This window comes from Bos javanicus, chromosome 15 (assembly GCF_032452875.1).
Source record: "Bos javanicus breed banteng chromosome 15, ARS-OSU_banteng_1.0, whole genome shotgun sequence".
NCBI lineage: Eukaryota > Metazoa > Chordata > Mammalia > Artiodactyla > Bovidae > Bos > Bos javanicus.
The window spans coordinates 77,666,116-77,782,637 of NC_083882.1; the positions used below are offsets into that span (position 1 = coordinate 77,666,116).

At 42.6% G+C, this 116,522-nt stretch overlaps 3 protein-coding genes across 6 annotated transcripts; all 3 read right to left on the minus strand.

The window, feature by feature from the left end:
• Nucleotides 1–13,732: 13,732 nt before the first annotated feature.
• Nucleotides 13,733–32,396, minus strand: MTCH2 (mitochondrial carrier 2). Its single transcript, XM_061381490.1, has 13 exons — nt 32,099–32,396; nt 29,495–29,579; nt 29,234–29,340; nt 23,694–23,720; nt 23,437–23,499; nt 21,890–21,947; nt 21,587–21,638; nt 20,411–20,470; nt 19,148–19,241; nt 18,162–18,209; nt 17,287–17,354; nt 15,779–15,854; nt 13,733–13,943 (listed from the first exon to the last, which is right to left on the minus strand). The coding sequence occupies exons 1-13, from the start codon at nt 32,183–32,185 to the stop codon at nt 13,857–13,859; spliced, it is 912 nt and encodes a 303-aa protein (XP_061237474.1). The 5' UTR covers nt 32,186–32,396; the 3' UTR covers nt 13,733–13,856.
• Nucleotides 32,397–54,438: 22,042 nt separating this feature from the next.
• AGBL2 (AGBL carboxypeptidase 2) lies at nt 54,439–83,862 on the minus strand. 3 transcript variants are annotated; one of them, XM_061381494.1, is made up of 18 exons: nt 83,772–83,862; nt 83,511–83,640; nt 83,173–83,236; nt 81,969–82,103; nt 78,654–78,707; nt 77,194–77,379; nt 75,754–75,861; nt 71,658–71,811; nt 68,766–69,548; nt 66,959–67,115; nt 64,711–64,837; nt 63,838–63,938; nt 62,660–62,790; nt 60,900–60,966; nt 59,737–59,859; nt 58,737–58,844; nt 57,405–57,494; nt 54,439–55,194 (listed from the first exon to the last, which is right to left on the minus strand). In XM_061381494.1, the coding sequence occupies exons 2-18, from the start codon at nt 83,544–83,546 to the stop codon at nt 55,021–55,023; spliced, it is 2,598 nt and encodes an 865-aa protein (XP_061237478.1). In that variant the 5' UTR covers nt 83,547–83,640; nt 83,772–83,862; the 3' UTR covers nt 54,439–55,020. The 3 variants fall into 3 exon arrangements, with proteins under 3 accessions (XP_061237478.1, XP_061237479.1, XP_061237480.1); XM_061381495.1 differs by lacking the exon at nt 78,654–78,707; XM_061381496.1 differs by lacking the exon at nt 57,405–57,494.
• A 1,714-nt stretch (nt 83,863–85,576) lies between these two features.
• FNBP4 (formin binding protein 4) lies at nt 85,577–116,236 on the minus strand. 2 transcript variants are annotated; one of them, XM_061381492.1, is made up of 17 exons: nt 115,927–116,234; nt 114,826–114,924; nt 111,815–111,951; nt 111,312–111,495; nt 110,580–110,727; nt 110,354–110,474; nt 109,076–109,411; nt 108,284–108,494; nt 104,873–104,997; nt 103,772–103,876; nt 102,427–102,560; nt 101,251–101,438; nt 96,307–96,620; nt 96,039–96,183; nt 95,306–95,625; nt 90,395–90,552; nt 85,577–86,634 (listed from the first exon to the last, which is right to left on the minus strand). In XM_061381492.1, exons 1-17 carry the CDS (start codon nt 116,153–116,155, stop codon nt 86,544–86,546), a joined length of 3,045 nt encoding a protein of 1,014 aa, XP_061237476.1. In that variant the 5' UTR covers nt 116,156–116,234; the 3' UTR covers nt 85,577–86,543. The 2 variants fall into 2 exon arrangements, with proteins under 2 accessions (XP_061237476.1, XP_061237477.1); XM_061381493.1 differs by lacking the exons at nt 85,577–86,634; nt 90,395–90,552 and having other exon boundaries at nt 95,488–95,625; nt 96,026–96,183; nt 115,927–116,236.
• Between the last annotated feature and the right edge of the window lie 286 nt (nt 116,237–116,522).

A 116,522-nucleotide genomic window follows, 5' to 3' on the forward strand; every position in this document is an offset into this window, starting at 1 on the left:
TTAGACAGTTGGAAGGCTGGGGGAACTAGAACGTGTCACAGTTGGACTGAAGAGGCAGTACAGTGACTGAGTCTCCCCGCGAACCCAGACTCGTCATCTGAGCTGCTGTTTCAGGTCCTTCTTGGCCCACGCTGGCAGAGGGGATTGGAGGCACAGGTCACTCCACACCCTCCCGAGGGCCCTCTCACTGTGGAAGACGTTGGAGCCATTTTGAGTAGAGTTCTCTGTTTCTTGAGGTTAAAAACACTCCAACTTTTACAAGTTATTTCCTCTCCCCGGGTCTTGGTTTCTGTGGATGTACACTGAGCAGACTTCATAATTTAGGGCTTGTGAGTCTCTGGAGGGAAAACACGGAGGACCTGGTGACTAGAAGGTGAGGGACAAGTAAAGAAACTGGAAGAGTCAAAAGCGTTTACTCCGCCTCTTTCGCTGGCATCTGGGAGGACAGGAAGGGAAGAGTTCAGCCTGGGTCAGACGATGACTGGTTCCACTTTGAGCACTGAGATCACACTACCTTTGGGGGCTGGAAAATTGGGGGGGGGGTGGGTACTTACATAGTGTCATCAATTAGGTAGAGAATATAACTATGCAGCAATTGACTGGATGAACACCAAAACAGTTAGTTATTTATGGTGGGTTCAGGGACATTTTACTCTGTAAAATGTTTTCTATCTCCCAAATTTTCTACAATGAATATTTAGTCCTTTCATTTGAAAAGTAATTTAAAATATCAAGAAAAACTTTAATTTCTTTCAAATTTTCCAAATAAATATTGGAATACATATTATAAATACATACTTATATTATATATTATATATATTATACATATATATTATAAATACATATGTATATGTATTGGAAGACAAATACATATTATAAAAGTGGGAGTTCAGAGAAAACACGTGATTTAATAAACTGTAGGGCAATGACTAGGTAGCCACCTAGAAAGCTCTAAGTTGGATCCATACATCATATATACATACATGTTTGCATGCTCAGTCACGTTTGAAGTATGACATAAAATCCAGAATTCATTAAAAAAAATTTAAGCTTTTTACTACAGCTTAAAAGGAAAACATATTAACATAGCAAACTGCCAGAAGCAAAGTCAAGACAAACTACAAACTGGAAAATATATTTGTAATTCATAGCACAAAGAGCAAATTTCTTTAATATATAAGAGCTCTAAGAAAAGACGACTCAGTAGGAAAGTGGGTAAACAGTTAATAAAAAAGAAAATACAAGTAACTCAGAATAAGATGCCATCCTTTTTTTACCTCTCACGTTATCTAAGATCAATAGGTTCATAACATATTCTGTTGGTGAGGAGGTAGAGAAACATTCATACCCTTTGAGTGGGATGGTCAACCAGTACCGCTGGATAACTGGACATTATCTACCAAAGTTTAAAGTATGCATGCCCTTCAACTCTTTGATTCTACTTCCTGAAAAGCTGTTACTCTGATATATACCCACATCTGAAATGACATGTTATTCACTGCAGCATTGTTTGCAATAACAATAGAGGACCCATCCAATAAATTCTGAGACACAGAATACTAATAACTCTGTTTATAGAAGAATGAGGACTCATTTTGCATACTGATATGAAATAATCTCTAAGATTTACTGGTAAGTGGAAAAAACAAGGTATACGTTTGTTTTGAGGCAATCGGTATGTAGCTGAAATGAAGTTTGGCCAAGCTGTGGTCATCTGGTCTTTAAAGATGCTTTGTGCATCGCCTCCACAAGTCATGGATTATAGCAGCTGCGTTCTGCATGTGCCGTTTCTCTCCCTCACATTCGCTCCCCTGTCTAAAACATTATTGTTCAACTCTTGGCTGGCTTTTTGTTTTTGGCTTTCTACATGAGTCTTGCATCTCCTTTATGTCTTAGCTTGAATATCACCAAATGAGACAATATTTCCTAACAACTGTCTATAACCCAGTCCTAATCACATCAACCCTAAAAAAAATAAAATAAAATAAAGCAAACAACTTGCTATTTTCTGTTTATTTGTGGCATTTATCATTTCTAACATATCTTTCATCTATACACTCTAGAATATGACTTCCATATTAAATATTTGTTGAATGAATGCTGGTTAAGTCTTTTGCTCCAAAATCCTCATGTGTATTGTTTGAAAATTTTATTTTGTTGCTGTCGTGTAAAATCTGAACTCCAGTACAGGCTAGACTACTCATCAGGCTTCTTTTTCCATAAGTCTGCTCCGGCTGTACTTGGCCCTCAAAGTCATACCTTGTTATAAATGGAGAGGACAGTTTCATGGAAGGAAATAATTGTACCTCCTTTGCTTTCCCAATAGGATGACCTCTTTTCTCCTGTGACTCAAATTTCCTAAAACTTTTTTTTAATCCAGAATTCCATTTTTCCACTGATGCTTTCCTGAAAGAGTTCCCCTGAGTTTCCACTTAAACAAGAAGAAGAGTTTAGGACCAACCCATTGCAATATATTGGAAAAATCTGTTAAATCCTATGCATTTTGTATTCAAGACTTAGTTGAGAATTGCTTTAAGTTCAGGTCTCCATGCTGCAAGTGTTATAGCTATACTGTTAGTTATTATAATAACTTTTTTGGTAATTCTAATGTATAAAGTAATAGTTTATTAGGTGAGAGAGATCTTTATGACCATTTCTGAGTATACATTGGGTCTGTATCTTTGAGTAATGAATCAAACAGGTTAATGAATTATGAAATAAATATTGTTTTAAGGAAATAAAGAGTGTACAGTATACTACCATTTCCTTTTTTTTTTAAGTATGCATTTGCTTTTTTTGTGCATAAAATACCTCTGAGAGAATCTTCTAGAAACCATTAATAGCAGTTGCCTCCAGGCAAGAGGAATGGTTATGGGAGAAAGACATACTTTTCACTGTTCCACCCTTTTGTACCTAAAATTTAAAAAGGCAGGGAGAATCAGTATCTTTTTAAGCAGCTGCTGGGTTCCTGCTGGCTCCTATTCAACCTGAGTCAGCTGAAAGCCCTCAGCCTTTTTCATATGTACCATCAAGCCAAACTGCCTTCATCCTTAGCTAGCGCAGCTGAGTTTTTAAAAATACATAAAAACGCAGGTCTTTCCACTTCTTTCAGATTCACCTGGTTAGTTTCAGCCCACTGTTTTAAGATATTTTAGGGTCTTGATTCTGACATCCAAGTATTAGCTTTTCCTCCCCATAGTGGTGCCATCTGCATTTCCAGTGTGACAGACACGATTAACCACTGAGCTGACCAAATGCAGAATCCAGAAGCATGAACTTTAAGGCTTCTCCTCGGATTTGCATCCCTTGAATAAGCAACCTGAGGGGAGCAGCACAGGGGTTAGATGGGCTAGAAGCCCACCAGATGGGCGATCTAGGAGTAGCCACTGTTTTCCTGGTTGTCTCGACTGAAAGACATTTGATGTCTAACTGGAAACAGGGTACAATATGTCCAAGGAAATATTCCTAGTGGCTTTCCAAATAAATAATAACAAAGTGGATTTCTGTTGGTAATATCTTGTTTTTTAGTGAAGGTACCAATTCTTTTCATTTCTTGTCGTTCAGTCACTAAGTCGTGTCCGACTCTTTAGGACCCCATGGACTATAGCAAGTCAGGCTTTTTTGTCCTCCACTATCTCCCAGAGATTGCTCAAACTCATGTCCATTGAGTCAGTGATGCCATCTAACCATGTCATCCTCTGCTACCCTCTTCTCCTTTTGCCTTCAGTCTTTCCCAGCATTAGGGTCTTTTCCAATGAGTCAGCTCTTCACATCAGGAGGCCAAAGTATTGGAGCTTCAACTTCAGCATCAATCCTTCCAATGAACATTCAGGGTTGATTTCCTTTAGGACTGACTGGTTTGATCTCCTTGCAGTCCAAGGGACTCTCGAGAGTCTTCTCCAGAACCACAACCCACAATTCAATTCTCTGGTGCTCAGTCTTCTTTATGGTCCAACTCTCACATCCATACATGACTACTGGAAAAACCATAGCTTTGACTCTTAAGGACCTTTGTCAGCAAAGTGATGTCTCTGCTTTTTAATATATGTCTAGGTTTGTCATAGGTTTTCTTCCAAGGAGCGTCTTTTAATTTCATGGCTGCAGTCACCAGTCTGCAGTGATTTTGGACCCCAAGGAAATAGTCTGTCACTGTTTCCATTTTTTCCCCATTTATTTGTCATGAAGTGATGGGTCTGGATGCCATGATCTTAGTTTTTTGAATGTTGAATTTTAAGCCAGCTTTTTCACTCTTTTTCATCTTCATCAAGAGGCTCTTTAGTTCCTCTTCACTTTCTGCCACTTTCTTTTTCTAGGTGTTCTCAAACCCAATTTAATTATATAAACCCAGTTCATTATATTCTAGAATAAGTTTGGGGATTCACCTGAAGCGTACCCACCTAGAGTTTCCAGAATCTACCTTTTCCTCTTTTGTAACACCAGGACATTCACAGCCATCAGGCACTGAGGGCCCTTTCCTTTCTGCACGGCTTTCTCACGTACACTGGCAAGGGCTCCAGGATCTTCTCTGCAAAGTTTAACACCTTGGGATTTGCAACTCATTTTATTATTTTTTATTTTTGGCTGCACCATGCAGTATGTGGGATCTTAGTTCCCTGAACAGGGAATTGAACCTGTGCCCCCTGCATTGGGAGTGCGAAGTCCAAGCCCCTGGACCACCAGGAAAGGCTTGCAACTTATTTAAATGGGTGCCTGGGTTTACTTACTGTCTTTTCTCTGGAGTTTCAGTTTCCTCTATCCCACATTTTCTTGCCTCACTCCAGTTTAGAAATGCTCTTCTTCTATGAAGAGTGAAGAAAATCGGGGTTGAGTATCCTGCTTTCCAACAACTGCTAACCTGACATGTCATCCACACCTTCTCCGAATGTAACCAAGAACATCTTTTACTATCTGAACTCTTTCAAGTCTCAGCTTATCCAGGACTTCAACCTTCCTCCTCTTACATCTGCCTTTGGATTTGTGAGCCTGTCAGGGAGCTCTCTGCACAGCTCTGCTGGTTTCTTTGGGTTTCCCCCTTTTCCTGTCCGAGGATTTTCTGCAGATCAGTGTTAGTCATTCAGTTGTGTCCGACTCTTTTCAACTCCACGGACTGGAGCCTGCCAAGCTCCTCTGTCCATAGGATTCTCCAGGCAAGAATACTGGAGTGGGTGGCCATGCCCTCCTCCAGGGGATCTTCCCCACCCCAGGGACTGAACCTGGATCTCCTGCATTGCCGGCAGATTCTTTATCATCTGAGCCATCAGAGAAGATAGGCTGTCCTCATTTTCTGTTTCAGAGCCTCCTCTCTCTCTGGTGCCACATTCCCATTTAAATCTCTGAACGTGAGATCGTAAGTTTTCTCTCATTTATTTTCCTAGGACTCTATTATTGTCTCGCCCAGTCATCCCACAGCCGACACGCCTCTCCTTCTTCCTTCACCTGTCTGTGTCACCGACAGCACCAGGCGGTTCTCTCCCACGGTCAGAGATCAGGCTGGCAGAGCCGCTCCCTGGTAGGAGCGTCCTCCCACTGGGAGAGGCACTGGTTGCTGATGCTCGTCAAGGGTGGCTCAGCAGGGAGCTGTGCGGGACTGTGGCTGCCAGCCCCCATCCTGGGGCTGGGCAGGCGTAGTGGACTCCTGAGGGCTGCTAGCTCCAAGCGCTCACCTGTCAGTCTCACCTAGAGGCTTCTCCGGGGCTGGCATTCTGCATGGAAAACACGCAGGATTCGGAGTCAAGCTTATCCAGATCTGAATTCTAGCTCTGTCCCTTCCCAGCAAATTGTATCTCTGAGTTTCCATTTTTTCTCACTTGAAAAATGGGGATATTATGGAGTTGATGGGGTGACTGAGTAACTATACACTCACACACACACACACACACACACACACACACACACATACCCCTGTGCATAAGTTTTCGGTACCCATCAACCCCTGTGCTGACCTCAGGCTCCTGGTTTTCACAGCGTACGTTCTTGGTGGACTGTGCTGCTGCCTTCCCCTTTCTGGCCGAGCTGGGTCTTCCGGACACCCTGCAGTGTATGTCTGTGCCTGGTGAACCTTCCTGTGACGAGCCAGGCCCCTGTGACCCTTAGACCCTTGAATCTGCAGATACGCAGGGCCGACTCCTTATGCATTCAGTAAGGCTGACTCAGCTCTGGCCAGTAGAGTACTCCATCCCTGAGACATACTGAATGGAACGGTTTACAGATGGAACGGTTTACAGATGGAACTTCCCTAAGAGATTTTTATTCTGAAATTACAAGCTCTATGAGCACGTGAGTGAAGCTGCTATTTATCATCTAGTTGCCTAGTGGAGTCAGGGAAACCAGGCTGAGGTGGGCTGGAGGGATGTGGCCTGTGGGAGTCCTGAGGCCTTTGTTTGCATCAACATGTTAACCTGGCCATTTTTGTTGCTTGAGCCAATAAATTTCTTTCCTTTTTTTTGGCTGCACTGTGAGCTGTGTGGGATCTTAGTTCCCTGACCAAAGACTGAAACTGCACTCCTTGCATTGGACTCAAGGCATCTTAACCACTGGACTGCCGGGGAAGTATCTAAATCCCATCTGTTAATTAAGCCAGTTTATTGGGCTTGAGTATGCAACCATGATATACAATGATATCTCTCTCTCTCTCTCTCTCTCTCTCTCTCTCTACATGGTTATAAAATCACAAGTTCTCTCTCATCATTTCATTTTTACCTCCTTGTTTAAATCGGTTTCCTTATTTTTATGTAGAAAAATAGAACTCAGTATATGTGCATGACATATTAGAAATTCTCCAGGTTCGCAGGCCCAGATCTGGATCCTGGTTTTGTCATTCATCAGTCTTGGGCAAATCAGTTAAACCTGAACTTCACTTTTCTATCAATAAAATGGGATTGTTTTTTGTTTATATGGCTGTTTTATGGGTTGAAGCTAATGGATACATCAGCAGATGATGTAGTAGGACACCAATTAATGCTCTACTATTAGGTGGTAAATAGGGCTTCCCTGATGGCTTCCCTCAGTGGTAAAGAACCTACCTGCCAATGCAGGAGACACAGGTTCAAACCCTATGTTGGGAAGATCCCCTGGAGTAGGAAATGGCAACCCACTCCAGTATTCTTGCCTGGAGAATTCCACGGACAGAGGAGCCTGGTGGGCTACAATCCATGGATTCACAGAAGAGTCGAACCCAACTTAGTGACTAAACCACCTCCACCACCTTATACTATCTTGACAGCTTTTACTCTGTATGGTTGTCTATAGGAGCACCTCTTTCCAGGCGACACCTCTTAACCACCATGGTTTCCAAGTTGATCATGGCCTTGACCAAGGACAGTGCAGAAAGTTTTGGGAAAAGATGAAAGATGAGGAGGTGGACAGGAATTTGAAAGCTCAAATGGTGGAGGAGATGGAATTAGCCTTTTTAAAAAACATTTGCCACCGCAGAATTCTACACCCACTTTCTATTTATAAATATCCTTGTCTCCCGGCTTTGCTCCTCCTGCGGAAGACTCCAGCGGAAGAGAACAGATACAAAGAGCAGCTGGGAGCAGGTACAGATGCGCAGAGCAGAGGAGGCTGGAGAATCGCCTGCCTGACGTGGGTCAGGTGCATGAATTTACAGATTCTGGGGCAGGATGTCTCAGGAAACTTACATCAGAAGGTGATTTGTCCCTTGCCAAAAGCCTGCGCCGGCAGAGGAAAGGGGCAGCCATCCTCCGCAACTGAATCCCGCCACAGAGCCCCTGCTTTACTGCCCCCTGTCCTGCGCTGGTGGCGGGAAGACAAGATCGAAGGCCGCCACGACAGCTGAGCAGAGATGACGCACCGAGGCAGTGGGGACAAAGGGAGGACGACAAACTCAAGAGGCACCTGAGAGTCCAGCCCCGACTTCTGAGAAGAGGGAGGGGTAGACAGGACTCGGGGTCATCTCTGAGCTTTCAGCCTGGGAAACAGGGTGATCCGCAAGTGCGGAATAAAGTGTGAGAACGCGAGCAGCAGCGCAGGCTCGGGGAGGTGGGCTGAGACGTCACTGAATCTGAAGATCCTGAGTAAGCATTTATTGAGGACTGTGTGTTAGGGACTGTCCTGGGTGCTTGCAATAGCGCAGAAAAACAGCGCTGAAGAAATGTGAGGACTGTCAGTGGAGATGCAATTCCACTTTCCCTCAGCCTGCCACCTTCACTAGTTCTGTGACTTTGCCCGCGTCATCTGCACTGGTACAGTGTCACCTTACCTTCTAGTTCTTAAATAACCACGACAGCGACCACATTCCAGTTACTGTGACACTGGACTCAAGTTTATGCTCCCGTGAGAGTATTCGGAGAATGCAATGGCACCCACTCCAGTACTCCTGCCTGGAAAATCCCATGGACGGAGGAGCCTGGTGGGCTGCAGTCCATGGGGTCGCTAAGAGTCGGACGCAACTGAGCGACTTCACTTTGACTTTTCACTTTCATGCATTGGAGAAGGAAGTGGCAACCCACTCCAGTGTTCTTGCCTGGAAAATCCCATGGACGGAGGAGCCTGGTGGGCTGCAGTCCACGGGGTCGCTAAGAGTCCAACACGACTGAGCGACTTCCCTTTCACTTTTCACTTTCATGCATTGGAGAAGGAAATGGCAACCCACTCCAGTGTTCTTGCCTGGAGAATCCCGGGGACGGGGGAGCCTGGTGGGCTGCCGTCTACAGGGTCACACAGAGTCGGACACGACTGAGCGGCTTAGCAGCAAGAGGAGCATTACCCTCACTTTAGAGATGAAGAGCCTGAACCTTAATACAACTAAATAGCTAGTCCCAGGCCACAGGGCTGCTAAGTGACAGAGGTGGGAACTGCTCCCCTCCTGCCGACCTGCCCTTAGAGAACTAGCTCAAAGTCCATTCCTCCATGAAGTCTTCCCGGAGTCCCCCCAACTGTATGTGAGCTTTTCCTCTTGTGGATCCCAGGGAGCTTGGTTTCAACTTCTGGCACATTCTGCCTGTCCAACAGGCATCACTGCAAGTATACCAGGGTTTGCTTTTTTTTCTTTGGCCTCAAAGAAAAAAAATGCAGGGTGGGGCCTTAGTTCCCCAACCAGGGATCAAACCCATGTTCCCTGCACTGGAAGCGTGGAGTTTTAACCACTGGACTGGCAGGGCACTCCCAGGCCTTGGTTTTTCACACATGGTTCTATTTAATCCTCCCCACTTCCTTAGTTCTGATGCTCTCGTCAGACTCCGTCCTTTCCTCAGTGCACAGGCAGGCCCAGGGGCCATGGAGACGCAGTACCTCCCCACTGCCCCCGTGGCAGGGCTTCTCTCGATGAGTGGCTGAGGGTTGTGTATAAACTCTAAGTGCGGTCCCCTCGGGAGCAAGGGTCTGAGATGCTGGACTGCAGGAGGTGGGGAGCTGTCTGACGTGAGGCGCGGCTGTCGTTGCATTTTCACCTCCTTTTTCGCTTCCAGCCAGAGGACACTCACCAGTCTTTGGGGTGCCAGCAAGGCAGGGCTGCAGACAGGATGGAAAGTCAGTAGGCACACTTCTGCTGCTTGTCCTTATCTCACCTCTAGCTCTTCGTACTACTCAGTTTGGAAATAAAAACTGCAAAGCCTAATAGATTTTTCCGTGGAAATGTGGCATTACCAGGGAACAGTCCATTCTTCTGGCTGCCCGAGGGAGGCAAAAATTAGTGCTAGAAAAGGTTCTCTCACCCCAGGCGGCTTCTTGGATTTTGCATGGGGCGGGTTTATTTCCTTACTTACTCTCCCTCGGGTAGTTGGTGCGTCTTCAAAAACTCTTCCAGGTCACATTTTTCTTTCTCCCCCTTTTCCAAAGCACTGTCTTCAGCCATTTTTGGTGTGTGGTACTAATCTGAATCTACTTGGAAACATGCTTTTTTGGGGTGGTAGTAAGTTGGTTCCAGAACAACTGTGGTTTTTAATACAAAATTTGACTAATTGATCCCAGACAGGAGACTGGGGCCCCGGCTGCAGAGGAATCCACTTATGAGACCAAGGCAAAAGGGCTTTTCAACATTTCCTCTCATGACAATGTGTTTGGAAGACCTGCCTCCCCAAGACAGCGTGGGAAGGCAGTGAACAGAGGAGGAAGCTGACTCATATGGACAAAGTTGGTTGGAAGGGAAACAGTTGCTTTAGAAAACTAATTGCTGCTACTGGCCAAGATATTCTTCTGCAAAGATTTCTTTTTTTTGGGCTGGGGGGGCACTGGTGGCAAAAGGATCTTTCATTTGAAACTTTCTCTCTAGGACAAAAATCAGAGTTCAAGACTCTAATTCTCTCAAGTCTGATGAGACAATAAAATGAGGGATCAAGAGAGGGAGAAAAAATGAGATGTCACATATGACATCCTTAACCCTAAAAAAAAAAAAATCTCTCTAGAGGAGTGAGACACCCATCTTTGTCTACTTTCAAAAACAAACTCCAGAGCAATTCTCTAGCAGCCCAGTGATCAGAACTCTGTGCTCTCACTGCCAAGGGCGCAGGTTTGATCCTTGGTTGGGGAACTAAGATCCCAGAGCTGCATGGCTCCACTGAAACTAAAAAGAAAACAAAACAAAAAAAAACCACCCAAAAGTCCAAAGATACAAATTACCATGGCACCTAGGGAGGCAGCACGAATGAACCCATCCAATAGGAAGTATGTTTCAGAAGAATCCACGGAGGGAACTCCTTGGTGGTCCGGTGGTTATGAGTCCATGCTTTCACTGCTGAGAGTCCAGGTTTCATTTCTAGTTACACAACTAAGATCCCATGAGCCAAGGCAAAAAAAAAAAAAAAGAATCCAGTGAGGAGCTGACATGTAAATAAATCACTTTCAAAAACTGTTAGCCTTCAAATGGGGAGTAGATGTACTGGACTGATGTGCTCATAGGAATAAAGCCTTCCCATACAGTAAGTGTCCCATCTGTATAAATCCCAATAGCCTAGAAAAGTAACGGTGATCATTTCTATCTTCAGTTGCTTCACCTATTTATCATTCTGCAGAGGCAAAAGACCAGGTCTCTTCTAATTGAAGACCGTTTTACACTATCCTGCAGAAGGCTCTTTTCTTTGGTCCACTGATTTGACTACAAGGGAGGGCACCTGTCCTCAGATGGATGGACCCCTTACCATTCGGTTGACTGGCTACTTTCTCTCAGCATTTCATTGCTCCTAGGAAGCAGCAAACATGCCTTGGAATGTGACTCGGGTTTGAACTTGGCTCTGAAACATACTAGCTATATAATTCTGAATGAGTTACTTGAGTCTCATTTTCTTTATTTCTAAAGTGGAGACACCTACTGTACCAAAGATTATGAGAAGTCAAGCTTCCATGGCAGGCGGTACAGTCACTACCATTGTTCTCCTCGCTTGCCACGTGTCTGCCACGCACGGCACCTTAAACTGACCAACTTCACGCACTCTCACTTCACCAGCTACACTTTTCCCATAAAGCCCAGGGAGGCTGTTTCAGTGGGCCTGTTTTAAAGGGATCAATATAATTTTTTCCCACAGATTTTCAGATCAGAGAGAAGCGATGCCACTGCTGTGTAAGCCCTGAACTCAGTGTGTGGTGTAGTTTCTCTTCTGTCTGTTTAGTTGGCAATATCATTACAAGCCTTGGGGGAGGAAGAGTTTGAAGGCAAAGATCTTGTCCAGCTGAGAGGACTTAAGAGAGACTTCACAAAGAGATGACCCTAAAACTGAATTTTACCATATAGGGAACACTTCAAGGGGGAGAGGGAAGGAGGACGTTTCTAGAGGAGGAAATCACAGCAAAACTACAGTATGTTTAGGTAACATGAGAAGCTGGGATCCAGGACTAGGTTTAAAGTTTCTTTCATCCTAAAGTTGTCTGTATAGCCTGGTACTTTTACAAGCACCCAAGTCCCAGGAAACTCCACATTCTCTCCTTCAGTCAAGCTTCAGTGACCAGCACACTCCCCAGAGGGAATACTTCCTGGCAACTTAGCTCAGCCCTGCCAAGCCAAACCACCTGTACCAGTTTCACAAGTACAGCACACAAGATAACCCTTATCTGGGTTTACATGATTTACATTATGAGTCACTTCATTTTTTGTGTGTCTCTTAAAAGTACCTACATACCTGCATTTACCAGACCCGGAATAAACTTCTGAGTATGTTAATGGCTTATAAAATTTCATGGAGGACCACAAATGTAGTCCTCTTGCCTGAAAAATCCCATGGACAGAGGAGCCTGGGGGGGCTACAGTCCACGGGGTCACAGAGAGTTGGACGCAACCGAACAATAAGCACAGGTGTAGCACCCTTATGGGACCGACAGCCTGGATGCAGTGAGCTGGATCGGCCAGTGTGCTGACTAATCCCAGGCCTTGGTGAAATTTTTCCACAGCCCAACTTTCAAAGGCAAAACTGGAGCCTTGGCGCCCTCTGGTGGCAGACTGGTTCTCATAGTCAGACAGGCTCCCCAACTAGGCAGGCGTGTGTGAAGACAGAAGCCACAGGTCATAAACATGGCAGTTTCCTAGATCATCTTTACTTGAAGATTTTTTTTTGGGAAAAAAAAAGTAGGTAATGCAAAACATTTTTATATTAAAACAAATGCAGATAATATTGAATATAAAATTTACATTGCTTTTTGAGACAAAGAGACATCAAAGACATTTCAAGGTAAGCTACTCACGAGCTTCAGGCTATACTCTTAAACTCGGCGTGTGGGGGCGAGGAGAGGAGACCCTGCATGCTCAGTCTAACACTGTGGGTGCTGCTGCTTTGACGGGAAGTAGCGAATTCTTCTGAGAAACAGCAAATGACGCGTTTACTCATTTGGCAACAACCCAGTGGATTATAAGTAAAACCAAATGCTTTCTCATTTTAAGAGCATTTTAACCTGCTTGGAAAAGGCCTGAGTAAAATAAGAGCTTTATGTTTGAGTGGATATTTATTTCCTTCTAAAATGATTTTTCCCCTACTATGAATGTTAACATGCCTAACTGAGGGTATGACATGCGAGCTGGTCAGTAGTCTAAGAGCCCTACGGATGTAAGTCTGCACCATCAGACGTGAGGTTACAAGTACACCTTCCAAGGGTGTCATGAGGAATGGAAAACAAACTGCTCACCTTCTGCAAGGATAAAATGCGAACAAAACAAAAACCGAAGAACAAGAGGTTACATGCAGCTGGAACTGTGTAACGATGTGATTTAGGGACTGGCGAGGCTAACGCCCCAGGATCTGCTTTTCACACTTCATACGACAACAAGAACCTCTGTGAGGGCTGAGAAAGGAGACATCACACTTCCTTTCCAAATCCTGCCTTTTCTCTGTAACTGTCCTTTTTTCTTGTTGTTGGCAACACAATTTCTTGCTTTGCAATAACAGCGTGCAGATTTTCTAGGGTAGGTTAGGCGTGTATTGTCCTTTCTGTGAGGTATGAGAGCCAGGGTTAGTTGAATGTGCTAAGAAGAATATGCTGGGAGGCAGGTTCCAGTGGATGCCGCTGAGTTTTAAGGTCTACCGAAGAAAAGGTAGTTTATGACTTCCCGTATCATTTGCCTTATTCATTTTCTTAACTTTTGCATTTTCTTTCTTCATGGGACTGTACTCTCTTCATTTTACAAAACCTTAAATTGAGACTCAAATTGCATGACAACTTGCTGGTACCTTTAGGTAAATGCAACTTCTTAAGTAAAATAACCTGGGGTTAAAATGTCCCATTTCAGGGGGAGTATCAGTGGTAAATCATGTGCTGGGAAAAAGAACAAAAAAGGCAGACACCAAACACCTCCATTTTCCCAAGGTTAAATGATTATTAAAAAAAGCGCGCCACACTGTATAGAAATCAACATTCTCTCCCATAATTCTGTGCGTCTGGGACTATAGAAATGTCACTGTCCCTGCCCCACATCTTCAAATCAACATTCTCAGGTCACAACAGTAGGTCTTCCCAAAGGGGACCTTCCGGAAAAACAAGCTATTTCCTCGGCTCATATTTCCCTGAAAGAAAAATAAAATAAATACAAATAAAGTCTAGTGTGAAAATGAGGTCAGCTAGTCCAAAGCAGCAAAGACATCCAACTGGACGTATTTCTGAGAAACGAAATGATGAAAACGACCAGACTGTCTATCACCATCACAGTGCAGATGTCGCTGCGCTATGGGGCAGCGACGTGTCATCTCCGACGCAAGCTGAGCCTCTGTGGAACTACCTACCATTTGACACGTGGATAAAGGCAAGTATTTCTTATTTAGACAGATGTTCCCAGTCCAGATTCTGGCTCTGCTATGTGCTAGTTAGCTGGGCTATCAAGTGTGTTAACTCATACCAAGTGTCGTGAACAGTCCTAACACGTAGCAAGCGCCAGCTTTTATTTGTATTTTGTTTTTTGGCTGCACGCATGTGGAATCTTAGTTCCCTGATCAGGGTTGGAGCTCGTGCCCCTTGCAGTAAACTTTCGGAGTCAACCTCTGGACCACTGAGGAAGTCCCCATGTCAGCTTTTATTTGTTTTGAACCGAACAGTCAGATCTCTAGGGAGTACTTATAAAATCTTATAATTAAAGTAGTCATGTTGTGAGTTTAATTGAGCAGACTTAAGTGAGACAGCCTGTTCGTAGATCCTGCTCTCCCAAATACAAGCTGTGTGATTGTGGGTTATGCAATTGGCATTATTTAACTGTTCAAAGTCCCAGTTTCTTCATATGTGAGGCGGAACGGTAAAGTACAGTATCTCTCCTCACAAGGTTACTTTGAGGGTTGCATGAGCTGAAACATGGAGAACTCTTAGCATGATGCCTCGTATACAGTGAATGATCAATTAACATTTGCTGTTGTCTTAAGCACTTAAAGGTTCAACTGTAAAGTGTCTGATACCCTAATAATTTTCTGTTTGGTTTCTTTATATAGCAGAGTTGAATGTTCACATTAGGTCTGTCTGGCAACCATCAAAGTGTCCTGGCCTGGGTTCACAGAGGGGCTTGTTGGGTCCACTGAGCAAAAGCCCCCCAGCTTAGGCCTCTGCATTCCGAGTTCAGGCTGGGAAGCCTGAGCCCCGTGAACAAAGGCCTTTCTCATCGGTGTCTCCAGCGCTCTAACAGCGTGCAACAAAGAGCTTCCTCATAGGCCTTCCTCCACAGTCCTCTACAAAGTGTTTCCCACTCAAAAACAGCTTTCAACTGATGGCCACTCTAAGCGATTCCATGTTAAATTTAGCGCTCAGCCACTCATTATTTTGGTTCCTATTAAAGCTCTGCCTAGACTGATCAAGAATTTTTGGTTGGAGATGACCTACCCCATAGCAAAAGCAAACAATACACCAGAATCTGGACGCCGCATGGACTAACGTGACTGCAGAAGAGAGCAGTTCTGCTGACACCACTGTGACAATGTTGTAAACAAACAACTATTGCTCAGCTTCTCTAAATATATTAGAAAATACATTTCAGAATATATTCTGACAAGTTACAAGAAGATGAGGTTGGAAAAAGTAATCTGAAATTGAGGGTATCATTTTAATAACCAGAATAACTGACTGCCCAGACCTTATTTGTAATTTGAATGTAACCACTCAAACGGGTTCCAGATCACATCCAGGAATTCTTCCTTCTTTACCTCTCCTGATGATTTCTAAGCAGCATATTTTACAGCTATGCCAGAGCGACATACGGACCACTGAAAAGGATACATTTAACTGGTAACTAAAGGATAACCTATAAGAATTAACCTGGGATCCCAGAGACTTTTAAGAAAACAAGCAAAAAAACCCCACAAAATATGAAGAGGGGAGAAGGAGAGAGGGAGGGAGGAAGAGAGAGAGAATGAGAGAGAAGTACCTCTTTCTGTAGCATGCACCAGCAATCTATCCAAGAAGAATATATTGGGGCATAGGGAGGGCATCCACCAGCAAGCCTGAAATAGAAAAAGGGATTAGTTACCGAAGTCAATATTTATAAAACATTCTCTCAAGAGCTCAATAGATCTTGGTCAAAATATTCTGCCTGGAAGGTTCCCTGAGAAGCAATTTTAGCGGTTCTATAGAAACAAATTCTGTTGGCACAGGGGAAAGACTGAGCATCCAAAACAGATCCCACTTTCTTACATTTAGGTTTTGAATCAACACATAAAGAGAAACTTTAGCTATGTATTTTCTAAAACATCTAGGTTTTAATTAGTGGACAAATGAAATTCTAGAACACAGTAATTATATGACTAAAGAGCTGAGAAAGGGAATTTAAAACTATGTGGTGTTCAAAAGACTCCAAATATAACAATGGATAGCGGTGTGAAACTGTGGTGACTACACGCTCTTACTCAGGCATAACTCCCGCCCATGTCTTCTCTGAAAGTGAAAGTTAGGCACTTAGTGGTGCCTGACTCTTTGTGACCCCATGGACTACAGTCCACCAGGCTCCTCTGTCCATGGAATTCTCCAGGTAAGAATACTGGAGTGGGTTCCATTTCCTTCTCTAGGGGATCTTCTCGACCCAGGGATCAAACCCAGGTCTCCGGCATTATGGGCAGATGCTTTACCGACTGAGCCATCAGGGAAGCCACTCATTTCTCTAAAAAAACTGCAAATAACAACAACACACTTAACTCATCCTTCAAGCCTGCTCTGGGCTACAATGCGGCAGCCGATCCGCAAATCACAGAACAAACACAATATGGTAACTGCTCACAACTCTCCATAGCTATCACCTGGATACCTTGTCTGAAAACAGTGACATGTCTAATGGCGTGCTGTGACGGGTACCCTAGTGGAACAGAATTAAATCACGAGGTTAAAACTTCTGTCCAACCTGGCAGTCACCTGGCATCTGGAAATCAATGGTGTCCATCCCCACCCTCGGCCCTCCTTCCCAATCAATACATGAAAGGTCAAGAAACTTTTCATTTTCAACCAAATTTTCTACTTTTCTAACTTCAAAACACTTTTTCCATGAAGCCCTGATGCAAAACAGGTACAGGTTGTCATTCAATCCCTAACATACCTTTCATAATGTTCATAAGAGAGGATAAGGATTAATATAAAGCAAAGATGTGAGAGTGATCATTATTCCACTATTTTCAGAAAAGAACCTAGACTACTGACAAGTACATACTATTTATAAGTACTTAAGGAATATTATTTGTGCCCTTCTCTATTTCAAAACAGGCTATGAAGAGACTGCTTATAATATAAATTGATGGCACTGCTGGTGCATGGGGCAGACAGGAAAAAATCAGGAAATCTACTCATAGCATCACCTGTACTTATCCTTGCCAAATTTCTACCAGGACTGCTCTGCCTGTCAGGCATACAGGCAGCCAATTACTAGGATAAGAAATGCAAAGCACTTACCCACAGTTGTTGACAGCCATAAGATTAGAGACAAGCACAAAGGGATAGGTCAACATACTGGCAAAAAACTGTAAGGAGGAAAAAGCAGCTCAGTTATTAAGTCATGCCTGGCCTCTCTCATGTCCCTCCTTCTCAGCCCTAGCCCTAGTGCCGCTATGCTCGAATGTGCCATACTGCTTTTGCCTTCTCTGTATCCCCGGTCAAGACTAAAGTACACATTCTGGAGTCTGGAGATGTTTCTCCCCTTACCCTGCAACCTTTTCACCAAAGGTCAGAAGACTTCTCTTATTCTGTGACTGAGCCTCATTCACATACAACTGAACTTCAACATTTAAAACTAAGTACAATAAGCATTTCAAAACAGCCCTGAAGAAAACAAGAGAACACAAACATCTTTCCAAAGACAACGGAAGCTACTCCAAAAGTCAGCCACTGCAAGACTCCACGTAAGTAAAGAGACTGAAGCCTTCAGTATTCGTCCAGCAGGACACAGGAGGGGGCAGGGGCAGATCTGTGTTGGCAAACGCCCGCTGACCCCTCTGGAAGTTGACCAGCACCAAACCACGTGAGTTTGTTACTTCTGCCACTGTGATGCAGGGACTCTGGGTTGTTCCTACCTCTGACCAAAAAACAATAATGACACATTCCAAATTTCAAAGAAAACAAAACTACTCCTCAAAGGTTAAGAGGATGTTTATTTATTTATTTATTTATTTTAAATTTTATTTATTTATTTGGCTGCTCTGGGTCTTAGTTGTAGCATGTGGGATCTAGCTCCCCGACCAGGGATCGAACCTGGGCCCCCTGCACTGGGAGCTCAGAGTCTTAGCCACTGGACCACCAGGGAAGTCCCAAGAGGATGTTTAAAAACTTACTCCTGTGACAGCCTGGGAATAACTCTTCATTTCATTCATGGTGGAAACCTATAACAGGAAGAAAGCCTTTATTAGAACGAGTGAGAAAATTAAGCTGGTATTAATAGCTAACTGTCCTCCCCGTATCAAAAGTCTATTTTTGAATTCAAGTTCTTTGACAACCTGAAAATTAATTTACAGGATGAAAACATAAAAGACTGGCTAGGAGCATAAAAAGGCAGTGGTCAAAATGATCACCTTGACTCAACATTAATAGGCAAGTTCATATAAGACTAGGATGGCTTCCAGGAACTAATATAATGGCCTCAGGATTTCAAAAGCACCAGGAAGTGAGACTGGAAATCTTTGCCCGGGTCCTAGAAATACAACCCCCGGAAACCACGTTGATGGTACTCTTAGGGCCAAGTCACTCCTTCTGTATACACCCAGCTGTATCCCAGATGCTGTGGGGAAGATCAGTCTCTACTCAAGTAACCAAGCACATGGATTTCTGGTCCTACCTCTGGCCTGGGTGTGTTCTCATTTCCACCATGCTATGGAACTCTCTTGGGTTCAAAGAGGTCTACAGCTGCTGAGGCTGCAGAAACATGACTTTTAGGGAAAGCTGATTCTCAAACCCCCGGCCCAGGCTGAAGTTTCCAGAAAGCCCAATGTAAGAGTCCCCTGAGCACTTCCAATTAGATGAAACCCCTGAATATACGATAGAACTGTCCTGCTTCATGGTGTCCTCTAACATTAGGCATCAACAAAGAAGCAATCTCCTTGCAGACGCTTAGGCTCACCCTGCCAAACCCTCTCCAGGTGCCTCTCTCTGAGGTAAGCAGCGTAGATCATTCCATTACCCTCTGAAAATCTGACCGTTAATATTTAGCTATATAATGGTGAGTCTCGTATCACCAACTGCCATCTTACTGTAAAGCTAACCTAGCTGCCAGGTGGGGACCGTGCAGTCAGCACCAGCACATCTCATCAGGAGCCCAACCTACCCCACTGTCCAGAGCGTAGGTATTGACGAGGTAGGCCAGCGAGTTACAAAGCCACAAGGAGATGATGTCACCGAGCAGGCGAGGGATAAGGCCCCTGCGTGAGGAAGCAACAAAGACAAGAGCCAAGAGGTGTGATCATTTGGAAAGTAATTCACTCATTTATATTTACTTATATAAGTCACACAAGAATTCATTTATCCTTCAATTAAAAAATAAACAAATAAAGATTTTAAAACATTCTAGAGAACTGAAAGGAACCGAATATCAGAACGTAACCAGTTCATTCTAATTAACACAATTGTTCTTGAAGCTAATCTCTAATGACTTGTATTCTCATTTTTAAAATGAGAATTTTAAAGGCTACATCCCTCTGAGCTATGGCCAATGGCTCAACTTACTATTAATAACTATAATCAGGGAGGCAAATAATTTGCCTACTTCAGAGAAGAGACTTAACTATGATTATTGTTAGACTACTTGATATACAAATTTGGCCATGCAAAAGATGAGAAAATGACAAAGTGAAAACGGCCCAAACGTGGACACAGGTGAGAGGCATCAGAAGACACATTTCCAGGGCCTAGGTACGCTAGGTGAGGCCGTGTGGAGCACCGGGACAAAGGTTACCTCAGACTGAAGACCAAGGATTAAATGCCACTTCTACCACTTATCAGCAAATGAACTTCCCAGAGCATCAGTTTTGTTTTTGTTAATCTCTAAAATGAGAATAATAATAGCTGTCTTGTCTATTTCCCAGAATATTTATGATACTCAAAAAAAAATCAACGATGTGGAAACACTGAAAATCAAAAAGGACCATTTAGCTAATAATGCAGTTTTTGTCATTAACAGAACTAAGGTAGTAGCCTAAGTTCTTCTAAAGTAAATTCAAGGGAATGAACACAGTGCACATACTCTGAGGATAAGAAAGACACCCATTAGATACCTCTCCATTTTTCCAAAATGAACTTTCCTCATTTCATCAACTATATAGCAACTGAGAACTTACTATGACGGTAGAGACTTGGAATGAATTTATTACTTAAAAAAACCCTCTCCTTTCAACCATTTCAGATGTGCAGAGCAAAAGTTTGGGATCTCTTACAAGAGCATTTAAGTCAGAGGGGCCAAAACAGAGTTTAACATGAAATAAACCAAAAGAGTACATTTTCCCTGAGGCTGAAACAAGGAGTCATGTCCTCATTCTCATTAAAGTGTCCTACTCACACAAAAATCACATCCACAAATCAGTAATTTACTCACGCAAAAAATCCTAGGATGCCCTCTTCCCGATAGATTGTTGCTATGGAGTCACAAAGTCCACTAGGTTTAGAAGGAAGAAAGGTAAAGTACATTCAGATTACAAGGTTCAACCGCCACTCTGGACAAGGTTATACCCCCACCCACCTCCCCTTTCCACCTCCCGCATTCCGCAAAGACAGAAGAATTCAGAAACAGAAGGGGAGATACTGCTTATGGCAGAAAGTGAAAGATACCCTTATGGCAGAAAGTGAAGAGGAACTAAAAAGCCTCTTGATGAAAGTGAAAGAGGAGAGTGAAAAAGTTGGCTTAAAGCTCAACATTCAGAAAACGAAGATCATGGCATCTGGCCCCATCACTTCATGGGAAATAGATGGGGAAACAGTGGAAACAGTGTCAGACTTTATTTTTGGGGCTCCAAAATCACTGCAAATGGTAATTGCAGCCATGAAATTAAAAGACGCTTACTCCCTGGAAGGAAAGTTATGACCAACCTAGATAGCATATTCAAAAGCAGAGACATTACTTTGCCAACAAAGGTCCGTCTAGTCAAGGCTATGGTTTTTCCTGTGGTCATGTATGGATGTGAGAGTTGGACTGTGAAGAAGGCTGAGCACCGAAGAATTGATGCTTTTGAACTGTAGTGTTGAAGAGGACTCTTGAGGGCCCCTTGGACTGCAAGGAGATCCAACCAGTCCATTCTAAAGGAGATCAGTCCTGAGTGTTCTTTGGAAGGAATGATGCTGAAGCTGAAACTCCAGTACTTTGGCCACCTCATGCGAAGAGCTGACTCACTGGAAAAGACTCTGATGCTGGGAGGGATTGGAGGCAGGAGGAGAAGGGGACGACAGAGGATGAGATGGCTGGATGGCATCACTGACTCGATGGACGTGAGTCTCAGTGAATTTCAGGAGTTGGTGATGGACAGGGAGGTCTGGCGTGCTGCGATTCATGGGGTCGCAAAGAGTCGGACACGACTGAGCGACTGAATTGAACTGAACTGAAGGGTATAGTCACATGGAGTCAGGATGAATTCTGGCTTCAGTGGTTGTGTGTGTCTGTGTAGGTCAAATGATATAAGATATACGCATTTGCTTTGCAAGCTCTAAGGCATCACAGACATGTAAAGTATTTGGCATTAACAGATCTCCTTGAAGACTTGAAAAGAGAAACACTTACCAGTACTTGGATTCTCTGCCAATGAATTGTACCATAGATCTCAGAGTGATCACTAAAGAATACAGAGGAAAGATTTTTAACCTACCTCCAGGTAAATTTTAATAGCCCTGAAAAAAAGTTTTGCCCACCTAAAGACACTTTTGGTATCTGGATAAATTGGATAAAAACCAAAACAAGCAAACCAAAAACACACAGGCAAGGCACTTTAGTGAACTCTCATGTCAACCTATGGAAGTAGACAGGAGAGATCATGATACAGAGAGAGATAAAGAGTCGAATTTCAGTTGTCCACTGCAGACCTACCGTGGAAGGGATGTGTGATGATGGTAGCAGCAGAACGAGCCATCATCTCCCGAGTTGTCTAGAAACAATCAGCAAACACACTTGTGAAATCTGAATAAACGACATTTAAATTCCTGCAAGAAGTCACTTTCTTACTGAAGAGTAAGAAAGTGGGTGACATAGCACTCCTGAGTCAGGATGAGCAGCCCGAATAGGATGCAATATGATACAATATCATTCTGGCACAGCTTTCACTCAGGGATTTCAACGTTATGTCTCAAAACTTCTCTGTAAAGCAGATTTCTATTATCATCTCAAGGAAAAACAAAAGCAAAGAAACAGGTAAAGGGACTTTCCTGGCGGTCTGTGCTTGAAATGCAGGAGGTGTGGTAGCCTAGCTGGGATAAAACTATGAGGACTGTATTTAGATTATTAACTGGATCTCTCATTGTGAGTGATTTCAGAGACTCTGATATCTGCACTAGGCAAATGTCAGGCTCTATTTAATCTACACCAACAGCCTGAGGACAGCAGAACAACTTTGGTTTGGTTTTTTAACCACAACCCTATAACTAACTGCGCAGTATCCTGGAGCTCCTATATTTATCCCAGTTTATCTTTCTTATCCAGGATTCTGTAAAGAGGTTAGTAAAAAAAATTCAACCATAACACCTGGAGGTAGGCTGTAAATACAGAAGGTCTGTCGTTCATTTTTGCACTTAGTTAAGAGATCCCTCACCTCCACTCTATTGGTAGTTCTAAGAGCCACAGGATGAACTCAAGGAAGTTCAGAAAATATAAGACACATATTAATTAATACACGTATCTCTGTGTTCCTTGCTCAGTCACTACTCAGTTGTGTTTGACTCTTTGTGACCCCAAGGACTGTAGCCCAGCAGGCTCCTCTGTCCATGGGATTTCCCAGGCAAGAATACTGGAGTGGGTTGCCATTTCCTTCTCCAGAGGATCTTTCCGACCCAGGGATCGAACCCAAATCTCTTGAGACTCCTGCACTGGCAGATGGATTCTCTACCACTGTGCCATCCAGAAAGCCACAATATTATGTTTTTGAAGGCAGCTTTTACTGAAAATCATGACCTTACTATAGACAATTAAATAATATCAAGACTAAGAAATAAAAAAGAGTATTATTAAGTTAGGCGTGCAACCAACTCCAATGGCAGAAGATAGGGGTGGGAAATGAATGATGAGGGCATTTCAAAGTCAGAATAATGTTGTAAAAGCATTTCTAGATATGTAACGTCCAACACACGCAGGGCCTCGGCTACTATATGTTAACACTGTTGGGCCAGAGATTTTCAACTCTAAGAAGTTTCAATAGAAACCTCTTCAACATTAAAGATGAAATGAGTGGGAAAAATATGTTTCCTTGAAATGCATCAATTCCAAACAGCAAGCAATGCATTCTTCTTTCTATTCTGCATGCAATAAAGCCCATATTAAATCGAAGGTTTAATTTCCCTTGGAACACTGAACATACAGGCCCGATGATCCTGATTCCATAACTGCCACTCCACTCTGATTTAGAGAGATCATAATCATCTCACCTCTTTGATAACCCGGTCAAAGGAAGATGAGACTTCTTTCTGTACATTTCCAGATCCTGACTCCTGGAAATCAAAATAAAAGATCGCTATTGTGATGGTTTTCAACAGAACTGGTCAAACCGGTGGCCACCCTGTATAAAAACATTGTCCACGATGAAAGGAAAGCTGACTGCTTGTCCCTCTTCCTAAAGAGGACAACGAGCAGCAGCGGCTTGCGGGGAAAACGGGCTCAAGCATACACACTGGCTTCAACATACCTCAGCCTTGTCACACTCCTGGTAATGCTACAAAGGAAGAGAAAGGAAGAGGATGATTAGGTCTATCATAGTGTCACTGAGACAGGACATAAAAGGAAAACCCTATTGATTGGCAGAAATTAAAATGGTTGATTTTTGGGGGGTGGGTGGGGCTATAAATTTCCCATTAACTTCTATTTCTAATTAACACTTGGAAATATTAACATTAACAAGTGTCTTTAAGATGATCCTGTTGCTAAGTTTAACATACTGATTGGGCAACTCACAAAAACTCATATCTAGAAAGAAAAAGGAGGGACTTCCCAGGTGGTCCAGTGGTTAAGACCTGGGTCCTGATCAGGTCTTAGATCCTCCCGCTCCAACTAAGAGCTCGCACGCTGCCAGTAAAAGATCTCACAGGCCGCAACTAAGACCAGGTGCAGCCAAATAAATTAAATATTAAAAAAGAAGAAAAAGGAAAACAAAACAAAACTCCAAGAGCGTTATTTACTAAACACACACTAACAAAATAAACCGGTAAAAACAGTGCTTCCCAGGTGGCGCTGGTAGTAAGGAACCTGCCTGTCAGTTCAGGACACGTAAGAGACACAGTTTGCTCCCTGAGTCAGGAAGATCCACTGGAGGAGGGCACGGCAACACACCCCCAATGTTCTTATCTGGAGAATCCCAGGGACAGGGGTGTCTGACAGGCTACAGTCCATGCGGTCGCAAAGAATCAGACACAAGTGAAATAACTTCGTACATACTCAGAGGACTAAGGCCACAGAAAAAGCCTCAGGACTTTTTCACAGGAAAACTCAGGTCCAATACCAAATTAGGGCAAGATGCTTTCCTTCCCTACAAAGAACAGAGAATTGGTACTAAGCCTGAATAGCTAAACCTGCCTCTCTTTTCCTTTTGAATTTGACTGTTTCTGAGCCAAACAAGAGAGAAGATGCTTTCTTAATTCTGGCAAAGATACATGAAACTGCCAGAGCTTAGGCTGCATTGGAAGAGAAAATATTATTTGTGGGATATTTCAGAAATAGAAGATGGGCTAGGTGAAATATAAGAACCAGACAACTGACTTCCCAGACATAGTGAGGTTTAAAAAATAGACAACACTTGTCTTTTGCAAAAAGAACTGCGTTTCTTAAAAAGAAAATCAGAGGGAAGAGGACAAACATCACAAAGTGAAATGATGGTTTTTGGCCAAATTCCAGATCTTTGGCCAGAAATTAATTCTAACAGTTTCAGGCATCTTTAAAAATTCTCACTAATTTCTAGGCTTTGGTTTTCACTGATAATAAAATTTTCAACAGTCTCTTCTACATTATCCTGAACAGATATCAATTTAATTCTTGTTCAGATATACAGAACTCAAGTTCCAAAGAATAGCAAGAAAAGATAAGAAAGCCTTCCACAGCGATCAATGCAAATAAATAGAGGAAAACAACACAATGGGAAAGACCAGAGATCTCTTCAAGAAAATTAGAGATACCAAGGGAACATTTCATGCAAAGATGGGCTCGATAAAGGACAGAAATGGTATGGACCTAACAGAAGCAGAAGATATTAAGAAGAGGTGGCAAGAATACACAGAAGAACTGTACAAAAAAGATCTTCATGACCCAGATAATCACAATGGTATGATCACTCACCTAGAGCCAGACATCCTGGAATGCAAAGTCAAGAGAGACTTAGGAAGCATCACTACAAACAAAGCTAGTGGAGGTGATGGAATTACAGCTGACCTATTTCAGTTCCTAAAAGATAATGCTGTGAAAGGGCTGCACTCAATATGCCAGCAAATTTGGAAAACTCAGCAGTGGCCACAGGACTGGAAAAGGTCAGTTTCCATTCCAATCCCAAAGAAAGGCAATGCCAAAGAATGCTCAAACTACCACACAATTGCACTCATCTCACATGCTAGTAAAGTAATGCTCAAAATTCTCCAAGCCAGGCTTCAGCAATATGTGAACCATGAACTTCCAGATGTTCAAGCTGGATTTAGAAAAGGCAGAGGAACCAGAGATCAAATTGCCAACATCCATTGGATCATCGAAAAAGCGAGAGAGTTCCAGACAAACATCTATTTCTGCTTGATTGACTATGCCAAAGCCTTTGACTGTGTGGATCACAATAAACTAGGGAAAATTCTGAAAGAGATGGGAATACAAGAGCACCTGACCTGCCTCTTGAGAAATCTGTATGCAGGTCAGGAAGCAACAGTTAGAACTGGACATGGAACAACAGACTGATTCCAAATAGGAAAAGGAGTACATCAAGGCTGTATATTGTCACCCTGCTTATTTAACTTAAATGCAGAGTACATCATGAGAAACGCTGGGCTGGAAGAAGCACAAGCTGGAATCAAGATTGCCGGGAGAAATATCAATAACCTCAGATATGCAGATACCACCACCCTTATGGCAGAAAGTGAAGAGGAACTAAAATGCATCTCAATGAAAGTGAAAGCAGAGACTGAAAAAGTTGGCTTAAAGCTCAACATTCAGAAAACGAAGATCATGGCATCTGGTCCCATCACTTCATGGGAAATAGATGGGGAAACAGTGTCAGACTTTATTTTTTGGACTCCAAAATTACTGCAGATGGTGACTGCAGCCATGAAATTAAAAGACGCTTACTCCTTAGAAGGAAAGTTATGACCAACCTAGATAGCATATTCAAAAGCAGAGACATTACTTTGCCAACAAAGGTCTGTCTAGTCAAGGCTATGGTTTTTCCAGTGGTCATGTACGGATGTGAGAGTTGGACTGTGAAGTAAGCTGAGTGCCAAAAAATTGATGCTTTTGAACTGTGGTGTTGGAGAAGACTCTTGAGAGTCCCTTGGACTGCAAGGAGATCCAACCAGTCCATCATGAAGGAGATCAGCGCTGGGATTTCTATGGAGGGAATGATGCTGAAGCTGAAACTCCAGTACTTTGGCCACCTCATGTGAACAGTTGACTCACTGGAAAAGACTCTGATGCTGGGAGGGATTGGGGGCAGGAGGAGAAGGGGACAATAGAGGATGAGATGGCTGGATGGCATCACTGACTCAAAGGATGTGAGTCTGAGTGAACTCTGGGAGTTGGTGATGGACAGGGAGGCCTGGCATGCTGCGATTCATGGGGTCGCAAGGAGTTGGACACGACTGAGTAACTGAACTGAACTGAACAAAGTCTAAAACAGTCTTGTCAATCCTAAATTGGTCTTTCTTCTTGACTGTGTAAACTGCTTTTGATTCTAAGTGTAGTACCAAGACCCTGTTCTATTTCACTTGGCTACATGTGAACACATATTCCAGGTACCTGGCTACCTCAAGTTTGTCTTACTTTTCCTTTACATAAAGGAACTTGAGTAATTCAAGAGTAATTACAAGAGTAATTTCACTCTTGCTCTAAAACTACACATTAACCTCTTTGAACTAGATGACAACTGTTTTCCTACATGAAAACTTCCCTGGAGGTCCAGTGGTGACGACTCTGAGCTTCCACTGCAAGAGGCATGCATTTTTCCTGGTTGGAGAACTATGATTCCACATGATGTCTGCAGCATAGATTGAAAAAAAAATCTAAACCTCACTTGGGTAACAGCAACACTTTCACTGCGTCAGATAATGGTGTGGCTGGAAAATAGAGTAGGAATCCAGGCCCCAAAATATCAGCCCATTAACACTCCATCATTCTGACCCACGTCAAAGTCACTCAGCTGTGTCCAACTCTTTGCGACCCCATGGACTATGCAGTGCATGGAATTCTCCAGGCCAGAATAATGGAATACCATTTTGGGTGACCCTGACCCAAGGGCCACCCAAAATAGTGGCTCATCAGTCCACAGGCATGATGACAAGAGTAAGTATAATGAATAACAAAACAGCTTCCACAAGAGGAACTGACTGGAAAACCTCTGCAAATCAACTCAACAAAGTCTGAAGAGAATTTAAAACCTAAGCTAATCAGATCATGAAACTGCAACCAAATCATGATGTGCTCATCAAATGATAACACATTTTTACCCAGTACAACTGGGGCACTGTAAAAGCTACTTTAAAAAGTGCCTGGAGGACTGCACCGAGTAGTGCTTGAAATAAACGGTTTGCAAACATTGGGAATTTAACACATTGGATATATAGATTGAAAATACTACATAGATTGGGTTAGCAAATACTGCTACACTTTTAAGAACTAGAGCACAGAAGGTAATATAGCTTTGGCGCCAGTGGGAGACGGAATAATGAACAAGAAAACCTATAAATTTTATATTCTCAACCCTACTCATACTGAACAACCTTCCCACAAACTGTTCTAAATGGTACAGAATTTGTACATGTAACACCTCCACAAATATACCAAGAGGCAATTCTGCTGACCTACACTGTAGCTGGCGCAACTGAGAGACAAGTACAGTCAAAGTATCTAAAGTTAAAAGAAGACAGCAAAGCAGAAGGATAACCATGAAAAAGATGTAACTGTGATGTTTTTAAAAACACTTTATGAGACAACTCAAACACAGAATAATTAAGGAAACGACTCATTACCTCTGTATCACCTACCAAGCTTAAACAGATGTTAACATTTTGACCTTTCTGCTTAAAATGTCTTGCCTTTGTAAAATAAACTACCACAGATACAGCTGAAGTTCCACCCTTCATTTCCTTCCCTCTTCTCAAAAGTAACCATAACCCTTATAGTCAATGCACACACGTGGGTGAGGTTTTCTTAAAAAACAAACGTTCAGATTTACGCAGTATAACACAAAAAGAAAGTGCACAGCATACAAACGCACAGTGCAACAAATAATTAAATGGCAAATATCCACACAGCCATGATCCAGATCAGGGAAGACCATTTCCATTACCCTCGCATCCCATGCCTGGTCTCCCTTCCTCTTCCCATAAATAAACACTATCCTGACTTTAACGTTTATCTTAAGTTAAAAAAAAAAAAAAAAGTTTGTCACAGAAAATATTTTACTAGGAGTAACACTAGGAATAAGAGGAAAATAAAATCAGAAATGTATGTTTTAACCAGCTTCCTTCGTCTTTTGAAGAAATAAGATGAGTTATGCATGAATGCTTGGTCTTTAAGTCAAGTTCGACTGCAACCCCTTGGACTGTAGCCTGCCAGACTTCTCTGTCAATGGGATTTTCCAGGCAAGAATACTGGAGCAGGTTGCCATTTCCTTCTCCAGAGGATCTTCCCAACACAGGGATTGAACCTGAGGCTCCTGTCCCATCTCCCCCATTGCAGGCGTATTCTTTACTAATGAAGGAAGCCCCAAGTAAGCTATTGAGGAGCTCAAATAAGTGCACTTAATTTCTGCTCAGAACACCTGGTCCAGAGGAAGCCTGTGTAGATCAAAATCAATTACTTCATCTTAGACAAATTCTCTTTGCTTCCCAGGAAAGAATTAACAACGAGTATTTCAAGTGCATATTTTTCAAGAGGAAGAAAAGCCATGGATATAAATATATCTTTGCAATTGCTCTTAATCAGTAGGACAAACTGTTGTTAAAAGGTAATCTAAATCTATGGAAAGATGGATTTTCTTATTACCTGTAAAACTTTACCATGGACCACAGTTCCAAGGATGCCTGAACACAGTCTTGGAGTTAAGCCTGTGAACAATCCACGCTTCCCATCAATGCTCGCGATGTGCTGAGCTAAGAACACAAATCAGAGATTTACATCCTAGCTGAAAGAAATGGTCACACAGAAATTTCAAGAAAACATGCTTTCTATATATTTTTTTCAGTGACTCCTGCCTATCACATTTGCCAATGTCATCCAATTCTAAATAAATCAAAAGACACTCACCATAACAAAAGAGACCAGGAAGTTGACAGACTTGCCGCCCAAAAATATTTCGTCCTACTGTTGGAGCAAGAGGCTCATATCCCACCTTTGAAAATAAGAGGATATATCAATACTAGGCAACATTCCCAGGAATCCCTGGGTTGCAAGGTCTTGAATAAAGAACAAATTTAGAGTTATAATTTTTAACACAAGTTAAAATGCCGTGTGTTTTCCAAGACAGTAACGAAGTTATCACCCCTGTCCATTTTTTTTTTGGGGGGGGGGTCTTGTTTTATCTTAAATTCTGGCACGCGGTTAAGACTGGTTTCAATGAACTCCAAGTTTTCTTTCAGTTCACATTCTACAAAAAAAAAAAAAACATGTAGCTGAGATAGACTAGTATTAAACTGAAAACAGAATTAGGGAATTTTTGTGTTAAGAAAGCTACAGTTTACTGAGGATGCTCAAAAGTATTTTCTAAAGAAAATCTATGGAGAAGGAAATGGCAACCCACTCCAGTACTCTTGCCTGGAGAATCCCATGGAGGGAGGAGCCTGGTAGGCTACAGTCCATGGGGTCGCAAAGAGTCGGACACGACTGAGCGACTTCACTCACTCACAGCCAAATACATGAAGTAAATAAATAAGTATTTAAAAAAATAAAGAAAATCTAGCATTTTTTTTTAAATATTTGGACAAAGTGAGATGACTAAGCCAGTGTCAACTTCATATTTGGCTAACAAGACAAACCATTCACAGGCAAACGCAGATACAGCTTGATAATTCATTTGGGAAACAATTATAAGCTAAATGTATTAAAGGAGCAGACAGTCATGAAAAATCTAATGAAGGCCATTTTAGAGTTAATTTCATCATTTTATCTCTACAATATATTCAGAGTCTTTAGTGCCAAAGAGATCCTTGAGTGAATGAATGCTGTTGGACATGGTCTTGACTCTCTATTGCTGTGATTCTCAACCTATTCAACTCAAGAACTCCGGAAAGGCTCACAGTGCAACTATTTTTAAAACTGAGTATTTGGGAATTTCACCAAAACCCCTGAGACACTTGGCAACACAAGGATGTTGTGCAATCAGGATTAAGGAGTTTCTGAGGCAACAGTTCTGATTGTCACTAGAAAACCTTGCCTCCTGGATAATGACTAGGTAATGGGCTTATACCAGATTTATGGCAAAATGCTTCCATCTCAGATATTATCCAGCTAAAAACGTGCCAATTCTGTTTTAGAGATATCAGAGTACATTTCAAAGATTTGTTCTTTTTGTATTTTTTGGCCACGTTATGCAGCTTAGTTCCCTGATCAGGGGCTGAACCTCGGCCCTTGGTAGTGAAAGCGTGGACCTCCAGAGAATTCCCTTTGTTCTTAATTTAAAAAATATTTATTTACTTGGCTGTGCCAGGTCTTAGTAGTAGCACTCGGCAATCTTTGTTGTGGCATGCGGGATCCAGCTCCCTGATCAAGGATTCCCCCAAGGGGGGATGGGTGGGGGTCTCCAAGACTTAGCCATTGGACCACCAGGGAAGTCCCCCCACTGTTCTTAAATAACTCATTTTACAATAGTTTTTTATTTATAGGTTCTGAATCCACATGGGTCAACTCAGCAACATGTTGTATGAATGAGTATCATAAACTCAAAAGTAAGAAATGGGGCCTTCCCTAATGTCATGCCTATTTTTGACAGAAAGGTGGATGGTGGGGACAGGGCTTCTATCCTTGATACCATGCATGATGTAATGACCTCAACACTCAACAAAAGTTTCAAAAATTAAAGACCTGTCCAGGGAAATTTAGAAAGGCAACTGAAAACACTCCTCAGTTAAAACCTATGAATAGAAAATACCCCTTAAGAATTATTTCACAGAAGATTAGAAACTAATCCATATACTTAAAACTCTCTAACAAAACTTGGGCTGAATTGATGTCTAGCTCTGACAGGTGGGATTTTCATTGTCATGAGCCACATGGGCTGCTGCTGGAGAGCCTCAGTGCGTCCTTCCGAAATTTGACTCAGCAATCACTTCTGAATGAGCTCCTTGTGTTTCTCTGGGTATCTGGTGCTAAAATCTCGGAACAGAAAAGCAGCAATAACAGCAGCCAAAAAAAAAAAGAAGAAGAAAAAGAGGAAACAAAAGCTAATAAAACGTGGGCTCCCCTTAAATCTCAAATTTGTCTTTAACAGATTTCACATCTTGCGTTTGGGGCGGGGGACAAGAGAAGAACGCTCATCTCAGAGGAGCGGAGAGGGGAAAGGTTGGGAAGTCCTTGGCGGCGCCCGGCCAGGATCGACCTCGTGGAAGAGAAAACAAAGTTCAGGGGAGCCACCGGGCAGAGCAGGGCAGGGCAGGGCGGCAGTTGGGCTACCGGGAAAGGAGCGGGCCTCACGGCTCGGCTGAAGGCGAGACCTTGGGAAGGCCCACGGGCAGTGGGAGCTCCGCGGACGACGGGAGTAGTCCCTGCAGGGAAGGAAGGGGCGAGCAGCAAAGAAGGAGCAGCAGCATCCCAGGAGACTGAAGGCCCGGAAGGCTGGAGCCGGTCCTCAGGCGCCCTGGGCAGCGGCCACCGAACAGGGTGCCGAACGGGGGAGGGAATGGCGACGACTCGTACCTGGATGAGCACCTTCACGTACATGAGCGGCTGGGACAGGATGGTGAGACCGGAGCCCAGGAGCACCTGACTGGCCGCGTCCGCCATGATGGCACCCGCGGACGGACAGACAGACCGAGCCACCAAGCGACCGAGCCGGTCCCGGGTCACGTGCCAGGGCCGCCGGCTTCACTGGCCCGCCCGCGGCGCGCGCGCACGCACGCTCCGGAGCGCGCCTCCCGGCTCAGTCCCCGACCACCGCCCCGCCCTCAGAAACGGCAGGCGCTCGCGAGCCGGCGCAGACGTCGGGGCGGGGCTTACGGGCCCGGGCGCACGCGTCAGGTGCTGGGATTCCCCCGCCCTCCGCTAGGAACGGGCCACTTCTCCTGCGCTTGCGCAGGCAGAGAGCTTCCGGGTGGGGAAGAATGGGCGTGGCAATAGGGCCTGACACTTGTCAGCCAAGGCAAGGTCAGAGGAATAAAAGGAATTGTAACAGGATTCTTCGATGTTCTTGCCTCTGAACTTGAGCTTTTGGGATCACCAATGTAAGGTCCAAAGAATATTCAGCGTCAGAATCATAAATAATCGCAGTTCAGTTCAGTCGCTCAGTCGCGTCCGACTCTTTGCGACCCCATGGACTGCAGCACGCCAGGCCTCCCTGTCCATCACCAACTCCCAGAGTTTTCGCAAACTCATGTCCATCGCGTCGGTGATGCCATCCAACCATCTCATCCTCTGTCGTCCCCTTCTCCTCCTGCCTTTAATCTTTCTCAGCATCAGGGTCTTTTCCAATGAGTCAGTTCTTCGCATCAGGTGGCCAAAGTATTGGAGTTTCAGTTTCCGCATCAATCCTTCCAATTAATATTCAGGACTGGTTTCCTTTAGGATGGACTGGTTGGATCTCCTTGCTTCAGTCCAAGGGACTCTCAAGAGTCTTCTTCAACACCATAGTTCAAAAGCATCAATTCTTCGGAGCTCAGCTTTCTTTATAGTCCAACTATAAATAAACAGTTTAATGACCGGCAAAACCTAGATGAGTTTGAATATTGAACCCATCAGGGGGTTGTTATTCATGCACTCATTCATTCTCCTCGGAAACACCTTCTCTGACCTCTATTTAAATTTACCCCCCCCCTCCTTTATTCCTACCACAGCGTCTTGTAATAATTATCTGGAATTTATCTTTTAATCTCCTCCACCAGAATATAGACCCCCAGTGAGTTCAGGAGCCAGGACAGTTTTTGATCCTTGTCTAGTCAGTGAAGGACACATATGAGATGCTCAATAAATACTTATTGGATAAATGAACAGTTACTAAAGTGACTACCAGGCCACAGGTTGTTAGGGGCAAAAAAAAAAAAAAAAGCATTGTCCTCGACCTTTCAGTCCCAGCTCATACTTTCTAAATCAAACAACACTTAGAACCTGGCACAGAGAAAGAAGAGGAGACTTTCATTTCAGTCCTGGCTCTCCTTTGTATCAAAATGATTTGTAAATGACATGGAACAACAGACTGGTTCCAAATAGGAAAAGGAGTTCGTCAAGGCTGTATATTGTCACCCTGTTTATTTAACTTATATGCAGAGTACATCATGAGACATGCTGGGCTGGAAGAAACACAAGCTGGAATCAAGATTGCCGGGAGAAATATCAATAACCTCAGATATGCAGATGACACCACCCTTATGGCAGAAACTGAAGAGGAACTAAAAAGCCTCTTGATGAAAGTGGAAGTGGAGAGTGAAAAAGTTGGCTTAAAGCTCAACATTCAAAAATGAAGATCATGGCATCTGGTCCCACCACTTCATGGGAAATAGATGGGGAAACAGTGGAAACAGTGTCAGACTTTATTTTTCTGGGCTCCAAAATCACTACAGATGGTGACTGCAGCCATGAAATTAAAAGACGCTTACTCCTTGGAAGGAAAGTTATGACCAACCTAGATAGCATATTCAAAAGCAGAGACATTACTTTGCCAACAAAGGTCCATCTAGTCAAGGCTATGGTTTTTCCAGTGGTCATGTATGGATGTGAGAGTTGGACTGTGAAGAAAGCTGAGCGTCAAAGAATTGATGCTTTTGAACTGTGGTGTTGGAGAAGACTCTTGAGAGTGGTGTTGGAGAAGACTCTTGAGAGTCCCTTGGACTGCAAGGAGATCCAACCAGTCCATTCTGAAGGAGATCAGCCCTGGGATTTCTTTGGAAGGAATGATGCTAAAGCTGAAACTCCAGTACTTTGGCCACCTCATGTGAACAGTTGACTCATTGGAAAAGACTCTGATGCTGGGAAGGATTTGGGGCAGGAGGAGAAGGGGACGACAGAGGATGAGATGGCTGGATGGCATCACTGACTCGATGGACGTGAATCTGAGTGAACTCCGGGAGTTGGTGATAGACAGGGAGGCCTGGCGTGCTGCGATTCATGGGGTCACAAAGAGTCGGACACGACTGAGCGACTGATCTGATCTGATCTGATTTTTAATTTTTGTATCTAAATCTAAAACTACTACCTGCCTCTCAGGATTATTATGGAGCCTTAAATGAAATTGTGCATAGGATAAGATTTTTAAAAACTGTATATTGAAATCCAAATGTTAGTTTTAATTAATATTGTTCTGTACTCAGCATGGTGCTAGGGAGGCAGTTTACAGAGTGGGAGGGAGAATGGACTTGGAAATCTATGGTCCAAATTTCACCTCTACCAATTATTAACTCTGTGACCTTAGGCTGATCACACGATGTCTTTGAACCTTAGAAAAATGAGTATAGTACTGTCTACTTCATTCCGTTGCTGTGAGAATTGAATGAAATGATATGCCTACACAACTTGGCACATGAAAATATAATATCAAATTGTAACTTTTTGAGTTATATCGCACAAGTTGATTCTAATTAAATCCAGAAACTGTTTCAACATCAAAACGATTGATGTTTAACACTGTCTAACCAGAGGATGTTTGATGTCTAACCATAGAGACCATTTAGCAAGAGGACTTTTTTTTTCTGATTTTTTTGAAGTATAGTACAATATTATATGTTACAAATGTACAACATAGTGATTCACAACTTTTAAAGGTTGTACTTTCTGGTTTCCCTGGTAGCTCAGCTGGTAAAGAATCTGCCTGCAATGTGGGAGACATGGGTTCGATCCCTGGCTTGGGAAGACCCCCTGGAGAAGGGAATGGCAACCCACTCCAGTGTTCTTGCCTGGAGAATTCCATGGACAGAGGAGCCTGGACCATGGGGTCGAGAAGAGTTGGACATGACTGAGCAACTTTCACTTTTCACTTTCATACTTTATTTGTATGAATAGTTATTGGGCTGGCCAAGCTTTTTGGCCAGCCCAATATTATAAAACATTGGCTATATTCCCTGAGTTGTACAATATATCCTTATAGTTTACTTATTTATACATAAAAGTTTGTACCTCTTAGTCCCCCACCCCTGCTTTGCCCCTCCCCCATCGAGTGGCGTCTTCATTCATGGATTTGTGCATTAGTGGTGCTAAGAATGCACATTTGCCTTAATGATGTCTGTGGGCATTAGGACGTACAGAGCCTCTTGCAAGAGCGTGTGGTTGAGTGGGGGTGTTGCAGGCTGCTGCACCATGTTCTCCAATGGTGTAGGGTAGAACCCGCCCATGAAATTTTGGGAAGAACCTGTAGAGAGGGAACTAAAGTCAGTGGCATAAATAAGAGAAGTGCAAAAGTATAGGGCTGCTGTATATAGCTCCCCAAGCTGTGCACTGCGCAACTCCAAAGAGTGCTATTCTCAAGGACTAGGATTTAAACGAGTGGTGTTGGACTCGCCCAGGGGTTCAGTGGTTAAGACCCCACAATTCCAAAGCAAGGGGTGCAAGGTTCAATCCCTGGCCGGGGAACCAAGATCCCATATGCCAGAGGGTGCAGCCAAAAAGGAAGACAAATAAATAAATAAAATAAGTAAATAAATGGTGTTCCCAATACAGTTCAATATGGTGACCATTTTTGGTGACCTGTATTCAGGTGGTGAAAGGAAAAAGTGAAAAGAGGGAGAGATAACTGGAAAGGAACAGAGCTAGAACAGAAAAGAGTCACTGAAGTCAAAGGTTTGGAAGAGAAAGGAAGTGAGTAATCTCAAAAGCTGCTGAAAGATCTGTAGTAATAATGAAACCCAGAGAAAGATTTGGGGATTTGCCGGATAAAAGACTCCTGGGGTGGAAGGCAGTTTGAGAGAGATCAGAACTCCTGTACGTTTTTCCCATTTTCCAAATCTGATTCTTCCACTTAGCTAGTTGACAATCTTGGGTGAGTCATTTAAACACTTTGTGCTGAAGTTGGGGTGAATAAACCCTCCTTCACTGGCTCACTGGGAAAATTTCAAAAGCTACCTGGCACTTCCCTATTCCCTCTCTCTTCTTTATTTTTCTCTCTAGCCTTTATCACCTTCTAAAGAATTATATAATTAATTTTAAAGCTTGTCCCTTCCCACAAAATACTAAAATATGAGCTATTCTAGGAGGGCAGGGATTTTGTCTTTTTTGCTCACTGCCCCATTCTCAGTGCCAGGCAAACAGGTACTCAGGAAGTATTCGTTGGAATAGTCCAGTGGAAACCTCTGGAACTTACTAGACAGTGAGTGTGTCAGTTTCCTTCCCACCGGATCACCAGGGAATTCTCTCTGCTGGCTTTTCAATGGGGAACAGATAGTAAATGGGAAGCCCACTTGGCTAGGAGTCAGAAACCCAGAAGTGCTGAATTTATTAATAACATTTGCTTTATGACCTTGGGTTCACGCCCCTCGCCAAGCTTGAGTTCCCCCATCTGACAGAATCAGGAGGCTGAGGAGTTCCAGTATTCTGCGCTGGTGAAGATCTCTGAGTCTGTAGGACTTTGGCAGAAGACGAGCCCTGGGCTTATGAGAGGGGTGGACGGAACAGCAGAGATGCCATCCTGCTTCTTTCCCAAGACCACCCTCACCTGCAGGCTGGCTTTCCAGCCCTGCTCGTCCCCCTTCAAAGAGGAACCATCCTCTCCCTAAGCTGGTCTTGCTCTCTCTCCAGCACTAACATAGTCAGAGAAAGACAAGGTTGGGGGGGGGGTCTTTTTCTATGCCTCTCTTTTTGGAGAAATAAAACTTTTCCAGATTCTTCCCCTGGTAGACTGCTCATAAATCACTGGGCAGAAGTGGGTCACCTGCCACCTGCTGACCCAGTGGTTGGTGGGGACCAGTGATTCTCAACAAGGAGTGATTTTGTCCCCTGGGGGATATTTGGCAATATCTGGACACAGCAACAGTGCAGCTGTTGAGAAATCCTGGCCTAGTCTAAGGTGTGTTATTCTTTTAAATTCTCTTAGATTCAATTTGATAATATTTTATTTGGGATTTTAGAATTTGATACAATTGATACAAGTGTGGTTGGTCTGTAATTTTCTTTGTGTGTGCTGGTATTGTCATTTGGCAACAATGTTATACAATATAGTTTTGTGTTTTTTTTTAAAGAAGGTGTTCTTTTTTAGGGCTTCCCTTATGGCTCAGTCAGTAAAGAATCTGCCTGCAGTTCAGGCAGACCTGGATTCGATCCCTGGGTTGGGATGATCCCCTGGGGGAGGGCATGGCAACCCACTCCGGTATTCTTGACTGGAGAATCCCCACAGAGAGAAGAGCCTGATGGGCTACAGTCCATGGGGTCAAAAAAGAGTTGAACACAACTGAACGACTAAGCACACACAGCACACATTCTTCTTTAATCCTCTACAACATTTAAAATAACTATTCTCAAAGTTTTGGTAGAGTTACCCTATGAAACTATCTGGACTTGGTGCTCTTTTTTTTCAGGGGGGTTGCTTTCTGACAACATTCCTTATGTCTTTTAAAGTACTTTGTTCTAATTTTCCATCTCTTTTGATAATTTGCATTGTCTAGAAAATTATTTCATCCATGTTTTCAAATTCAATCACATAGAGCTAAGCAAAGTAGCCTTTTATGATTCTTTTTTCAGTTCCTATACCTTCTTTTTCATATTCTTTTCCATTATGGTTTATTATAGGATATTGAATAAAGTTCCCCGTGCTATTCAATAGGATCTTGCTTATCCAGCCGAAATGTCATGTTTTGCATCTGTTGTCCCTAAGTCCCAGTCCAACCCAGCACCACAAGTCTCTTCTCTGTGTCAGAGAGTCTGTTTCATTTCACATAAGTCCATTTGTGTATGATTTCTTCCTCAGTTCAGTTCAGTCGCTCAGTTGTGTCCGACTCTTTGCCACCCCATGAACTGCAGCACGCCAGGCCTCCCTGTCCATCACCAATTCCCAGAGTCCACCCAAACCCATGTCAGTCGAGTCAGTGATTTCTTCTTAGTATATGGTGAGTCTGTGGTTATTTCCCATTGGAATCATTGTTTCTTTGGTGCCTTTATGTGCACTCTCTTTTTTTTTTTTTCCTGATTAGGTTTTCCAACATTTTAACTCTTTCATTGCCCTTTTTTTTCTTCCAAACGATCAGTATACTCTCGGAAAATCTCAGTGAGGGCAAATGAAAGCTCTTGAGACTGGCAGATAAGTTAAAAAAAAATTTTTTTTTTAATGTTTGTTTATTTGGCTGCTCCAGGTCTCAGCTGTGGCATATGGGACCTAGTTCCTCGACTAGGGATTGAAGCTGGGCCCCCTGCATTGGGAGTGTGAGTCTCAGCCACTGGATCACCAGGGAAGTCCAAAAACAAAAGTTTTAATACAGGAGACAGAAAAGCTAGAGAGAAGAGAGTTAAATCAACTTGCCAGAATCAGAGCCCATACTCACAGCTCAGAAAGACAGAAGACCATATAGCAGAGTGAGTGGCGCTTAAATTCTTCTTACGGCAAAGAGAGAAAAAATATTTCTGCAGCCTACCTACTAGTTGGGCTTACTTTAGCGATTACCAATATGGCTATTTTTAGAGCTAAGCTTGCCTGTTTTATAAAGGCTTTTCTGGTTTAAGAATACGCATTTTGTCCTTTACTGTTTTGCCTGTCCGCGGCCACTGGTGCAGTAAAGGCTCATGAAACTGAGGAAACACATTGAACTCCCTGCCAGGTTATGAGGGTTTGTTACAGTTCAACCAGCTCTCAGACATATGGACTGCTTTCTGTTGGTCTCCCAATCAATTATGTCTATTACTAACTGCAGTAATTCCTTCCATCTGCCTTCTTTGACTTCAGTTCAGTTCAGTCGCTCAGTCGTGTCCGACTCTTTGCGACCCCATGAATCGCAGCATGCCAGGCCTCCCTGTCCATCACGAACTCTCGGAGTTCACTCAAACTCACGTCCATCCAGTCGGTGATGCCATCCAGCCATCTCATCCTCTGTCGTCCCCTTTTCCTCCTGCCTCCAATCCCTCCCAGCATCAGAGTCTTTTCCAATGAGTCAACTGTTTACATGAGGTGGCCAAAGTACTGGAGTTTCAGCTTTAGCATCATTCTTTCCAAAGAAATCCCAGGGCTGATCTCCTTCAAAATGGACTGGTTGGATCTCCTTGCAGTCCAAGGGACTCTCAAGAGTCTTCTCCAACACCACAGTTCAAAAGCATCAATTCTTCGGCGCTCAGCTTTCTTCACAGTCCAACTCTCACATCCATACATGACCACTGGAAAAACCATAGCCTTGACTAGACGGACCTTTGTTGGCAAAGTAATGTGTCTGCTTTTCAATATGCTGTCTAGGTTGGTCATAACTTTTCTTCCAAGGAGTAAGCGTCTTTTAATTTCATGGCTGAACTCACCATCTGCAGTGATTTTGGAGCCCAGAAAAATAAATTCTGACACTGTTTCCCCTGTTTCCCATCTATTTCCCATGAAGTGATGGGACCAGATGCCTTGATCTTCGTTTTCTGAATGTTGAGCTTTAAGCCAGTTTTTTCACTCTCCTCTTTCACTCTCATCAAGAGGCTCTTTAGTTCCTCTTCACTTTCTGCCATAAGGGTGGTGGTATCTGCATATCTGAGGTTATTGATATTTCTCCTGGCAATCTTGATTCCGGCTTGTGCTTCATCCAGCCCAGCGTCTCTCATGATGTACTCTGCATAGAAGTTAAATAAGCACGGTGACAATATACAGCCTTGATGTACTCCTTTTCCTATTTGGAATCAGTCTGTTGTTCCATGTCCAGTTCTAATTGTTGCTTCCTGACCTGCATATAGGTTTCTCAAGAGGCAGGTCAGGTGGTCTGGTATTCCCATCTCTTGAAGAATTCTCCACAGTTTATTGTGATCCACACAGGCAAAGGCTTTGGCATAGTCAATCAAGCAGAAATAGATGTTTTTCTGGAACCCTCTTGCTTTTTCGATGATCCAGTGGATGTTGGCAATTTGATCTCTGGTTCCTCTGCCTTTTCTAAATCCAGCTTGAACATCTGGAAGTTCACGGTTCACATATTGCTGAAGCCTGGCTTGGAGAATTTTGAGCATTACTTTACTAGCATGTGAGATGAGTGCAATTGTGTGGTAGTTTGAGCATTCTTTGGCATTGCCTTTCTGTGGGATTGGAATGGAAACTGACCTTTTCCAGTCCTATGGCCACTGCTGAGTTTTCCAAATTTACTGGCATATTGAGTGCATCATCTTTCAGGATTTGAAATAGCTCAACTGGAATTCCATCACCTCCACTAGCTGTGTTCGTAGTGATGTTTTCTAAGGCCACTTGACTTCACATTCCAGGATGTCTGGCTCTAGATGAGTGATCACACCATCGTGATTATCTGGGTCGTGAAGATCTTTTTTGTACAGTTCTTCTGTGTATTCTTGCCACCTCTTCTTAATATCTTCTACTTCTGTTAAGTCCATACCATTTCTGTCCTTTATCGAGCCCATCTTTGCATGAAATGTTCCCTTGATATCTCTAATTTTCTTGAAGAGATCTCTAGTCTTCCCCATTCTGTTGTTTTCCTCTATTTCTTTGCATTGATCACTGAGGAAGGCTTTCTTATCTCTCCTTGCTATTCTTTGGAACTCTGCATTCAGATGCTGATATCTTTCCTTTTCTCCTTTGCTTTTCGCTTCTCTGCTTTTCACAGCTATTTGTAAGGCCTCCTCAGACAGCCAATTGCTTTTTTGCATTTCTTTTCCATGGGGATGGTCTAGATCCCTGTCTCCTGTACAATGTCACGAACCTCCGTCCACAGTTTATCAGGCACTCTATCTATCAGATCTAGCCCCTTATATCTATTTATCACTTCCACTGTATAATCATAAGGGATTTGATTTAGGTCATACCTGAATGGTCTAGTGGTTTTCCCTACTTTCTTCCATTTAAGTATGAATTTTGCAATAAGGAGTTCATGATCTGAGCCACAGTCAGCTCCTGGTCTTGTTTTTGCTGACTGTATAGAGCTTCTTCATCTATGGCTGCAAAGAATATAATCAATCTGATTTCGGTGTTGACCATCTGGTAATGTTCATGTGTAGAGTCTTGTGTTATTGGAAGAGCGTGTTTGCTATGACCAGTGCATTCTCTTGGCAAAACTCTATTAGCCTTTGCCCTGCTTCATTCCGTATTCAGTGTCCTATCATTTTGCCTTTTCATACTGTTCATGGGGTTCTCAAGGCAAGAATACTGAAGTGGTTTGCCATTCCCTTCTCCAGTGGACCACATTCTGTCAGACCTCTCCACCATGACCTGTCCATCTTGGGTGGCCCCACAGGGCATGGCTTAGTTTCGTTGAGTTAGACAAAGCTGTGGTCCATGTGATCAGATTGACTAGTTTTCTGTGATTATGGTTTCAGTGTGTCTGCCCTCTGATGCCCTCTTGCAACACCTACAGTCTTACTTGGGTTTCTCTTACCTTGGATGGGGGGTATTTCTTCACAGCTGCTCCAGCAAAGCGCAGCCGCTGCTCCTTACCTTGGATGAGGGGTATCTCCTCACCGCCGCCCCTCTGACTTTGAACGTGGAGTAGCTCCTCTAGGCCCTTCTGCGCCCGCACAGCCACCTACTCCTTGGACGTGGGGTTGCTCCTCCCGGCCGCAGCCCCTGACCTCGGATGTGGGGAAGCTCCTCTTGGCTGCTCCTGCGCTGTTGCAGCCTGGCACTCTCGGCCACCGCCCCTGACCTCGGATCCGGGGTAGCTCCTCTTGGCCGCCGCCCCTCAGGCATGGGGTCCTCCTGGCTTCTGCTCCTGATCTTGGACGTGGGATAGCTGACTTAATTAAGTTGTTCTAATTCCTTCAGTTAGATGCTGTATTCATTATCTATTGCTACCATAACGAACTGCCACAGATTTGGTGGCTTAAAACAACAACAGCTTACTATCTGGCAGTTCTGCAGCTTAGAAGTCCAGTAGAAGTGGCGGATATCAGCTCCGGGTCCCACAGGTTGAAATCAAGTCATTGACCCACCAGGTCCTTATCTAGAAGCTCTCGGGGAGAAGTTACTTCCGGGCTCGTTCAGGTTGTTGGCAGAATTCAAATTCAGTTCCACATGGTCATAGGACTGAGGTTCACATTTCCTTGTTCGCTGTTGGCCAAGGGTTTGTCTCAGCTTCTGGAGACTGCTAACATTCCCTGACTTCATCTTCATAAACTGGCAATGATGGATCCAATCTTTCTCATCCTTCAGAAATCTCTGGTCTCCTGTCTACTAGGGCTTCCCTCGTGGGTCAGATGGTAAAGAATTTGCCTGCAGTGCAGGAGACTTGGGTTCCATCCCTGAGTCTGGACAATTCCCTGGAGAAGGGAATGGCAACCCACTCCAGTATTCTTACCTGGAGAATTCCAAGGACAGAGGATCCTGTGGGGCTGCAGTTGATGGGGTTGCAAAGAGTCGGAAACCTGAGTGACTAACACTTCTACTTTCTGTCTACTAATCTCTTCTGCCTCTTATTCTACCCTACGTCTCTGATGAAGTCTTCTGTTTTCCTCTTCTAATTTAAGATTTCATGTGACTATACTTGACCTACCTGGATAATCCAGAATAATCTCCCTATTTTAATGTCAGCTGATTAATAACCTTAATTCCATCTGCAAAACCCTTTTATAGCAGTACCTAGATTAGTGTTTGATTAAATAAGCAAAAGATGGGGACCTTGGGGGAGACTTTTACTTTGGGCCACATGGCATGTGGGACCTTGGTTCCTTCTACCAGGGATCCAACCTGTGCCGCCTGGAATGGAAGCACAGAGTCTTAACAACTGAACTGCCAGGGAAGCATCATGGCGACCTTTAGAATTCTGCCTACTATTCTTCATTACCCTTACTTCATTCACTGTTACCCTTTCGTGTTCATTACCGTAAGAATATAAGTGTGAATTTCCTTTCAAACACTGCTTTAGCTCACATATTCTAATATGTCCTTCAGTAGTTAGAAATTTTGGTTTTGACTCTTTGTTGACAAAAGATTTGCTTGAGAGAACTTTTTGATAGCTGAATGGCAGATCAAATTCACAGATTGAAATTTTCTTTTAATAGACAAATTAAGTCAATTTACATTTCTTGATATGACAAATACTTTTGGTCATAGTTATATTATTGTTTTATAATTTTTTTCAATATTAAAAAAGTGTTTACAACTTTAAAAATAGATTTTTGTGGATAGCTTCAAAATAAACTTTTACTATATGAACTATTTCTTTTTGAGTGTGCATAGGTATATTTGACGGAGAAGGCAATGGCACACCACTCCAGTACTCTTGCCTGGAAAATCCCATGGACAGAGAAGCCTGGTAGGCTGCAGTCCATGGGGTCACTAAGAGTTGGACATGACTGAGCGACTTCACTTTCACTTTTCACTTTCATGCATTGGAGAAGGAAATGGCAACCCACTCCAGTGTTCTTGCCTGGAGAATCCCAGGGATGGGGGAGCCTGGTGGGCTGCCGTCTATGGGGTCTCACAGAGTCAGACACGACTGAAGCGACTTAGCAACAGCAGCAGGTATATTTGAAAGGTTCTGTTGTATGCATATGAAATAAATTTATATTCATTGTTTTCCCTTCCCCATCTTCATCATCTTCCTTACTTCCAGGTCCCACACAACTGTATTCTTGTATTTCACAGTTTTCACACAAAGTACCAATAGAGTTCATATTTATATCTTTAAATATACTTACCACTTGATTTATCAACTTTACGTTTCTTCTTATGAAATCAGCATCATCACAATACTTTTCACCTTTACTCCTCCTTCTCTCTCAACTATTGTTATAAATATATTTACATATTGCTAGGTTTGGGAATTCCCTGATGGTCCAGTAGTTAGCAATCTAACTCCTGGGGGCACAGGTTCAGTCCTTGGTCGGGGGACTAAGATTCCACAAGCTGTTTGGCCAAAAACATATTGCTAGGTTTATAATATTTTCGTTCCATTTTATAATAAAAGGCAGTCACATTTTTTAAAGTCCCAAGACTGGAATAAAATAAAATGGTTTTTATATTCTCTATGAGTTCTTTTGGTGAAGTTGTCTCTATACATCTCTTGGTTGACTCAAGTTACTTCATACAATCAGTCTAGATGTCAGGCAGCTCCAGGAGTGCTTAATTTATTTAGCAGCTCACTGGCACCATCAAAGATCCAGGCCTTACCGTCTTCCAACCGTCACCTTTGATGCCAACTTTGTTCTCAAGTTAACTCTGCCCTATAGTTGTATGACTATAGCAAATCCAGGCGAACCACCAGATCCAAAAACACCCAGTGAAAGAACCTCTGTCCCTGGATGCCTTTCTTTTTCTTAAAAAAATTTTTTTATTTACCTATTTATTTTTGGCTGTGTTAGCTGACCGACAAATAATTGATGCTTTTGAACTGTGGTGCTGGAGAAGACTCTTGAGAGTCCCTTGGACAACAAGGCGATCCAACCAGTCCATCCTAAAGGAAATCAGTCCTGAATATTCATTGGAAGGTGGGAGGAAAAGGGGACAACAGAGGACGAGATGCTTGAAATTTGTTTTTCCCCTGTGGGCTGTGGTTGAAATCACTGTAGTTGGGAAAGGCAGCTGAGTAAACAAATTGGTACAGTGAAGTGTTTCAAGTGCAGAGGTCAGAGTCTCTAGGAGGTGAAGAAGGACTGTCAAGTTCTGCCTGCAAACAGCATCAAAACAGCTTCGCAGGCTAAGTTACTATTTGACGTGGTCTTGAAAGGTGACAGGTGTTTGCTAAGTAATGAGGTGACGGGGTGGTATGCAGGGATCTGGGAGGGGTGGTTAATGTTCCTAGAGACTCACAGGGAGGTTGAGGGAGCAGAAGGGCCACGTCAGAGATGGGCCCCTGCAAGGGGATCAACATGATCAGACAGCCTTGTAATGTGCTCATCTTGGCTGCTCTGCCAAAGTTTGGATGGGAGACCAGATTTAACAGTGGAGACACTTTGAACCCATGCATGTATCCTGCTCCTCATGTTTCCTTCTAAATTTAGCCTCCATTGATGATTCTTGCCTGATCCATTTTACTATTGTGGTTGTGAAACGTTGGTCCCATCTCCAGCACTCCATCTGCCCTCACTGGTTGACTCTCAGCATTCATTCTGTTGGGTTGGTCAAAAAGGTCGTTCAGGTTTTCCTGTAAGATATGGAAAAACTTGAATAAACTTTTTGGCAACCCAATACTTTCTTTCTCTTCTCTCTCTCTCTCCCTTTTTCATTAATATGAAGTAAATGATTCCTGATTTTTCTAATGGGTTTATTATTTATAAATGTCCTTAATCATTTTGGTACCTAATATCCCATACAACAAAATGTGGAAAATTCTTAAAGAGATGGGAATACCAGACCACCCTACCTGCCTCCTGAGAAACCTGAATGCAGGTCAAGAAGCAAGTTAGAACCTTTGGACTGGTTCAAAATTTCAAAAGGAGTATGCCAAGGTAGTACATTGTCACCCTATTTATTTAACTTATATGCAGAGCACATCAAGTGAAATGCCAGGCTGGGTGAATCTTAAGCTAGAATCAAGATTGCTGGGAGAGATATTAACAACCTCAGATATGCAGATGACACCACTCTAATGGAAGAAAGTGAAGAGGAACTAAAGATCCTCTTGATGAAGGTGAAAGAGGAGAGTGGAAAAGCTGGCTTAAAACTCAACATTCAAAAAACCTAAGACCATGGCATCTGGTCCCATTACTTCATGGCAAATAGATGGGGAAAAAAGTGGAAACAGTGACAGAGTTTCTTTTCTTGGGCTCCAAAATCACTGCAGACAGTGAATGCAGCCATTAAATTAAGACCCTTGTTCCTTGGAAGAAAAGCTATGACAAACCTAGACAGCATATTAAAAAACAAAGATATCATTTTGCCAACAAAGGTCCTTATAGTCAAAGCTATGTATGGAGAGTTGGACCATAAAGAAGTTTAAGTGCCAAAGAATTGATGTTTTCAAATTGTGGGGCTGGAGAAGACTCTTGAGAGTCCCTTGGACTGCAAGGAGATCCAGCTAGTCAATCCTAAAGGAAATCAGTCTTGAATATTCACTGGAAGGACTGATGCTGAAGTTGAAGCTCCAATACTTTAGACTCATTGGAAAAAAACATGATGTTGGGAAAGATTGGGGGCAAAAGGAGAAGAGGGCAGCAGAGGATGAGATGGTTAGATAGCATCACTGATTCAATGACCACGAATCTGAGCAAACTCTGGGAGATAGTGAAGGACAGGGAAACCTGGCAAGCTGCAGTCCATGGGATCGCAGAGTTGGACACGACTGAGCGACTGAACACCACTACCACCATTTAATATCCCAGATTTGGCTGGTGGCAGCCTCTTCAAGCTGCCTCCTTTCTCTTGTGAAATGCTTCCTAATATTACTAATTTTTTAAGTGCTTTCTTACGTTTTGGCATAACAAAACGTTCCAGGCTGCTCATCTCGTATTTGTGATGTACTAGCCCCTGGAATCAGCCATTTCTCTAATGATCCCTGATTCCTTTAAGTGCGAAATGGCATGGAAGAACAAATCTCAGTGCAAAATATGCTTATTGCTAATGAGGTGTGTTTGGTTTTAGACCCTCCTTCCTAGCAGACACAGCTGAATATATATACATATGAATATACATACCCGTACGTATTTTAGATATCATGAATGCACACTGATATCTCCAATTCCAATCCATTTCCACAAGTTTTTTTTTTTTTAATCTGTTTCCTTCCATTAACTATTTGTATGTTTCTTCTTCCAGAGTAAACACTCTGGCTCTTAAAGCATCAACACATTTATTAATTTGCCCAATAACATATCAAAAATAGTTTCAGACCCATTTCGCAAATACAAGTACACAGACAAGCCTGCAAAAGCATTCACAATTCCTTTGCAGTTTTCTCCCTGCCCCCAGCCCACCAGCACTCAGCTTCTTAACCACTTCTTTCTAACAAGACTGTTTGCCATGGGGCTTCCCTGGTGGCTAAGCGGTAAGGACTCTGCCTGCCAATGCAGGAGAAAAGAGTTGGATCCCTGATCTGGGAAGTTCCCACAGGCTGCAATGGCATCCCATTCCAGTACTCTTGCCTGGAAAATCCCATGGATGGAGGAGCCTGGTAGGCTGCAGTCCATGGGGTCACTAAGAGTTGGACACGACTGAGCGACTTCACTTTCACTTTTCATTTTCATGCATTGGAGAAGGAAATGGCAACCCACTCCAGTGTCCTTGCCTGGAGAATCCCAGGGACAGTGGAGCCTGGTGGGCTGTCGTCTCTGGGGTCGCACAGGGTCGGACACGACTGAGTGACTTAGCAGCAGCAGCAGCATCGGAGCAACTAAGCCCGGGAGCCACAACTACCGAAGCCTGAGCACCCTAGAGCCTGTGCTCCACAAGTGAAACCAATACCATGAGAAGACCACGCGCTGCAGCCAGAGAGCAGGCCCCGCTCTCTGCAGCTGCAGAAAAGCCTGCGGAGCTGTGAAGACCCAGCACACTCAAGCAAATAAATTTTTTTTTTTAATAAAATTTTTAAAAATTACTTAAAAAAAAAAAGGATTGTTTGCTGGAAGAGGGCAGGGCACTTGAGGAAATGGAGGAGGTGTGAAATAGCCATGGAGGAGGAAGGGAAAGAGCTCTTCAGTTTCAGGAGCAGAGGATACATTTCCGAGGCTGGAGGAGACACATGAGCAGGGGCCCTGGTGCACTTGACGCCGGTTTTCCTGCAGCCATTTTGGCAGCCCGGGTGGAGGAGTAGAGAAGACAGATGGTCGGTGGGGGCGGGGGTGCTGGAAGGATCCGAAGCTGGGGGACTACCAGGTGGATGTGCAGAAGGAAGGAGGGTGAGGAGTCTGGTGTGCTGGCAAGAGAGTGGTTGACTGCAATGCACCCTGTGTCTGGGCTGCATGGGGGAGGAAGAGAAGCAGAGAGAAAGAGAGAGAGACAGGAAGGGGAGTGGCTGGAGTCTGAGCTCAGCGGAGCCTGGTGGGCTGCTGTCTATGGGGTCTCAGAGTCGGACACGACTGAAGTAACTTAGCAGCAGCAGCAGAGAAGGTGTTTACTGACTTCTGGTCACCAAATCTGATGGTTCAGGGGAGTTGTGGGAGAGATGGCTTGTGCCAGACTTCGTGGGGACAGGATGGGAGGGGATCTACTTAGAGCAACCGAAGTGTCTTTGTTTCCCCAAGGACGAGAGGCCGTGAGAGAGGGTCTAGCTGGCCCAGGCCAAAGAAGAATGTTGTTTCAGGAACCTTATTGCAATCCCTGATCAACAGCTGGGAGAAGTATTCAAACCATCATGATTTTGTGAAAAATGAAGGGACCTTAGGGATCATTTCACTTGGACCGTCACTTTACTTTTCAGGTCAGAGAACGAAGGTCCAGAGCTGTTGTTAAGCAACTGCACTCCCTCAGCCCCGAGCCTGGGTGGCACTCCAACCTAGGTATCTGACATTTCAGTTAGTGGCTCTCTCTAACCCATGACAATGTTCTCCAGCTACAGCAGAATGTCTTACTGGCGGGCTTGTTTGGGTTCACTGGTCTGTTCCCACCTGGGCTTGGAGCACAGGAATGGAGTCTGACACATCTCTGCCCTCTCTGTGGTTCCTTAGTCACTGCTCACTGCATTCTTTTTGATCAAAGAGTCTGGGGGAAGAGACTATGTCATAGGGTAGGAGTGCCAACAGGAAGCTGGAATTTTCATGGAGCATTATTTCTTTCTATATTCTGAAGGGTCTTCCTTTCTTTTGACCCTTCCTAAGCAAGAATTACTCTAGACACGTGGTGCACACTTTGTCAGTAGGGCTTTGTCTATAAACATGCTAATTAAATACTGCCTTTCTGAATCTAATTTCACAAGAAAGTTTGTTTCTCAGAGACCACATGACTCAGCTGCACAGAGTCAAGGTGAAACACACTTAAAGGGGAAAATAAATTCCAAGCTTCTTTTTAGCCGATCAGGTGGCATCAAGGCGAGGAAAAGGGGTAAAGCTGTCAGACCTCGGGAGGCATTCAGAGATGAGCTCAGCTTCCCCAGGAAGATTCCGCTAGGAATGGACAGAGGTGTCACTGGTGGGATGTAGTTCAACTAAGCCGAGCCAGGCCACACAGATTTATCTTTGTTGTTTACAAAGGACAGAGTAGGCTTTGCAGCTTCAAAGGCATCCTGTGCAGAAGGGCCAAGTCTCTGTGTCCTGGGAACATTGCTGCTACTCTAGGTAATCAAGACAGAGCTAGTCTGAGAGCAGCCTGGAAAACCATAAGGTAATAGTTCTATTTCCGCAAAGCAGAGCCTTTTGTGTGACGTTTTTGTCAACAGCTGGGATTCAATCTGGTGACATTAGGGACTTCCCTGGTGCTCCAGGGGTTAAGGCTCTGTGTTTCCACTGCAGGGGGCATGGGTTCAATCCCTGGTTGGGGAACTAAGATTCAGCACGCTGCACAGCTAAAAAATAAAACACTTGGTGACAACATCGTTAAACTGGTGAGCAAGGGTTGTTTCAGAGTGGCTGGGTGCCAGATTTCTCAAATTCTTGCACTTTATTTGGGCCACACCACACGGCTTGCAGGATCACAGTTCCCCCGTGAGAGATCGCACTTGGACCCCAGCAGTGAAAACTCTGAGTCCTAACCACTGAGCCACTAGGGAATTCCCAAATCCTTGTACTTTAAAAATGACAAATGGAAAAAACACCTAGAATTCTTGCTTTCAATGAAACTCTTATGTCTATACAGAGTTGCACTGTTTAATGGTCCATCAGGAAACTTCTAAAGAGTAGAGTAATGGTTACCATGATCACCTTACCTCATGAGACTTCTACTAATGTTGTCATGTCTCAAAACAGAAAAGGGGTATGCTGCCATCGGATGGTAACAGGAGCTCAGTTGTGACCACATGGTCCAAAAAGTGACGCTTCTAAAAAAAACCTGTTCACCTGAAATCCACTTTAAATCTTAAAAAAACTACTTGTTACTGACTATGCATTCAGTTTATAAAGAAAAAGTACACTCAAAAAGCATGACATAACTAAAAAGAAAACCAAGTATAAAGCATATTATTATTTCCCCCCATATCCTTCATTTTGTTTACAACTGTCCAGTGTAGGTTTTTTTTTTCCTTTTTTTAAATTGGAAGATCACTCCTTTATGTTCAGTAAAGTTGATCTTGTTCTTTGACCCAACTAAATCACTATGTTTTGACTTTTCTCTCATTTCATTCTCAAGGTTCACTCTTAGAGGTCAAGATGCTTTGTGCTGTTTCTCCTGCACCCTCAGACTTTCCATATCCACACAGAATTAATTACCTGTTTCTCATTTCACAGCTTCTTCCCAGGGTCCTCTCTCCCAGTTTCCCATCAAAAGCAGAAGGAGAAATGACAGGCACGGTGGCTCAGCTGCTGAGCGTGTACATTCCCTGTGGGGCACTTTTTCTTAATGGAAGCAGGAAGATTTGCCCCTCTTTTCTAAAGAAAACAAGTAGCTACTCTTTTCCTGAGCTGGTGTGGGCTGGGCGGGGCCCAGCACTGAACTGCCTTGGCCTTTTGACAATTATTGGATGTGGAGGCTGTGCCTGGATGACATGGGATTCTCTCTTTTTTGCTCCTTTGGTATCTTAGCAGCCAAACCACAGCTCTCAGGAAGCTTTCACTCTCAAAAAGCACTTCTAAAAATCTGATCATGTATTCTGATTTTTATTCCAAAAATATCATACTTTTTAAAAATTCAGTCAGTTCAGTTCAGTCGCTCAGTCGTGTCCGACTCTTTGTGACTCCATGGACTGCAGCACACCAGCACGCCCCACAGGAGATGTATATGCTGCAGATAGATAGGCTTCCCTGTCCATCACCAACTCCCAGAGCTTGCCCAAACTCATGTCCATCGAGTCGGTGATGCCATCCAACCATCTCATCCTCTGTCATCCCCTTCTCCTCCTCCTGCCTTCAATCTTTCCTAGCATCAGGGTCTTTTCCAATAAGTCAGTTCTGCGCATCAGGTGGCCAAAGTATTGGAGCTTCAGCTTCAGCGTCAGTCCTTCCAATGAATATTTAGGACTGATTTCCTTTAGGATTGACTGGTTTGATCTTGCAGTCCAAGGGATTCTCAGGCATCTTCTCCAACACCACAATTCAAAAGCATAAATTCTTCAGTGCTCAACTTTCTGTATAGCCCAACTCTCACATCCATATACGACTAATGAAAAAACCATAGCCTTGACTAGACAGACATTGTTATCAAAGTAGTCTCTCTGCTTTTTAATATGCTATCTAGGTTGGGGTATAGCTTTTCTTCCAAGGAGCAACTGTCTTTTAATTTCATGGCTGCAATCACCATCTGCAGTGATTTTGGAGCCCCCCGCAAAATAAAGTCTCTCACTGTTTCCATTGTTTCCCCATCTATTTGCCATGAAGTGATGGGACCAGATGCCATGATCTTAGTTTTCTGAATGTTTATTTTTAAGCCAACTTTTTCACTCTCCTCTTTCACTTTCATCAAGAGGCTCTTTAGTTCTTCACTTTCTGCCATAAGGATGGTGTCATTTGAGTATCTGAGGTTATTGATATTTCTCCTGGTAATCTGATTCCAGCTTGTGCTTCATACAGCCTGGCATTTCTCATGATGTATACTCTGCATAGAAGTTAAATAAGCAAGGTGTCAATATACAGCCTTGACATATTTCTTCCCCAATTTGGAACCAGCCTGTTCCATGTCCGATTCTAACTGTTTCTTATTGACTTGCATACAGATTTCTTAGGAGGCAGGTAAGGTGGTCTGGTATTCCCATCTCTTGAAGAATTTTCCACAGTTTGTTGTGATCCACACAGTCAAAGGCTTTGGTGTAGTCAATAAATCAGAAGTAGATGTTTTTCTGGAACTCTCTTTTTTGATGATCCAACGGATGTTGATAAATTTGATCTCTGGTTCCTCTGCCTTTTCTAAATCCAGCTTGAACATCTGGAAGTTCATGGTTCATGTACTGTTGAAGCCTGGCTTGGAGAAGTTTGAGCATTACTTTGCTAGCGTGTGAGATGAGTGCAATTGTGCGGTAGTTTGAACATTCTTTGGTGTTGCCTTTATGATTGGAATGAAAACTGACCTTTTCCAGTCCTGTGGCCACTGCTGAGTTTTCCAAATTTGCTGGCATATTGAGTGCAGCGCTTTCACAGCATTATCTTTTAGGAACTGAAATAGGTCAGCTGTAATTCCATCACCTCCACTAGCTTTGTTTGTAGTGATGCTTCCTAAGTCCCTCTTGACTTTGCATTCCAGGATGTCTGGCTGTAGGTGAGTGATCACACCATCCTGGTTATCTGGGTCATGAAGATCTTTTTGTATAGTTCTTCCGTGTATTCTTGCCACCTCTTCTTAATATCTTCTGCTTCTGTTAGGTCCATACCATTTGTGCCCTTTATTGAGCCCATTTTTGCATGAAATGTTTCCTTGGTATCTCTAATTTTCTTGAAGAGATTTCTAGTCTTTCCCATTCTCTTGTTTTCCTCTATTTCTTTGCATTGATCACTGAGGAAGGCTTTCTCTCTCCTTGCTATTCTTTGGAACTCTGCATTCAAATGGGTATATCTTCCCTTTTCTCCTTTGCCTTTTGCTTCTCTTCTTTTCTCAGCTATTTGTAAGGCTTCCTCAGACAACCATTTTGCCTTTTTTCATTTCTTTTTCTTGGGGATGGTCTTGATCCCTGTCTCCTGTACAATGTCATGAGCCTCTGTCCATAGTTCTTCAGGCACTCTATCAGACCTAATTCCTTGAATTTGTCCCTTCCACAGTATAATTGTAAGAGATTTGACTTAGGTCATACTTGGAATGGTCTAGTGGCTTTCCCTACTTTCTTCAATTTAAGTCTGAATTTGGCAATAAGGAGTTCATGATCTGAGCCACAGTCAGCTCCTGGTCTTGTTTTTACTGACTGTATAGAGATTCTCTATCTTTGGCTGCAAAGAATATAATCAATCTGATTTTTGCATTGCCCATCTGGTGATGTCCATGTGTAGAGTTGTCTAGAAAGTAATTTTTAAAGTTAGTTTTCTCCAAAATTATTTGGAACAAAAAAAAGTATTTCTGAACAACTTTCAAATAAGGTTTGCCCTGAGCAGTTTGTTTTGGGACTTGTCCTTTAACGATATCCTTTTAGTAACAAAAAGTGGGGTTTTTGCTGGGATGATTTCTAGATAGAACGTTGACTAGATGACTAAAGTTTCAGGGTGTAAGGTGTGGACTAGAAGAAGGCCACTTGCAGGCTCCTATGTAAAAAGCAAGGGCAGATACTCCCCCCTAAAAACACACACACAGTGTGTGTGAGGGGTTTCGGGGAGGTGGGCAGTATATAGGAACTCTCTGTACTAAAAAATTTCAATTTCTCTGTAAACCTAGAATGGTTCTCAAAATAAAGTTGCCTGGCCTTCCCTGGTGATCCAGTGGTTAAGAATCCACCCGCCAATGCAGGGGACGTAGGCTCGATCCCTGGTCCAGGAAGTCTCCACACGCCTCAGGACAACTATGCCCAGTGTCACAACTACTGAGCCCGTGCACCCCAGAGCCCACGCTCCGCAGCAAGAGGAGCCCCCGCGGCCAGAAGCCCGTGTGCCCCCACGGGAGAGCAGTCCCGGCTCTCTGCAACTGGGGACAGCCACGCGGCAACAGAGGCCCGGTGCCGCTAACAGTACACAAACAGATACACAAGCCAAGAGTCGGCTGATTAAAGAGAGAGAGATACTGACACTTGGATTCTAACAGAATATGTTGCCTGTGGTTCTAATCTCTAGTCATCCAGGTAGTGGTGGTGGCTGAAAGGGTTTCAAAGTCGTAACACAAAACATACTGGGAAACTTTCAACCCAACATAAAAGGAAACAGGTCAAAGCAGGAAGCCTGGCATGAACTGGAGTGACCCCAGCATGTTGACAGGACAGGCCGTAGTTGGCAGATGGTGCCTGGGGCCTGCCAAGGACAGAAAATCTAAAGTAGCTATTCACACGAGATTACGCAGTTAACCAATCAAAGGGAATAACTTGTGGGAGCGAAAGAATTTTAATCAATGGGTTAAAAAACTTACATAACCATGCTGAGCATAATATATGCAACACTGACTTCCAGGTAATAGCATGAGTTTTTTCCTCTATGTGGGAACACTTCACTCTGAACAAACCTGATATACCGCAGCCTGACTGATCATTCGTCACTAGGAAGCTCTGGCACAAGACTCTTTATTTAATATAGCAAACTCCCAGAGTACGTTTAAAATAGTCTGCTCTTTTAAAGCTTCTTTGCACATAATTTTAAAGAGACTATATAAACTGAGGTATATCTGTGTTGTAGTTTCATGAGCACACACTTCAATCTCTGATAAGGGAAGCTTTTGGATACATCACAATAAAATTTCATTTCATGAAAAAATAATTTAAGTCGTGAGGTATGTGTCCTGAGATCCTACATGCAGTGTAAGCTCCTGGGGTGAGGGTGGTGCATGATGAACACACAGCACAGAATGCAACGTGTGGATGGAGCTCCCGAGCACACAAGTCCCCTCGTTACAAAACGTGCCGAGCCCAGAACACAGCAAGGAAGTCCCGGTGTGGTGTGGCCCAGGCACTCTACGGGTAGGTGTATACGTGCAAGGATGGGTATGCCACGGCAGTCCTGTGGCTTCCCCTTGTGCCAGGATGTCTGTTCCTGGACCAGCTTGGCTTCACGGATGGAGCTGGCTCTTGGCTGGGGTTGGTGCTTCTCTTTGGATCGCAAGACACTGTAAATCCTGGCTTCTCTTTCTGTGCAAACAAGATAGAAGAGTTGAATCACTTTGTGCTGCAATTCCTAAAGCTATAGTTAGGACTGGGGCTGCTGTTACAAGGAGTTAGAGACAGGCAGTCACATTTCTCCTCAAATACCAAAGTAGCTGACATTGTTACAGGGCAGGGGTGAATCAAGCATTCGCCCTAGTCCCTGAGATGGCCAAAGAAAAGTCCACGGGTGATGGCTTAATTGCTCTGAGAAGCTCAGGGATTGCATTTTATAAGCTGTTTAGGAACATTACACAAAGAAAGAGAACTTGATTTACAAGGTTGGAGACTGCCCAGAGTTTTTAAACTCTTCTCTGACATACCATGGAAGTCAAACACCTACATCTCTGTTACAGAAACATTAAACTAGAAATTTAAAGAAAAATGGAGTAGAAGTAAAGGCTCGGATGGCATTCAGCTACTCTGCTGGGTTTAAATGAACCCCAATTTACATGTTAAGCCTCCCCAGCATGTTTCAGTGGGGGGATTCGGCTTTAGCCACCTACAGACATCTTGCAGTGGACGCCGTATGAGGAAAGGGGACAGTCATCACTTATCAGCGTGTCAGCACAGAATCCTCTTGGACTTGACTTGATCTCCACCTCTCTTTTCACTGTTCTGTTTCTGTGATATCATGGTGGTTGGACTATTTACCTTGTTACTCCTCCTAGAGGATCATGGCCTTAAGGGAGGGCTCATGTTATACAGCCCTCAGAGGGCCCCACATGGTCGGATCTTCATAAGATACTGATGGGTAAATAAGAGCATCATTCTCAGAATCCCCAAGCAGCAGACTTGAGAAGATGGCAGGGATCTGATCTTGAGAAAACCATCCAATCTCTACCTAGTGTGCGTGTGCATACTAAATTCCTTCAGTTGTGTCTGACTCTTTGTGACTCTATGGACTTTATCTAGCCCGCCAGGCTCCTCTGTCCATGGGATTCTCCAGGCGAGAATACTGGAGTGGGTTGCCATGGACTCCTCCAGGGGATCTTCCTGACCCAGGGATCGAACTCTCATCTCTTATGTCTCTTGCGTTGGCAGACAGATTCTTTACCACCAGCGCCATCTAACCACAGTAATACAGTGGTCCTCAATTTTTGCTCCACCTGGACACATGTGAGCAGCACTTTCCCAGAGACATAGCCAGGGTTATTTGAGAACATGTGTTTTCCTGGTTCCTCTGCCTTTTCTAAATCCAACTTGAACATCTGGAAGTTCATGGTTCATGTACTATTGAAGCCTGGTTTGGAGAATTTTGAGCATTACTTTGCTAGTGTGTGAGATGAGTGCAATTGTGCAGTAGTTTGAATATTCTTTGGCATTGCCAGCTGGTTCACCAGCTCTATTTTTTTCTCCTCCTTCTAAGGAAGAATGGGGCTTCCCTGATGGTTCAGTGGTAAAGAACCCACCTGGCAATATAGGAGACACAGGTTCGATCCCTGGGTCAGGAAGATTCCCCGGAGAAGGAAATAGCAACCCACTCCAGTATTCTTGCCTGGGACATCCCATGTTCCCACTGTAACCCTGGAGAAGCCTCAAGGGTTACAGTGTATGGGGTCACAAAAGAGTTGGGTACAACTTAGCAACTAAACAAGTAAAGAATGCACAGGTACAAATGAGCAAGAGAGATGTTATTATAGGGACAAATATTAATTCATTCAAACTTATTCTTCTAAAAAAGCGGGTCATTCACAAACCTCTGTACTGAACGGTCACTCTAACTGGATGTGAGACACCCCTCACACCTGATGGTGGCACCCCAATTTGTTGTTAACATCTCCTGGGTTGAGAATCGCTGCATTCACTACCACTTTTTACCTGAAGTGTTGCTGTGGAGTTACAAAACAGTTAGTTGCCTAACAAGTGTTCACTGAAACAAAATAAAATTCGCCATGCAAAGTGTTCGGCCCTGGGTGAGCTTCCCCAGTCCTGAGGTGCCTTGTGGGCTGTGCTCCGGGCTGGTCAGGTGTGTGCAGCCTGGCCAGGTGTGTGCAGCCTGAGGAGGCAAACCACCTGAGATGTTTGCCTCAACAGAACAAATCCACGGAGACAACACTGTGTGGACTGTGGATCACCACCCCTCCAATCATATAATACATTTGAAAAACAAAACCAATGTGGGCGCATATATATATATACACACACACATACACACACATACATACACACACATACGCATATATTAGGTGAAATACCTGTATTCTGTCTTTATTCTTAGTCAAAATCAAGGTGGTCATATCTGTTAGGTCCAGGGAGGTGCTTTTACCTCTTCCGTTTAACTGGGACTAAAATAAAGGAACATATTCTCACTAAATTTTCCACTTGGACAAGTGTGTGATTGTATAAAACACACAGAGGACTTTTTATTCATGCATGTTGATTCATTATGGTTCTCTCACTTTGAAAAGAGAGGCAGAATGCAAGTACAGTAATTCAAAGAAAAGAAGGAAACTACTACTTACTTAATGCCTACTATGTGCTGGGCACTTCACACACGGTTTCATGTAGAATATTCTCAACAACCCCATGGTGTAGACACTACAACCCCAGCATTTTTGATGCAGGAACGGAGCCCCGGGGGTTAAGGAACTCACAGAGGATGACACAGTGGGGCTGGGGTCTGAGCTGGAGGCAGCCCCCACAGCGCGCGCTCCTGCCGCTATGGCACCGGACGCGAGTGGCCCTCGATACTGAACGAAGACGGCTGCGCTCTGCTCGGGCTCCGCGCTGTAACGCCGAGGGGCCTCGTTCTATCCTCCTCGCCCATGGCGCAGCGCTCCGCACAAGGAAGGCCTCATGCACGCTGCTTGGCTGCTACTGTACCCAAACCTACTTTATACATAGAAGAATCGCGGATTTTATAGCCACGCTCCAAAGCGCTAAATAGTCGGTTGGATCTGTCCCTTCTGTTTCCTATCGCATCCTACTCTGGACGGTAACTTCCTGCTTACTTGTTAAAACCCCCAGCAGATGCCAGGGTCCCTGAGGCAGGATGGTGTTTGCTTCGATGCGTTCAGTAGGTGGCCTGCACGAAGTGTACAGTATAGTTTGTTGAATGGATGGACGGAGCGTCCAGCAGCCTGCTCTTATGATTTGGGTATAAAAATCACAATTCACCAATGCGTGATATCAGACTTCAATGGTGTCCAATCCAAAGCAGTGTCAGTGTCCCACCAATGCTAATGTCCCCCTGCTCCCAGCTGCACTGTCAGGGTGACAAGGGGCGATGGCATTCTTCACCCTGAGGGGGAGATGCACTAATTGGAAAAATCAGAGCAACTGCGTGACAAAGACTAAAAACGGAACAGAATAGACAGCCCCAAACTTAAGAGCTTTCAGGAAAAAAAGTAAATATTGGAGGTGATGGATGTGTTAATGAACTAAATGCTGACAATCCTTTCTCAATGTATATATGTGTGTGTATGCGTGTGTGTATAAAATCACATTGTACACTTTAAATATATTTCCAAAAAAAATTTTAATAACTTTTCTATGTGTGAGTTAAAAAAAAAAGGCAAAAATAATACCTTATTCAATCTTGATTTTTCATATTTCATCATTGAAGAACTGGCATTCTCTGAAGTTCTGAAAAAGGCAGGAGGCTTTTGCAGAGTAGAAGGAAATCCTGCCCTTTCCTAGAAGGATTGCAAAGAGAACAGTTTTCAGTTGCTCTGTTATAATTAATCTACTCACAACAGACCCAATTCACCCAAGAGCGAATCTCCCACCTCTGAAGGCCTTTTCATCTTTGGAGAGCAGGGGGTGTGGCGTGGGTGTGGCCGTGAGGAAGGAGGTGCCCGCGTGACCTTGGCGGGCACCAGGCCTGATCTCTCGCCACCCAGCCACTCTGGACTGGCTCTTGCCACCACTTTTCCACCACTACCTCCTTCCTCGGCAAATCCAGACTTGGTGGACTCCTGGACTTGCTGTGCTAGAGTCTAGTGTAAGGGCCAAGCTGAAGTATGCTCAGGGATGTCCAGAGGACACACGTCAGTTGTGTTCAACTCTCTGCGACCCCATGGACTGCAGCACGCCAGGCCTCCCTGTCCATCCCCAACTCCCCGGAGTTTACTCAAACTCATGTCCATTGAGTTGGTGATGCTATCCAACCATCTCATCCTCTGTCATCCCCTTCTCCTCCTACCCTCAATCTTTCCCAGCATCAGGGTCTTTTTCAATGAGTCAGTTCTTTGCATCAGGTGGCCAAAGTTTTGGGGTTTCAGCTTCAGCATCAGTCCTTCCAATGAATATTCAGGACTGATTTCCTTTAGATGGACTGGTTGGATCTCCTTGCAGTCCAAGGGACTCTCAAGAGTCTTCTCCAACACCACAGTTCAAAAGCTTTTGCTTTTGAGGACCCGGGTAAGAGCTCTGAAATCCACATAGAAAACGCCCCCCCCCACAACCCCGCCGCCCCCACCACCCCGTCCCATTTCCCATTCCCTTTCTGGTTTAGAGTAAACCTCAGCTCCTTCTTGCACCCACTGTGGAACACTCTAACCAGACAGCAGCCGTAGGCGTTCTTACTGGGGCATCTTCAGTCAACTTTGACTCCGGCATCAAAGTATGTCTCTGATACTGTTTGTTTCGCTGTTTTCTCGACTTAAGTGCCTTTTTTTTCTTCTTATACATCGTCTTCTTCTGATTCAACTATTTCAGAAAGTACAGAGAAATTAGCCATTGAGGGTTCCAGATAGACACCCACCCACAGGGAGCACTCTTTTCACACAATGCCTAAGACAACATTGCTAACCCAGTATGCAGGCCCTCACAGTGTGATGAGTTGTTGTTGGTTTGGAGAACCAAAAAACAGTTCAGTTACCTCATTACTAGAGACCCCTGCCCACTTAACATGCCAAATCCCCCTATTAAAGATACACTGCCAAAGAGGCACCTTTACCAATAACCAAATATCTGTGATATAAAATGAGAAAGCACATTACTTAAGGCAATATTGGCAAGTACAGAAGATACTGATTACTAGCTGTGTGATCAACTGATACAGTTTGTTACCACAAGGTAGCTTTAATAGTTAAGCAAATGAAGCTTGGTACTAATTTTCCAGTTACCCATGGTGTGGTGAAGCTTATTTTGATGGTGCTGTTAAATCTGGCTGAAGAAATTGTAGGGTCTGGTCTGATATGGCTGGCTCATCTGACACAGCCTTACATTCACCCTAGGATGAAGATATTTCTTAATGTAACTAGGAAATCAAGTGCATAGTGAGCCACAACAAATATTTTGCCGTCTCTAAAGCTCTTATAATATCTATGTAAAAAAAAAGTCTGTGAATAGACAGGGCAAAAATATCACTTAATATACAGAAATATAGAAAACTACCTAAGACCATGTAAACAAAAACACTTTCCAACACTTTTTAAAATGTGTGGGTCACTTTTAACAACCTCTACCTCTTAACATGGTTTTCACTTTAAGTTAAACATTTCCCCCTCACTTTTTGTTAATTTTGGAATACATGTGGAGTCATCACATTTTTCCTCCCTAGGTTTTAAAGAAGAAAGTTGCAAAGGACAAAAAGAAGGACTCCAAGGCAGGGTAACCAGTTAGGATGCTATTACGATATTTTCTGCAGATCTTAGGACAGTTGAAAATTCCTCCAAACTATTCAGTAGTGTCAGGCTTTTTCTTAGGCTGCTACTTCCTGGGTGTCAGAGTCTCTATAATCTCACCTCATCTGCTATGTTCAGTAGGTGAACAGGGAGGCCATCTGAGAGGGAGCTGTCAGAACCGCTGGTGCTGTTTCCAGAAGGAAAGGAAAAGGGAAAGACCTGTCATTAATTTCCAGGATGTGTAACACTGACCAGAATAGTGGCATGGGGTGAGGACACCTGGTCTGCTATTTGTCCACAATGTGTATTTCAATTACTAAGAAATCAAGACAAGCACATCCATTCATTCACTGCGAACACCTCGGCATGCCAGGCAGTGCACCAGGCACAGGAAACAGAGATGACCGGCGTGGCAAAATAAATACTGGCCAGATGGACAAAGCTGCCCTTGGCAGTGATTGTGAGAGGCTGTGGGATTCTTAAGGAATCCCACAGAGAACAGCCCGAGAGAACAGCAGGGGGCTGTGGTTTGTCTGAAAGCAAGGGCTCTTTCCAGTGTGCAATGCCTGTCTAGTCAGTACCAGCTCAGAGAGCAAGGATGTGACCAGTTACTCTTTAAGAATGCGTTGAAAATACAAAGAGACACTTTAATAACAAAAGATCTGTAGGTCACAGATTAGGAGCATTACTTTTAACACCCCAAATCCCCCTTGGAAAGCTTCAGATGAACGTCTAGGCTGATCTGAAGTCCCCCTGCAAACCATCGTCTCCCCCTTTCTTCACAGGCTGGGATGAATAAGGACTCAGAGAATGCATCCTCTTCATCATGTCCTCAGTTTCTGAGCCGTGTTCTATTTTTTCCTCTCCTGGGGTGTGGTTGGCGAGAACTGAAAGCTGTGCCCTGTGACACGTCCTCCGTATATGAAAAGCGTCTTAGGCACAAAACCCAGATCTCTTGGGAAAGGACAGCATTTCCAGCCACTCTTTTGCTCAGCCCTTTCATTCTGTTCGTGCTCCTCTCCCTCCCATCAGTGCACAATGAGGAGCCCTGCAGCAAAGCAGCGGGAAGGAAGCTCTCGCTTCTCATAATTCCCAGCTCCCTGTTCTCATAGGCTTTTCCAGTCTGAGCAGCAGCCTTTGAGGCCGCCAGATAATAGCCTCTAAAGTCCCTTTTGGAAATAACACAAAACATTAACAAAGGGAATAGAAGCGTGAGATGCGGTACGCCCCAGAAGATGTCTAAAACCATGTGTGTGCACACTGAGACGCAGCCACACTGGGCCTGCACATGCAGCCTGCTGTTCTGTGTGATGCCGTGAACGGACCGAGCCCCATGGAGGCTGGTGCTGGGGCTGACAGACTGGAGTCAATAATTCTTCACTAAATCCATCAGGGTATCCCTGCTGAGCACGTCAGGATGCAGTCAGGATGCTTGTGAGTCAGTCCCCACTGGGCCCAATGTGCAGGAGTTGATATGCAGGGAGCATTTTGTTTTTGAGACTGCAAGTGAAGAGGCAGGTCCTTGTGAGTCAGGCAGAGGCTTCAGAGTGCAAGAGGCGACATGGTGAGTGCGACGCCCTCCCTGGCCTGATGGTCTGGTTGTTAAGGTTCCTAAAGAGACTGTTGGGAGACTGAGTCAGCAGAACTACTCTGGGGCCACAAATCAGGGCTCTCTAACCCTTTCCAGAGCTGAGAGGAGAGGCTAACAAGGACCAGGCACTTAATACTTAGTTGTTGAAAGAACAACGTGTATCTAAGTCTGCCATGATTTTATTCAATACTTTGCATCCGAGGTTCAAAACCAACACAACAGAGCAAGCAAGACAATAATTTAAAAAAATAGAACCTCTCTGGTTTTACTTTGAAATGAAGTTTGATACCTGGATTCAACGTCAGACAAAGAGATGTCACTCCAGCTTCTTTCTAAATCCATATCTTGTCCAAGTTCCTTGAATTTCTTATGGATTTCCTGTTGTAAGAGCTCTTTAAGCTCTGCCAGACACTGCATGAACTATGGAATTGAAAAAAAAAGCTATTCTTGATTATTCATTTATTTATTCATATACTAAATATGCTGAAAGGCACTTTGTTTATTGCTGGGAACCTAGGGATGAGTAAACCATAACCTCTGCTACTACAGGCATGTGAACAATAAGTTACATGAGCTGTGGGAACAGGCAAAAGCGTTTTTAGGGAAGAATGTCAATGAATACTGCTTTAGCCATTCCCTTGGTTGTAGTTAATAAACTTCTTGAACAATGCAAAGGTGGGATTTGCTTCATATTTTTGAGTAGCAAAGAAGGAAAAGTTAGAATGGGGTGGTTCAGACTTCAGCCTCTGGCAAATCTGATTTAATAGGCCCTATGCTGAGGCCAAATTCTCCTTTAAGTATTTTTTATGGTACAGTGCATCCAGAGTGGTGCATGTCACGTGTTCCCAGGGTGCACATCCCAGAGAGGGCATGAGAGATGAGTTAGGGACCGTGAGTTCAGGCTCCCTTTTAAAAAGGTGAACAATAAAGGGAAATAGAAATAAGCTCCCAGAAAAACAAGGCCAAAGGAAGCCTCTGCTTGTGATTTAGGATGGGGGCAACTTGAGAACATCTGCAGTTAAGAGGAAGAAGAAAAAGAAAAAAAAAACAGAAACAGGCCCAGAAAAGAGAAGAGGCGATTGATACGGCAAGACCTCAGGGAGACCACGGGGGAGGCTGGCAGGTGCACCGAGGGCAGAGACGGTTCTGGAGGAGAGAAAGGACGCCTGGTTTTCTGAGACGGGAGGGAGGGGTGCGAGTGCCGGTGCGGCCACAGGGAGGCCCAGGAGCGAGGGAGAGGCGGCTGCAGGGAGGGGCGCTGTGGCCCCCACTCCCAGGGAAGGACGCGGGCTTACCGTCGGCCGGGAGTGTGCAGACTGAGGTTTCCTCACTGTCTTTGATTATAAAAACTTCAGAAAAATAGGAGGAGGAAAATAAAGATCACCTGTCACCCCATTGGGCTGACTTTGGACCCAAGTGACAATGATCCCAGTGACATCACCACCTGTCTTGAGAGCCCATTTTTACCTTGGTTCGGTCAGGATCACAGAAATCGAGAAGGGTGTCACAGACGTGATAACCCAGGGACTTCAGATCCTCAGTGGTAAAATGAGTGTCTCTTTTATTGCCTGGGGACACAAAAAATCCATAGGACTTCTTACTAAGTCTTCATGAGCAAATGCAAATCTAATTTATGAATAATATCTCATTAAAAACACCACCTCTGATTCTAGAATATTATGCTTCTGGTCAGGGTCTCTCTCTTAGTCCATTTCAGGAGAATCTTTGACAATGATCAAGTTTTACAATCATGATGCCTAAATTACTGAGGTTTTACTTTGTGATAAACACTAGGCCAAATGCTTTATGTACACTATCTCATTAGGTAGTACCTGTAATACAAGTACTAATATTATTGCCAAGTAAAGGAAATTCAAAGGGCTTCCCATGTGGCTCAGTGGTAAAGAACCTGCCTGCCAATGCAGAGCCACAGGAGATGTGGCCTTGATCCCTGCGTCGGGGAGATCCCCTGGCGGAGGAAATGGCAACCCCCTCTAGTATTCTTGTCTGGAGAATCCCATGGACAAGGGAGCCTGGCGGGCTACAGACCACGCAATCGCAGAGAGTCAGGCACAGCTTGGGTGACTGAGCATGCACGAAACGAAACCCAAACTCAGACCTGCTGCACTTCCAGGCCCTGAGCAACCCCTGTGCTGTACTGCCCCACCAGTATGACATTTCACACTCATATTTTGGGTTCTCGAATTCAGCATTAAAGCACAGACAAGAAAATCTTCTAGGCCAATGATCTCCCCAACATTCAAAGGGATTTCACCTTGCCAGTGCTTGGCTTGTCTTCCTCTAGCCATAATGGCCCGTCATCTACGAAAGACAGCTTACCCAGGGTGGACCCGCCAAACGTAGACTCCATGGTGTAGCTGTTGAGGATGCCCATCCGCCACATCACCACGCGTCCTGTTCCTTCTTTGCACTTTTGGACTTTAAAGTTACAACTGTGGAAAGAGAACTAAAGAGAAATCCAAACCCTCTGTTAATCATAAACTGGCAAATGTAAGATGTCTGAAATTCACTAATATGGTTAAAAAAAATGGAAGTATCTATTAGTTTCTAACATATGCTCCATAAAATACCAAGGGGTTGTCATACATATTACAGAGGAAAAAATGAGTTCTGCAGTCTTGTTGGTCAGGGAGATGAAGATGAATCTGATTAAACAGGCCTTCTCTGCAGGACCTTTCATTTAATGTGTTATTGTGGACTGTGACTCTCACTAGGGGAGAGAGTAGATTCTGATTTTCATTGCCTGTGGACTCTTCCTTTCCTTTCCCACCTTCCCCAGGGACATTCTGTAGGACTAGGGTTCCTTCAACACCTGTTTGGGATTGCTGGCTTACTTTCGTATTCAAGGCACCAGCCAGCCTGAGATTTATTTCCTACCCCTCCCCACCTTGAACCCTTGGATCTGGAACCCTTATCCTCTATCTGTGATTTGTGTATCCCTCAGCCCTATAACCTCTGCCCAGACTCTCCCACCTCCTAACACTAATGTGGTCCTGGCTTGGAGTTCAACAGCCTCCATCGTATTTCATGATCACCCCCAACTCTTTCCTCATTTTGAATTTGTAAACATATATTGGGTTGGCCAAAGAGTTTGTTCAAGTTTTAGATACTGGGTTCTGGATGTGATTTCATTTGAAGAAAGAAAGAGATTCCTGGAGAAAATAGGAAGATTAAAAAAAGAAAAGAAAGAAAAGAGGAAGGGAGGGAAACAGGGCAGAAGGAAGAAAAGCTTCCTTTTCCTTTTTTAACAAATAAGTTGCAGATATGAAATATTTGTCCTATTTATATTTTTTCCAGCCACACTGCACAGCTTGTGGGGTCTTAGTTCCCTGACCAGGGATTGAACCCAGGCTACAGCAGGGAAAGAGCCAAGTCCTACGCACTGGACCCCCAGGGGATTCCTTTGTCCTACACTTTTGTTTGATTTTTTTCAGGCCTAATTATTTTTAAAGGGCCATTTTTATTCCTATTCTCTTTATTTTGGCTGGACCAGGAAGCATGCAGGATCCTAGTTCCTTGATCAGGGATCAAATCCTCACCCCTGCAGTGGAAGTGTGGACTTTCAACCACAGGATCACCAGGGAAGTCCCTGTCTTATATCTTTATGTGAGAAAAATCTGTGCTATCATTTAAATACTTTTCTAAACCCAATCTAACTTCTTTCCAATGCCAGTTACACTTTGTGACTCTATTTATGGTGTTGAAAACCAACTTTTAAATCAGTGCAGATACAACTGTCACAGAGCTATTACTCAACCAACCACTAAAGACTCTCAAGCTGTTTTTATGAGTCCTCTACTGTCTTACAGTCATTTGTGATTTTGTATTACACACATGTTTCTGTAGAGGCTCATATAACATGAGCGTTTGGTCTTTCAATTCCTTCTTCCATTGCCAGCCACAGGATGGAAGATGGTAGAGAATTCTACCTACTAAGAGTTTGAACTTATACCCAGGGCAAAGCAGCCAACAGCAATTAAAAAAAAAATCATCTTTATGGAGATATTATTCACATACCGTACAATTCACACATTTGAAGTACATGATTCAGTGGCTTAAATATCTTCACAGATTTGTGTAACCATTACCACAACCTAAGTTTAGAATATTTTCTTACCCCAAAAAGAAACCCAGGACGCATCATTAGCTGTCACACACCATGCCACCCTCGGCAATCACTCAACCACCTTCTGTCTCTACAGATTTGCCTTTTCTGAATGTTTCCTAGGACAGAATCATATAACATGTGGCCTTTTGTGTCTGGCTTCTTCACTTAGCATAATGTGTTCAAGGTTCATCTGAGTCCGGGTGTATCGCAGTTCAGTTCTTTTTACTGCAATAACATTCCATTGTGTGGACATACTACAGTTTTATTTATCTTTTCATTGGTTGATGAACACAATGTTATTCTCAAAGCCACACTTTTCTAAAGTCTTGAAGTCCAGCATCCTGGGATTTACCCAAGATAATGAAGAGCAACAAAGCGGCAAATCAGACACTGCATACAGGAATGGGTGAGTTATCCTCCTCCCCAGTCAGTGGACAGGAAATCACCTTTCGTGCTTACCTTATCTGGTGCGTTTTTGCTTAACATTAAAGGAAAGACCCGCTCATGAAGCCAGAACTCGCGATTGGTGTTATTGCAACCATACAGGAAGATGTTATTCTTCCGGCTGTGGCCATGGAAATCACAATACAAGAGAACCTCCCTTTCTTCAAGAAGTCTATGGGGGGTGCAAACACAGGACTTAGTGGGTATACAAAGGCATGAGAATAGTCAAGATCCCTTGGAGTCTCTTCCTTAAGCATGTCTGTTGATACTTTCCCTCCCAAGAAAATTTCAGCCCTTAATGACCTTCAAAGGACCCCCAACCTCATCCCTGATGGAAACATGTCTCCAGCACTCCTTGCCCTGCCAGCCACGGAAAGCAGAGATGGGCAGGCCTTGTGGAAGGAGAGGAGAAAATCCACTGAAAGAAAGCCCACCCTGGTGCCGACCTGTGGAAAGAGGGAGACAGGCAGAGAGGGGAAAGAACCAAAGGCAGCCTTGGTTTCTGACATTCCAGGGTTAGTTCCTCTAAGACTCAGCTCTCGTCTCTGGATGACCAGGACACCCATTCAATCTTCTAAACAGAGTTACCTTCTCTGTGATGATGGTAAAAATGCCACACCTTTACAACATGCAGGGGACTGTGCTAAGTAGATAACATGGATTATCTCAGTTAAGCCCCACAGTAACCACCCAAGGCAGGTATTATTATCCCCACTCTACAGATAAGAAAACTGAGGCTTCCGTGGTCACAGAAGCAGTCAGTAGTAAAACCAGGTCTCAGACCCAGGCCTGCCCAACTCCAGTACACACTCTGAACCATTCTGCCTATCAACCCAAAGCTGCTCTCAGCCATTCACACAGATACGGTGAGAAGGTACGTGAGTCCACATGTTTTTATGTGCTGCAATTTCAGGTCCAGTGAAATGGAAGCTCCTTAAAGGTGGGTGCTGTTATATCGTTAGTCTTCAACTACTTTTACATTGGCTTAAAAATGCAAATTGATTTATTATTCTTTCTTTATAAGAGGATAACAAGGAATTCTGGAGAAGGCAAATGGCACCCCACTCCAGTACTCTTGCCTGGAAAATCCCATGGACGGAGGAGCCTGGTAGGCTGCAGTCCATGGGGTTGCTAAGAGTCGGACACGACTGAGCGACTTCACTTTCACTTTTCACTTTCATGCATTGGAGAAGGAAATGGCAACCCACTCCAGTGTTCTTGCCTGGAGAATCCCAGGGACGGGGGAGCCTGGTGGGCTGCCGTCTATGGGGTCACACAGAGTCGGACAGGACTGAAGTGACTTAGTAGCAGCAGCAGCAACAAGGAATTCAGACTCTGCAACCAGAGAACTAGCTGTACGACCTTGGGCAAGTCTCTTAACTTCTCTGGGCCTTAATTTCCTCATCCTATGTAAAATGGGGACATCGACTGTGCCTATCTCACAGGGCGAATGTGAGACTCAATGGGGCATGTGGGAAGCACTGAGAATACTGCCTGTTGTACACAAGAACTGACGAATGGTTAGGTACTATTATTATTATTACACAAGTCTCATCACAAAGACCTATGAGCTCCCTGACTTTTGATCTTTTACATTCAATCATTTCACTTGTAAGTAAAACACTCTAGTGAAATACTCCATGTTTAGTTTCAACCCAGAGATAAGACATGATTTAAAAATGTGAAAACTAACAAACCCACATGGCTGCAAAGAGAACATTACAGACTGTCCCCAAAACCATTCCTGACTCCTATGCCATTGGGAAAGAGCTCACACATTAGACAGAGCTGACAGTGTAAGACCAACGGACAGAAGCCTCACCTCTTGATCATATTCCTGGTGTGCCAGATGCAGGGGAAAGACTCCTTCAGAATGGTTTTATAATGCCGGTTCAAGTCCCTTCCAGCCAGCGAACACCGATAATTCCCCACGATCACTCCGTCTGGATTTAGCATGGGGACCACTTTGAAGATAAAGATATCTCTGAGGAGCTGAGCATCTGGGGAGTTGCTTAGGATGAAGTCCAAAAAGCCTTTCATAATCCAGGAGCCATTACTTTCTCCGGGGTGCACGCGGGCAGTCAAGACCACAGCTTTCTTCGCAGCTGCCTCTTGAGGGGTCCGGGCTGGGTTGGTGATGGTGAGCAGGTAGACGGTGTTTCCTGCTAGGCTCCTACACAAAGTCCGGAGCTTGCAGAACTGAGATTTGACGGGGCTGTTTGCCACCGACAGGAGGAAGCGCTGCAAGTCAGTGTAGGTGTACGGGTAGAAGTGTGCGAAGAAGCAAGTGTCCCGGTCGTGCGGGAACCGAGCGGTCCACGTCAGACAGTACAAGGGCTGCTGTCCGTCCTCCGCGGTGTTCCTGAAGTACTTGATTTCATTTCCTTCTCTCCTCCAGCCAATGCTGTGGGTGCTGGCATCCAACTGGGAGTACATGAGCGGCTTCATCCCTACAGTATAGAGGCTCTTGGCTTTTAGCAAGTTGACGATGGTGAAGCGATAGGTGACATCTTTTCTGGTGTTCTGAACTCGAAAATAAAACCACTGAGTGTGCTTATTTGTGTAGAGGTCAGTTCGCAAGGTGAGTTCATACTCAAAGGTGTTTCTGTAATACAGAACACAGAAGCATATCTCTGTAACTCCACTTGCCCCTCAAAAAACAAATTCTGTTTTCTCCTGATAAAAACAGATCTTACAACAACAGAAAAGCCTGCTATATCAAACACTTATTTTCTATTTTCCCTAGTTTTCCAGTTCATGTATCAGGCCAGCAGGAACTTGGGGAAAGAGAACTTCTTCGGAGTGGGACAGGAAGGACCTCTAACCCAACACTGCCGCGCGGCGTGGGGGGCGCGCCGTGAGCGCCTGGGTATCTTTCAGGAGTGTCCGACAGCAGTTTCTAACTACTTCAGCACCTCTCTCTGAAATGCACTGAACAGTAGTGAAGCCAGAGCCAGTGCTGGATGTGAGCTACATTCTGGATATCATCTCTGTAGAAGAGACCTGTAAGCCCTCTGTGCTGTCTTTATATTTGATCCTCACTTATTTGAAGATGAGGGGACATTTCTGGAAAGCGTTCACCTTGTTGAACTTGCAGAAGACAGAATACAAATGCCAGAGATCATGGAAAGATGCTCATCCACAAGCAAAACTCATGAAGCGTGGACTAAAATAGGATGTCCCTTCTGCCTCCATCTCACTGGCATTCTAGAGCTGGGAAACAGGCACTCTCACACACTGCTGATGGGGACTGAAATCATGTTGGGAGGACAACTGGACAACAACTAGTATTACTGAAGTGATCAAACCCTGACCAACAATTTTATGTCTAGGATTTGTCTCATAACACCACCAATACTCAAAACTACCAAGGCATAAGGGCATTCATTCATTAACCCAAACGTTGTGAACATCTTCATTTCCCATCAGTTGGGGAAAAAGGTGAATAAGATATAGAGTATCCATATGATAGGACAACATGAGCTATTAAAAACAAGGAGATGCATCTGTGGTACGGCCATAAGAAAACATCTAAAACTTATCAAGTGGAAAAAAGCAACATGCAAAACAGTATGTATTTAAAAAAACAAACAGTATGCATACTGTTTTTTAAAAACATGTAATCTGTATATATTACATCTATCCAGAGAGAAAAAAGTTAACACGTATACACAAAAAGTAATACATATAAACAGTTTCTGCATCTGGGAGCTATGATTATAGGACTTCAGCTTTTTATGTTAGGTATTTATTAAGGAGCTTCCTTGGTGGTTCAGTGGTAAAGAATCCACCTGCTAACATGAGAGATGTGGGTTTGATCCCTGGGTTGGGAAGATACCTGAAGGAAATGGCAACCCACTTCAGTCTTCTTGACTGGAAAATCCCATGGACAGAGGAGCCTGGCGGGCTAGTAACTAAACAACGACAACAACATTTTTATTAAGATTGTAAAAAGTTAATGAACAGAAAGTGAAGTCGCTCAGTCGTGTCTGACTCTTTGCGACCCCATGGATTGTAGCCCACCAGGCTCCTCCCTTCGTGGGATTCTCCAGGCAAGAGTACTGGAGTGGGTTGCCATTTTCCTTCTCCAGGGGATCTTCCCGACCCAGGGATCGAACCGGGGTCTCCCGCATTCCAGTCCCTCTGAGCCGCCAGGGACTAATGAACAGAAACCCTAATTAAATAGAATTGGGAGACCCGAAGGCGGAGCTCTCAAGCCCTGCAACGGTAGTGGAGCCCAGCAGGAAGAACTCCTTCCTTCCTGGTAAGGATGCAGCCAATGAAAAGCTACGAACCTTTTGTTTACTAAAGCCTCCCAACTTCCTTCTCCCCTCAGTTACGTGCTCTCCCTCCCTTGCATTACAGGACTTTCATGGCTCCCTGTGGCTGCAGACCCCGAACTGCAATTCTCTGTCGATCTTGAATAAGGGCATGTTAGCTGGAGAAATATCTAACAGTCTATTTCAGGTCCATAAAGCAAATTTCAAATGTGCACTAATTTCTTTTAGAAGTAGAAAAAACAGTTTGGATAATTTTTTTTTCTAGAGGAAAATATGAGTCACAATTATTTCATTCTTTTTCATTGTCCTCACAATCATCTCTCATCACTTTTCTCTTTCACAAAAACACTCCTGACTCCTTAACATGATTCCTGAAGACACTTCTCAGTCATTTCAGTCATCATCCCTTTGGGAAATTCCTCTCTGTTACTCACACTCTGACAGCTTTCTGCAGGTTCCCACTCTCAAACCTTGATTCAAACAGCAGAGTATTATCTTCTGGTCCTTGTAAGGAGACAGAAAGTTCCTTGATAATTCCCCGTTTGCCTCCCACTCTGGAACTGGTAAAATAGCAATCTTCAGTGGGCACTGTGGATGAGATAGATATATTTAGTCCAAGTTCCAGTCAGAATCCATTTATCCAGTACATGTTTATTAAGCCCCTCTGTGTTAAGCACTATGCTAGTTTAACAACAAGGAGTATTTAAATAAGAAATACCTATATTCTTAGTAGTCAATGGCTTTGCAAGTGAAGTAATTATTTAATATTCATCGACTTCATACAATCTTGCATCACTTATATGGATAATTTCACTTTGCAATGATTTTTTACTATACTTGCGTTATGTTGTCAGACGTTAGCAATATCTGCCAATCAACAGATGATTGACATCAACAAAGATCTTGACCACGGGGTAGGATGGATACATGCATTAAACAAATAGAAACATGTACAGGGCCTGCTTTTATAAGTAGATAATCTTTCATTAGTAGATAGATTCACATTATGACTTTTGCTTCTATATGCAATCTTGTCACAGTGGAGACTTAGAGAGGAAGTAATTTGGATAATAAAGGAAAGCAAAAGAGAAAGTGAGTATAAAATGGGAGTAAAAGCACAGAGGAGGTAAAAGCAGAGAAAGCAGCAGAGTACGCATGATCCATTTAAGAGCTGGAGTCCCATGTTGTTCAATCCTTTCAAGGAACCATAATCAATGTACAGACCAGCAACCAGATGTCGTTAATAAAGGAATTTCAACATTTTCTTGAGTCTCTTAGGTAACATTAAAAATGATCCAATTCATAGCCCACAGTAACATATCTCAAAAACAAAACCTCTTTCTTATTTAACCCACAACATTCTTAGAGCACGTGGTTGCTCCAGGACTCCTAACTTGACAAACTCCCAGATTCTCCCTGGAGCCCCATCTTCTCAGTTTTCGTTTTCTTCATTCCTCCAGGAGGGTGGGCTTAACTCCACTTGGTGAATCCAAAGGCAAGATCAAGACGGCTGCTACAAATGTGTATTAACAGGACAAGTCACAAAAGCTGCCGTATCGGGAGAATGAGCTCTCAGCCCCAGTGTTTCTCCCTCTGTAGAAATATGTCTGGATAGAACCGATGAGGCAGTGGGGATCCGTGGTCATCTGGTTTACTGGAAATGACTACAAGGTCATCGACAGGTAAAACAGGCTTATGATACCAAGAATTTCTTGAGGTCCTAGGAGCGATACATCCCCTAATATCACTCAAGTCAACTGACTTAACAATCTCAGATTTTATTAAAAAAAATTTTTTTTACGTGGACCGTTTTTAAAGTCCTTATTGAAGTTGTTACAATATTTTTTTCTGTTTTCTGTTTTGGTGTTTTGGCTGTGAAACATGTGAGAGCTTAGCTCCCCAACCACAGATTGAAACTGCACATCCTACGTTGGAAGGAAAGTCTCAACCCTGGACTGCCTGGGAAGTCCCCTGATCTTAGACTTTCAAGTCTCCCAAACTCCTCCTCAGACGTTCCATAAGGTGGAGCTAGGTAGTTGCTTCATCTTTTCTACCTCACTGAACATAGTAAGTTTTGCCAAAACAGTGAGATCAGAGTCCAAAACCAAGGGAACTGGGAGTAGAGCGGTCATAACCGCGTCTCAGATGGACCCTCTCTGCTAAAACCTGCTCATTTTAGTTTTCCATGGTAGGAATGTAAACCCACTGCAGCTTCCTCTTTCCTATCTCTTGCTGTTTCTTAACCTTCCCCCCGCGATTTTATTAACTTACATCCCATTTATACTAATTACACTTGGTACATACTCCTCCTCTAATAAAATTGACTTCTCTTCTGACCATTTCTATCTATTGATTCACAGCTCTTTAACATGACATCTCCTTTCTGCCTTCAAGGTTACTATTACCATCTACTTCACATCCTCCCCAGCACTTGTTACTGTCCCTATTGTTGTTATGGCTGTTTTAGTGAGTTTGAAGTTGATTCTTCCTTTCCATAAATATCCTTTTATCGATAAATATCCAGTATCAATAAAGGATATTGAACAGAGGAAATTCTCGGTTTCCAGTTTTCAGAATGCTATCATGAAAGGCTGGATTTTGTCAAATGCTTCTGCTGCACTGACTGAGATGACTGTGTAATTTTTTTCCTCTTTGTTCTATTAATGTGGTTTGTCACATCAGTTTTCTTATGTTGAACCACCCTTGGCTTCCTGTAACAAGTCTCCCCTGGTCACGGTGTACAATCCTTTCAATATGCTGCTGAATTTGGTTTGCTGGTATTTGGTTGAGGATTTTTGCGTTTATATTCATGAGGAATACTAATCTATAGTTTTCTTGTGATGCCTTTGTCTGGCTTTGAATACTGGCTTCAAAGGAAGAGGTAGGAAGTGTTTCCTCTTCTTCCGTTTTCAGAGTTTTTGAAGAATTAGGGCTATTTCATCCTTAGATGTTTGGTACAATTCAAATAAATCCTGGTAAGCCATCTGCGCCAGGGATTTCTTCCCAGGAAGATTTTGAATTACTACTTCAATTTCTTTGTTATAATCTATTCAGACTTTTTATTTCTTCCTGAGTCAGTTTTGATAATACGTGTTTTTTCCAGCAACTTTTCCTGTTCGTCTGTGTTGCTTAATTTGCTAGCATAAAGCTGTTGCTAGCATAAAGCTGTTATTAGCATTGCTCTGTAATTGCTTTGATTTCTGTAGAGTTGATGGCTGTGTCCCCTTTCACTCCTAATTCTGGTCATTTGTGTTCTCCTCTCCTTTTTCCTTGGTTGGTTTGGCTACAGTTTTGTCAGTTTTGTTGATGTTTCCAAAGAACCAACCCTGGTTTGGTTTCCTACATTACTTTTCTATCTCATTGACTTCCATTTTTCTCTCCACTATTTCCTTCCTTTTGCCCACTTTAAAAAATCATTTATCTACTTTGGGCTGTGCGGGACCTTTGTTGCTACGCACGGCTCTCTCCAGTTGCGGTGACAGGGGCTGCTCTCCACTGCGGCGCGTGCGTCTCACTGCGTGGCTGCTCTCGTTGCGGTGCCTGGGCTCTAGACCACAGGCTCAGCAGTTGCGGCTCACAGGCGTAGTTATTCTGTGGCATGTGGGATCTTCCCGGACCGTCAAACCCACGTCCCCTGCGTTGGTAGGCAGACTCTTAACCACTGGATCACCAGGGAGTCCCCTTTTGCTCACTTTGGATGTAGTTTGCTCTTATTTTTCTAATTTATTATGGTGGAGGCTTAGGTAACTGATTTCAAATCTTTCTTCCTTTTAAATAAAGGCATTTAAAGTCATAAACTGACCTTGCAGTGCTTTAGCTACATCTCATAAATTCTGATATGTGGTTTTATTTTCAACCAGTTCAAAATAGTTTTGAACACTTATGTTTTCTTTAGCCTGTGGGTTACTTAAGAGAAATGTGCTATTCAATTTGCAAATATTCGTATATTTCCCAGATTTCATTTTGCTGTTGATTTCTAATTTAATTTTGCTGTGGTCAGAGAATGTATTTTGTATGACTTCAATCCTTTTCAGCATATTAAGACTTGCTTTATAACCTTATACATGGTATATCCTGGGGAATTTACCATGTGCCCTTGAATATGTATTTTGTTCTTGGGCACAGTGTCCAGCACATTTTTATAAAATACATGAATTACACCAGCAGGATGCCTGCAAATTAATGCAGGAAACTACAGCATAAACGCCAGTCATACACACAGACTACAAAGCCCTCACTGCGGCAAAGCAGGTAGAAAAGATGAGCGATTCCCCAAAGAGCCAACGTCTGACTTTCAGGAAGAACAACAGGGAAGAAGAGATGAAAGGGACTCAGAACTATTAAGAAAAGGTTCTATATCATTTTTTAAAAAGTGATTAAATATTTAAAACTGATCAGTTATGAATTTCAGGGCTACCACTCAGTTTACCACTAAACAATGGATTTTTGAAAATCATTTTTATTACAGAAAATCTGTTTACTGTACTTTGGTCATGACTGATGACTCACTGTTTGGTGTGATAACAGTACCTGAATCTAACTGATAGACAATTGTGCCTTTTTCTTCTCCTACAATTTCTGGTATCTTCTCATTTCCTGTAGGTTGATAGAAATATTCTGGTTGAGGTGGAGCCCACTCTGAAAGAAGACATTGAAAAAGCACAAAATAAGAAATAATATAAAAGGCATTTTATTAGAACTGATATAAAATAATAATAATGATTATTCAAATGGCTAGTCTGATTGAATCAAATCAAATTCCAATCCTAAGTTTCCAGTGTGTTTGTAAATTAATTATACCTTGCTTCTTTCTATAAAGACTATGGAGAAATTTTTAACAAAAAGCATATACAACAGAAGTATAACACTTAAAAATAAGCCAGAAAGTTGGTGCAACAACTCTACAAAATGTGTCCCTGAGCTTCCAAGTCAGGACAATACGATCAGCTACATTTTTCTTATTACTATAAAGGAACAAGTATACCAATTTCGTCAGAGGAAACAAGGTTTTTTCATTAATACTAAGTTCTGAAAGATTTCTCATATGGGACTTGGGCAGCTTCCTACCATTTTAAGTACAGGAGCCACTGATGAAAGCCAAGGGCATAGAAAGACACAACTTAAATTCAACAATACATAAAAGAATCATACACCATGATTAAGTGGGATTTATTCCAGTGTTGCAAGGATGGTTCAACATTCACAAACCAGCCAATGTGATACATGACAGTAACAAAATGAAGGATAAAAATTATATGATTATTTCAACACACAAAGAAAAAGCATCTGAACAAAATCCAACATCCTTTACGACAAAAATTTTCAGCAAAGGGGGTATGGATGGACCACCTGAAAATAATAAAAGCCGTGAACTGACAAGCCCACAGCTAACATCATACTCAACAGTGAAAAGCTGAAAGCTTCTCCTTTAAGATCAGGAGCACTACAAGTATGCCTACTCTGATCACTTTATTCAACATAGCACTGGAAATCCTAGCCAGAGCAATCAGGCAAGAAAAAGAAATAAAAGCTCTTTAAACGGCAAAGGAAGAAGTACAACTACCACTGACATATATTATATATAGAAAACCCTAAAGACTCTATCAGAAAACTGTTAGAACTAATAACAAATTCAGAAAACTTGTTAGAACTAATAACAAATTTTGTATTTTTCAAAGTACAAAATCAATACACAAAATTCTGTTGCATTTCTATACACGAATAATGAAAGAAAAGACAACATTCTCATTTACAACTGCATCAAAAAGAGTAAAATACCTATGAATAAATTTAAACATTAGTGTGACTTTTGACTTTGGGGAGTGTGTATCAGTTTCTCAGAGCTTAAGCATTTTCGAGTGAGCTAACAGATAGTGAATCTATCCTGCCTTGTACTTTACTATGCACAGAACTTACAACTGTCATACAGACTATCAGAAGAGCGAGGCCATGACACATAAGTCACATTACCAATATGATGAATGCGCTCCTTGATGACCTCACATTCTACTGGCCATCTTGGAGCCTGTAGCAGCGCTCTGCCAGAGAAAAGAGCAAAGAGGTCTCGGGGTTCTCTGAGATGCGGGTTTACTTTGCCAATGTCATCATAAAGAAGCTGTCTGCTCTTAACAAACGGTGAACTCAGCATAAGAGAATCTGTCAAAGGGAAAGGTAAGGAGTGAGCAGTTTCCTTTTCCTTTGAAGCAACAACTTTACTGCTCAACTGTAACAATTAAGGAATTTTAAGCATTGTATTAAAATAGTATCACAGATATGCAATCCTATGACATCTTTCTCCTTCAAAGAGATTTAGTTTCAGGCTGACAATATCGAAATTATAAAACGTTAAGCTAAAATTCCCTTGTAGCTCAGTCGGTAAAGAATCTGCCTGCAGTGCAGGAGACCCGGGTTTGATCCCTGGGTTGGGAAGATCCCCTGGAGGAGGAAATGGCAACCCACTCCAGTATCTTTGCCTGGAAAATCTCATGGACAGAGGAGCCTGGTGAGCTGCAGTCCATGGGGTCCCAAAGAGTGGGGCAGGACTGAGCAACTAACACTTAAGCTAGAATTCTGCTCTAATCTATAAAGTACTTACATGTAAAGGTTTAGAGTAAGTCAGAAGAAACTGTTTTGTTTTTTAAATCAAAGTTAATGAGTTGAAGATATTTCAACAGTGGGTTGGAAATAAAAGTTACTTAATGTATGCTATTTTTGTCTGCTGCTAAGTCACTTCAGTTGTGTCCGACTCTGTGCGACCCCAGAGACGGCAGCCCGCCAGGCTCCGCTGTCCCTGGGATTCTCCAGGCAAGAACACCAGAGTGGGTTGCCATTTCCTTCTCCAATGCATGAAAGTGACAAGTGAAAGTGAAGTTGCTCAGTCGTGTCCGACCCTCAGCAACCCCATGGACTGCAACCTACCAAGGCTCCTCCATCCATGGGATTTTCCAGGCAAGAGTACTGGAGTGGGGTGCCATTGCCTTCTCTGATTTTTTTTTTTTTTCTAGAGAGAGGCAAAAAAAACCCCAAAACCACAACAACTTTCAATTTGACCACCAGCATTTTAGAAAAGGACATAAAACTTTATTAACCACAATGTAACAATCTACAAACTAAATTTCAAGTTCTTGCTATAACCATTCAAAGGACAGAGAGAGACTTACAAAACAGAGAGGATGGAGAGAGTAGAGGCAGAGGTGTGAGAAGGGGCAGGAGAGAGAGAAGAGCTCTTAGGAAATAAAGAAAAGGGAAAAGGGAGGAAAAGAAAGGTTTCAAGGAGAAAGGGCAGAGGAAGGAAATGGGAGGAAGAATGAAGAGAAAGGGCAGGGGAAGGAAAGGCTCCAGGGTGGCGCCTCCCAGCGCTGGTGGGCAGCAGGGAGAAGACATGTTCCCGCAGGGGAGTGCCTTTTCTGGCCGGGAAGGACGCGCAGTACCTCTGCTCATAGCTCCTGTCTGTCTGCGCACAGTGGAAGGTAGACAGCTAGGCCCTAGAAAGAGGAAGGAAGAGGCCTGGTTTGTCCTCCGGATCTTTCTTTCCTCTGTCCTTTTCCCCCTATCCCTTCCATCCCCTCACCTTGGGTCCCTGCACTTCTATGTCTTAACATTTCCCGCACTGTTTAATGGAGGCAGTGGGGGAGGCAACAAACATTTGAAAAGATGGTAAACCTCTCAATCTCACTCAAAGAAATGTAAATCAGAATGACACGAAGATATCAGTCTTTTAGCTACTTAAGAGAGGAAAAACATTTACCTGTTTTACACTCACCCTGACAAGGGTGTAAGTAAACAACTACCCTCAGAACCTCAGGACAAAAAGGCAAATTTGGTGCAATCTTTCTGGAAAGCAAATTTGGCAGTGTCCAGTAAGACTTAAAACACGCTAACCCTTGATTCAGCAATCCCACTGCTAGGAATTATCTTATAGGTTTTCTTACAAAAGCTCGTCAGCATACATATGTAGAGAGGTTCCCTGCAGTAATGCTCCAATAGTAAAAACGTGCAAAGCACCAAAGCATCCATCAAAAGGGAAGTTAAAATAACTGTGACATATTAACGAGATGGAAAACTCATTAATAGGCATTAATAGGTAGGTGCTCTTAAAGAATGAGGTAGATTTTTTTTGTGCTCATAGGGAAAGCGTCTATTAAACAAAAAAAGCCAAAGTAAAGCTTGTGTAGAGGATCCTCTATGAGCAATCAGAAAGAAAAAATATATAGATACTTGAGGGTATAATTTTTTTACTGGAAAAAAAAAATGATTACAGTAGTGGCTATATTAAGGGTGGGCTGGGAGAGCTCTTAATTTCCTTTTGTGTTTTTTCTACCATTTGGATTTTCTAACCTTATATGTATATTTTCTTTCTTTCTCTCTCTCTTCTCCCCCCACCCTCTCTTTCCTTTCTTCCCTTCTTTTTCCCTTTTTGAAACAAGTATATTGTAACTCATTCCTTTTCTACTTTTTTGTACTTTTCTGGTTTAAAAAACAACACAATAAATGGTTTGCTACAAACATGAAGAAAAATATCTTCCTCACTCCAATGATCAAAATGGGGGTGGGGGTTGGAAGGTGTCAGGTTACCAATTATACTCTAAAATTCCTTTGCATTGTTGTGTTACTTCTGTAGCTGACTTTGTATTTTATGGCTTTTTTTTACTATATGAAGACAGGCAACTGTTTCTTATTAATGTTATTTCAAGTATCAGAAACTGGGACAGGAGGGGACTGAAGGTGGGGGGTCAGCTGGCCCCTGCGCCACCCCACCCTGACAGTCTTCTTCGCTCAATCTTGGCCCTTCCACTCCCAGCCAGGAGCTCCGGGACGCAGAATGGAAGAGCCTTCCGAGCACGGGGATGAGCAAAAGTGTAAGACACATATTTGAACATGAAAACGGAACTGCTACATCGAAGGTTAAGTACCGTTATATTTCCCTCCTATTGCCAAACTGCCATCCTAAAATAGTCTGTCTAGGGGCTTCTCTGGTGGCTCAGTGGTAAAGGATCTGCCTGGCAATGCAGGAGACACAGATTCCGTCCCTGATCTGGGAAGACCCCACATGCTGCAGAACGAGCAAGCCTGTGTGCCGCAACTATTGAGCCAGGGCTCTAGAGCCCGTGAACCACAACGACGTAAGCCCTCGCGCCCTAGAGCCCACACTCCGAAACAAGAGAAACCCCCACAATGAGAAGCCCATGCACCGCAACTAGAGAGCAGCCCCTGCTTGCCGCAACTAGAGAAAAGCCCGTGCAGCAGTGAAGATGCAGCACAGTCCAAAAATTAATAATAATAAATAAATAAATTTAAGTCTATCTATTCACATTCCTAACAGCAGTGTGGGAGGGTGTTCTACCATCTCCTGACGGCTACTAGGTATAATCATAAAAATATTTTTGCCCAAGTCTCATAATTTACAAAATGGTACTTTGACATACTGAATTGTATCTTTAGTTAGGGATGAAATTGAGCATCTTTTCAAAAAACCTCCTGACTGTGTTTGCTTTTCTATGAACTCCTTGCTCATGTCCTTTGTCCATCTTTTCTATTTGGTCATCGTTTACATATTGATTTGTAAGAGTTATTTTGTTAAGAAAGTTAATCCCTGGACATGCCTGTGTGCTCAGTCGTGTCCAACTCTGCAACCCTAGGGCTGTAGCCCACCAGACTCCTGTGTCCCCGGGATTTCCCAGGCAAGAATACTGCAGTGGGTTGCCATTTCCTCCTCTAGGGGATCTGATCCAGGGGTTGAGCCCGCACCCCCTGAGTCTCCTGCACTACAGGCGGATTCTTCACCACTGAGCCACCAGGGGAGCTCATGCTGCATGTTGCATTGGCTGTGTTTGCTTTTCTACCAACTCCTTGCTCATGCTCTTTGTCCATTTTTCTATTTGGTCATCTTTTGCTTATTGATTTGTAAGTTATTTTGTTACGGAAATTAATCCTTTGACAATATTTCTCACGAAAATTTTTTTCAGTTATTTTTCTTTACTAATGCAACTTTTTCCTAAAGTTTTGCTGTAAAAATTATCAGTGTTATATTTTATAGCTTTTGGGTCTTGTATCATTCAAAGATTTTTAACCAGAAAAGGGATACAATCAGATTTGCACATAAAAAGAAAAAAAAAAAAAAAACACTGCTATGTGGAAAGTGGATTGGAAGGGGGCATCATGGAACCAGAAACCAATGATGAGGCTGTTTCAATAGTGAGATGATGGCTGCTGTTGTGCAGTAAAGGTTGTGCAGTAAAAGGAAGTGAATTGATGTTTGCTTGGATATGTATTGAGGGAGAAATTTAACTGCATTCCTACCCTCGAATTCTAGAAAAAACTTGTGGAATCCCTGTAAAAAATTGTTTTTGCTTAAGTTAGCTTGGATTGGTTTCCACCACTCCTATGCAAAGAGCCTTAATAAATATATCCATAAAAACTGCATGAAAAAAATCAACATGTTACTCTTGACAGAAGAGTTTTAACTAATTTTCCAACAATTTGGAGGAAGACCATGCAGAATACATGGTACTTTAAACCTACAATCCAAAGCAGATCTACAGAATATTTTTTTGTTTTGTTATTTTTCTTTTCATTTAAAATTTTTCTTTTTTTTTTAAGATAAACATTTCTGAGTGATGTCAGAAACAGTGTCCAAGGGTGCTCCCCTGGCTTCTCCCACGTTAGGCCATGTTCTCCTCAACCTCAGGAGCAGTTGCTCAAGGGACTAAGCGTTCTAGGGACATATGACACCGATTACTACTCACATAGATGCTTCTCCTTTTGCAAGCGGTCCGGTATCAAATCCTCTCTTTTTCCAAAAGAGCCATTCAACAGGTATCGAGGATTATTCTTCCAAATGTGCTGGTGCGTAGCAGAGTTTGGTAAACTGCCTCTCTGAGCTAAGAACAGGCGGTTTAGTGAAAGATGTTGAAGGCTAGTTCGTCACATCCAATATTGAGGTCAACACTCAAACAATTACTACTAGCAAACTGCCTTCCAGTCACCACCTGCCATACCACAGGCCTTTACAACCAATATAACCCATTTTCCAAAGAGCTTTCACGTTCCAATTTCTCTGAGTTAAACATAATTTTCTCCATTTCACGTTGAGGAGAAGACTTGAGAGGCATATGGTAAAGTAGAAAGGAAGGGCTGGGGAGGCAGGAAAAACCCAGCAGTTGTATGACCAAGTCAGGGTAAGTGCTCAGAGTGGAAGTGGAGCACTCGGGATGAGAGGTGCCTCGTCCCGAGGGCTCTGCTGAATCTGGCAAACTGGGAATTCCGTTTTCAACGAGTGAGTGAGTGATCACTTACAAAATGAAACAGTTAATAAGAAAGTTTAACAAGGCAGAAATGAAATCAATACGAAAACTTAAATTTTATTTCTAAATACCAAGAACAAAGTTAGAACATCAAAATTTTAAGATACCACTTATAAAAGCATACAGATAAGCAGTTCCATGAAAACAATTTATAAATCTCATTGGAAGACATTAAGGAGGACCGAAGCAAATTAGAGAATTAGAAAATACTATGAATAGATTGGAGAATGTGGTATTGGAAAATTCTCATTTCTTGTCAAGTTTGATCTGTAGATTAAATGAAATCCCATTTTTTTCAAGCATCACATGCCAGTTCTAAGATTATATAAAAAGGTAAGGTTAGCCAAGACACTTCTGAAAATGACAATATGGGAGGACATTTCTTTCCAACTATCAAGACTATTTTCATGCCGTGTCATGTCATTAAGAAAGGGTGGTAGTGGTTCAAGGACAGACAGACAGACCTCTGTATAAACTGACACTCAACAGAAGTGACAGAGCATATCAGTGGCGAAAGGAAGTACTTCCCACTAACGCTGCTCAAAAAATTCGTCATTAGTTTATCCAAGCACAACTCTCTCAGTTGATCCAACAATGTACTTCAATGACCCAGGAAAGGTGGTGCTGGATCAGAATGAGATACTACCTTTATAGTAGCCATAGTACTGGAGGTGATGGTACATAAAGTCTTCATAGGGATCAGGAAGAGTCTGTGAAAGGACAAACCATCTCAATCAGGAACATGTTTTCATAATAATCATTATTATAACAGCCTGTTAAAAGAGTGATACTGACTCTTAACAAAGGTACACAAGTATGGTCGCAGAGGACGCCACACCTGAGAACTTCTAAAAACAAACCATGTGAAAGACATTTGTGCAAATGATTCTACCTTTGGGATCAAGATCTCTAGCCAGAAAAAGGTGCCATCAGAATACACCTTCTGAGCTAGTACTGGGTTTCTGGAGAGGAGTGGGTACCGACCTCCTGCTTCAGCTCTGGTTCCAATGCTGGGAACATGTTACTTCTGCATGGTATGCTGAAGACCAGTCAGTGACACCCAGCAACAGCCCCTGCCCAATTTCCAAAAGGGCAGTTGATTACATACGAGGAGCTAAAATAAACCAGAGCAGGACAACTGAAGTCACCTGTCGACATCCACTCCCGTCCCCTCCCTCCGCTCCGCAGCTCCCACGCGGCACCCTCCCTCTAAACCAGGGCCCGCCATGAGGCCCGGGTGGGCACCTGAGGAATCTGGGAGGGTGGCTAGTCTTCCGACCTCCTCCTCCCGAGGCGCCAGGACCCCTGCCGGCTCCATGCTTCCTTTTCCGGGTTGAAGGGGATGCCCACCACCAGGACGCCGCTGGACAGTGAAAGAAAAGGGGAGGGGAGTCCGGAGGAGTCGTCTCGGGGAGGGTGGGAAAAGAAAGGTCAGGGGCTCCGAAAACGGAATTCAGGGGTCCGGGGTTTCCTGGTCAGGGAGAAGGTGGCGGAGGGCAGTTTCCCGGAGAGTCGAGGGATGGGGCGTAGAGATCTCCTGGGAGGCCACAGGGAGAGTGCTACCGCCTCGGCGCCCCGGACTGTTCGGGGCAGCAGGGGTTGGGCGCGGTGCCGGCGGCGACAGAGGAGCGTGAGTGAGGCGGGGGGTCACCACCCGCAGGCAGAGGCCCCGCCGCGCACCCGGGCCGAGGACGCCCTCGCGGAGCTCTCGCCAAGCCACAGCTTTCGGCTGGGGCGCCGGTAGCCTAGCAACCGCGAGCCGGAAGCAGGAAGGCGGGGCGGCTTGGCGCTTCCGGGAGCGAGGCCCTGCCTCCGAAGGGGGTGTGGGGAACCAGGGGAAAGTGGACGACTGCAGTACCAAGGCTTTGTTGTTATTCTTCACTACAGTATTGCAGCCCGGATTGTTACTGTTACTCTTTTCATTACAGTATTGCAGCCCGGACTCTGGGGATTAGAAATTGCATTGATGGGGGCATCCTTGGCGGTCCTGGGAAGGAAATGGCAACCCATTCCAGCATTCTTGCCTATAGAATTCCATGGACAGAGGAGCCTGGCATGCTGCAGTCCATGGGGTCTCAAGAGTAAGACACGACTGAGCGACTAACGCTTCCACTGTCCCTTTCCTTGGCGGTCCAGTGATTAAGAAGTGACCGCGCTTACATTGCAGGGCACCGGTGGGATCCCTGGTGGGTAGCTAAGGCATGCTCCATGGGGCAGCCAAAAAAAAAAGTTTCTCAGCTTTAAGGAAACTGTTGGGTATTACTCAAAGGGAGCTGCTTCTCCTCTTTCACCTATTCCTCCATCCCAGAGCCAGAATTGAAAAATTACCTTCTCGGTTGAAAAATACAAGAAACAAAGTAAAACCCACACTTTGATTATCAAATTGTCGGATTCAAAAAACTGCTTCTGGTCTGGCAGGATAGGGACAAAGGCACTTAGTTCCTGTCAACAATTCCTAGAAATCTGGTTAACTGTTAGGCAGTTAAAAGCAAAAGCTTTAATGACTAGTCAATAGCCTTTTTCCAGAAATGTGCTCTATGCAAATGACAAGAAAAACAATGTATATACAAAATGGTCACCCCGATTTTTGTGTAAATAGAAACCAACACACAAGTATATATGACACTGATTAGTTAGCTGCATATAAATATACTGGAATAAAATTTTTACTACTGTTGTCTTTGGTTAACTTTACATGACTATGAGTATATGTAACTCTTGTAACTAGTGAGAGTATAAAGCACCTTTTTTTTCACAATATTAACCACATTTTGTCATTTCCAGGATTTAAGTAGGCTAAATACAAGCTAATAATAGACCACAAGCTCCAAAACTTAAGTCACATCATATTTTCTGATACTAGAGTCCTGTTTTCTAACCCCATCCTCCCACCCTGCAACGGGCTCCAGATCCTGACACTCGTCTTTCTCCTGAGAGCTTCTCAATGTTTCCCTCATGCCTACTTGATTAGAAAAAACGACTGACTCAAAGTAAGTCTTGGTGACATCTTCATGGAGTAACAGGCAAAACAGGAGCAAAAGGATAACCAATCAGAAGTATAAAAAAGGCTTTATTAGTGCATATATACAAATTTACAAGGTCAGAAACTGGAGAAATACAAACAGCTTTAAAACACAATTTGCTTTTTCTTCAGTTTAAAGTGACTTTTACCTGATTGTGATACAATATAAAGTACAGAACAGTAAACTGCTTTTTTAAATACTGGAATTTTATGGAGAATACATTCACATATAAATGGGAGGTGAACTCTGGACCAAGGTACGACAATGGAGACACAGCAATACATACAGTGGCTCGTTACACTTACTCCCACGTGTGAGGGGGAAGTCTCAAAGGCATGAACACTTGCTGCTGCTGCCCTATACTGGATTTATATATGTCACCTAGTATGTGCAATGACTGAGCTATCTTTATCAGTTCTAGAATCTGTGAGAAACACTCTATAAATTTATAGAGTGTGGCCGTCTGTTAGCACAACATGGATGAGTTTGTATACCTCAGCACTTTGGGGGTGGCAGACTAAGAGAAGAGGTCAGAAGGAAATTCCTATAATCCCAGTTAAGCAAGGTAGAGTATAGAGCTGCCGTCTTAATTGCACTTGTTCTGAAGAAGTTAACGAGAGACAGTGTGCCATACTAGAAACTACAAGAGCCTCTATTAGGCAGGAAAATCCTTCCCTTTTCGTCAATGAGTCCTCTACAGAAGTGTCATGAGCCACACGTCCAGACTGATGATGTACCTAACATGCTGAGTTTGCCAGTGTGAGAATAAAGGCAGCCAGGTCAAATGGCTCAGCCACCTCACCTTTTGGCAAAACAGAAAAAACTACATTTCACAAATGGGGGAATTTTGTATGCTCTTGCCCAGCAAATTCATATGCTCTCCCTCATAACATTTATAGTTTATTGGCAACAGTAAAACTGGTTAAGACTCTGAACTGAACATTAAAAAAAAAAACAAAAAAAAAACAGCACACAGTAACAAAAAAGTAAAAAACTATGTGTTTGGAGCCATTTTTCGTCTCTTCAGTCTTGCTCGCCAATCTTCAGGAAGGGCTTCAAAATTAGCATTTCTCTCTGCCATGCCACTGTGAAAACAGACAGATTACTTCACTGAAAAAAAAAATGGAGCTGTTCATTTCCTAGCAAATAAAAACTGACTAAAGCTGAAAATTGGATCTATCGCATCTATCTTCATGACAAAGTTTCAAATTTCTCAGCTAAGTAACCAAAATAGTTTTCATCAAATTTCTGAATTGATAGGTCAACCAAACACATACAAATACTCTGCTCTACAGCTGTATTTATATTTAACTGCATATTTATTTTTATGTCTCCCTAGTAACCATTAAAGCTACACTGAAGGAAAATAACACATGCTTGTAGAAGTATTTCTTGGCTCCAAGGAGTTAGGAGTCTTTATCCTAGATTTATTTACTTAACCTCTAAGAAGATATATTTAACCCTCAACATACAACCAGGGATGGGTAGACCTGATGTTTCTGAGATCCTCTTTCATTAGTTCTAATTAGCATTGATCTCCCACGGCTTATTCAAATTCAATTATTTAAAAAACTGGTTAAAACTCAAGATTCACTAGGTGGGCTACAGTCTATGGGGTAGTGAAAGAGTCAGACACGATTTAGGGATTAAACAACAACAATATGCTATCTGTTCACAGGTAAACCATATAGTATGCTATGATTTAAAACAACAACAACAACAAACAACAAACTCAAGATTCTTGGGAATTTCCTGGCTGTACAGTAGTCAGGACTCTCTGTGCTCTCACTGTGGAGGGCCCGGTCAGGGAACCAAGAGCCCACCAGCTGTGCAGCACAGCAAAGACAGAACAAAAACTCAGATTCTATCTTGCAATAACCAAAATGAGTGCATGAGACCCTTTTATAAATCTAAAATAAGATAAATTACAAGACCTTTGTGATTTCCCATCATCTTGAAATAGTTTACTATTTCATCACTGTAGGAATTAATGATTAATCAATTCCCAGCAACATTAAAAAGGACTAAATAGTAAGAAAACTCAAGAATAATGGAGTCATCTACAAGGATGATACACAAGTAAAACTAAATTATCATTAATACCATCCTGCAGTTTTCTTCCTGTGTTGCCCCAAATCCCGTGCATCACCTTTCAAGGAAGTAAAGTCTGGAGACAACATCTTCATAGTCTCCTCCAGGACAGCCCCCAATATTACATAATTCAGATGGATACAAAGAGATAGGGGCACTGTACATTCAAATTGTGATGGTAAAACTGGATAAGTAAAATCTCAGGCTACGAGTGTTAAGAAGATCATAATCCAGATGAATTTTCTTAAATTCAAGATCAATGAGTGAATATATGGGTCAAAAAGGAAATACAGTATTTGCATAAGTTTTCACATTTTATGCTGCTATATGCTAAAATGTACTTGATCAAGTTTGTAAGTGGGACAAATGCTAAAAACAGGTGTGCAGTGGCTAGAGAGAAACATATTTTAGGAACAAAGACTTCACTGGAATGACTATTCCAATTGGTGTTTATGGATCTAAAAATGAAAATGTTTTGAATTATGAAACAAAGATGGCTATCCTTTCTCAATTTTTCTTTTTCGCCACACCATGGGAGATCTTTCCATGTCCAGGGACTGAACTTGGGCCCTCAGCAGTCAAAGTGAAAAATCCTGACCACTGGACTGCCAGGGAATTCCTTCAAACATTTCCATAAGTACTGCATTTATGGATGTTGTAAGTGCCAGAAGCAGCAGTAATGATATGCTAGAACCTATCGGAGATGAACCTAAAATCTGGCATCACTATCAATATGCTCCAGGTAATGCACCACAACTGAGCAACTGGTTACACTAAAGGACTGTTGGTCATTTCAGTATGTGTACCTTCAAAAATCAAGAAAATAAAGAATAAAAACTTAGCTTAGCTATATTTAAATCTTGTTAAATTAAAAATTGGTCTCTTGGAGCTACATGGTAAATGGGGATGACTATTTCCCCTGTATGCTCAGGGTTAAGACAGTTCTTTGCCTAAGATGAACAATTAGTGGGAAGTAAGGCTCAAAATTCTCCAAGCCAGGCTTCAGCAATATATGAACTGTGAACTTCCAAATGTTCAAGCTGGTTTTAGAAAAGGCAGAGGAACCAGAGATCAAATCGCCAACATCCGCTGGATCATGGAAAAAGGAAGAGAGTTCCAGAAAAACATCTATTTGTGCTTTATTGACTATGCCAAAGCCTTTGACTGTGTGGATCACAATAAACTGTGGAAAATTCTGAAAGAGATGGGAATACCAGACCACCTGACCTGCCTCTTGAGAAATCTTGTATGCAGGTCAGGAAGCAACAGTTAGAACTGGACACAGAACGACAGACTGGTTCCAAATAGGAAAAGGAGTATGTCAAGGCTGCAAATTGTCACCCTGCTTATTTAACTTCTATGCAGAGTACATCATAAGAAACACTGGGCTGGAAGAAGCACAAGCTGGAATCAAGATTGCTGGGAGAAATATCAATAACCTCAGATATGCAGATGACACCACCCTTATGGCAGAAAGTGAAGAGGAACTAAAAAGCCTCTTGATGAAAGTTAAAGAGGAGAGTGAAAAAGTTGGCTTAAAGCTCAACATTCAGAAAACGAAGATCATGGCATCTGGTCCCATCACTTCATGGGAAATAGATGGGGAAACAGTGGAAACAGTGTCAGACTTTATTTTTGGGGGGCTCCAAAATCACTGCAGATGGTAACTGCAGCCATGAAATTAAAAGATGCTTACTCCTTGGAAGGAAAGTTATGACCAACCTAGATAGCATATTGAAAAGCAGAGACATTACTTTGCCAACAAAGGTCTGTCTAGTCAAGGCTATGGTTTTTCCAGCGGTCATGTATGGATGTGAGAGTTAGACTGTGAAGAAAGCTGAGCGCCAAAGAATTGATGCTTTTGAACTGTGGTGTTGGAGAAGACTCTTTCGAGTCCCTTGGACTGCAAGGAGATCCAACCAGTCCATTCTAAAGGAGATCGGTCCTGGGTGTTCTTTGGAAGGAATGATGCTAAAGCTGAAACTCCAATACTTTGGCCACCTCATGTGAAGAGTTGACTCATTGGAAAAGACTCTGAAGCTGGGAGGGACTGGGGGCAGGAGAAGGAGACGACAGAGGATGAGATGGTTGGATGGCATCACTGACTCGATGGACATGAGTGTGACTGAACTCCAGGAGTTGGTGATGGACAGGGAGGCCTGGCGTGCTGCAATTCATGGGGTCGCAAAGAGTCAGACACGACTGAGCGACTGAACTGAACTGATTACAACTCTGATGTCTTTGAAAAAAGCTAGACTGTAATTTTTATAGGAAAAAAACATTTCTATGAATTTAAAACTGCTTGGGGTAAGTTTGTAAAGAAATCAGGGCTATGACTTTAAGAACATGGGGGCTTCCGTGATTGCTCAGTGATAAAGAATTCGCCTGCCAGTGTAGATGATGTGCGTTCAAAACCCTGATCTGGGAAGATCCCACATGCTGCAGAGCAACTAGGTCTGTGCACCACAACTACTGAGCTGTGCTCTAGAACCGGGAGCTGCAGCTGCTGAGACCCATGTGCCCTGGAGCCCATGCTCTGCAACGAGAGAAGCCACTGCGAGGAGCTGCCTGTACACTGCAACCAGAGGGCAGCCCCTGCACTCTGCAACTAGAGAAAAGCTCACGCAGCAGTGAGACCCAGCACAGCCGTAAAGAAACAAAATAAAATAAAAACAAACACTTGAAGAATACAACAGTTCTACAAGCACAGCTGCAAGCAGCACAGCCTGCCCGTCTGAGAGCCCTCCTCTTTACCTGACCAGCTGCTGCTGCTTCCACTCTTCAATGCGCTTCTGTGCGGTCGACTCTCGGTCCTCTTCGCTGGAACTAGAGTTTTCCTCTTCATCTAACTCACGCTGGATACTCTGCCACTTCTTTACCAGAGATGGCATTTTGGTTTTACTTTTCTTTGCCTGTAACAAAGGTTAAAGGTCAGAAAGAATATAATACATAAAACAAGAGAACGAGTTCTTCACATGAGATCAAGATCTTTTCCTTAGTTTTAAGGAGTAAGTGAACTTCAAAATCAACCAAACACAAGTACCATTCTAAATTTTTGCCAAAAACTTCTACCAAGCTTGGTTAAAAACCTAAAAACTGTAAATGGGATATTTTTTCTTTTAAAAAAGAAGAAGAAAAAAAAAAACTATTTTAGTTGGAGGCTAATTACAACATTCTAAAGGAGATCAGTCCTGGGTGTTGTTTGGAAGGAATGATGCTAAAGCTGAAACTCCAGTACTTTGGCCACCTCATGCGAAGAGCTGACTCATTGGAAAAGACTCTGAAGCTGGGAGGGATTGGGGGCAGGAGGAGAAGGGGACGACAGAGGATGAGATGGCTGGATGGCATCACTGACTCGATGGACATGAGTTTGGGTGAACTCTGGGAGCTGGTGATGGACAGTGAGGCCTGGCGTGCTGTGACTCATGGGGTCGCAAAGAGTCGGACACGACTGAGCGACTGAATTGAACTGAACATTGTGATGGTTTTTGCCATATGACAACATGAATCGGCCATAGGCATACATGTGTCCCCTCTGTCTGTAAATGGGGTATTTTACAAAATCAGGTCAAAAAAATTTCCTTTAGCCTTATTCTATGGAATTCAAAACTCTTGCCTTTATCTTCTCAGAATTACAATGTACCCTTTTATGAGTTTAAATGGATGTAGTGTTCGTATCAATTGAAACACAGTGCTGAGAAACAAATGATAACTTTTCTAGAAAGAGCCAACAGAGTCAAACACATCTACTAAATATGAAAAAAAAACAGAGGAATATTAAAACATTAATTATAAGATCAGTTCTAAGAGAAGATACTACTTACAATTCAATTTTCTCCTATTAGCTTACCTTCAGTTTCTAAATTGCCTATATTAAACACAGAATCTCACAGTTAAGGGAAAAAACCTTGTGATATTTGCTATATATACAATATGGCTTGCTCTATCACTACCTTCAGAGTTCTGATCAATGGCGCTCTAGCAAAGATGCCTTCTCTGACCACACTATATGAAACAGTACCGCCTCCCAAAGCCCACTCACTTTCAGTCCTCTGACACTTTTTTCTTCATTGCATTTTTAAACGTTAAACATATATTTGCTTATCTGTTTCTGCAACCCAGTTGCCCCCTACCCTCTCCAAGCCCACCAGAAAAGCTCTACAAAAGCAGAGATTTTGTTAGTTACTGAATATGAAGTTCTTAGAATGCTTGACAGATAGTATGTATTCAAAATAAACCTTCTAGAGTTTGTCGGGCGTTTGGCGGGAGCAATCGTTAGTGGGTGTCGCTGTCATGTCTGGTCGTGGCAAGCAAGGCGGCAAGGCCCGCGCCAAGGCCAAGTCGCGCTCGTCATTAAAAAAAAAAAAAACACAAAAACAAAATAAACCTTCTAATATTTGTGATTAGTTCATTGAATTTAGAGAAATATTATATTAGACACTGATAAAAACTAATTTCCACCCCTGTGTTTTTGCAGACTTGGCCCCCAGGGAAGATCCTGGCCAAGTGGCCCTCTAAATACAAGCAGGCCCTCGAGTGGCAGGTATGGAGGAGTGCCGTGCTCTCAGGAGGTCTACGTATAGTGGCCCAAACTGTGTTCCAAGCCTACAGTTAAACACATGCGTGATTAACCACCCAAAAGAGTTGAGAAAACAAGCTTATCTTTTCAGTCTTTTAAAAGACTTGCCTCCCTGGCTCAGTACCCTATTCTGACTATCAATAACAGGTTTTTAACATTCGGGGAAATGCCCATGGTAAATGCTTAAGCCCTCTGCTCCACACACCTTCCCACATTCCATTCTGTTATTTCACCTGTGGTCCAATCTGACCCACTGCACACACACCCTTCCAGTAAGCTCCAAACACAACCTATTCTGGGTCAGAATGCAATCAACCGAGTAAAAAGTAATAAGAATTATTGTTGTAACGGTCACTATGAATAGAGGGCTCACTGCAGTACAACCTCTCACCACATTTCTGCAAATATGATTAGAAACAACATAGATCTAGGTAGAGTCATGGCGGTTTCATTTTGACTTCCATACGATTTTGTAAATTCAAAGTGTATTTGATTCCTATCTGTCATGGGAAAGTAAGTTATGCTTTAGAAGTTAGGCATTGTTTGTCACATTCAAAACCATGGATCCAGAGTTGCACTGGCTGTTTGAACACATTTTAAATAGGGGAACCTTGCAGTCAGAGGAAAAGATTAAATGGCAAGAATTCTTTTCTAGTAAACTGCATACAAAACCTGAGCAAAAAGATTGAAAAAATATATAGGTCTCAGATATTCTTGGAATCAGGTATTTCAAATAAGCACATATCGTGCATTTTAAAAAATGGCCTGTAACACCAAAGAGATGAAACATTGCTTTCAAATAAGTCCATAAAAACGACATGTTAATGTAGAATACTAGACTTTCAAAACTATTATTTAGGGACTTCCCTGATGGCCTAGTGGCTGGGAATCCGCTGTGCAACGCAGGGGATGCAGGTTTGATCCCACGTGCTGTGGAGCAACCGGGCCCGCGTGCCCCAACTACTGATCTCACACACCACAGTGCAGATCTCATGTGCCACAACTGAGACCCAGCGCAGCCAAAAAACAAGTAAATGTATTTTTAAAAAAACTATTATTTATATGACCGTAGTAAGAGTATGACTGTCTAAAAAATTTCTTGAACGAATGGAGGTGGAGATGATTCTCTCTCTTGGAAGACTGAAGAAGAGCGGCAAGGAAGGCTTCATAAGAGAAATGATTCCTAAGCCCTGAACACTCTAACCTTGATTCCGTAAAAATGAACAGTAGGGGGACCGGTAAACACAGACAAGGCATGTAGGTGGTCGACAGTACGCTGGCTCAGGAGAGGTGCATGGGGCACAGTGAGCTGGACAGCAATCCATTCAAGACGCTATCCTGGCACTGTTGAGTTTTCAGAACACTTCATTTCCAGATAATTTCTGGAACCGTGGTACCAGCTTGGACAAGTGGGTCAATCCAGAAATACTCTATTTTGTGTGTAACTCAAACTTCTTCAAGAAGGTCCCTTGAACCATGTAAAGCAAAGAATTTGCCCCACTGACCCCTGGAGCAAAAGATGACAGCTGAGACAATGGAGCAGCAGCACTGGGAAGGGAAAAGCTGATGAGAAAGTTTCTTTAGGTGATTTAGGGAATTCAAAGAGTCCGTGAGGGTGATGTCAGAAAGCTGGCAGACTATGAAGCTCCAAGCTTTTGCTGATCCCATGGAAATATTATATAAACAAACAAGAAACGGACTAAGATGGTTTTGTGGGAACTCTAGAAACCAGTCAAAGCTCTGCAGCAACTAAGAGACCAGCCAATCGAGAAAAACCTGCACCAAAAGCAGCAGGAGATTCTGGGGCAGGTTTGCGTGCCCTCGTTTCACACTCTCCCCAGCGTGGCTGGAACGAAAATGGCCCAAGGCTCAGTTCCCTCACTCCAGATGGAAGGAAATGAGTGGGGTGTCTGAAATGTTCCAGACTGTGGTTGCCTTCGGGACTGGTTCAGTGTTGTCTGACTTCAACGTCAGCTAGGAATGGTGGTATATGTTGGATCTCGGGTTAGAAGCCATGAAAGGTAGCAGCAGTTGCGGCCTGTGAAAACCACAGCGGGACAGATGTCATCTGGACAGTTGGGGGCAAATGCTTCTGTGAACAGGAATACAACAGAACATAAAAAGCTCATAGAAAAGTGTGAAATCCTTAGGGAAATTAAAAGTAAATATACAAGAGGAAAGGAGGGGGAAAAAAAAAAACCGACCACATACGAGTCCACGTCCAGGGAACATACATGCCTAGAAAAGGCCTGAAAAAATCTTGTACCTTCACGGTGGGTGCATTGATGAAGGATGCAAATGAAAGATGCTGAACATACTCACTCACTCACTAGAGAAACAGAAATCAAAACCACAATGAGATACCACTCATACCTGCCACGACTGGTATGGTAACCTTCAGAAAATAGCAAGTAACTAGTGCTGGTGAGCCCTTGGAGATATTAGTGCCCCTCAACACTGCTGGTGGTAATGGAAAATGGCTCATTCACTGCAGGAAAATGGTTCCTCCAACAGTTATCAGAACTACCATATGCTCCCGCAATTTCACTTCTAAATACACACCCCCCCCCAAAAGAAACGGGAACAAGTACTCAACATGTATGTACTCATATACATATTTATAGATACTGCTCAAAACAGCAGAGAGAAAAAAGAACAGCAGAGAGGTATGAAACAACCCAAATGTCCATCAATGGATGGATGGAGAAGCAAACTGTGGTACATACACACAACAGAAGGTTATTCAGCCATAAAAAGAACGAAGTATTGATGAAGCTACAACATGGATGAACCCGGAAAACATTGTGCTAAGTGAAGGAAGCCTGACATGCACCACTGCAGCGTGGGTAACCTGGTGGAGATGGAAAGCTGACTGGTAGGCCCGAGGCCAGGGAAGGGGTACTGAGGTGTGGCTGCGTAATGGGCCAGGTGCTCTCCTCTGGAGTAATGAAAATGTTACATAACCAGCAAGGCGGGGTGGTTGCACCACAGTGTGAATATACTAAATGCTACTGAATGTAACCTTTAAATATCACCTCAATAGAACAAAATTTTTAAATACAAATTTAAAGAGCTATGTACTCTACCTTATCTTTCTTTCCTTTTTTCGTCTTCTCGGGTGGTGGCATTTTGGGAGCTGGTGGTGGTGGTGGTGGAGGAGGAGGAGGAGGAGGAGGAGGTTCAATAATGGCAGTGGTGGGCACAGCAGCTCGGGCCTGGACCGGCTGCAGCGTGGGCGCGGTCACTGCCATGGGCACAGAACATTCAGCATAGCCCATAAGTGCAGGAGCCGACGCCAGGCCGAGGTAATTCGACTGCAGGTTCATTCCTCTGGCCTGATGGCCCATTCCTGTTGCCGGATGGCTAACTGCTATTGCTTGGTGTCCAACCCCTGCCGCTTGTTGACCTAACACAGAAAATATAAAATGAAACAACTCTAAGAAGGACATTGTGACAAAGCCAAAAACAAGAAAAGAAGGAAAAGGAAAGTGGGAGTTAGATTATCTACAAAGCGATTCTAATGTACCTTCCCCCTTTAGAAAAACCAAACCTAAAAAAAAAACAGTCACATTTTCTGGTGGCAAAATATGAATTTCTGAATGTTTTAGCACTAAGGGACTTAACACCGAAATCACTGTTATGTAAATGCACAGAGAAGAATCCGGAAGGACGCATGTAGACTGTTAATAGTGGTTTTCAGTAACTGAAAGAAACGGCATATGAACAGTCTTTGCAAAGAGAAGTCTTTAATTTATGACATCTAGTTCAGGAAACAAAGAAAATACACTGATGAAAACACACTTTACCCACAGTGCTGACCTGTAGCTACAGCTGACTGGCTGTAGAGGACTGGAGAACTGCCAATGGTGGCTGATCGCTGGACTACTGCACTGCTCATCTCTGTAGCTTTTCTCTTTATCGCTTTAGTGGAAGGAGAACTAGAGATGGTAGAATCGGCTGAACTCTGAAATGAAGAGATTCTAGTCAGTGGCTGAAGGCCCTGGTTAAGTATCCTCTTCTAAAAGAAACCTTACCAATCATACCCCAGTGCCCCACACTCTTCCGAGTGCCAAGCGGCGGTTCTCACCTGGCTAGTGACAACTGTGGTTTGTGCTGCGGGCTTCAGTGGAGTGTCCTCCTCTGTTCCTGGAGCAGGCGGCTCCTCACTCCCCTCGTCTTCCATTTCCACCTCCTGGATCTCACCATCTTCCACAGGTGGAGGAGGGGGCGGAGGGGGCGGAGGAGGGGACTCGGGGGGTGGAGGCGGAGGGGGCGGCACCTCCAGAGGTAACGGAGGCTGCAGCACAGGCACATCTGACTGAAGGACAGTCCAGAACGGAGTGAGTGGCATGAGTGATGAAGAAGATACTTGGCCGGAAAAGGACTCTTTACAAAGAGAACCTATGAAAACAAACAGGAATCAGGGAAACAGCAGACTAAAACTCCCATGAACTGACTGCTGACACATGTCCCCAAGACATCTATTCTATACTGATGTCACTGAAATATTAAACTCACTTCAAAAATGACTTCCAAGGAAAGATAAATTCATAGATTTACAGTTAGCACTTGCCCCAGCTGTGTTACACTAGTCTTGTTTTCTGGGTCCAGATTTATGGCTGAGTAAATGAAGCACATCACATTAACTCAAGGAGAAACTCAAATCATCTGAACTAGAAGTTTTTTTTATTTCAAAGATACACAACTAGAGAAGGCAATATTCTGGGGTCTTCTTTAAGTGAAAAAGTGAGTGAATGATGTGCATTTGCAATATTAATTCCACATATTTTATTTTTTAGTGAGCTAGGTAAGTGATTAGGATTACCTAGAGAAGCACCCATTCAAAACACTCACACAAATTCTACCCATTTCAATTAATCTGGGTTACTAAGTTCAGAAAAATCCACTGGCAAGGTGATACTGTCAACCCTATCAATCCTTCACATCTTTGTGTGAACTACTCATTTGCTAAATCACAGCAACAAACCCGGGAGGGTAATGTTTTATTTCAGTGATGATAAAGGGGAAATTAGAATGAATCTTCAAGGTAAATGATGATTAATAATAAATATAACCCAGAAAAGAGCTGTCTGAAGATACAGAGAATTTGAAATTGCTGCTGAAGAAATTAGAGTTGAGGAACTGCAAGGTTTGCTTTCCTCAAAAGCTGCAGAAGTCAGTTAATTACTGTCCCTTCTCTGCCGGGAAAAGCTTTAAAGATTAGAGAAAATAGGAAGATATACTTACTTGTAGCCTTCCCCATCCCTCTTTATCGTCAATAGGGAAGTTTCACATTATTTGGGACTATTAGATATATATCCCAGGAATGCTGAAGGGGATTTTCTCCCTAAAAATCATAGAATTTAGGAGTAGAAGAAACATGAGAAATCATCTAGTTTAACCCTCTCCTTTTAAAGGTAATGAAACCCAGGAGGGAAATGACTTGCCCAAGAACCCATCTCTCTGTGGCCGGGTCTGCCCCCTCGTCTAGTGTTACTTTTTTTGCTAACACTGTATGGCTTACATGTGGGATCTCAGGTTCTCCACCAGAACTGAACCCAGGCCACAGCCGTTAAGAGCCCAGTACCCTAAACACTGGGCCACCAGGGAACTCCCCTACTGCTCTCGCGGAGCAGAGGTCCAGAAGCCGTCACCTGTCAAATGTCATGGGCAAAGCAGTCGATTAAGTAAGAACTCTATCATAAAAGGCTCGAGAACAAAGATAAGGCCTTTTACCTTACTTTGCACAAAATACACCACACTGGCACTCAACAATGCAAAACTAGAGCAAGTGTGAACCACTAGGCTTCTAGAACAGCTTCAGTTTCTATGGAAGATACACTATGTAAAAGACTTGAAGGTGACCCACATGACTTCTCTAATCATTGAGAAGCTGCTACTACCAAGGAAAAGGGGACTGAAAAAATTCACCAGAAAACAAGACTGCGGTTTTCTAGCTAAAAGACTTCAAATGTCTCAGTAACCTTTTCATTGTGCCGTATCTAACACAAATTTTTACACGAAGTTTAGACAGTCTGAGTATGGGCAAGCAGTCTACAACATTAGAGTACATCAAGATTACATCAGAACTAAGGTAATAAGCACTGGGGATTATAGCTTATTAAACGTCCTTTTACTAAACCAACCACAATATGCGGTAGGTAAATAAATGGGTCAGATTCATGCACTGGCAGGCGTCTCATCTAGAAGCATAACGCAGCACCGATGCTTGTATGATGGTGCAAGTGCTATGCAGAGAAATCAAGGAGACACAGTACGTTTAACAATGCGGTTTACAACCTTCAACAAAGTGTTAATCAGCAGTAACTGAACTCTGCGTAAATATGAAACACACTAGACTCGATAAATTTAGATCACACAAGTAGCTCTTTCACAGTTAATGTCTGAATCCTAAGTTTACTCAAAACATAAAAACTGTGTCTTAACATTGATAATTATCTCCTTCAGCTTAAATATAGAAACTTCCAAGAAATGCTAGTCTGAATACCCATGGATGCCGTATTACATGATGCTTCTCTTCATTCCTACATTTAACCCAGTTGGTGTACTTCGCCATTTACGAGAACATGAAGTCTGAAGTCCGAGAGATTCATATGGTATATACATGGTTTTTAGGCTTCCCTGATGGCTCAGATGGTAAAGAATCCGCCTGCAATGCAGGAGACCCAGGTCCGATCACTGGGTCAGGAAGTACCCTGGAGAAGGGAATGGCAACCCACTCCAGTATTCTTGCCTGGAGAAGTCCATGGACAGAGAAGCCTGGCGGGATACAATCCATGGGATCGCAAAGATTTGGACAAGACCGACAACTAACACTTCACTTCACTAAACTTTTAAAGTATTAAGCTAAAAGACAGAATCCTGTGGGGATACAAATTTTTAATTCCCCAAGAACATATGTTTTTCTATGCATCTTCACTTCTATATAAATAGAAAGACAAGCTTTCTTTCTTATACAGGCAGGCTTCCGTTATTGTTTTCCTATATTCCCCTCAAAAGTATTACTACTTAGTATTTTGAAGCAGGAGGGCAGTTTATCAGTTTAAATCAAGAAGCTATTATACAAATAATAGGTCCATGGAGACTTTTTGGTTAAGCAGCAGAAACCTGCTTTAACCTGACAAAAGCCCAACACTCAAATATGTTGGATACCCTGAAATTGGCTAATCTTAGAGATATAATGTCAAATTGAAACATGGAACAATGAACAAGGATTAAAAATGAGCAGAACTGTGAAACTTCCTTACTCCTCAGTGGAGTTTTTCTACTTTAAAAGATGATTTTAACCATTGTTGGGTTGACAGAAAGCATATATTATAAACTTTATTGGCTAAAATAGTGATTGTCGTTGCTCTCCAATTCCAAAGACCTCAGTACAAGACTTGGATTTGATTTATATCATGTTTTTTGTATGGTTTTAGTAGTTCCTTATCAAGAGACTGAGAATATATTCAACAGAATAATATCAGCTGTTTACCAATGGCATCTTCCTTGACCAGACAGTAGCCAGCTGTGTGTGTCACCAACAAAGGGAGAAACAGGTATCTAATGCTAAGGTATGCACACAACGCTTGGCACTGGCAATTCCAGAATATTCAGCTTTGGAATAGATACAAAGGGACATTAAACAGTGGTCAGGAAAAGAATCACCAAATCAGAAACACCATCCAATGTCTTCAGTTCACTGACTACTAAAGAGTAAAAAAAGCAGCGTATCTATCATTGCTGCCCAAAGAATGACGGATCTAAAGGAAATCTCTTCATGAAACAGCACACCTTGTAACAGGGTATTCTTTCCCCTGAAATATGAAGTAGAATACCGCCTTTTTTTTCCTATGTTCTAAAATTATCACTGCTGTCATACATGTCTTTTTACTTTGAGTGACTAGGGATTCTCGGGATTCTTAGGTTATTTAAGAAGTTAACAAAACCACTGGTACATGCCCAGTTTCATCTGGCATATAATCAGAACTTTTCTACTGGGACTGGGGAGCCAGTAGACTATAAAAACATCATTTTTGATAGGCAGAGGACATGAGAACACAGCTCTTTACGCCCCACCTTACAAAAAATTTCTTTTTATCCTCAAGGTTTAAGACTTATTCAGTTTTATACATGTTTTTAATATTCTTTTCCATCATAGATTATTACAAAATATCAAATATAGTTCCCGAAAGTTTATGACTTTAGAAACCATTCCATACACTCTTACCTTAATATAGCATTTAAACAAATATGTAAGTTTTTCAGATCAAAAGGTTGTTTGTTCACCACAGTCTTGACTATGTATGCCTCACTTCCTACTTATTTTTGTCATTCCACAAAAGATGGAGTTAGAGAAAAAAAAAAGTATCTTCTCTCATAATGTATAAATCAAGTGATGGCTCCTTAGATTTTCAAAGTAACCGAGAAACTATGAAAGTCTTTCTTTTTAAAATCTGTATAACCAAATTGAAGTTCTTTAAGAGTACTTTAACTGGACTGAGCCATCTCGATTATTTTATACTAGAACAGATGATTTGCAATCATCGATTATTGTGCTTCTCTGAAACAAGCATGGTCCTAGTTTCACAGTGCTTATTCACATTATTTTGGTTTGTAACAAACACGCTTCCTAGGAGACTAGTGGAGTAGAAACATGAAGTTGCAAAATCAACAGACTAAATATTTTATAAAAAGGCAGAACATATTTATTACTCCACATAAACACTGACAACTTAACTATCCAATTCCTTACCATTAATTAGAATTTCTGTTATTGGAAATTCACAGCTGTCTGTGGCATGACAGAATAGTTATGCAAGTTACAATACACTGGCTCATAATTTTATTTTTTAGCAGATAACATGGTTATTTCTGACTAACACTAACTTTAGTTTCTCTCAGTATAAATCCTGAAATTTTTTAGTTAGAAATTCATGACTATATTTTCTTTTATATGTTAATACAAGTCTCCACCCCCCCACCCCAAATCATCTCTCTCCAATTAATACCAGGTAAATTGTCCCACCTGTGGAATTCTCAGAAGATTCTGTAGAATTTGAATCAGTGCCAGTTTTGTCTTTCAAGCTCTGCTTAGGAAGAGTCTCGTCTCTACTTTCTTGGGCTTGGCTTTCTTCCTCTTCCTCCTCACCATCTGGGAACTCCCACTGAGACTCGCCCGACTGTTCGTTTACATAGAAATATCGTCTATGATCCCTAAATTACAAGAAAGAAAACACATGTTTTAAGACCCATTTTCCTACAAAGACACTTCCATTTGGTCCTGTCCCAGGACAGCAGTCTGCTCTCACAGGGACGAACCGCTTCTTAATGGACTGCTATTCACAAAGGCAACAAAGAGCTTTGACAACTGAGGATGGAGAACCAAGGATAATTCAAAGCTATTTGCACTGCCAGCAGCTCTGTGAATACAGTCCTGAACCCTCTTACTCCAACAGATGACTTAGAAAAACACCTCTCATATGTTTTTTTTTTTTTTGCCAATGCTTAACAGGGTTTTCAAGTTTCATTAGTGAAGGGACTCAATCTCCTAGAACACTAAGTTCCCTTCCACAGAAGAGAACAACGAAGTTTGCGAAAGGTGACTCTTCCCCTCTTGAACCGTGGCATTCACATTTCATACTCTTGATATCAAACACAGTGAAAGCTAAAGAGAGGGAGAGGATCTGGGAGCTGAAAAATAAAAGAGCAAAGATTTCAAATAACGAAAAAAAAAAATCAAGAAAAGCCAAATATAAAAAGAAATGTTTTCATCTGACCTGCTGGCAGAAGATAGTAATCTTGTTCTTCATTCACATCTTCAGCCACGAAGCTTTCCTTAACTTCACCGAGGTTAATCAGGAGTAGTTGCTTCCAGAGGTCCTGTAAAGCGCACAGAGCTCTCGCATGCGCTTAACCCCCAAGCCCGCCCTACTCCGTGCAACAACGCTCTGGAGTAAAAACCAGCTTGGTCCAATCTTGGGAAAAAATCCGTTACATGGAACACTTTAAACACTGCTTCTGGTTCCTCCGCCGTGTGGCTGGCCCAAACTCTGTGAGTGCTCGCGGTGCTCTGCCCGCCCGGCACCGCTCAGGCCGCTGCCCTCAGTCTCCAGACAGGCTGTTAGGTCGTCAGGCGGTGGCGATCACAAATCAAGTCTGAGATGTCAAAGGTGAAAGGTGAAAAGGGGAGAAGAGTGCGTACCTGTCCCAGTGGCAGGACCAGCCTTTAGGAGTGGCGTTTATTTCATATTGTTTTAGCTGTTCTGCGGCATCCTGAAGTTTTCGTTTAAGGTAGTTTCCATTGAGAGCCCCTTCCCGCCAGTCCGCAATCCGAGTCTAAAATCAAAGAGCAGCTTACGTTAGAGACTTGTTCTTATGTCAACAGGAAGAGGAAAAGGGACTTAAGTCTTCTGGTCCATGACTATATACTCTGGCAGAACAGACCAAAGAGGAAGAGAAATCCCATCCTAAATTTCCTAAGAAGTCTTGTTTGCTCTGTAGAGTTCTGAAAAATGAGACTGGAACCCAATACTGCCAAAGCTCCAACATCTGTGAAAGTGAGTAGCAGTATAGTTTTGTTTTTCCCTGTGAACTATATTAAGATGGTTCCCCAGTAACTTTACATTTTTGGTAGATACTTGATTCAATTAAGTCATGTAATCAATAAAAGATAAATTGGGCTTCCCCGGTGGTGTTGGTGGTTTAAAAAAAAAAAAAAGAAGTTTTGCAGGGGAACGCAGGAGATTTAAAAAACCCAGGTTTCATCCCTGGGTTGGAAAGATCCCCTGGAGAGGGAACTGGCAGCCCACTGCAGTGTTCTTGTCTGGAGAATCCCATGGACAGAGAAGACTTGTGGCAGGCTACAGCCCGTTGGGGTCACAGAGTCAAACACAAATGAGCACGCACGTACAATTAATCAAGATTAAAGGTTTAGTTCTTAGGGAAATCGGTCAACTTCCTACAGTAGGAATTCCTTACCTAATCCTACCCTGCTACTACTGTAAAGTACACAGGTTACTCATAGGACTCAGAACTCCTCTTTTTCAATAAGTCTCTGGGAATTCCCTGACAATTCAGCAGTATGACCCCTCCTTTACACTGCCGAGGGCCTGGGTTTGACCCCTAGACGGGGAACCAAGATCCCACAGGCCTGAGGGAGAGGCCAAATAAAAAAAGGTCTATAATGCTAGAATACTTTAAAAGTACATTCAATATTATGGGGGAGGGGGGGCGGGTCTCATCACTATGAATAGAATTTTAGTTTCTTACAAAAAAAATATTAAAATATACGCCTATTGAAAGGAGTCAAGTATCATCCTTACACACAAACTCTCAGTTATTTATTTCCATGATTATGTTTTGCTTTGGCCACGACACAGTTTTGTTTCCTGTGTTGGTTGTTCAAATATATATCAAGATTAGTAATTTAAATTTAGGATTGAAACATAAATAAGACAGATTCCTCAAACAAAAAGCATTTCGTTCAAACACTGACTGTATCTTAAGAATGGCTTAAAAAAAAAAAAAAAAAAGAATGGCTTAATTACCTCAGTTTGTAAAAGCAGCACATGAAAGTTGGAGATGGACAGTCTATTAATGCCTAAAAACTCAAATTTACTTGTCAGGGTATTTGCCAGTTCTCCAATCTGAAACTGCAATGCAGGAAAGAAAAAAAGGAAAAATTAAGAGTCAGAATATTTTAAGTAAAGTCTTTCATTTTTCATTACAGATACTAGAAAAATGGATCTGCCTATAAGGCCTTTCCCATATACTGCAACTAGTTATGTAGAAGATAAAATCCTAACTTATAGTAAAATAATTCACATTAAAAATTATGTGAAGAAAGAATGAATAATGATGCAAGGTCTAGAGAAACTGTATGCAATATCTACTCTAAAATAATATGGAATTTGAAAAGAGATCCTAAATGACATGACTCCTCAATATTGTCCAAACCATCACTCATCCATCACTAACTGCTTATACCAGCCATACACTAAACAAAACGAATTCTCCCAATTCCACCTGCACAGTTGTACTAGCTGCTGACTGGATAGACTTTTTAAAGTTGAAACAATAGGCAAAGTGGTTTTTCCAAAAGCACACTTAAAGAGCCACATACTTACTTGGTCCAAGTCTTCTCATGACATTAGGAACAGAAATGAAAATGGAACCAAGCATGCCTTTTGTGTAAGGCCAAGTATTGGGTTGGACACAAAGTTCGTTCTGGTTTTTCCGTAAGCTGTTTTAGAAAAATCTGAATGAACTTTTTGGCCAACCCAATAGTTCATGCAGGTTAAATTTGTTATTTAAATTTGTGACTTTAGTTTCTTTTAATGCTTCCAAACTAGAGAGGCCTATATTTGATAAGCTACTGCTTTCCAATGGAGACTTACTTATAAATAGTTGAGCATTTAGAATTTATTTTTAGATTTCCTTACATCAAGTCAGTCTCCTTATTTCAGCCTTAAATATAACTTTTTCACTCAACCAAATGATTTATACTTAAAGATAGCAAAGATTACTTTTTTACTATTATCCAGAAGAAAAAGTTTAACTACTTTCTAGAAAAAAAAAGTAGTCGGCCTATTTAAGATGGTTGGCCAATTAAAAAATATTTGTCAAGCTGCATTAAGTAATATACATACTTTCAAGTCCTGTTCTTCTTCTACTTTAGGTACTGTCTGTACTTTTAATTTTTCTGGAGATTCTTCTGCTTCCATCTCTTTGTCTGAGTTTTCATCCATTTTTTCTGAATTTTCAGCACCAACTGCTGCAAAAGAAAATATGTGAAATTAAATCAAAAGGACCATAAAAAGGTCTTACTATACAGTGCAGGGAATTATACTCCATATCCCATAATAAACCATAACGTAAAATATTAAGAAAAAAAAAAAAAGAATGTCTCTATGTATATAACTGAGTCACTTTCCTGGATAGGAGAGGTTGACACAAAACTGTAAATCAACTATATTTCAAAAAAATATTAAAAAAAAAACAAAAAAAAACAGACCAGTACTAATAGAGCCCCAAATATACTTTCTTATCCCTAGAGCAGAGGTATCTGAAGGTTATTAGTGCTCTACTTTGCCTATGTGTTCCTTACATGTTAAGGAAGCTCTAATGACTTACCAACCTACTATCTTTATAAAGCCAAAAAAAAAATTATTCCTTTATAACAGGGGTCCCCTATCTTTGAGGGTCTAATGCCTGATGATGAGGTGGAGCTGATGTTAACAGTATTAGAAATAAAGTACACAATAAATATAACTTGTTTGAATCATCCCGAAACCATCCCTTGCCCTCCCCACCCCCAACTGGGTCCAAGGAAAAATTGTCTTCCACAAAATGGTCCCTGGTGTCAAGAGCTGGAGACCACTACTTTACAATCACATTTCTTAAAATGTATCTACATATAGGATTTACTTGTTTTATCACATTACCCAAAAGTTTCTGCTTTTCCTTTCTCCATCTATTAATCTTTTATTTTTTTGGTCACATCTAGTGGCTTGTGGGATGTTAGTTTCCTGAACAAGGATCAAACCTGTGGTCCCCTGCAGCAGAAGTGCAGAGTCCTAACCACTGGACCACCAGGGAAGCTCCTTTTCTGATCTCTTCCAAAAACTCAAGGCTTCAACTACTTATGAAAGCTAGATATCAAACCTGGAATATGTGAGGATTCTTTATCAAGAGGGTTTTGATAAAAAGGCTTTCATAATCAGAGCAGCATATTAAACTACCAAATAACTCCCTTCTTGGTTAACACCTGTAGACAACCTTTACTGGACCTACTTATTCCTCTGGTTAGTGCTATCTGTTGGTAGTGGGAATCTCCATAAGAGAACAGGTTTACCACATAATTAAATGGACTAAAAGTTCATAAAAGATATGAACTCTTTGTTATATTTGATTAACACCTGCTTATCAAACTAACCCATATATCCAGTATAAATCACTCTCATGAGGATCATAGATAAAAAGAAAAAGAACAAATTTGAGTACTCTTTCTTAACTTCGGTTAATCTTTGATCTAAAGAAGAAATGTGACTTTAACACCACTCTCAACAGCTTTCATAAAAAGTTTGAAATTTAGTATTAAGTACTAAACCTTATCATACAATGGCCTTTTTCTTTTTATTTGTTAACATCGCTTCTGCATTTTCAAATTGTCTAAATCTTTCTACTCTCCCATTGACTAGTTTCTAGTTTATTTATATATCAGACATCTTACATTTAATGACAGGTTTAAGAATTTAACAATTTCAAAGAACTGCTAGAGCTGTAAGATATGATTATTTTGGAGGGCAATTAGGCAGGATTTATCAAATTAAAATGCACATACCCCTTAACCTAGCAATATACCACTAGCAGTCTATTCTATGATACTAAAACCTGCATAAAGACAGATGTCCCAAGATGTTTGCTAAGCTTGATTTTAATTGTGAAGTATCATAAGTAACGAGTATTATGTATAAAGAACATGAGCACTCCAGTAACTACAACCCAGCTTAACAGAAGACCATCAGTAACACCTTGAAGCTCCCTGTGCCCCTCTCCCATCATGCTCACACCAGACACACCCTGGTCATGTTAATAAGCGCCTGTACTTTCATCATGGCTAAATCCTGAAACACAGTAGTTTTGCTTATTTTCCAATTTACATACATGGAATTCTAACATACGCATTCTCCTGTGGCTTTTAAAATTCAACCTTATTGTTTCTGGTGATAATTCATGTTGATGCATGTAACAAAGGACCATTCACTGTTCACTGCTATTCTGTATTCAATTTCAAAAATACATCACAATTTATCCACTATTCTTTAGATGGATATTTGAATGGCTAATATTTTGGGATAATATGAATGCAGTATTAGTTTTAACCGTGGAACGAGGATACAGATGACGATCAGTGAGGGAAGAGTTAAATGAAGATGTCTGTAACACGCAGTAGTGAAAAACAACTTTATCTATACAGTTAATGTCTGTTAAAATTCACATATGCCCACTTCACAAACGCACATAAAAAACAAAACAAAGTCTAGAACATATGTAGACAAAAAATACAGAAAATGGACCTCAGAGTAGGGAATGAGAATAGTGAAACGACAAAGGAGGGAGAGGGGCCCTTAGAATTCTACTTTATATTCTTCTGTATTGTTCATTGGAAAGAAAAATTCAAACAAGGATGTTTGCATTCATTACCTGTGTTTTTGTTTACTTATAATTAAAAAATCATAACCTATAAGGTACCTTCTGCTTGGTACACTCAACTCAGATTTTGGTGATTAAAACTAGTCCGTTCTGGTAACAGATTGGAAGAATGCAGCAGGTTCTCTCCTATATCACCCTGAAGATAACTGGGATCCTCGTGGTAGTACCAAACTATCTACACACCCAACCAGAGACTGGCCAACTTGGGGACATCCCAGTGGTCCAGTGGTTGAGAATTTGCCTTGCAATGTTGGGGGGTGCAGGTTCGATCCCTGGTCGGGCAACTGGGATCTCACATGCCCCAGAGTGACCAAGCCCTCAGGCTGCAACTAGACAGCCCGCACGCCACAATGAAAGATCCCTCATGACACAACAAAAACCTGAAGCAGTCAAAAAATAAAATAATAATAAAAAAAAAGACCGAGCGACTTGTACAGAGAGAAGATGAGGCTGGGATTCCTAGAGGTGGTCCCTGCCTACTTTGCTTACCAGCTGGAAAGAGAGAGATAAGGAGAACCCATGGTCTTCATGCAGATTACAAGATAACTGTAGCAAGTGATTAAAACAAAAGGGAAGGAGAAACCCAATCTTATTTTTTTTGTTTTTGAGGGAGAAGTTATCTCCAATCAGCAGTGACTGCACAACCCACTGGATTCCAGCCTCTCGAATTCCTACTGCTCCATTAGAGGTGGAGCAGGAAAGGGCAGAAGCTTCCTTCCCCATATTTCCCTAAAAGGGTAGAAGCGCAATATCGGTCTATTTGCCCCAGAGGGAACAAAAAAGGGGTAAGAAGGATTGCTCCTCTAAATCTCTCAACTCTCAAGTTTAATTAAAGCTCCAATTACCAGTTTCTCCATTTTCTGGAGTCTCTCGTCCAGTTTTGCTAGAACTCCGGCTGGTAGACTCTGGACTGGTTGCGCGAACAAACATCTTCCATTTTCCTCTTTTAGACATAAGTCTACGCATTCCATCCTGAGATGCTGGCTGGCTGATATCAGAACATGGACTAGACCCTGACACACTACCATCTCCTTCCTCCAAGGCTCGCAATTCTGCCTACAATGAACATGAAAACAGAGTGTCATTAACTGTTTACCAACACTTATTTGTGAGTAGCAAGAATGACAGCCATGTGTTTTTGGAATTTAAGTACTTTGAGGACAAGCAGTATTTCTTAATACATCTCTCCATCAGGACTGAGCATTAAACTCCACATTCTTTTCCTCCTCTGTCCATGGCATTTTCCAGGCAAGAATACTGGAGTGGGTTGCCACGTCCTACTTCAGGCGATCCTCCCAACCCAGGGATCAAACCAGAGTCTCCTGAACTGACAGGCAGATTCTTTACCACTGGGCTACCTAGGAAGCCCAGCTGCTCTCCAAAGCTTCAAATTTTTCAAAAGGGGGAAGCTTCGAAGTTGTATTACTGTTACAACACCTATTGAGACTCTGCTTCACACTCAGGGCTTCAGTAGATCAACTCCAGAGTTCAGGTTTTTATTACATAGGCTTAAACATCTATCTATATGAAAGGATAAGAAGAACAGACCCCCTGCCCCGCCAATGGCATAAATGAAGCACAATGATCCCAGAGTATGACAGTCCTGAAGGAAGAAAACATATTTAACAAAAACTTACTTTTTTCCTTTCCAAAACCAGCTCCAGCTCAAGGGTATCTTGTTCTTCTTCCTCTTCACTTTCTCCCGACTGAACAACACTGCAGAGATCCTCCTGAGTCGGGTCTTCCACACTGTCCAACAGAACTTCCTGTGGCTTTACTGCTGCTGCTTCTTCTGTTGTACTTGTTTCTTTCTCTTCTGAAACTGGCTCTGCTTCTTTACAAATTACTTTTCTTCTCCATCTCTCTTCTTCCTCTTTTATTCCCTCAGGCAGTAGAGGAGCAAGCAGTGACGCTGCCACCCCTTTCTTCTCCTCCTCATTGTTTGAGAGAGCCTGAATTCCTTCATTTACTTCCTATAAAAAATTAAATAATCTTGCTTAACTTTCAAAGAAATTTCACCTGAATAAAAACCACTGATCCCCATCAGATTAGTACATGTTTGCACCATTTTTCTTACATGTGTGTAATGCAAATAATGTTACTTTAGAAAGGCAGTATTATTGTTCTGGGTGGAACGCAAACATATCTTTTCTCCTCTGTATGTCAAAGGACTAGTAAAAAACAGAAGCAGATTAAAATAAAATCCTAATTTTGTCAGTTCAACACATAAGTGGATGAACCTTCACCTTCCTCTTCTGTATGATGAGATAACTTCATAAATATGCTGTGAAGGTGACTGAGAGGTAAGTGAAATATTTCGAAAATGAAATGTGTGATTATATTTCAAGTGTCTACTTCCTCCACTGGGATATTTACTCTACCTCCCTCTTAGAGTTGTACAGATTATTTTATAAAAGCATTTTTTTTGATATACCTCCCACCATTTAAAAATTCAAGAGAAATTAAAATTTACCCCCAAACCCTCTCTCAGTTGAGTACAACTTACTTACTTTTCTTATTGATGAGGCTAAAAAAATGCTTGTTTCACTATCAGTAATTTTTAAGGTAGCTCATCTTTGTATTGAAGTAAAAAAAAAACAAAAAAAAAAACTGAAGTGGAATCACCAAATCCCTAAAGCCGTCCCTGCTTGCTTAGCTGCTCCCATTTCCTTCACAATGACCCAAGGGACCTTTACGGCACCCTAAAGCTCCAGAAGAACCACTGAACTGGGGAACTGCTATAAATGCCACACAATAAACAGAAACAGATTAAGTAAAATTTCAAGAAACAAAATGTATCCTGTTTTACATCTATGTTGCAAAATATTAACAGACGGGTAATACACCTGTGACAAAGTAGCATTCAAGCTCTTTAGATCTGAAAATAAGCAGAAGAGGTAAGTTGTAACACTGACCTTTTTAACTTCTCGCTTGGCTATGACTGGTCCACTTTTACTACTAGAAACAGAAGTATTTTTCTCCTTAGCATACATGTCGGTATTTACCACAAAACTAGCTTCAGCACCTGTTACACAACTAAAAAAAACATATACTTAGCAAAAGCAACAGAAGGTGAATATGAGCAAAAGATAAGACTCTGATTTCCTTCTAGGTTAACTTCTTTTTCAGGTCTGTTCTTACCTAGGCTGGTAATGTTGTAATCCTTGTACCTGAGTGGCAAGATACTGGGGTAATTCCCACGTCACTTCATTTGTTTGTGTGTTCCAATAATAATAGCATCCTGTGTTCTCATCCCAGACCTCCTGCCAATCTCCCATCTCAATTCCAACTAGAAGAAAATGAAACAAATTTCAAGCAGCACATATTTCTGCACAATTCTGACCTTGTATCTCAAGTCATAACCATCTAACCCAGGGTTTTTCAACCTTAGCTCTGTCACTGGGCAGGACAGTCCTGAGCAGTATTCAGCAGCATCCTGGCCGCTACCCACTGGATGCAGCAACGCTCCCCCGCCCCCACCCTCTGCTGTGACCATCAAACCCTCTCCAGACACTGTTCAACGTCCCCTGGGGGGGCAACTCCTCCCTCCTGAGCTGTCTTTGCAAACATGGTTTAAAAAAGCAGTTTGATGGTTGAAAGATATATTGCAAACCCCAAAAGACTTTTAAAAATAATGGCTTTTATTATTTACTGAGTATAATCTGCCACTGGTTAAAAGGCAAACAATAAAAATATAACTGATAAAAATATAACCGAGCAGTTAGTTATTTTCCAAGTACTGTATTTAAAAAGCCAGAATTCTAAAGTCTGGGGCTAAGGTATATAGGCTTTCACCTTTGGGAACCTCAGTGCCTAGAACAACTTTAAGAACCACACTTTAGGTTTATTTAAAACTCAAAGACTCAAGCTTACCTCCTGCCAGTGAACACTGAGTATCATATTGCCACCCTGCGGTCTGGGTTGAGTCCGTCCCATTAGGAGTAGTGGAAGAAAGGGCAGGCGCCGATTCCTTTGGCTCTGGCCGGGGTGGAGTCGGGGGTGGAGCAGAAGCTGCTCCAGGAGCCGCAGGCTGAGGAGCTGTTATTGCATCAATTTCCTGCAGGGTGAAAACAACAAGCATAACTGAGGTGAAACCCAAAAAACAGCAATAATGAAAATAAACAAACCAACCAACCCTCCACTGTACAGGGTTTTGACTTAAGAAGCTTGAGTCTCTGCTTCTCAAGTTAAAACTCTCCTCTTCTCCATTTCTGTCCTTACAACTAGCACAAAAGGAGAAGTTGAGAGTAATGGGGAGGGACTAAGGAAGAAAAGTGGAGCGGGAGATACAGACTGACAAGTGGGCTAACTACTTGAAATGCAAATCCCAAAGTGGCTTCAATAACTAAAAACCCAAATACAAAAGCACTTCTAACCGCTAGGAAGTTGGCCAATGTACTATCAATATCGGTTGACTGGTTTCCATTTGCTTCCTTAGACTGTGCTGGTTTTTCTGAAATATCATTCTCTTCATCATCACTGTCAGCATATGCACCAAGCAAGCACAGACCTCCTGGGAACAAAAAGGTAAAACAACATTTCTAACAATGCCAAAGTCCTAGGAAGTATCCAACAGAAAATATGATTTTTTAGCCATTTAGTTTACTTACAGAACCTCAAGAAATCTGCAGCTAACCAAGAGAGGTACAAAATAATTATGCACTTAGAACTAATAAAATCAACCTGCATAGCAATTTGACATCCTTTTCAAAATATGTGCTCAATTATTCAACTACTACTCCCTCTGTCAAAATAACACATAATATATATCCTGATTTTAGAATCTGTTGATTTAGGTCTCTATCTCAAACAGGTAAACCGATTAGTTTAGTAAATGAAACAAGGAGATTTTTCAAAGTGGGAAACAAAGCTCTCTTTAATAATTTTTCCCCCTCAAACATGTGATGAATTAAAACAGAACATAAGATGCTACGACCAAAACAAAGAAAACAAAAATCACAGCTAAAACTGAAAATATTAAGCATGGCCTCTGTAATGCTGCAATGCAATTCCCTTAAAAACAAACAAACAAACAAACAAACCTGAAACTGTTTATTAGTTGACCGATGTTTATTACTCTAATGTTACAATTAAGTCAGCATATATACTCTCTTTATATATTTTATCACAATAGGCACATGAACTATCTAAGTCTAACTTGACTTTTCATTTAATAACAGGACTAAATTTTCCAGTGTTGTGGAAACTGAAAAGATTTATCAGGAGGTAAAATCTAGTTTTCTTTGTTATAATTCCATAAACAAATTCATAGATTCACCTAGGTGTGAACATAAATTGCTTCATTTATATACAAAAGTTCACATTCATTGCTTTAGTCACATAAATCATGCCTGCATTTTTTTTTTAGTATATAGCTAAGTTGTTACACTACCAATTCCCAAAATATTATTTTAAACTGATTAGGAATATATTTTAAAGTGGATATTTATTAGACAGTATTTCCCCTTTCCAGTTTCTAAATATATCTCATTTGGTGGTTGGGGAAGGGGTGGCGTAGATACCAGTCAATTTTCCACACTTCCTGAACAACAGGTAAGGGCAAGAACTACCTAAGACATTTCTGTACAGAAAAAATCTGCACCTTAGAATTCAGCACTGATGGGTTTCTGGGGGAAAGCGGAGTATAGGAAATTTATATTTTCACAAAGAAACCCTTTCTAGTTTAGAGACAATAATAAACACTGGCTTTAGTTCTATATACTTTGGTAAAAGGTTCCAGCCAGGTGAGCTGTGGGGAATTTGGATTACAAAATTCCTCGGCAGGGTTAATTACCCAGGCTCAGAGCGGATCTTATAGGCAATAGGTTTATTCAAGGCTCTATGTAGTCTTTTTCTCTTCAATTCAGAGTTTTTCATACTAAATATATAAAACCTCTTCCAACTCTTGAACACATAGTGCTACTTCCTAGTTCTGAAATTTCTTTCACGTGTTTTACTTTCCCATGTGTGTGTTAGTCACTCAGTCGTGTCAGACTCTTTGTGACCCCATGGACCGCAGCCATCAGGCTCCTCCATCCACACGATTCTCCAGGCAAGAATACTGGAGTGGGTTGCCATTCCCTTCTCCAGTTTACCGTTTCTAATTCAGTTTTAAGTGGTAAATGGGGTATGGAGAGGAGCAAGCATCTGTTACTTCAGATAGATAGTTCAAAAAGTCCCTCAAATTCAGAAGATCAAAGTTATTACAATTATAGAATATTTAATATGAAAACACACTTTAATCTCTCAAGATATATAGAGTAGAGAAAACAAACATTTTCAGCACTTGTGGTTTAGAAATTTGTATGTTATTCAATGTAATTATCAAAACAACTTAGGGCTGAAAGATCTGTTTTACAGATGAATGATGTCGTGAGGTCTTAGTATATGAATGCTAGAGTGGTGATTTGAACCACAGTGGTCTGTCTACAAAACCACTGTTGCAAATATTCTTTCATGCTTAAAAAATATTCAGTAAGAACAATTTTCAGCTATGCAAACATTTGCTAGGTACCAATCAGAGCAGTTTCTTAAAGAAAAAGACATCATTAGCATTCCCTAAAGAATGCCAAGATACTGGGGAAGCCAGAAAACAAGTTACCAAATAGCATTAGCAGGATAAAGAAGCTGTGGTATATATACACAATGGAATGTTACTCAGCCATAAAAAGAAATGCGTTTGAGTGGGTTCTAATGAGGTGGATGAATCTAGAGCCTATTATACAGAGTGAAGTGAGTCAGAAAGAGAAAGATAAACACAGTATTCTAAGACATATATACGGAATCCAGAAAAATGGTACTGAAGAATTTATTTACAGGGCAACAATGGAGAAAAAGACATACAGAATAGACTTATGGACATGGTGGGGGGAGAGAGGGTGAGATGTATGGCAAGAGTAACATGGAAACTTACATTACCATATGTACAATAGATAGCCAATGGGAATTTGCTGTATGGCTCAGGAAACTCAAACAGGGGCTCTGTATCAACCTAGAGGATTAGGATGGGGAGGCGGGTGGGAGGGAGGTTCAAAAGGGAGGGGATATATGTATACCTAATGGCTGATTCATGTTGAGGTTTGACAGAAAACAGCAAAATTCTGTAAAGCAATTATCCTTCAATATAAAATAAATTTTAAAAATAGCATTAGTAGAAAAAGTAGTAGAAAATAATATGGGTACAGAGAGACAAAAATAGCAAATTTTACACTGGTTAAAGTGTATACATACAACTACAAGCCCTCACAAAGATGTTAAATTTCCATCTAACAGGAGTATAAATTTGCTGAAACATTCATCAAAACACCATATACAAACACAATTTGATCCTTAAGAAAGATACTGTAGACAATGAATTAAGAAAAACCAAAAAAACCCACAACTATACCTGTTGCTTTAACAGCAGTGGGCCTGGTGGTCATGACTGGTTTGGGAGGATTCTGAACAACTCTGGGAACCTCCACCACCACCTCCTGTTCATCTGGATCTAAAACAGCGAAAACCAAACAGCCAGATGACCGAACAGAGAAAAAAACCACACAGGTGACAAAACAATCTCTGACTTGACCTCTCAAGTCTAGATTTCATCAATTTCAAAACAAAGTGGCTATAACCCATCACTGACCCAAATAACTGAGAGGCGAGAAACAAACATAGCCAGAATCTTCACTCTGCCTCGTGGCGTTAACATTAAGAATGTGAACACCATACGTAAAAATTATCTGAAATAATCCAAAGTTAAAACACATTCACGCACACGTTAAATTCTCTCCAGGTTAACCATACGGCTTTTACTATAAGCATAACTAGAGCATTTTTTCCCCCAAAGTGATCTTTATTATTATTATTATTTTTTTTTTAGCACCTGAAAAGGTCGGGGCTTTTCCGGCATATGGCTCCTAAAGTAATTCTGTCTGGTTCATCTTAATCCAAGTACCATTCTGGGGATAAACACAAGAGATTGGGAAGCCACGAGCTCCACCTCTCCAGGAATGTTGCGGAAACCTGCCAACTAGGAGGAACTTACACTTGAGCTGGCCTAACAGAAGTATGGTTACTTCTAAAGCGTCTCTTTCAATTTCAACAAAAACGAAAGGAAAAGCACATGACGTGTAGGAAACGGCAGGTTCCACGGTCACTGAGGCTAGGACAAGGAAACGCACCGTCTCCATTTATCCCGTGAAGCTATTCAAAACCGAGAGCAGACGATGAGGAAGGAGACTCGGCGGCCCGGGCCAAGCCCTGCACCCGAGATGGCGCCTCTGAGTCGGCTCCGGCCGAGCGCACACGGCTCCGCGGCCCCTTCCGCCCCTCCGGGCCCACAGCCGTCCGGCCCGCAGGCCCCGCGCAGCAGGCCTCGGAGGCGGACGCCGCCCGCTCGGGCTTCTCGTTCCTCGCAGGCCCAGTCTGACAGACCTAGGCCGCAGCCCCCGAGCTCGAGTTTCGGACTGGCCCCACCTCGGCGCCAGGGCCCTCGCGCACGCTTTACCTTCTGAGGGCGAATCCTCCGAGGCCGCCGCGGCGGCAGTCACCGCGGTTGTCGTCGTCGACACCGCTGCCGGGGCCGGCTGGCTGGGCGCCGCCGCCGCCGCCGTCGAGTCCGGTTCGGCGTCGGGTTCCGGCTCCGGGTCCCTGCTCGGCGTGCTGCTCCGGGGACCTGGCGGAGAGAGCTGCAGGATGGGCCTTCGGCCGGGTACCGCCCGGGACTTCTTCCCCATCGCGAGCCCGAGCGCGAGCCGCGAGCGTCGGACAGCCGAGAGGGGCGGGCGCTTGGCGCGGCGATGCGTAATCAATATTCATACGCTGCGACGCCGCCTCCTGCAGGGATCCGCTTTTAACCGGCGGAGAGCGCGCTAGCGCAAGCGCACTGGGCCTGGTGTGCTCTTCTGGCCCCGCCCCCAGGAAGGGAGGGCGGACTTTACCCATGGGGTTAGGCGATTGGTTATTTTGACACATTGACGGAGCCGGGAGCCAATGGAAAACGAAAAAGGTTAGCGTTAAGCCAATAGTACCGAAGAGTGTGAGTTTAGACTACCTTCCAAATTACGTCACGCTCCACCCCTGCGTTTTTTGCGGAGTCTTTTT

What these genes read in the sequence shown, in the direction of transcription:
- FNBP4 (XM_061381492.1), bottom strand. Translation starts at nt 116,155, where the DNA reads ATGGGGAAGAAGTCCCGGGCGGTACCCGGCCGAAGGCCCATCCTGCAG. An exon ending in GGAGGATTCGCCCTCAGAAG is followed by an intron (nt 114,925 to 115,926) that starts GTAAAGCGTGCG and finishes TCGCTGTTTTAG; the next exon opens with ATCCAGATGAACAGGAGGTG. An exon ending in TGCTGCTTTTACAAACTGAG is followed by an intron (nt 102,561 to 103,771) that starts GTAATTAAGCCA and finishes CTTTGATTTTAG; the next exon opens with ACTCGGATTGCGGACTGGCG.
- MTCH2 (XM_061381490.1), bottom strand. Translation starts at nt 32,185, where the DNA reads ATGGCGGACGCGGCCAGTCAGGTGCTCCTGGGCTCCGGTCTCACCATC. An exon ending in AGGAGTGTGACAAGGCTGAG is followed by an intron (nt 23,500 to 23,693) that starts GTATGTTGAAGC and finishes TTTGATTTCCAG; the next exon opens with GAGTCAGGATCTGGAAATGT. An exon ending in CCTACGCTCTGGACAGTGGG is followed by an intron (nt 18,210 to 19,147) that starts GTAGGTTGGGCT and finishes TTCCTGTTATAG; the next exon opens with GTTTCCACCATGAATGAAAT.
- AGBL2 (XM_061381494.1), bottom strand. Translation starts at nt 83,546, where the DNA reads ATGTTCCCAGCATTGGAACCAGAGCTGAAGCAGGAG. An exon ending in ACCAGGAATATGATCAAGAG is followed by an intron (nt 67,116 to 68,765) that starts GTGAGGCTTCTG and finishes CACCCCCCATAG; the next exon opens with ACTTCTTGAAGAAAGGGAGG. An exon ending in TACTGAACATAGCAGATGAG is followed by an intron (nt 59,860 to 60,899) that starts GTGAGATTATAG and finishes TTTCTGAAATAG; the next exon opens with TTGAATCAGAAGAAGACGAT.